The sequence below is a fragment of the Hylobates moloch genome, unplaced genomic scaffold (genome assembly GCF_009828535.3).
Source record: "Hylobates moloch isolate HMO894 unplaced genomic scaffold, HMol_V3 SCAFFOLD_22, whole genome shotgun sequence".
Lineage (NCBI taxonomy): Eukaryota > Metazoa > Chordata > Mammalia > Primates > Hylobatidae > Hylobates > Hylobates moloch.
The window spans coordinates 9,243,064-9,387,242 of record NW_026652297.1 but is presented as its reverse complement, the minus strand read 5'-3'; the positions used below and the strand labels follow the sequence as shown (position 1 = coordinate 9,387,242).

At 45.2% G+C, this 144,179-nt stretch overlaps 1 protein-coding gene and 1 pseudogene across 5 annotated transcripts; one reads left to right on the top strand and one right to left on the bottom strand.

Annotated features, from left to right (window-relative positions):
• Positions 1-53,464: 53,464 nt before the first annotated feature.
• PXYLP1 (2-phosphoxylose phosphatase 1) lies at positions 53,465-117,333 on the top strand. 5 transcript variants are annotated; one of them, XM_058433636.1, is made up of 7 exons: positions 53,465-53,591; positions 82,726-82,857; positions 84,850-84,947; positions 100,467-100,625; positions 101,499-101,625; positions 109,712-109,851; positions 114,678-117,238. In XM_058433636.1, exons 4-7 carry the CDS (start codon positions 100,529-100,531, stop codon positions 115,613-115,615), a joined length of 1,302 nt encoding a protein of 433 aa, XP_058289619.1. In that variant the 5' UTR covers positions 53,465-53,591; positions 82,726-82,857; positions 84,850-84,947; positions 100,467-100,528; the 3' UTR covers positions 115,616-117,238. The 5 variants fall into 5 exon arrangements, with proteins under 5 accessions (XP_058289619.1, XP_058289616.1, XP_032000112.1 ...); XM_058433633.1 differs by lacking the exon at positions 84,850-84,947; XM_032144221.2 differs by lacking the exons at positions 53,465-53,591; positions 84,850-84,947 and adding an exon at positions 53,918-54,004 and having other exon boundaries at positions 114,678-117,333.
• Positions 77,321-77,800, bottom strand: LOC116462026 (translation machinery-associated protein 7-like; annotated as a pseudogene).
• Positions 117,334-144,179: the final 26,846 nt, after the last annotated feature.

Below are 144,179 nucleotides of genomic sequence, written 5' to 3'. Positions count from 1 at the left end.
TAGAATGGAATTCTACTCAGCAATAAAAACAAATGGACTACTGATAACATATAGCAACATGGATGAATTTCAAAAATAATATGCAGAATGAAGATAATCATACTCAAAAAAGTATATACTATATCATTCCATTTATGTAAAATTCTAGAAAATATAAACTAATCTATAATAACAAAAAGCAGGTCACTGATTGCCTGGGGCTAGGATGGAATGCAAAGGGGTAGGAAGGAACGTTGGGTGGTGATAGAAATGTTTTGTATCTGGATTGCAGCACTGGCTTCATTGGTGTGTATACATCTGCAAAAAGTGAAACTGTACACTTTAAGTGGATGCACCTCATTATATAAAAATTATACCTACATAGAGTTGATTAAGGAGACTCTAATATTTGGGAGATTTATTTTATTTTATTTTATTTTATTTTGGTTTTCTTGTTTTTTGTTTTTTGAGACAGGGTATCACTCTGTCACCCTAGCTGGAGTGCAGTGGCACACTCGTAGCTCACAGCAGCTTCAACCTCCTGGGCTTAAGCCATCCTCTCACCCCAGCCTCCTGAGTAGCTGGGACTACAAGCACACACCACAATGCCTGGCTAATTTTTTTTTTTTTTTTTTGTAGAGATGGGGTCCCACTATGTTGTCCAAGCTGGCCTAAAACTAACTCTTGGTCTCAAGCAATCCTCCTGCCTTGGCCTCCCAAAGTGCTAGGGTTATAGGCTTGAACCACCATGTCTGACCAGGATTTCTGCTTTCACTTAGGACCTAGAAAGTTGCAAGACAATTCCTCCAACTATAAAAATGGCATGTAGGACTGTGGACAAAACCGAAATAGGCCCACAAGAATAAAACAGATAAAGAATTCAACCAAAAGAATATACAAAATTTTATATATAAAGAATAAAAGCTAATGGAGATTGAAAGGATGTCCCAGAAGGAAAAAAAAAATGTGAAAACACAGAAAAGGCACATAAAATAAAGCAAACCATCTTTTAAAGTGAAACAGGACTCACCCCGAATTCTTTCTTGCATGAGATCCAAGAACCCTCTCTTGGGGTCCAGTAACACTGGGTGGGAAGGAACTGATGAGGAAACGGAATAGTCTTGAACTGGCTGAGTTTAAATCTACAATTGACACATTTAAAATCAGTTCTGCTAAGGTGCCTTCAACTAGTACATTTAGTTCTTTTTCTGAAAAGGGAGTCTATCAGCCACTCACTTAAGAAAAAATAAGGTACATATTTGCATGTCTGAATTAAGATTGCGAATTTTCATACTGACCGCCTCTTAGCAAATTCCATTTCTGTCTTCGTTCCTTTTTATTGTTACTTTGAAAGTATCCAACATCTCCAGGCTCTTTGCCTCTGTCAACCTAAATAACCAACAGAGAGAAGCCCTCTAAAAGAAAATAATATTTATTTGGGAATAGGGTATTGCAATGGGAATACACATACCATCATAAACTACGTGTGTATTCAGGAAAGTAAGGGAAGACAAATGGTTTTAAAGGAAAAATGAGGAGGATTACATAATTGTTCTGAGATGATCACCCTTGGCTACAAGGATCAATAACAATGGTGACACCACTCTGAGTTTGGACAGGCAGTTGATGAGCAGGTGTCTCTGCAGAATTATCTTTTGTGTAAGGTTGTGATAACCTCTGTGCAATGTTTTGATTTTTGTAGAACCTTTTGTGATAGTTTTTATTATCAGGCATTTGTGCATGAAAACCCTCTCTTTATAGTTTTTTTAGCTCTACTTGTCAGAGTTTGTTGTTGTTATTGTTGTTGTTTTGTTTTGTTTTAACAGAAGTGACTCCATTTTGATTCTGAGTCTGACAACTTGCACACATCTGTGGTGTCTATGTCCTCCTCTGATTGTTGTGAGATTTCCATGCTAGCATGTTCACAGAAAGAAAGCCCATTCTCCCCTCTGTATGAAAGAGAATGTTCCAGGAGTCCACTGGCAATCTGAATAAACAGAGTTTAATAATTTAGTGCATATAAATCGACATTGGACCAGAATTTCAAAAGGACTATGGATGCCAGGGAAATTTCTATTTTCTGAAGAGAGATCATTCCTGTAATTTATGCTGGGGCAGAGAAAGTCATAAGCATAAAGAAAATTGCAGAAAGGTATTCGTAGCCCAGTTCCTGATAAGATGGAAAGATGAACACAGGACCCTGTCCCCTCACTACTCTGTACGTAGTAGACGTTCAATAAATATCTACACACTTTTTTAATAGATAGAGAAATAAAAAATTATTGTCCCTCACACATGTAAGTTATGCTCTTCCTTCCAGAAGTTTCATCATTTCAACCTAATTGGTTATTCAGAGATTGCGGACTTCATCCCACCCTAGAGGGGGATATAATGACAGTCATCATTCTTTCTAGCCGCCTAGCACCCATGAGCTGAATTTGGGGAATCCCCCACTGTGTGAATTGGGCCCTCCCACTAGAGGAGCTCTCTCTCCCAGCTTCCCTAGCAGCAAGGGACCAAACTGAGCCCCACCCTGAGTCAGCTGCCTCCGTGCCAGACTGTAAATCTAAAGCTGATGATAAGGAGGGAATGGGCCCCCATGGGAGCCACTCAGCAAGGATGGCAGCAGCTGCAGGCTGGGGCAGGTCTCTCCCAGTGCCTGTGCCTGCCTCCCAGGGAGCATTACTCCTGACCATGCAGCCACCTTGCCTGGATTTCTGACCCACCTGGAAATTCTGTGAGCTATTTAATATTCTCTAAGCTTTGCTACTTCCAGTGAGATGGATGGGCCAGCAGCAAAGGTATCACCTAATTAGAAATGCAGAACCCCAGCCCTACCCCAGACCTACTGAATCAGAATCTGCATTTTAACAAGCTCCCCAGTGGCCTGAATTTGCATTAAAGTTACGAAGTACCAAGAGATTTCTCAACCATCCACAAAGAGTTTCTATCATTTGTGATAAAGAGTCTTGCTGATGGGAGTACTCATCTCTGTGCCCCCATCTTCTCATCCATACATTGAGAAGGCTTGACTTGACAGCCTTGAAAAAAAGGAAATTGTGACACATGCTACAACATAAGGATGTCATGCTGAGACAAATAAGCCGGTCACAGAAGGACAAAAACTGTATGATTCCACTTGCACAGGTCCCTAGTGTAGTCAAACTAATAGAAAGTAGAATGGTGGTTACTAGGGGCTGGGGTTGAGGGGAAAGGAGAAGGAGCTGTTTAATAGATACAGAGTTTCAGTTTTCCAAGAAGAAAAGGTTCTGGACATTAGTTGCACAGCAATGTGAATATACTTAACACAGACTGCACACTTAAAAATTGATAAGGGCCAGACGCAGTGGTTCACGCCTGTAATCCCAGAACTTTGGGGGACTGAGGCAGGCAAATCACCTGAGGTGAGGAGTTTGAGACCAGTCTGACCAACATGGTGAAACCCAGTTTCTACTAAAAATACAAAAATTAGCCGGGCATGGTGGTGTGCCTGTAATCACAGCTACTTGGGAGGCTGAGGCAGGAGAATTGCTTGAACCTGGGAGGCGGAGGTTGCAGTGAGCCCAGATCGCACCACCGCACTCCAGTCTGGGTAACAGAGTGAGACTCCATCTCGAATAAATAAATAAATAAATAAAAATAAAATGAAATAAAATTGTTGGCCAGGCTCTGTGGCTCACACCTGTAATCCCAGCACTTTGGGAGGCCGAGGCAGGCAGATCACGAGGTCAGGAGATCAAGACCATCCTGGCTAACACAGTGAAACCCCATCTGTACTAAAAAAACACAAAAAATTAGCCAGGCATGGTGGCGGACATCTCTGGTCCCAGCTACTCTGGAGGCTGAGGAAGGAGAATGGCATGAACCGGGGAGGCAGAGCTTGCAGTGAGCCGAGATCATGCCACTGCACTCCAGCCTGGGCAACAAAGCAAGACTCCGTAAAAAAAAAAAAAAAAAAAAAAAAGCATATGAAAAGATGAAAAGGCACATGAAAAGATGTTCAACATCATTAGCCATCAAGGAAGCACAAATTAAAACAACGGTAAGGGTAAGATATCACTTTGTAGCTATCAAAATGGCTAAAATACAAAATCGGGAGAATACCAAATGGTGGTGAGGATGCAGAAGAACTGAATCGCTCGTATGTTGTTGGTGGTGGAAATATAAAATGGTACAGTTGCTTGAACTATGGAAAATGATTTGGTAATTTCTCAAAAAACTAAGCATAGAACTACCATAAGACATAGTAATTTCACTCCTTAGCATTTATTCCAGAGAAAGGAAGACTTATGTTTACACAAAACTCTGTACATAAATATTCACAGTAGCTGTAGTCATAGTAGCCAAAGCTTAGAAACAGTCCAGATGCCCAATGGTGAATGGTTAAACAGACAGTCAGACATCTATACCATAGAATACTACCCAGCAATATAAAGGAATGAACCACGGATACGTGCAAAAACCTGGGTAAATCTCCAAATAATTATTCTAGATGAAAAAATCCTAAAAGGTTACACTCCATTCATAAGACATTTTTAAATGCAATGACTCTACTCATATGACATTTTTAAAATGTCAAAATTGTGGAAATAGAGAACAGATTAATGGTTGTGAGGGGTTAAGGAGAGGGTAAGTAGGAGGAAAGTGAGTGTGGCTGGCTACACAAGGGCAACCTGAGGGATGCTTGCAGTGATGCAAATGTTCTACCTTCACTATATCAATGTTAATTTCCTGGTTGAGATATTGTATAATAGCTTTGCTCAATGATGTTATTATCACTGAGGGAAGCTAAGTAAAGGGTACACAGGATATCTCTACATTATTTTTTACAACTGCTTATGGCTCTACAATTATCTCAAAATTAAAAGTTTGATTTCACACACACACACACACACACACACACACACACACACAGTTCCTTAATTTGGACAATAAATGACACAGTCATCCTGCTTATAAGGCTCACTGTGACTTGACCTTTGCTTATGTCTCTATGTCCTGAAACTCCAATTTGCACCTCTAGCCACACAGAATTGCTTTTGTTCCCCACACTTCCCTACCAACTCTACTATTCCTCATCCCCACAGCTGAGGCCCCTGCTCCTATAGGTCTCCTCTACTCCTCCATTCCCATGTCTTTCCCCCCATCCTGCCCCCAGCATCATTTGTGCACCTCTCTCAACACTGAGCATATTCTCACAATTCCCCACTTGCCTGTCTGTCTTCTTATCTGGCTGGGAACTGATCTGCATTCACCTCTGTCCCCTCGGTAGCTGCTTGTTAAGTTGAGCTCAATTAACACTCACTAACACAGTCAACATTAACACCACACCACTGCACTGCCATTGGACTCAGCTCCCTGCCTAACGCATCCCTGTCTCTTGCCTTCACTTACTGGAAATTCAAAATTCTTTGCAGGAATATCCAGTTAGCTGAGCCTAGGTCACAGGCCCATACCCCAGCCTCCAGTGGGGTAGAAAAGGGTTAGCCAATCACTACACATTCTGAGGCTGGAGGCAGAGCCCTGTCTCCTACCAAGCACCACACAACAGAACATTACCTGCAAGCAGGAAGAGGCTTCTGTTGTTGGATGGCCAAAAAATAACAAATATCTAATCTACACCTCAAACTGCAGGAGCACGAAAACTGTAGAAGGCTCTCTAATTTCTTCTCTCCCTAAAAATGTTTCACTTGCTCTTCTTGCTTCCCTCATGAACACTTTGGGCCACTTCAGCTCAAATAGAGCCAATATATAGAGGGATTACATTTACAAAGATTATTGAAAAATGACGAAAATGCTCCTGTCCCAGGCATTCAGGGCCAGACTGGTGTCAGAAGATGTGGTCATTGTCTGTGGCAACAAACCTTAAGTGCTTGCAGCTCATGCATGAATTCTCAACCTTCTTTGGATCCACTCTTAGCTCACCTTCAATTATCCACAACTCAAGTCAACTATGTGTCAGACCAAGAAATCCAGGGGGAGATGATGACGACGATGATGATGATGATAACAGCAATACTAATATCTATTAATAATACTTGATGAGCACTTTTACTCCAAACATGACTCTAAATGCTTCACATTATTTTATTTAATTTTCCCAATATCCCCATGAAAGCAATACTATTTTATGCTCATTTTAAAGATGAGGAAATAGAAATCCTGAGAGATTTTCTACTGAAAATGCCCAAGGTCACACAGCTAGTAAGTGGTGAAGCAAAGGTCTAGTTCTAAGCTCCATGCCACCCTGCCTTTTGAGAGCAGCTGCCTGTGAGGCAGGGAATACAGCAGCCAGGCTCCAGCTGTCAGTGCCTCTGCAGGAGGTATTGGTGCTTCTCAAGCTCGCACATTGAGGAAGACCCTTCTCTTGTGAGGAGAGGCCCAGCTCCCTCCATCATCCAAGGAGGTAAATTATCATCAACATCTGTAACAGATAACTGACTAAATTGTCATTCTGGCTCTTACTTTCTTGGACTTCTTCAACATTCTCTTGGCTTCTCTTTTTACCAAAGGTTGGAAGCATGTTTCCTTGCAACTAAATGAATGGACTGGAGTAAAATGAAAATAAAAGCTTTCTTTAAAATCTCTCAATCAATCTAGAGCCCTGTGGGTGTGCTGGCAGCATTTGAGAAAATCCTGGGTCTGGGAGCCAGCAGACACCTGTGAACAATAATGAACCAGGATCCTCTGCAACCTGAACTTCTAAAACAATCTCGTTGCTTGCCAGACAACTGGGAAAATATGCCTATTGACCTCCCCGCTTCCCTGGCCAGGCCAGGGTTCCAGGAAGCCCAGTGGTGTGTATGCATCTGAGCAGGGGAGGGGGCAGGAGGTGCTGGGGGATGGGAATTTTTGTGCAGAGTGGGTGCATATGCCCATGGAATATGGGGAAGGAAATCCATATAAATAGATGACGTGCCCAAGTCTTGGCCAGCGCAAATGCCCCATGGAGGCTGTGGTTCAGTGCATGATGGCTTGTGGCCTCCTTCCCCACCCAGTGTTTCCCTGCTACCCTTTCCTACAGGAGATCAGGCAGGACATCAACAAACCCGGTTTGTTGATGCTTTAGTATTTCCTCACATGTTCCAGTGATAAGGGCTTCTATTGGTTGAGCTCACCAAGAATCAGACACTTCATACACAGTTACAATATTTCTACATGAGGGCTTTGAGTCTGTCCATGTAACAAAATGGAGGCTTAGAAATTTGGTCAAGGTTCAGAGTCAGCAAATGGTGGAGCTGAGCTAGGCCCAGGTCTTTCTGATGAGAAAATGTGTATGTTTTCTCTGTATATACACAGCACCCAGGAAGGCATGGCTGCCCCCAGCTTGGTGACACCCAAGTCCACACCAGGCTCACCTCCACCAGCAAACAGTGTTGATTGAACAGAGTCACAGAGGGACTGGTAAGAGTAGGGGTGAGGAAGAGAAGAGCAGAGGAATAGTGCAAGAAATATTTCAATAATAATAATAACTGAAAATAATATCCAGTCATAATTGACTGCTTACTATAGTTAAAGCAAATAAGAAGGAGACCGTTAGCCTAAGGTTGTCTGTATATCTGGAGCTCTTACAGAGTTAACCCAAAACTTAACTTGGAGGCATTTCTTGTAACCAATATAAAACAACAACAACAACAACAAAACTGAGCTTTATCCAATCACAGGCAGCCAACTCGCCAGTCTGTTATATAGCTAGGGATTTCCCCTTGAACTATACCCAAATAAAGCAAATGCTCAGCTGTAGCCAATCAAGTAATTTTGTCAACTTTACTTTTGCATTCAGCCTATAAAAGCTGGTTTCTCATGCTGCTGTGGGCGAGACTCTGTCTCAAAAAAAAAAAAAAATTTTATTTTATCTAAAGTTTTGCTTTTAACATGCTGTGCCAGACACTATGCAAAGCACTTTACATTTTCTCCTCTAAAAGAAATAAATTCCTTCAACTAGCCACCTATGTGGGCAGGCAGAGTGAAAAATCTCCTCCGCTAGATGGCATGGCTGAAGGATCCAGGCCTCGTGAACAATAGACACCCTATACAGGTATGAGAACTCACTGAGCTGCACAGGCAGGTGGATGATTCCTCCCACCAGACTCTCTCTCTCTGGTGGAGATATAGATGCCTTTCCCACCCACTCTTAGGAAGACTCTGCTTTTTTGTAGACATGTCTGGCCACCGTGATTATCCAAGACTTAGAATATTATCTCAGGGCTGGCCTGAGACATGTGCATGTCTCAGACAGGCTAATGAATCTGAGGCCCCTTCAATAGCTTAACAATATTTGTTCCATATGTGTCAGATAAGTGTTCTCAATGAATATTTAAATATCCCCTAGTATGCTTTCTGTCTCAACAGAAGTGGACCATGGTACATTTTGCCACAGTTGTGTGGTGTCAAGTGCAGACATCTGAGTTAACTGGTACCATGTTTTCCATTTATTCTGCTGCTGTCTTAGTGGTCCTTGTAGATTGACACCTCACACCCATTGGCCTGCCCTTTCGTATGATTCCACTGGCTGTGGTGGTTTTGTGAGGATCACAAATGTCCTTCAATCAGAGACAGGTGCCCCAAACTTTATTCTTCTAGTAACATGCCTGCCTTTGCCAATTGTGAATTCCTCCTAGCCTTTCTTGAACCTGTCTCCATTTCCAGCCTGTGCTATCTCTCAAAGTGACAGGTTGCCCTTGGGGAAATAGGATTTCCTTCTCTGTGTTTTAAAGTTCTCCCGAGTGTCTAGATTTTTGACATAAGATCCAAGTCCTATTCTACACCTTCTCCATTGTTTCACACACTTTGTAAGTCTCTAAGGATGAAAGAGGCAACTTCTTTGTCTCTGTTTCTTAAAAATTACACTCCGCTATTGCTCTAGTTTCTTGATGCTATTTTTTTTTTTCACTGCAAAGGAGACCCCTCTTCTTGTGTGCCTGTGCTTGACATCAGGATATAAATACAACTGCTTGCCGTTGGTATTGTGGCCTCACATTCCAGGCTTCCCTCATGTCTGATTTCAAAACTGTATCCACTCCAACCACTGAAATAGATTTGCACTTCCACCACAACACTCAAGAGCAAGAAACATTGCATTACTTTCTTTTTTCCTAATTCAAATTCCATCTGGCTCTCAGTCCCTACTTCCCTGAGCAGTGAGACGCCCAACATAACTCACTGCTGGGGATACCTTTTCTTCCCTAGGGTCACCCAAGAAGCCAGTGAGACCCTCACAGTCTTGAAAACTTGGGGAAGGACCTCTCTGGTCTTCAGCCTACCACTAAGATTCTCGTTGCCCATGTTGTCTATTTAAAATGGGTGGTGTCACATTTTACACCCTGTGTAGGGTGCAGTGTTTGTTTGCTGCTCCCAACATCACATCCTTTAGGGCCCAGTAACTGACAACTGTGTATAATCCCCTGGAGGCCTTGACACGAAGGTGAGGTGCCATTTTCACCATGCATGGACCTCACCATCACCTTCTCCTCCACCTCCAGGAGTCACCCCAAACACCAGGCACCAGCTTCCACCTCCTCCTCCTCAGGCAGAACCAAGCTTGGGCCCCTAGTATGGAAGGGCTGTCTTCTGGGTGCCAGGTGCAGCAATCACTCTAGGTGTCTGCTGCTAAGCCCAGAACTCACCTTTCCAGGGACTAAGCTTCTGCTTGAGGACTTTCATAGCCACAGGGGTGTGCTTGGCTCACTGTGCAAGCCAGAAGTAACTGGAAGTTAATGACTTAGAAGCAACCTCAATCAATGATTTGAGGATAAATACATCAGCTCCTGGTCCCTATGGTGGAACAACACAGGGAGCTGTGTTTCACACAACCTCCCAGTGGGATGGAGCCCGAGGTGCCCTCGGCAGTAATCTGCTGGTCAACACACCCTGCATTAGCTGCCCTCCATGCCTGGGCTCACTTCTCCACTCTGCCTACCGTGTGCCTCCTGTGGTCACCTCCCAGATTGCCCACAAACTCTTGTCCTAAGGTCTGCTTCAGGGAACACCAACCTAGGAGCCCTGGTAGCTTCTGTTCTAGGCTCTGAAACCCGAAAGCTATCAACATCTCCAGAGGAAACGAGTCCAGACCTAGTCTGCCCTTATCTGTTAAGAAAGAAAAGAGACGAAAGAAAAATGATGTTTTTCTCCTTCTGGAATCTCCTCCACAAAGAGGATAAGAGAAATGAACAACACCATATATTTTACCGCCATAGAACAATTACTAACTGAGTACCTACTGTGAGGCCAGCCTGGCCCACAGCCAGCTGGGGGATAAAGAAGAAAAATGAGAAGGTGCTGATGACCCAGATCTCAGGAGAAGAAAATCAACATTCTTGGTGTGGGAATGAACAATAGTGGAGCACCGACTCTGAGGCACATGTCCTATATTCACATCCTCAGGTATTTGTTGGGAAAATTAGGGCTCAAGGGAATGCAGTGACTTGCTCAAGCTGAAGGTCACCTAATCCAACCATGGTGTGACCACGCCTTGGCCAGCAGGGTCTCTTGCCCTGACATGGGGGCTCTAGTTGGCAAGGAGAGGACTTTGGCAGTAGTAGGCCGTACATTTGATAGGACCCAAACAGGGCTTCTCTAAGGCTGAGTTTTCAAAACCATGTACTTCAGCTCCATCCAGCCCTTCTAGGGAAGGTGCAATTCAGAGAAGCTACAATGAACACTCACAAAATGGGTTAATAACAGTATGGCAAACACCAAATTAATTGCCCACCCAAGTAATGCAGTCCATATGGGGGCCCTGGCGAGCAGAGACAATGGGTGGCTTCTCTCCCTGTACTCAAGTCAGCAGGAGTCAAAGTCACTGAGATTGAGGATCCAAAGTTCTCCCAGAGCCATGAGTGGTGGCTTCACCTTATTCTGGCCTCCTTGCCTGTAACTTCTATAAAGAGAGTTTTGCAGGGCTTGAAGTCATTGCTGAGACAAAGTGGAGGTTGTGTTTGGTTGCGCTGTGAGCACTTTCTCAAAGAGAGGGTCTGTTTGGAGCTCTGCTTCCCTGGCTTTCCTCTTCCAAAGGCCAAGAGCTTGCAAACACTGCAATGTGAACTATGCATTAAAATTTTATACACTAATATATATTTTACTGAACTTTTTAATAACCCTGGGAGAAATAGCTTTAAATAATTCAATATGGTGTTGGCCCCGAGCTGAACTATGCTACAAGTAACCATGTATAAAATATGACACTAATATTGCATACCTTAATATAATAAATGTTTATCTTGATAATAAGCCATTTGAATTCTAGTAATGTGTGAGTTACGGTTGCTATGGCACAGTCTTGTTAAGGTTTTAAATGAGACATCAACAGCAAAAGCAACATAAGTGTACACATTAATCTACTTGCTATTTATAAACGAACCAACTGGACAGTGAATAGCTTATTCATAAATAAAAGCTTTAAATGCCATTTACGAGGCAAGTGAATGACTGGAGGAAGTTTGCTGCCAGTAATATATGTTTTCCTCAGAGCTACCTTGGGGATTTTATAGAAAGTCCAGCATGAGGACAGAGGTCAGTTTCCCCACCCAACAAGGAGGCCATTGTCAGAGGAAGGAGCCATTGAGGCATAGTAGGTGTTCAATAAATTCTTATTGGAAGGCTTTAAGTGGCTGCCTCAGGAAGAAGAATTTAAGAATTTGAGTGGTTTCCAAGCCTGGCTATGAATCAAAATTACCTGGACGTTGTGTTAAAAATACAGATCTCCAAGTCCCGCCCAGATACAGAGTTAGAATCTTCAGATTTTCAGCCTAGGAATCTCACCCCAAGTCTACAGTCAATTTGCCTTTTAAAAACTTTTAAAAATTCTACAAGTTTTTTTTATTTTGTTTTGTTTTATTGTTGTTTTGTGAGGGGCTAGGGGTTGGTTTGTTTGTTTGCTTGTTCATTTTTAGAAACCAGGCCCCACTGTGTTGCCCAGGCTGAAAAACTCCTGAGCTCAAGCAGTTCTTGCACCTTAGCCTCCCAAGTAGCTGGGATTACAGGTGTGTGCCCTGCACCCAGCTCTATGGGATTTTTAGGGAGAGAATCTTAAAGTTGGAAGAAACCCTGGTGATTATCTAATCCACCTCTGAAATCACATAGCAGGTTTGTGGGCAAGCTAGGACCCATCTGCCTTCTGATCCCATACCAATGTCCCAACATTGTTTTCACCAGGCCTGTGTCTCCAAACTGGGGCAGGTATCCACTAGTTGGATTAGTCAGGACTTGAATTTTAGCTACAAGTGAAAATAACCTAAGGCAAATCAATTTAACCAAGAAATTACATGGCTTTAGGTACAGCTAGATCCCAGGATTAAAATGATGTCATTGGGGTTTACCTCTGTCCACCCTTCACATATGCTTTCCTTTGGGTTGGTTCATTCCCAGGCAGTTTCCTCTACTAGCGACCTTGAAATTTCTAGGCCACATCTCAGCGGTTTACCCTCCCAAGCTGAAACAGGCCTTCTCTGTTGCAAGAGTAGCAGCAGACGCCCAAGGGCTGATACTCATTGGTCTGCTTGGGCCACATGTTAATTTTTTTTTTTTTTTTTTTTGAGGTGGAGTCTCGCTCTGTCGCCCAGGCTGGAGAGCAGTGCCATCTCAGCTCACACCAACCTCCACTTCCTGGGGTCAAGCGATTCTGCTGCCTCATCCTCCCCAGTAGCTGGGATTATAGGCATGCACCACCACACCTAGCTAATTTTTTTTTTTTTAGTAGAGATGGAGTTTCACCATATTGACCAGGCTGGTCTTGAACTCCTGACCTCAGATGATCCGCCCGCCTTGGCCTCCCAAAGTGCTGAGATTACAGGTGTGAGCCACTGTGCCCAGCCCACGTGTTCATTTCTGAAGCAAGCATTGCACTCAGAGGAATCTAACCTGAGTTATGGGTACACCTGGGACAGGGCAGGGTCCAGCCATGGACAGAGAGTGGGAAGGGGTGGTTCCCCCAGAGAGAAATTGAGCCACTGGTACCAGAAAGGGAATAGAGGCAGGGCAGGAAAAGCAACGGAGCAGCTGTCTCCTCACCAACACCGTGCCAGCCACATGCGATGTGACAGGTGAATGCAGGCGTCTTCTGCAGCTCCCGTCTTACTCACAAAAAGTAGCTTAACACGTCAATATTACGTTAAAACAAGCTCAGAAGTAGAGTGCAAAATTCTCGTGAATTTTTAAGAGGAAACAGATAATTTCAAAGAGCCCTCAAGCTTGCAGCAGGCGATGCCAGCTCACCCCAGACTCCCAAGGGCCCGGAGCGGGAGCTCAGTAGGCACATTCACTGGGGGAGTCTGGGAAGCCTGAACTGCAGGGTCTGGCCCTGAAATGATCTGCTGCTTAAATTATTCATTATGTGTTCTCTTGATAAATCGAATATCTCTCCACCCCGGTTGTAATTCCCTCATGGCACGGCCTGTTCCCTTGCCCCTCCTTGATCTTCCCTTGTGTAGAAGGACCTGAAGGTCCCACTCCCCACTCCAGCCTCAGATACTTTGCCAAGATTGGGTCGTACTGGAGGGCAGACATGGGGTAGTCAATGTGCTCTAAGCCCAAGCTAGGGAGAGCTTCAGACTGAAACAGGTTTAGCCCTGGCACCGCCAGACAAGCCAAGCACTGTCACCCCTGGATTCCTTTTCTCTGACTTTCGCAGCTGAGCTGGAGGACATGGGCATGAGGCCATCCATTTGTCCCACTGGGTGATCCTGTTTCTGGCCACTATGATAGAGATGAGTATGAGCATCTTTGCCTTCGAGGTGCCCCTGGTCTAAGCAGAGAATGGGGCAGGATCTTGAGCATCAGGACACCATGTGTGATTGTACAGGTTGAGCACTGCACAAATGCCCCAACTGAGGGGGCCAATCAGCACTCACTTGCTCATCTGTGAACTCTGGCACAGGGCTATCTGCCCACAGGAAGAGACACAAAACCACCATAGGGCTAAGTGGCAGCCGTAAGGATGTCATGTTCCTAAGACCAGAGTCAGGTCTGAGGAAGAAGCTGGGAAGCGGAGCCATGGGAGTCTGAGGCACCAGCCCCAATACTAGATCCCCAAACCCAGCAATGGGGAGAGGAGGGAGCAATTGTGTGTTAGTAATAGAGCAGAAACCTTAGTTAGAAGCCAGAAAGAGCCTGGAAGCCAAGAGAGACAATGAGAAGTCAGAGGAAGTAGGCAGGTCAGGGAAAAGCTGGGAGACTCTATGAACTGCGTATTTACCTCTAACCCATTCCTTGCCCTTCTCCTGCCTGCTCGGTGTTGCAGGGAACTGCCTTCCCCAGGCTCTCTAGTTCTCTGACTTCTGGGTAGTGTTGTGTGCAAAATCTCTCTTTACTGTTCCAACTCTGGCTACATGCTGTTCCCTTCATCCACAATATCCTTCTCCACCAGCCTAACTTTTTCAGAACTCAACTTAGGTACTACCTTCTCTAGGAAGTATTTCTACCCACACAGTCTGAACTGTACACATTTTCTTCTAGCCCAACAGCCTCCTGTGCCTCCCTGTTATAACAGACCACATTGTGTTGTCCATCTGCTGATATAATCTATTCCTACCCCACCTCACATGGGCTCTGAACTTTCAGAAGGCATGGTGTCATCTCTCATCTCTGTATCCCCAACATCTAGCACAGAGGAGGAGTCCAATAAATGTTGGTTGGATGCTTATTCTTTATCAAGGGATTTGCATATGTTTTCTCATTGAATAATCATATAACCTGGCATGGCAGAAACTGTCATTATCATTCTCACTTCACAGATGAGTCTAAGTGACTTTCCCAAAGTTGCCCTATTAAAAGGTGGTTCTTGGCCAGGCACGGTGGCTCTTGTCTGTAACCCTAGCACTTTGGGAGGCTGAGGCAGGCGAATCACCTGAAGTCGGGAGTTCGAGACCAGCCTGGCCAACATGGTGAAACCCTGTCTCTACTAAAAATACGAAAATTAGCCGGGTGTGGTGGCACATGCCTGTAATCCCAGCTACCCAAGAGGCCGAGGAAGGAGAATAGTTGGAACCTGGGAGGGAGAGGTTGCAGTGAGAAGAGATTGCACCACTGCACTCCAGCCTAGGTGACAGAGTGAGACTCCGTCTCAAAAAAAAAAGTGGTTCTTGAACCCAAATTCCCCCTTGTCCTCAGGCCTTCCCAGCTCCTGAACAGATTCTCCTACCTGAATGTTTTCCTAAGAGTCTTAGCACATTCCGCCCCTCCCACCCCACCCCAAGATGGATAACATCATTGCTAACCTCAGCCTTGAGATCTATGAGTTTTCTGGAGTTAGAATACTACCTAGGTTTAAATCTCTGTTCTGCTATTTGCTGGGTAACCTTAGGGAAGTTGCTTAATCTCTCCAAACTTTAGCTTCTTTATCCGTAAAATGGGTTCAAAGAGTCTCTACCTTGTAAAGCTGTGTGAAACTTAAATCAGATGAGATATGCAAAGTCTTAGCATATCGCCTGGACCATAGAAAGAATTTTAAAATGTCAGCTAGTAGCAATAGAGTAAGTTGATTAATCAGATTATGTATTCTAACTCAGTGCTTCTTAAACTTCAGTGTGCCTGTGAATAAATTGGGGGTTTCCTTAAAATGCAGATTCTGATGCAGGGGGTCTGGTGTAGAGCCCCAGTTTTGCATTTCCAATAAGCTCCTGAGTAATGCTTCTGCTGCAGGTCCAAGAGCCACCCTTTGAGTACCAAGGGTCTAGGTCAACCAGGAGCAGGACCTTGAGAGTCAGGGGCTTAAAGGGGAGTGGAGGTGTATTATTTTGGAATCAGGGGTCCTACCTGAGGTGGGATGAAACTGGGAGTTCGGGAGGGGGTTCTGCGGTGGACCAAAAGTCGAGTAATAAGAGGGCAGAAGGGTGCCCTGCAGACCAGCGTCCTCAGCTTTTCAGATTGTGGCAGAGGGGCAAGAGGAGAGGAAAGAAGGATTGGGACTTCCTTCCTGGGACCTGCCCTCTCAGCTGCAGAGGGGTGAGTCTTACAACACATGTGCATGTATCTAGCTGCAAACTGCTGCCTCCATCTGTCCTCAGGGAGGAATGCTGGGGCCACAGAATGGCCAAGAGGCTGAGAACAACTGGTCCAGAAAGCAAGTAGCCCTGGGTTCTTGTTCACTGGGCAGTAATGGCCCCTCTCTCTGCCCTCCATCCCAGCTAGGGGTATGCAGGAGGTGTAGGGAGGCCCTGAATGGCTGAGCTCCTGAGACCTGGGTCTAGTTTGGCTCCCCGTCTGCCCCCCGCAGGCAGCACATATACCCCACCCAGAGAAGGGCCCGCAATCTCTTTCTGACCTTAATTGTGGTCTTCCAGCCCTGGCACCCCACCTGGTCATTTTGCTCAGGCCTCGCTTGATGAAGCCTAATAGGGGCTTCATCCTAGGCCCACCATGCCCCAAGGTTTTTGGGGAGGGAATGTGAACTGCAACAGATTTCTAAGGGAAGCATGTCTGTCAATAAATTTTAGATTCTAGGAACTGCCTATGAATGGAGTGTTGTCAAATAGCCCCCACCACATCCAATGTGATGACCAAAAAGCTTGTTTTGCTGGCTTTGGGTTTTTAGCATATGCACATGGTTTTTTAAAAAGTCAGGGAGCACGGAAGAAATTATAAAAGAAGGCCCCAGACATCACCCTCCCTCCCCACCAACTCCCAGTGGGGTCACTCTGGACTCTTCCAGTTGCTTCTGCGGGTATTTCCCTCCAAGTCTCTAGATAATATGATTTTAACATACTTTCTAGACAATGATTTTAGGCATTATTTCTTAGTGCATATGACTAAACTCAGGTTACGCAGGAAACTATTTTAAACTTCTCATTTTGATGTTTTTATAAGTGTAAATACCACCTTTGTACTGCTGCTCCTAGGGCCACCATGCCTCTTGACTCTCTCTTGGCAAACTAAAGATATTAACTTCTCTCCCTACTCTCCCTACTCCTTCCTACCAACCCATCATGGCTTTACATTTTCTTTTTCTTTTTCTTTCTTTCTTTTTTTGAAACAGGCTGTCACTCTGTCACCCATGCTGGAGTGCAGTTCTGTGATCTTGGCTCACTGCAAACTCTGCCTCCTGGGTTCAAGCAATTCTCCTGCCTTGACCTCCCGAGTAGCTGGGATTACAGGAACGCGCCACCATGCCCGACTAATTTTTGTATTTTTAGAAGAGATGGCATTTCACAATGTTGGCCTGGTTGGTCTCAAACTCCTGACTTCAAGTGCCTCGCCTGCCTCAGCCTCCCAAAGTGCTGGGATTATAGGTGTGAGACTGCATCCAGCCTTACATTATGTTTTCAAGATTGATATTCTGTTCTGCAACTACAATTAAGGTTTATGTTCTTTGTTTACAGGCTGAATCTAACAACTGAAAATCAAGAAGCAACGTTTACATCATTATGATTAGGCAAATATTGATGGCAGTTCAGCAGATACGGTAAAGTACTATGAGCACACTGCTTTTCTTGCAAACTTTTTGTTTGTCCTGGAGTTTCTATTTGTCTTTCTTTTCTCTTGTCCTGTTTGCTTATATCACATCCTCACTTTTTTCAAACTTTCCATCATATCAAATATTCTAAGAAGCAAGGAATTATACTAAAAACACTTAATCACCAACCAACCCTATTTAATTCCATTTATGGGGATCACTTATAGCAGAGAGCAATCAGAATAGACGGAGCCCTTGTCACCAAAGCACCAAGGCAGGGTGCTGGAAGCCCCTGGTTGTGCCAGCCATGAACTTCTCAGAATCCGGATCATGGCCAGGTCCAGGAGATCCCAGGAAGGGGCTGGCCAATGGAAGAAGGGTGGCTCATGTTAGCTGCTATTTACAAGCCCACTCAGAAGTACTTAAACTGGCACGTCCTGGCTAGCCATCGGGCCTGCAAACAAGTCATTTTCCCTGTGCCCTCCCCTCATTTCCATCTAAACTTGCTGCATTCTGAACTTGCTGTCCAGCCCGCTTCCCCACCCTGCTGTGCTGCAAGGGATCCCCTGTGTCGTAGACCCCATGTCTTCTTTCTTGGTTTATCCCTCTTGTTTTGCTAAATAGGAGATTAAGTTTTACCATTTTATATTCAATTCAGAGGATGATCTTAAACATATTTAACCATCACTCATTAAAAAATTTTAATCACTGGGCATCTTGTTACAAAGTTACACAAAGACTCTGATATTTGAAAATCTCGTTTTCCTAAAGTTACCACCAGTGACATCCTAGAGTTGAAAAAGTGCTGTTTTGCAATTGCCTGAAAGTCAGAAAACAAGAGAGGAGGCCACAGTAGGCCATCGTTGGTGTGGAATTCCCATCATCCTCTCGGGATGCTTCATGTACCAGGGTGATGCAGGGGCATACAATACATCAGCTACGTCATTATCAATCTAGGTATTAAATACCAGTAGATGATTAATTGTTTTCTTGTGATTCAGTTAAAAATTAAATGCAAATGGAAGTTCTAAAATTGTCCCCCTGGATCTCAGTGGGTCATCTTTCACAAGACCTGAGGTGCCCAGAATCCTACTTCTGGTACCACTGCTTTATTCAACATGCAGTTACTGAGTGTTTCTTATGCCCATCTCCTGTTCTCCGGGAGGTCACTATTTAGAAGTGGACACAGACAAAATAGCACACCATGACACCAAGGGTGATCAGTAATGTGATAGAGGGAAGCACAAATGACTGTGGGGGCACTAACGAGGGACCTCACCCAAAGGAAGCAAAGTCTAATCCATTGCTTAGATGGATGCACAGATAAGTGGGTGCATAGGTGGATGGATGGATGCATGGATACATGGATGGATGGATGGATGGATGGATGGACAGATTAATAGGTGGGTAGATAAATGGATGGATGGATGAATGGATTGATGGATGGATGGATGGATGGATGGATGGATGGATGGATGGATGGGTGGATGGATGGATGGATGGGCAGGTGAGTGGATGGTTGGGTGAATTGGTGGGTGGATCAATGAATGGATGAATGGATGAGGAAACATCACAGAAGGCAGTGGAGAATGAGGGCTCAATCCTGATTGCAGCAATCATCCCTTCCCTAGACTGTAAGGGGTGGAGACAATATATGAGTCATCCCTGGATTCCAGTGCCTGGCACAAGCCTGATACATGGTAGGCATTCAATAAATGTTTGTCAAGTGTGTGAATCAATGAGAGCTAATGAACACCAGGCATTGAGACAGTTCGGCCAAATGTCTTCCCCTTTCTGGGCCTCAGTTTCCCTCCATGTAAACTAGATATGAAAACACTCATCACCAGAATTTATAATACTACTGGTTGCTGCAAAAGGTAGACTGTGCTTGTGAATCTGCTTTTGAATTCACTGTGCGGCAGGCCTCAGAGAAGTAGCATCTTTTACTTCACCCACTTTAGCACTCCACCCTTTGATATGTGTGCATTAGCTTGATGCCTAACTATCGCAACGTTGGGATACGTATTGTTATGATCATGTCCCTTTGACAGATGAGGCTACTGAGGCTTGAATGGATGGATAAACAACCTTGAAGCCAGACCCACCAATCCTGGCTCTGCTGTGTAAATCTGGGCAGATTACTTTACTTCTCTGAACCTCTCAAAGATGTAAAGATTAAACGAGATAAAGCATGTAAAGTGCCTGGCATGCAAGAGGTAATTAATGGTGTTTTTCTTTGTTGCCCAAGCCAGGAAGTTGCAGAGACTGGATTGTGTTCTTTTTACCAAAGCATAATGCTACTGATGCTTTTAAGTTAATCAACGAAAAAGATTAAAGTTCTGGTTGGCATATAGTGCTTCAATACATGTAGGGAAGATTTCAGTAACACACTGTGGAACCTGTAATATTTAGAACAACTCACATTGTCAGTGAGCTGCTGTGGCCGTCCCCATTTGATGCTCCATCACTCCTTGCGTGCAGTATGTGCCATTTCTTTTCCCCGCCTGCCCCCTGGTGGTAGATTTGGGGATCACAGGCTTTGCAGGAGAGCCAGGCTCGTGGCCGCCCCGCATCGCCCTCTGGTGACTGCTGCTAGCACTTTGCAGAGAAGGAAAGGAGGAATACTGTATGTGCCAAGGAAGGATTTAAAATGCACTGGCTGGATCTCACTCCCCTGCTCCATCGTTCACTGGTTGTGTGACCTTGGGCGTATCACTTAACTTCCCTGCATATTAGTTTTCCTTGTTGGCAAAATGGGTAATACACCCACTCAGAGTTTTTGTGGTGAATAAGATAACTGAGGTAAAACACCTAGCACAAAGTAGATGCTCCATAAAATGTAACTTCTTTCCTAATAAAATGAGAAATAAACAGCTCATCATCCAATTATTACAAACTGTCTTACCAGTTTCATAGCAGAGTCAAGTATCTTGATAGATTGGGCCACAGGGTAGGTCAGTTTAGAGGGCAGGGGGAGATAGACGAAGGGGATTGTTAGGAAAATCCAAGGCTTGGGAAACAGCTGACGATTGCAGGTGAAGATTCAAGAAGGCATTGAAGATCTCTAGTCTAGGGGGAGTGGCCAAGATGGCCGACTAGAAGCAGCTAGTGTGTGTGGCTCTTAGGAAGAGGAACGGAAGGGGTGAATAAATACGCACCTTCAACAGAAACCTCCAGATACTCGCACTGGGACTAATCAAAGAAACAACTCGACCAGGGAGGATAGAGAAAAGCAAGGCAGGATGACAGCCCACCTAGGAGCAACATAGAGCCAAAGGAACCTCCCCTGCCCAGGGAAGCAGTGAGTGAATGGGCGACCCCAGGAGACCACACTTCTCCCATGGTTCTTTGCAACCCTTGAATCAGGATATCCTCTTTGTGAACCCACTTAGTCAGGGCCTTCAGCCTGACACACGAAGCTATGTGGAGTCTCAGCAGAGCACCCGCTCAGGCATGCGTGCATGGAGACCCAGGAGCCTTAGATACTCCAGCTACGGGCTTCCCAGCAAAAGTAACCGCAACTGTGACAAAGCAGGTTAGACCCCTATACATACCCCTAGGAAAAAGGCTGAATCCAGGGAGCCAAGCACTAATGGTCTGAAGGCCCCACTTCCACAGTGCCTCACAGAATAAAAATTCCAGTCAGCTACCAGCAGCAGCATTGCGCCTCCCTGGAATGGAGCTCCTGGGGATAGTGCAGGCTGCCATGTTTGCTGTTAGGGCAACTTAGCTGTTCCAGTCTGTGGGCTTTGGAGAGTCCAAACTAGGGGGATCCTCCAGCACAGCACAGCTGCTCTACCAAGACATGGCCAGACTGTTGTTCTTTAAGCAAGTTCCCAATCCATTCCTCCTCACCAGGCACAACCTCCTAACCAGAGCCTCCAGCCACCCCACCAGTGTTCTCTGGCCAACAGAGATTTGAAAACTCCCTAGGACAGAGCTTTCAGAGGGAAGAATGGGCCACCATTTTTGTTGTTTGGGTGACTTAGCTGTTCCAGCCTGCAGTCTCTCTAGAGCCCAAGCTGACCAGGGCAGAAGTGGTACCCCAACATAACACAGCTGCTCTATGAAAGTGTGGCCAGACTGCTTTTTTTTTTTTTTTTTTTTGAGATGGAGTCTTGCTCTGTCACCCAGGCTGGAGTGCAGTGGTGCGACCTTGGCTCACTGCAAGCTCCGCCTCCCAGGTTCACACCATTCTCCTGCCTCAGCCTCCCGAGTATCTGGGACTACAGGCACCCGCCACCACGCCCAGCTAATTTTTTGTATTTTTAGTAGAGACGGGGTTTCACCATGTTAGCCAGGATGGTCTCGATCTCCTGACCTCATGATCTGCCCCCCTCAGCCTCCCAAAGTGCTGGGATTACAGGTGTGAGCCACCACGCCTGGCCGCCAGACTGCTTCTTTAAAGCAGGTTCCTGATCCCATTCCTCCTCACTGGGCAGAACCTCCCAAATGGGACCTCCAGCCACCCCTGCCGGTGTTCTCTGCCCAATAGAGATTTGAAAACTCCGTGGGACAGATTTCCAGAGGGAGGGGTGGGCCACCATTTTTGCTGTTTAGGTGACTTAGCCGTTCCAGCCTCTGGGCTCTGGAGAGCCCAAGCTGACTGGGGGAAGGAGTGGTACCCCAGCACAGCACAGCTGCTCTATGAAGGCATGGCCACACTGTCTCTTTAAGCAGTCCCTGATCCCCTTCCTCCTGACTGGGCAGAACCTCCCAACCAGAGCCTCCAGCCACCCCCACCGGTGTTCTTTGGCCTGCAGAAATTTGAAAACTCCCTGGGACAGAACTCCCAGAGGGAGGGGTGGGCCACCATCTTTGCTGTTTAGGTGACTTAGGAGTTCCAGCCTTCAGGCTTTAGAGAATCCAAGCCAACCGGGGGTGGAAGTAGTACCCCAGCACAGCACAACAGACCCATGAAAACATGGCCAGACTGCTTTTTTAAGAGGGAGGACAAAGTCATTCCTCATCAGCAAGTGGAGCCTCCTAACCAGAGTCTCCAGCTACACTCACCAGTGTTCTCCAGCTGACAGAAGTTTCAGGACTCCCTGGGATGGACACCTCCTCCCCCAGGAGGAGGGGCAGGCTGCCATCTTGGCTGTTTGGGCAACTTAGCCATTCCAGCCTTTGGGCTTTGGAATGTCCAAGGTGACCAGGGGCTGAAGTGTATCCCCAGCACAGCACAGCTGCTCTATGAAAATATGGCCAGACTACTTTTTTAAGCAGGTCCCAATCCCATTCTTTCTGACTGAATGAGACCTCCTATCTGGAGTCCCCCACCGTCTCCTACAGATGCATTTGGGCCAGCAGCAGGTCCATACCCCCTTGGAACAGAATTTCCAAAGGAAGGGGCAGGCTGCCATCTGTGCTGTTTTGCAGCCTTCACTGGTGATACCTCCAAGCACTGAAAAATCTGAGGTGACCATGGACTGGAGCAGACCCCCAGCATACTGCAGCAGCCCTACAGAAAGGTGGCCAGACTGTTAAAAGAAAAAAAAAAAAAATCCATCCAAAAGTCAGTAACCTCAAAGATTGAAGGCAAATAAGCCCACAAAGATGAGAAGGAGTCAACGCCAGACCACTGAAAACTCAAAAAGCCAAAGTGTCCTCTTTCTCCCAAATGACCACATAACCTCTCCAGCAAAAGTTCAGATGAGGCTGAGATAGCTAAAATGACAGAAGTAGAATTCAGAATATGGATAGGAATAAAGTTCATGGAGCTAAAGGAGTACATTGTAACTCAATGCAAGGAAGCTAAGAATCATGCTAAAATATTGCAGGAGTTGACAAACAAAGTAGCCAGAGTCATAATGCAATCACAAGTATTAATAGCAGAATAGAACAAGTGGAGGAAAGGATCTCAGAGCTTGAAGACTGCCTTTCTGAAATAAGACAGGCAGATGAGAGAGAAAAAATGAATAAAATGGAATGAACAAAACTCCAATAAAAAAAATGAGATTATGTAAAGAGACTGAATCTACAATTGATCAGTGTACCTGAAAAAGATGGGGAGAATGGAACCAACTTGAAAAACATATTTCAGTTTATCATCCTTGAGAACTTCCTCAACCTAGCTAGAAAGGCCAGCATTCAAATTCAGGAAATGCAGAAAACCCCAGTAAGATACTCCATACAAATATCATCCCCTAAGACACATAATAATCAGATTCTCCAAGATGGAAATGAAAGAAAAAATGTTATAGGCAGCTAGAGAGAAAGGCTAGGTCACCTACAAAGGGAAGCCCATAAGACTAACAGCAGACCCCTCAGCTGAAATCCTACAAGCCGGAAGGGATTGAGGGCCGATATTCGACATTCTTAAAGAAAAATATTTCAACCCAGAGTTTCATATTCAGCAAAACTAAGCTTCATAAGCAAAGTAGAAATAAGATTTTTTCAGACAAACAAATGCTGAGGGAATTTGTTACCACCAGACCTGCCTTACTTCCTGAAGAAAGCACTAAATATGGAAAAGAAAGACCATTAGCAGACACTACAAAAACACACTGAAATATACAGACCAGTGACACTATAAAGCAATCACATAAGTCTGCAAAATAAACAGCTAACATCATGATGACAGGATCAAATCTATACATACCAATACTAACCTTAAGTGTAAATGGCACAATGCCCCAGTTAAAAAAACATAGAGTGGCAAGCTGGATAAAGAACTAAAATCCGATGGTATGGTATCTTGAAGAGAGTCATTTCACATGCAACGACACACGTAGCCTCAAAATAAAGGGATGGAGGAAAATCTACCAAGCAAATGGGAAACAGAAGAAAGGAGGGTTGCAATCCTAGTTTCTGATGAAACAGACTTTAAACCAACGAGATCAAAAAAGACAAAGAAGGGCATTACATAATGGTAAAGGGTTCAATTCAACAAGAAGATCTAACTATCCTGAATATATATGCGCTCAACACAGGGGCACCCAGGTTCATAAAGCTGGTTCTTAGAGACCTTCAAAGAGACTTAAGATTCCCACACAATAATAGTGGGAGGCTCTAAAATCCTGCTGACAATATTAGATTATTGAGAAAGAAAATTAACAAAGACATTCAGGACCTGAACTCAGCACTGGATCAAATGGACTTGATAGATACCTACAGAACTCTCCACCCAAAAACAACAGAATATACATTCTTCTCATTGCTACATGGCACTTACTCTAAAGTTGATCACATAATTGGAAGTAAAATACTCCTCAGCAAATGCAAAAGAACCAAAATCATAAAAAAAACACTCTCTTGGATCACAGTGCAATCAAATTCAAAATCAAAACTAAGAAATTCACTCAAAACCATACAATTTCATGGAAGTTGAATAACATGCTCCTGAATGACTTTTTAATAAATAATGAAATTAAGGCAGAAATCAAGGAGTTCTTTCAAACTAATGAGAACAAAGATACCATATACCAGAATCTCTGGGACACAGCTAAGGGAGTGTTAAGAGGAAAATTTACAGCACTAAATGACCACATCAAAAAGTTAGAAAGATCTCAAGTTAACAACCTAACATCACAACTAAAAGAACTAGAGAACAAAGAACAAACAAATGCCAAAGTTAGCAGAAGTCAAGAAATAAATCAGAGCTGTACTGAAGGAGATAGTGACATGAAAAAACATTCAAATGATCAATGAACCAGGAGCTAGTTGTTTTGAAAAAAAAATTAATAAAATAGGTAAACCACTAGCTAGACTAATAAAGAAGAGAAGAGAGAAGATTCAAATAAACACAGCCAGAAACAACAAGGAGGATATCGGCACTGACCCCACAGAAATACAAACTACCATCAGAAGATATTATGAACACCTCTGTGCATATAAAGTAGAAAATGTAGAAGAAATGGATAAATTCCTGGATACATACCCCTTTGAAGACTGAACCAGGAAGAAATTGAATCCCTCAATAGATCAATAATGAGTTGTGAAATTGTGGTAGTAAGAAATAGCCTACTGATCAAAAAACGTTCAAGACCAGACAGGTTCACAGCTCAATTCTGCCAGACATACAAAGAAGAGATAGTACCATTCCTACTGAAGCTATTCCAAAAAATTGAGAAAGAGGGACTTCTCCCTAACTCATTCTATGAGGCCAGCATCATAGAATGATACCAAAACCTGGCAGACATACAACAAAAAAAGGAAACTTTAGGCCAATATACTAGATGAACATCAATGCAAAAATCCTCAACAAAATACTGGCCAACCAAATCCAGTAGCACATCAAAAACCTTATCCACCATGATCAAGTAGGCTTCACCCTGGATGCAAAGTTGGTTCAACATACACAAATCAATAAATGTGATTCATTACATAAATGGAACCAAAGACAAAAACCACATAATTTTCTCAATACCATGCAGAAAAGGATCTTTATAAAATTCAACATTAATTCATGTTAAAAACTCTCCATAAACTAGGTATTGAAGGAACATACCTCAAAATAATAAGAGCCATGTATGACAAACCCACAGCCAACATCATACTGAATGGGTGAAGGCTGGAAGCATTTTCCTTGAAAACTGGCAGAAGACAAGGATGCCCTCTTTCGCCACTCCTATTCAACATAGTATTGGAAGTTCTGGCCAGGGCAATCAGGCAGGAGAAAAAAAATGAATGATATCCAAATAGGAAGAAAGGAAGTCAAATTATCACTGTTTCCAGATGACATGATTCTATATCTAGAAAATACCGTAGTCTCAGCCCAAAAGTTTATAAGCTGATAAACAACTTCAGCAAAGTCTGAGGATACCAAATCAATGTGCAAAAATCACTAGCATTTCTATACACCAACAACAGTGAAGCTGAGAGTCAAATCAGGAACAAATTCCCATTCACAATTGCCACAAAAAGAATAAAATACCTAGAAATACAGCTAACTAAGGAGGTGAAAGGTCTCTACAAAGAGAACCACAAACCACTGCTCAAAGAAATCAGAAAGGACACAAACAAATGGAAAAATATTCCATGCTCATGGATAGGAAGAATCAACATCATTAAAATGGCTGTACTGCCCAAAGCAATTGATAGATTCAATGCTATTCTTATTAAACTACCATTTACGTTCTTCACAGAACTAGAGAAAACTATTTTAAAATTCATACGGAACCAAAATAGAGCCTGAATAGCCAAGGCAATCCTAAGCAAAAAGAACAAAGCTGGAGGCATCATGCTACCTGACTTCAAACTATGCTACAGGGCTCAGTAACCAAAACAGCATGGTACTGGTACAAAAACAGACACATAGACCAGTGGAACAGAATAGAAAACCCAGAAATAAGACCACACACCTGCAACTACCTGATCTTAGACAAACCTGAAAAAAAACAAGCAATGGGGAAAGGATTCCCTATTCAATAAATGGTGCTGGGATAACTGGCTAGCCATATTGCAGAAGATTGAAACTGGATTCCTTCCTTACATCATATACAAAAATTAACTCAAGATTGATTAAAGACTTAAGTGTAAAATCCAAAACTATAAAAATCCTGGAAGACAACGTAGGCAATACCATTCCATATGCACGGCAAAGATTTCATGACGAAGATATCAAAAGCAATTGCAACAAAAGCAAAAATTGACAAATGGGATCTAATTAAATGTAAGAGCTTCTGCACAGCAAAAGAAACTATCAACAGAATAAACAGACAACCTTTAGAATGGGAGAAAATATTTGCAAACTACGTATCTGACAAAGGTCTAATATCCAGAGTCTGTAAGGAACTTAAACAAATTTACAAGAAAAAAAAAATGAGCAACCCCATAAAAAAATGGGCAAATGACATGAACACACACATTTCAAAATAAGACATACATGCAGCCAACAATCATGAAAAAAAGCTCAACAGCACTGATCGTTAGAGAAATGCAAATCAAAACCATAATGAGGTACCATCTCACACCAGTCAGAATGGCTACTATTAAAAAGTAAAAAAGAAACCCAGATGTTGGTGAGGTTGTGGAGAAAAAGGAACACTTCTACACTGTTGCTAGGAGTGTAAATTAGTTCAGCCATTGTGGAAGACACTGTAGCAATTCCTCAGAGACCTAAAGACAGAAATACTATTCGACCCAGCAATCCCACTGCTGGGTATATACCCAAAGCAATATAAATCATTCTGTTGTAAAGACACATACACATGTATGTTCATTGCAGCACTATTCACAATAGCAAAGGCATGGAATCAACCTAAATGCCCATCGATGATAGACTGGATAAAGAAAATGTGGCACATATACACCATGGAATACTATGCAGCAGTAAAAAGAATGAGATGATGTCTTTTGCAGGGACATGGATGGAAATAGAGGCCATTATCCTTAGCAAACTAATACAGGAACATAAAACCAAATACTGCATTTTCTCACTCCTAAGTGGGAACTAAATGATAAGAACATATGGACACATAGAGAACGCATCGGGGCCTTTCAGAAGGTGAGGGTGGAGGAGGGAGAAGATCAGGAAAAATAACTAATGGGTACTAGGCTTGATACCCAGGTGATGAAATAGTCTGTACAACAAACCCCCGTGACACAAGTTTACCTATGTAAGAACATGCACTTGTACCCCTGAACTTTAAAGTTAAAAAAAAAAGATCTAGTCTATGACCTTAGGGAATGACCTCTACTGTGTTGTTAGGACACGGATGTGAAGCTTACAGGACACATCAGAGGAGATGGATGTGCAGATAAGTGGGGAGATAGGTAAATGGATAGATAGATGGATGAATAGCTGGGTGGATGGGTAAGGGTATAGGTGGATGGATTGGTGAGTAGATAGATGAATGGATGGATGGATGGATGGATGGATGGATGGATGGATGAGTGTATGGATGGATGGATGGACAATGGCAAGTGTTCTAGCAAGACAAGAAAGGACTGAGGGATAGGCCACCTAAGGCTCCCTGGAAGAGGGAATATTTAAGCTGCAGTAGAATCTGGATATGAAGAATTCTGCAGCAGACAAGCCAGAGAGAAGAAGGCAGGAGCAGGAGGTCGGGCCACTCTGGGACCAGGAACTTCACTCATATAAGGAGGAGCCCATGAGAACACTCAAACAGGGACATGATGCAGATATTGTATACAGCACCTTCACTTGGCTTCTCTGTGTAGGTTGGCTGGGACAAAGAATGACTAGATTTGGTCAAATGCACAAATAATTTAAGGCAACAGTCTCTGAAACAAGTATTGGGTAGGAATAGCAAAGGATCTGTGTCCTGGCCCTGGCAATTTTACTCAGAATCTGCTGGACCTGCTACTACTCTGTGCAGGGCTGCAGCTGCCCCATCAGAGCCAACAAAGCTAGCTCCTCCTCCCTGCTATACAGGGGGCATGGCAGCTTCTCCTGCCACTGGGAGTCAGCCAGACATGATGCAGGACTGATCCCAGACCTGCTGAGCATCAGGATTACCTGGGAGACCCAGGTACTTATAAAACAAACAAACAAAACAAAAACTCCTAGCTCTAGCCCAAAACAACTGAAGCTGAATCTACAGGGTTTGGCCTTAGAATCGGAATTTTTAATAGCTCTGCAGGTGATGGAGATGTTTATACAGGTTTAGGATAATTGGTGAGGTGAGAAAGAGCAGTGATTTGGAATCAGACCCAGGGACAATCCCAGGCCCCTTCCTTTTGAGCTGTGCAGCCCTGGGAAAATCATTTCACCTCTCTGAGTCTCAGTGTTCCCAACTATAAAATAGTCATATTAAACTCTCCCCAGAAGGGATGTCAGAGGCTGCCAGCACAGTGCCTGGCACATAATAGGTGCTCAATAGATAAAAAATTAAACCCATGGGTGCCTGGGGCCCTGATTGCCCTTACCTGTGTTACACACACACAGCCTATAGTTGCTAATTAAGTCTCCCCCAAGAAGAAATTTCTGGAAGTAACTTTGGGGAAAAACTGGGAAGTCCCCAGGAAGGGAGTGCTGCAGCAGATTCAAAAAACAAAAGTTAAGATTTGACCTAGACCTTTCCTTGGCCGTGACACCACCCCAGATGGCTGGGCCCTTAGTGGGGCAGAGAAGAATGACCCTGGGGCCTCATATCCCATTTTGGGACTCTTCCTCCCTCCATCCAGCCCCCAGACACCCTCCTTTTTCTGTTTAAGGCAAACCAGATCTAGCACCCAGGAGAGCTGCTGGCATTCAGCAGCCTCTGAACACCAGGGCCCTGGCTATGGGGTGATAGTTTTTGATGACCTGAATCACTGCCCTGAGATAAAGTTAGGAGGTAGGAATGACAAGATTTGATCATTGACTGGCTATGAAGAGATATGAGGGAGTCAAAGGAGTGTCCTGGTTTCTGGTCTAAACAAGAGGTGAACCAAAAATGGGCAAAGAAGGAGGAATGGTTCATTTCACTGGGATAGGACATACAGGAGGAGGAAGGTTTGTGGCAGGGAAAGATCATACATTTATTTGGGCAGTAGAAGAGAGTTACATCAGGATTAATTTCAGCTCCTGGTAACAGACCCAACACACAGGGGTATTCCGTTTTGTTTGTTTGTTTTTCTTCTCCCGTATAAGAAGTCCAGATAAGCATCCATGGCAGATCTTGAGGCTCTACTAAGTTATCGAGGATCCAGACTGCTCCCGTCTTTTTGCTCCTCTACACGTGACTGTCATCCTTAAAAATATTCTTGTGATCCTAGAAGACAGTGGAGTCAGGCATTACACCTCATTCCAGACACTGAAAAGGAGAAAGGGGGAGAGGGAGAAAGATGTGACTCCAAGTTAACTGAGCTTCTTTGAAGGACTTCTAGAAGTCCCGCAAGACACTTTCACTTCTCAATGGCTAGGACTAGGTCACATGACCACAACCACTTGCAAGGAAGGCTGGGAAATACCTTTATTGTGGACAGCCATTTGTCCATATTTAGAAATATCAGGAATCTGTTACCAGGTAAAAGGGGAGGATAGCTGCAGGAAGGCAACCGGCAGTCTCTGCTATAATCTGAGGAGAGCAAAGATCACCTGGTTACCGTCAAGCAGGCTATCCAGAGGCAAATCACGTTATCTGAGGAATTAAGAAGTAATTAGACCTTCCTATTATCTAAAGCAGGCATCTGTTCCAGGTTTCTTTCCCAAAATATTATAAGTAACTAGAATTTTTGTACATCTCTGGAATTCATGCACATGGAAACTCATTGTGTAATGCTTGCTGATATTAAGGCACCAAAAATGTCTACAAATATAATCATTTATGACCTACATGGCTTATGTTTCATTATGTAGATTCCTCTGGTGCCATCTCCAGGCTTTTAGGTCCAGAGTTGTGTTGATGAAAAAGCCAAACTTTGTGAAATATCTGAAGAGATTTATTCTGATCGAAATGTGAGGACCATGACCTGTGACACAGCATCAGGAGGTCCTGAGAACATGTGCCCAAGGTGGATGGGTTACAGCTTGATTTTATATGTTTTAGGGAGACATAAGACATAATCAACATATGTAAGGTACACATTGGTTCCGTCCTGAAAGGCGAGAAAATTCAAAATGGGTGAGGGAGTGATTTTCTGATTGGCAATTGCTTGAAAGAATTAAGTTTCTATCTAAAGACCTGGAATCAATAGAAAGAAGTATCTGGGTTAGAACAAGGGCTTGTAGAGACCAAGGTTCTTATTATGTAGATGAAGTCTCACAGGTGGCCACTCTTAGAGGCAATAGATGGCACATGTTTTCTATTCAGACCTTTGACAATGTGCTAGACTCTCAGCTAATCTCTTCAGGATCAGAAAAAGACCTGGAAAGGGAAAGAGATTATCTACAGAATATAAATTTCTCCCTTTGCAGGGCAATTTAAAAGTATCTCAAAGAAATATATTTTGGGGTAAAATATTTTTATTTCTTTCAGGGCCTATCTGTTATGTGATGCTATACTAGAGTCGGATTGGAATTTGGTAACTTACTGCTATAAAGAGTCTGTTTTCTCACTCTTAAGATCTCTGTTTTCATGTTAATGATGGTCAGTTGTGCCTGAGTTCCAAAGGGAGGAGAGTATAATGAGGCATGTCTGACCTCCCCACCTTCCCATCATGGCATGAACTAGTCTTTCAGGTTTCCCTGGACTCCCCCTAGCTAAGAGGAGGGGTCTATTCATTGGTTGTGAGGCTTAGAATTTTTTTGTTTTTTTTTTTTGAGACGGAGTCTTGCTCTGTCGCCCAGGCTGGAGTGCAGTGGCGCAATCTCGGCTCACTGCAAGCTCTGCCTCCCAGGTTCACGCCATTCTCCTGCCTCGGCCTCTCCGAGTAGCTGGGACTACAGGTGCCCGCCACCACGCCCGGCTAATTTTTTGTATTTTTAGTAGAGATGGGGTTTCACTGTGGTCTCGATCTCCTGACCTCGTGATCCGCCCGCCTCGGCCTCCCAAAGTGCTGGGATTACAAGCGTGAGCCACCGCGCCGGGCCAAGGCTTAGAATTTTATTTTTGGTTTACAGTTGTCCCTAGTGATCAACTCCTGTCCCTCCTGGTAGACAGGAGAGGTGGGACACTTTTACAAATCTATTTCCTACTTTTAGATAAATAGAGAGAGGGCAGAGGTCTTTCCATGTATCTGTTTCTTCTCAATTGTCTTCAGCAGGGTGAGGGACAGGTGTGGTGATAATGAAGGAGGGAGGGACTGTTCCAAGGTGTGACGTGTGGATGTGAGATGCTGCTGGTGGGGTGGGGCTCTGTAATGGGGAGGTCTGCAGTGTGGCTGTGGGTGTGAGTGGCTGAGGCAGAAGATAAATGAAGGCCCTGGCTGTCTGCGGCCCCAGAGGATATTGGATGGGTCAGCCTCTGGGCACTGGAGACTCCTGGGTGAGGACAGGACCTGCAGTGAGGAGGGAGGCGGTGAGAGGGAAGTGCCCAGGAGGGTAGGATGTGTCAGCACTGAGCAGGAATGAGGATGACAGTGTTATATTGAAGCTGCTGTTAAAGTGAACTAAATATGGTGGCCTGAGAAGGACTTTGTACTTCTATAGTTAAGTCCTTGGCGAACGAACTGCAGCCTAGTTTAATAGGTAGAAAAGATTGAAAACCTAACTTAGGAGTATGTGCCTGTAACAATAGCTAAGTCTTGGCCAATTCCAGCGGCCGTACTTCAGCCATTCAGTCATTGCTGAATGTTCATACTGTGTTCAAATAAGGCAAACACCAAGCTGTACCTGTACCTCATTTCTGATTTCTGTATGTCTGTCAGGCCTCTGAGCCCAAGCTAAACCATCATATCCCCTATGACCTGCACGTACACATCCACATGGCCGGTTCCTGCCTTAACTGATGACATTCCACCACAAAAGAAGTGAAAATGGCCTGTTCCTGCCTTAACTGATGACATTATCTTGTGAAGTTCCTTCTGGCTCATCCTGGCTCAAAAGCTCCCCTACTAAGCACCTTGTGACCCCCACTCCTGCCCGCTAGAGAACAACCCCCTTTGACTGTAATTTTCCTTTACCTACCCAAATCTTATAAAATGGCCCCACCCCTATCTCCCTTTGCTGACTCTCTTTTCAGACTCAGCCCGCCTGCACCCAGGTGATTAAAAGCTTTATTGCTCACGCAAAGCCTGTTTGGTGGTCTCTTCACACGGACACGCATGAAAATGTCATTTCCCTTTTTTTGTCTATAAATCTTCTTCCACCATGTGGCTGTGCTGGAGTCTCTGTGAATCCGTTGTGATTCTGGGGACTACCTGATTCGTGAATCATTCATTGCTCAGTTAAACTCCTTTAAATTTAATTTGACTGAAGTTTTTCTTTTATCATCACTTTTGCAAAAATTATAGCTGAGACAATTATTACAGTGAAAGAGATCTGGCCTAACTTAGTCCATCTCGCTTCTACCCACCAAGCTGTCCTTGTTCCTTCCTGGGTATAGGCCAGACTAAGTCCTGGGAAGAACTTACTTAGTTTATGGTTTAGATCTGAAAGAAAGACAGTAACAACCCTTTCCCCAAACAAATTTCCTTCCTGCCTGGAGACTAGACTGCCTTGCAGGACTAACAAATTAGCCACAAGATTAGAAATTATGGTTTAGGAGTCACGCAGACAGAGGCTGCAAGATTCTAAACCTTCCCAAATTGCTACTGTTGTAAAACCTAAGATCAGTGCTTAAGATATTTTGCAAACCCTGCACTGGATGGATCAGCTGGCACCACCCAGACTGATAAACTGGCTCATCTGGTCTTGTGGCCCCCACTCAGAAACTGGCTCAGCGCAAGAGGACAGCTTCAACTCCTTGTGATTTCATCTCTGACCTGACAAATCAGAACTCCTGATTCGCTGGCCCCCCTATCCACCAAATTATCCTTAAAATCTCTGATCCCCAAATTATCGGGGAGACTGATTTGAGTAATAATAAAACTCCGGTATCCACACAGCTGGCTTTGCATGAATTACTCTTTCTCTATTGCAATTCCTCTGTGTTGATAAATTGGCTCTGTCTAGGCAATGGGCAAGGTGAAATCATTTGGCAGTTACAAATTAGCAGAAGCCCCCAAAGAGAGGGGAATTTTATACCAGGTGGTGGGGAAGTGGCATGGGAGTAGGGACAGCTGAGGTATAAGGCATGAAGGAGGAGTCATCTGCATTGAAGGAATGTGCAGGTAGCAGTGTCCTGGGGGCCAGACAGTGAAGGCAGGTGCTGGATGAGGCTTTCATTGTGAGGGGTAAGAATGAAGGGAGTTTGTCTTCTGTGAAACGGCAGTTACAGAGGCCTCTGTGGGAGGCGCTGGCTCCTTCTCAATGAAGCGTGAGGAACTGACTGCTTAGCAGGATGGGCACTGGCACCCTTGATACCAGTGCTCTATCCCTCCCCCAAACTAGACCTAACAAATGGATCGTTGCACTCTTCCCTGGTGAGAGCCCTGCAGGGGCCCCTCAAGCCTCAACAGTTTCCTAGGATGTCACCACCAATGAACTAGATCAGAGGTTGGCAAATTACAGTCCACAGGCCAAATCCACCCCACTGCTTGTTTTTGTAAAAAAAGAAAACAAAAAGTTTCATTGGAACATTTGTTTATTTATTGTCTATGACTGCTTTCATGCTACAAGGGCACAGCTGAGCAGTTGTGACAGAGACGTTGTAGCCTGAAACCCTGAAATATCTATTACCACTCACTCCCACAGCCACGCTACAGATGTCCCCGTAACTCAGCCTCTTAAGAAAAATTTTGCTCTATTAAAGTCTATATGAGAGATTAAACACATTACTCTCCTGGATTAGAGTAATACTCTGCTCAGGGATAAATGCATTTAAAAATTTTTAAATGCTTTTTAAAGCTGAAAAAGTATGATGCAGTAAATGGCAAAAAGTGAACTAATCTTCAATGTACAGCCAACAGATTTTTACATACAAATATATTCATGTAGCCAACACCTAAATCATGATAAAGTACATGTCCAGTCCCCTCAAGGTTGCTTTCCACCTGATCCCAGGCAATAGCCCCACTCTTTGGCCACCTGACCTCTTACCTCTGACCTTTAACATCATTCGTTTTTCCACCTCTTTAACTTCATGTGAAGGGAATGATAGCATACGTAGCCTTTTGTTTCTGATGTCTTTCTTTCATCTTATGTCCGCGAGATTCATCCGCGTTGTTGCACACACCTGTATTTTATTCCTTTTTATTGCTGTATAGTATTCCATTGTACAGATGTCCACAGTTCAGGGGTTTTCTAATCCATTTTCCTCCTGATGGACATTTGGATGCTTTCAGTTTGGGGCTATAATGGAAAAGGTTGTGATGAACATTCTTATACATGTCTTTTGCCAGATGCATGCACTTATCTCTTTCAAGCATATACTTAGAAATTGAATTTCTAGGTCATGGAGTAGGTATTTGTTTTAGTAAATACTACCAAATAGTTTTCTAAAATTGTACCAATTTACATTTCATTTGCAAATACATTTACATGGCAGGAAAACTTTAGCTACTTGAGTGATGTCTCCTAAAAGTGAGCTCTTCTATATTATTGTGCAGATAAAGGAAATGCCAGAACCAACAGACCTGGAAATCACAGCAAAAAGTGGTCATACCAACCTGGTATGAATGTGAATCAACTGGATGTCATTAGTACCATATAAAACGAATAGTGCCTCCCTTGGCTCTCAGAGCCTAGAGAATCTGGGCCTCAGCTGGGCTGTGTTTTTTGGGCCACTCAGAATGTTGTCTGTCAGGGTTTGGCTCCAACTAACCATACTCAGAGGAGACTGATGTACCCTTTGCCCCAGAATGAGTGTGTTCACAGCAGTGGGATCCTGATCTGATGCCAGGAAGGCTCCTGATCATTCTCAAATAACGACTTCCTGGTAGCAATGTGCTGAGAAGGTAAGGTTTGAACCGTTCAGCTGCTTAAGAAGCATGGACCCTGAAAAGAATCTCCCACCCCATGGCTGAAGTCCTTCCCTAGTGGCAGGATTGAGGACCCTCTATCCAGAGTCACTCCTCCTTGGATAGTAACATTGTCTCTCTGAACCCCAGGTTTTCTCTGCTGCTCAGCTTCCACTGCACACTCCTTATTTTATTTTATTTTGTTTTATTTTTGTGACGGAGTCTAGATCTGTCACCCAGACTGGAGTGCAGTGGCCCGATCTCGGCTCACTGTATCCTCTGCCTCCTGGGTTCAAGAGATTCTCCTGCCTCAGCCTCCCGAGTAGCTGAGATCACAGGCGTGTGCCACCTCACCCAGATGATTTTTGTATTTTTAGTAGAGAGGGATTTCCCTATGTTGGTCACGCTAGTCTCTAACTCCTGACCTCAAATGATCTGCCCACCTCGGCCTCCCAAAGTGCTGGGATTACAGGCATAAGCCACTGCACCCTGCCTCCACTGCACACTTCTTGAGATGGGTTCATGTCCCTGAATTAGCTACAGTCTCTCTGTGCTACCCCAGCCAGCCCAGGAGTCATCCTTTGTGGATTTCATTCATCATATCTTAGAGCTCTGGGGGCCTTAATGTTGTAGTTGCTGTGAGAATTTCATTTGGGACAGGTTGAGTCTCTATCCCTAGTCTGCTCAGGCTACTATAACAGTTTACTATACACTGGGTGGCTTATAAACAACGGGCATTTATTTTTCACAGTTCTGGAGACTGGGAAGCTGAAGATCAAGGTGCCAGCATATTCAGTGTCTGGTGAGGGCCTGCTTTCTGGTTCATAGACAGTGTCTTTTCACTGTGTCCTCACATGGTGGAAGGGAGCTCTCTGGTTTCTGTAGTTCCTCATAAGGACACTAATCCCATTCATGAGTATTCCACCCTCATGACCTAATCATCTTCCAAAGGCCCCAACTCCTAATACCATCTCATTAGGGATTAGGTTTCCACATTTGAATTTTGGGGGGCCACAAATATTCAGCTCATAGTAATTCCTTTTAGGACACCTGAGTCTAGCAGGAAAATAGAGGCACAAGTCAAGAGCTTAGGAGATCTGGTTGGATCAGGATTTAGATTTGGTAAAATCTAAAAAATTAAGTTGAAGGATTAACTCAGGTTACATAAAGCAGATGGCTGAAAATTTAACCTTGAGGAACACTCCAAAATTTTAGAGCAGAAGGGGTAGAGGACCTAGAAAGAACCATGTTTTTGAAACTAAGAGCACATCCATCAATCCTGCCATATATAGTAATTATTCAACACATTTGAATTGTTTCAGAAGGCTTTGGACTATTAGTACTGACACCTTAAAGAGCTTCCCATGAATTAAGTGCCAGAAGGGCTTTGGACCAGATTCTGAGACCTCTGATTGTCATCCCTCGTCATGTCCATCTCAGATGCAAAGGCACATTCTGTGGGATAGGAGTGCTTTGAGGGAGTCTTTTGGATTCTACTCCAGAATGGAAAGCAAAGTTTACCTGCATATCCCTTGGCAAGACTTAAATAGGTGATTGTATAAATGAGAGTTCAAGGGTAGTGGTGGAGTAGTGCCATGGGGAAGGAACCAAACTTTGTTTGCAGAACAAAGATTAGACTGTATATGAGACAAAATACCATCTCTGCCTTGTCTCCCGTTTCCTGTTGCAATGTCTGGCCATGTTTGGTGCTCAGTAAATATGTGTGGAATGCAGGGATGAACAAATGAATAAATGAATGGATGGATGATGAGTAGATGAAGGCATAGATGCGTGGAATATGAGTGAAGTATGGATGAATGAATGAATGGATGATGGATAAGTAGATGGCTATATAGATGGATGGAGGATGGGTGAGGGATGGATGATGGGTGAGGGATGGATGAATGAATGAATAAATGAATGAATGAAAAGACGGATGCATGGGCAGTGGACAGATGGTGAGTGGATGGATAAGTAGATGAATGGATGGATGAGGGAATGGATGGAGGGCAGAATGAGATTTTATTCACCTGTCTTCCAATATGGTTGCTGCCCTCCCCTCTGCTATGGCCCAAGGCAGCAGGACCCACTAAGAAATTATAGTGGCCTTTTACTTAATCTCTTAAAATTCAGGGACAGGGCTGAAAGACAAATTTCTCTTTCAGCACTGAGGTTTATGTTTATGTAACAATAAAATTATAGATATGAAACTGTATATCTATATATCTATATAATGTTACAGGAAAAAGTTAAATTGAAGGATTAATAATGTATGTAAATACATAAAACTTCTAATATGTATTTATATGGCCTCTAAAAGAACACAATAAAGACAGTACTACTCAAAGAAAAAACACATCATCTTAATGGCATTTGCAATATTTTAGATTCGTAATAATGGGCCCTATGTAATTAATTCATGAGAAATATTTTCAAGGTCTTCCTTCTTTGACATTTCAAAAAGATGCCTTCAGAGGACCTGGAGCTTAAAAAAGAAAAAAGGAAAGAAAAGAGAAGATTTTTTAAATCTTACAAAAAGATGCCTATAAAAAAATCCCTATACATTCATTTGCCTTTGCTGCAAATAACACGCACCTGGGAAGCACCGTTTTTCACCTACTTCATCCCACACAGACCCGAAAGCCTTTCTGACATTATGACTCAGGGTCCCCCCAGCATGACTGGAGTGACTCATCAATTGTCCTGCTCTATTCTAATGGCTCCTAGTGTGGAAATAGGACCCAGGGGTCCAGCCACACAGACCAGCATTTTAAACTAGGGGAGCGCACAGTTAGGGAGGAATTCCTGTACCTGCCCCACCCACCTTACAGGGTTTCTGAGAGAACCCCCGGAGCAAAATGGATGAGAAGGCTCTTTGTCACTTTCCAGGCCCTGAGTAGCAATTCATGTCATGGCTATTAGAGGAGGATTGTCCTTTCAGAGAGACTGTGACTCGGGTTGGGTCACATCACTCAACTGTTCAGAAGGCTCTGGAGTCCCCTCTCACATGGCAAATATAAGCAAAGCCCTCCCCACAACCTGCAGGGCAGTTTATGGTCTGGCCCCACTAACTTTCCAAGCTCGTCTCTTACAACACTCCCTCTACCAACTGGAATTTGACCTACCAAGCTCAATCCTCACCCCTTCCTCACCCCAGGACCTTTGGACTTGCTCTTCCTTCTGCCTGGAACACTCTTTCCTCAGATGTGCCCACTTTTTGAGCTCTCTGCACAAACACTCCCTCATCACACTGAATCTTCCTCACCAACCCCATCTGAAATACCACTCACTTCCTACTCTGTCCCCTCAGCCTAATTGCTTTTTCTTCATGGCAATAATGTATTACTTTACTTATTGTCTGACTCCTCAAACAGAATGAAACATCCATTAAGGCAGGGACATTGTCTTACTCACTGGTGTATTCATGGCACTTACAACGTCAGTAAGTACTTGTATTAGTTATCTGTTGCTATGTAACCAATGATCACTAAGGTAGTAACTTAAAACAACCCATGTTTACTATCTTAAAGTTTCTGTGGGTCAATAATCTGAGCATCAATTAGCTGAGTCTTCTGTTGTAGACTTTCTCATGAGGCTGCAATCAAGGTCTTGGCCAGAACTGGAGTCTCATCTGCAGGTCTGATTGAGGAAGATCCTACTTCCAAGCTCATGTGGTTCTTGGCAGGATTCAGTTCCTTGTGAGTTACTGGACTGAGAGTCTCAGTTCTTGCTGGCTGTGGCCAGAGCCCAGCCTCAGTTGATTTCCAGGGGGTTTTCTCCATAGAGTAGCTCACAATATGTCATCTTGCTTCATCAAAGCCAGTAAAGAGCAAAGTCTGCCAACAAGACGGAAGTTGCTTCTTATGTTACATAATCATAGAAGTGTTGTTTCATTGCCTTGCCATATTCTATTGTTAGAAGCAGGTCTCAGGGCCTGCCCACACTCAAGTGGAGGGGATTACATAGGGTGTGAATGCCAAGAGGTAGGGACTGTTGGGAGTCAATTTAGAGTCTGTCCACCATGGTGCTCAGTAAATACTCACAAAATGTTAAATCCAATGTTGAAAACTGACGCTCGGGTAGAAGAACTGTGAGAATCAAGATTTTTGCAATTCATCTCTTACACAATGTAGAACGTCTGTGAAATTTACTTTGTTCTTTTCTCAACTTCCCTCTGATGCTTTGTGGCTAGCTGGCTTGTGTGCCTGCACAGGCTGCCCCAAGTTTTAGGGATTCAGTCAAGAGAGATGACCCACACACAAACCTGGCCTTCAAGACTCTGCAACCCAAAGATCACCATTCAGAGCTTATTCCTTACCCACCAGGATCTCCAGAATTGGAGAGTTGCAGCTTTCCTTATTCAATGCTGGAAATGTTGTTCTTATTGAACGGGCATTTTGCATTGATGAGGTCTTGTTGCTAGCCAGGTTAATAATGCATCCAAAGGAAAAAAAAAAACACTGTGCAGTCAAGTGGATCTTATTAATATGGTTCAATTTTAAAAGGGCTATTACTTCAGAGTCATAATGTCTGGGATGCTGTTAAAGAATCCTTTTTTTTTTTAATGAGTCACCATGACAACAGAGAGACACCCCATCCCCCGGCCTGAATCAATTACAGATTTGTCTGTGTAGGGGATTAGAATGCCTTCAACTTACTAGGAATTATTCTTTGCTGCATTTGGCAAAAGCCCTGGCTTCTTGTCCAGAGTACGCAGGAGTCCCAATCCATCAATATTCACTGATGAAGCATCACTGTTCATTAACAGGAACTCGGTCAGCAGACATTTATTGATCACCAGGCATGTGAAGGCACTCTGGGGCATTCAGGGACATGGCCATCTGAGAAGCTGACAGGCCCACTGTGGTGACAAATCACAGCTACTCACGGCAGTAGGAGCCACATAGGGCTGACCTGCACAAGGGACCTGAGACCTGCACAAAGGTCCCTGGTGAAGAACCATGACATGACATGCAGCCTTCACAGTTCTGATTGGTGGGGGAGGGCTGGGCTGATGGGAGGACCAAGACCACATAGAGGAAAATGACCCTGGGCCTTAATTTTATGCAAACCCAACAAACAAATTTCTGGGTCACGTTGGTCATGTCACTTAACCTCTTTGGCCTTTACTTTTATCCCTTACATAAAATGGGATTAAGGTTCTCCCTGATGAACTCCTGGGATCACAGGGAACATCACAGAAGAAAACAGAAGAGTGGGCTTGGTAAGGACAGTGCTTCATTATCTGTGTAAAGGAATGAGGACAGGTGGACCTCAAGGTGGCTGCCGGGATGGGCAGAGGGGAGGAGGCAGAAGGGCCTTCCCAGCCTGGAAGGGCAAAGAAGTTTGAGCAGGAAGCCCCAGCTGAGCAGGGGCCATGCTAAGAGGAGCCTCCACTGTGGTTCCCAGCCCTGCTTTCTGTGGCTACTCACCCGTCAGGAGAAGCACACACAGCGAACCTCAATCCAGTGAGCAGAGAGTGCTCCCTGTGAGCTGGATCATGAGCCAACCAGCCCAGGCATCTCCACCACATGGGGGTCCATTGCCCTGTACCTCCCAGCTGCCACCTGGAGCACAAGTGCACTGCTGGGTTCAAGGGATGAGGTGGGATAGGAATTGTGAGTTACTGAAGTGGGCAAGACCATTGCCTCCAAGTCCTCCCTCAACCTCATTCCTGTCTATCACCCTTCCTGTCCTCCCCATTGCTCCTCCCTTCCCCAGACTCCTATTCTACCATCACATCCATCCCAGCTTGCTAGCCATCCAGCTGCCCTAGTGCTTCCTTGCCATTGCTAAGAAGAAAGGCAGCCCTGTTGGCATTGCCTGTTATTCTGTGGATGATGCTGAGTGCTTGTTTTTGGCAGGCAATGGTTCCCAAACTTGGCTGGCCCTCAGGGCCATCCCCAGACCTCCTGAACAGGCCAACAAATTCAGCAGGGTAAAGCAACCAGGGGCCCAGGCCACAAATCTTATGAGGCTATTGCTTCAGGGTCCTGCAAGTGCAGGGTCTGCTCCTGAGAACGGGGGCTCCTTGAACTTTTCACCCTAGGCTCCTCTCTTACTCCACCTTTGTCTCAGCCCAATTCCTGAGAAAAATCTCTGTGTGTGTGCTTGGAATCTGTATTTCAACCAGTGCCCAAGTCCAGTGCCCAGGCCAGGGTTTTGTACCCACTGCCCTATAGGAGCACTAGTGGGGCCTGTCTAAGCTCTCCTGGATATTCGGAACAAGGAGAGAGAATAGGGTTTCCAAGAAGGAGTTCCCTCACTTTTGGGACGTGGTGGAGGGGACACATCTTTGCCTCCTCCAACCTCGACATGAAGCCCTGGAGGTGGTGATGGTTTGATGGATGCCAGAACAGCTGACACCTGCAAGGCTCAGCATTTCGTCTCCCTGGAGAAGAAGACCCCCTTCCCCCTCTGCCATCCTCTTGCCCACCCCAGGCCACCTGGCCCAGGGAATAGAGCATCCCAGATACTGTGGTCCTTCTCCAGTCTGCATATGTCAAAACCTGGGGTAAGAGTCAAACACGGTATCTCTGTAGGGTAGAGTCTCTCCTCTTGTCCATAATTCTGTATGAGGTGACCAAGGAGGGGCCTCCAGGAACCCCCACAGGCTGACTTTGCCCAAGGCCAAGCAGCAGGTTCCACCTCTCTGCCCCCTACTAGGATCTGGAGGAAGATCCCAGGGGAACAAGGTGCTAGGAATCTCTTGTTTGTACTTGGCAAGGAGCCCAGAGAACTTGGCTCTCTGATTTGTTGGTGAAGGAAACAGAATCAAGGCTGAGGGTCTCTATACCCCAAATCCTCCCTAAGGGTCCCTTTCTAAGCAGATGAAGTCTCTCTTTCCACAGAGAGCAGACAACACTGGCACACACTTAAAAAAATTATTTGCTTGGCCAAGCTTCAGTCAGGCTTCTGAACTTTCTCCTAAGCACACCTGTGTGCTTCCTTGTCCACTCTTTTTTCTTTTTTTTTTTTTTTTTGAGACGGAGTCTCACTCTGTCGCTCAGGCTGGAGTGCAGTGGCATGATCTTGGCTCACTGCAAGCTCCGCCTCCCGGGTTCATGCCATTCTCCTGCCTCAGCCTCCCGAGTAGCTGGGACTACAGGCACCCGCCACCACTGCCTGTCTCTTTTTAGTAGAGACAGGGTTTCACCGTGTTAGCCAGGACGGTCTTGATCTCCTGACCTCGTGATCCACCTGCCTCAGCTTCCCAAAGTGCTGGGATTAGAGGTGTGAGCCACCGCACCCAGCCTAACCACTCTTGATATCCGGTCATCCTCAACATCTGACCAGCCTTGCTATCTGTTGGGTTCCTCATCCTCCGCCATCCCTCAGGTGATGTCTAGTCACCCTGGCCTGACTTCAGAAATAATCCTATTAGGTCAGTTGAGCCAGAATCTCTCTTGCCTCTCATGTTTCCTCTTAGTAATTTTACATCCACTGACCCCCAACCTGCTCCTTTGCTATACATTCCCACTTGCCTGTCCGAGTTTGGCCCAATCTCTTTCCCCCACTGCGAAATCCCATTGCAGTGGTCCCTAAACCTATTGTGATGTTCCCAAATAAAGTCTCCTGTACCATGCTTTAACAGGTATCACTGAATAATTTTTTCTTTAAGAACACCATAGCCTAGGAGAAGAACATGGTGCTTCTCACTTTCACTCAAAAGGACTGGTAACTTGGATCCTTTAAAGTCAAAAGTGAGTTTTGACTGTACACAGGAGTGACTATTTGTGAGGAACTGGGAGACTAAAAGGGGCTGAGACATTCACCAAGGTCCAGACATGACACCGCACCTTACCTGGGCCAGGAGCCAGCATAGGTAGGGAGGATGTTGAGATCCTCCATACTCCCCAACTCTCTTGGGCCCAACAGGGGCTTCCTCCAGGAGGAGTGAGAATTAATGGAGGAACCCAAGTGTGTTGGATGGAAGGGGGATGAGACTGAGAAGGGAGGCAAGAGTCAGGCAAACAGAGGTCAAACCTGGCTCCACCCAGAGAGCCGTGTGATGCTAGGCAGGCTGTTGAAACCTCTGAGCATCATTCTCCTCATCTGTAAAATGGAGTTAATATTCCCAACAACCGCTGGAGCTTGAATGAGATGGTGTATGTGAAGATGTTTAGCAAAGGGTCTGGTGCACAGGAGGTGCTCAATAAAGGGCAGCTGTTTTTATGGGTCATTTAAAATTCTTGAGGAAGCCCTTCTCCTGAAAGAGGAGCACATACAGACGTGCTTTGCTTTTGAGCTTCAGTTGAGAGTCATGGCCTTCAGAATACGGAAAGAGAGTCCCATCTGCAAACTGTCTTCTGCCTGAGAGGCCAGGCTGTGTAAAAGCCCTGAAGCGCCCAGGACATGGCTCTGCCCCATCTGCCCCTGCCAGAACCATGGAGGGAAGAAAGGCCAGGCTGACTTCTGCTCACCCAGTGGAGCTTCACCTCTGGGAAACCTTCCCTCTTCTCCAGGCCAGGTTAGGCCCCCCTGCTCAACCCCTATCACTGACTCAATATTGTAGTCTGTTGCTCATTTGATCATATGTCTTCTTAAACAGGCTTTGGGGGCTGTCAGGCAGATACCCATCAAGATACTCAGCACAGTGCTGAGCATGCCTTAAACACTCAATAAATGAATGAATGGAGATTGGAGACCTCTTGAAAACACTCTTCATTCTTTGTCCATCCTGCCACACTGCCATTATGCTGGCCTCTCAGTCTTCCAAAAGGACTTAGGTTGCTCCTGCCTTTGTTTCCCCAGGATAATGGGAGATCACCCCAGTTGTCCCAGGCCTACCTCCTACGCTGCCCCAGCCTATGGCTCAATTCAACCTCTCTGTTTTAGGCTATTTGGAAACCCACGTAGGATCCAAGCTAGTGGGGATGGGGTGTTGGAGCCAGGTATGATGGGAGGGAGAAAGGGTCAGAGGACGAGGGAGTTAGGACTCCTTAGCTCTTTGCTCCCTGTGAGGCGTGTGAACATATGTTGGTACTCTGGGAATTGAAGGAGCAGCTAGCTCTAGTATTAGCCAGCTAGACCTAACATTGCTTTAGTTTCTTGGGTGGAAGGGATCTTTTAGGCCCCCATTAAAGGCAGATGAACAGGTCTCTGACATCCAGGATTACGTAGAGCTGGGAATTGTTGGTGCTCCCACCAGCCACAGTGGGGAAACCTTGTAATGCGTGGGAACTTAAATAAAGTACTCAAAAGGGTATTATCCTAGTAATGGGGAAAAACCATGTATAGACTAAAGGCTGGTCTGATCCCACATAACAAAACATAAACGTAAATATTCAAACAGAGCAGACTGTTTCTAAGTAACTTATGTTTATGTGTCCTAGAACAAAGTTCAAAAATATTTGTTAGAAAACAAGAATATTCAGTACCCACAAAAATATAATTTACATTGTTTGGCGTTGAATCAGAAATTACCAGGCATGTAAAGAAGCAAGGAACTACATCCCATGAGAAGGGAAAAAAATCAAAATCAACCCAGAAATTATACATTAAATAAATAGGCACATTAAAAAACTCACGACTCTACTATATATGATCAATAAAGTAGAGGAAAATATGAGCATGTTAAATAGAGACATGAAAAATACTTTTTAAGTTTTTTTCTTTTTATTCTTTACAGAAGGTCTTGCCCCATTGTCAGGCCGGCATACATGGCTCTCTGCAGCCTTGACCTCCCAAGCTCAAATGATCCTCCCATTTCAGCTTCCCAAGTGGCTAAGACTAGGTGTACGCATCAACACATCTGGCTAACTTATTAATTTTTTTGTAGAGACAGAGTCTCCCTATGTTGCACAGGCTGGTCTAGAACTCCTGGGCTCAAGTGATACTCCTACCGTGGCCTTTCAAAGCACTGGGATTACAGGTGTGTGTGCCACCACACCCAGCGAAAAAGACTTTTTAAGTAAAGCTTCAATCAAGTGTCTAGATATAAAAAATAAAATATCAGAGACAAAAAATGCACTGGATGAGACTAACAACAGATTAGACATGGCAGAAAATAAAAGATTGGTGAACTTGAAGATGTGGAAATAGAAACTAAAACAAAACACAGAAAAAAAAAGATGGCAAAAATGAAGAGTGTCAGTGAGCTGTGCTACAATTTCAAGCAGTCTAGTATGTGTGGAATTGGAGTCCTCAAAAGACAGTAGTGGGCAGAAAAAATATTTCAAACAACAATGGCAGAAATTGTTATAAATTTGGTGAAAACTTCATATATAAAGAAAATTAGACCAATGTGAATCATAATCTAATTGCTTAAAACCAGTGATAAAGAGAAAAGTATAAAAAGCAAGCAGGGGGAGGAGGGCACAGGCATTACATAAAGAGAAAGAAATATAAGAATGACAATGGACTTCTTGTCAGAAACAATGCAAATAGGAAGACAGTGGAAGAACATCTTTAAAGTACAGTCATGTGCTCCATAACAGATGCTGCAATGACGGATCGCATAGACGGCAGTGGTCCCATAAGACTATAATAGAGCTGAAAAAGCCCTATTAGCTAGTGATGTTGTAGTCATTGTAACGTCATAGCACAATTGCTTAATTTTTTAAATAAAAATTCTATAAAACCTTCCCATAAAGAAACTCCAGGTCAAGATGGCTTAGTGGTGATGCCTATCAAACATTTAAGGAAGAAATAATACTCATACACATAAAGTTTTCCAGAAACTGAAATAGGAATGAGCATTTCCTAAGTCATTCTATGAGGCCAGCATTACTCTGATATCTGCATCAACCATTATGAAAAAAGGAAAATTATAGATCAATGTCACTCATGACCATAGACATAAACATTCTTCAAACATTTTTAGCAAATCAAATACAGCAATGTATTAAAAGGGTAATGTATCATGACCAAGTGGAGTCTAGCCCCAGAAATCCAAGGCTGGCTTAACGTTAAAAAATAATCAGTACAATTTACCATATTAGCAGATAAAAAAAGAAAACCATATGCTTGTCTCAACTAAAAACTGTATGATCCATCTCTTTATATGGACGAAGAGCAACTGAGAAGATCCAACATCTATTACTGATTAAAAAAAAAAAAAACCTCTCAGTAAATTAGTCATAGTAGGAAACTTCAACACGATAAAAGCAATTTATGAAAAGCCCACAGTTAACATCATACATAATGGTGGATGGCTCAAAGACCCTCTAAGATCAGGAACAAGGCAAGGATGTCCAATCTTACCACCCCTGTTTATACCATTATACTAGGTTTTGGTCAGTGCAAAGTAACAAGAAAAAGAAAAGACATCCAGATTGAAAAGGAGGACATAAAACTGTCTTTATTCACACATGACATAATCATCTCTGCAGGCAATCTTAAGGGACCTAAAAAAGCTGCTAGAACTAATAGATTAGTTTAGCAGAATACAAGGTCAATATACAAAACTCAATTTTATTTATATCTACTACCAATGAACAATTAAAAATAGAAACTTAACAATATCATTTATAACAGCATCAAAAATTTTGAATCCTTAGGTGTAAATAAACAAGAAATGTATAAGACCTGTGCAATGAAAACTAAAACATTGCTAAGAAAAATTAAAGATGTGAACAAATATAAAAATATGGTGTACATGTGTCAGAAGATTCGATATTGTTAAGGTATCTAACCTTTCCAAAGTGATCTACAGATTCTATACAATCCCAGCCAAGTTTCTAACAAGGATTTTTTTTGTAGAAATTTACAAGCTGATTCTAAAACTTTTATGGAAATGGAAAAGACCTAGAGTGATCAAAACAATTCTGAAAACAATAAAATTAGAAGACTTATGCTCTTGCCATGAGGATTTATTATAAAGCTACTGTAATCAAGACAGTTTGGTATTATCACAAGATAGACATTTAGATCAGTAGACCAGAATAGAGAGTTCAGAAATAAACCCACAGATACAAATCAATTAATTTCCTACAAAGGTGTCCAGGCAAGTAACTGGGGAAAGGATAATGTTTACACCTGCTGCTAGAATAGTTGGAATCATATGTGAAAACTTGACCCTTACCTCATACCCTATATAAAAATTAACTTGAAATAGAACATAGACTTAAATGTTAGAGCCAAAACTGTAAAACTTCTGGAGGAAGTTAGAAGAAAATCATAGTTGTATTGGGTTTGGCAAAGATTTCCGAAAGAGAACACAAAAATCAAGAACTGTAAAAAAAAAAAAAAAATCAATAAGTGGCACTTTATCAACATTTAAAACTTTGTTCTTCAAAACACATTGTAATGAAAATGAAAAAGGCAAACCATAGGCTGGAAGAAAATATTTGCAAATGTAAATCTGACAGATTTGTGTCTAGAATATATACAGAACACTCACAACTCAATAATATGGCAAACAATCCAATTAAATAGTCAAAAGATTTGAACAGATGCTTCACCAAGGAAGATACACAGATGGCAAATAAGCACATGAAAAGATACACAGCATCATGAAACAATGGTGAATTGCAAATTAAAGAAAAACAATATTGCTACCCACCCACCAGAATGGCTAAAATTAAAAATATTGACCATACCAAGTGTTGGCGAGGATATGGAGCAAAAGGAATTCTCAGCATCACTGATGAGAGTGTAAAATGATATAAGCAGTCTGGAAAACAGTTCAACAATTTCTTTAAAGGTTAAGTATATCCCTATCATGTGACCCAGCCATGCCATTCTTAGATAGTTACACAAAAGCAATGAAAGCATGTGTTCATAGGTACAAGTACTAATACTTGTACACAAATGTTCACAGAAGCTTTGTCATAACCCAATCTGGAAACAACCCAAATGTCCATCAATGGTGAATCAAAAACAAACTATGGGACATCCTTACCATGGAAAAATAGTCAGCAATGAAAAGGAACACATTATTGATACAAGCATCAGTGTGGCTGAATTTCAAAATAATTGTGCTAAGTAAGTGAAAAATATCCAGCAAAAAAGCATACATACTATATGATTTCATTAATACAAAATTTGAGAAGATGCAAACTACTCCATAGTGATAGAAAGCAGATTCATGGTTTGGACTATAGTGGTGATGGAGACGATCAAAGTGGGCAAATCAGAGGAATATTCATAGAGGGAATGATGAACAGGACTTGGAAAAAGACCAGATGTGGAGGATGAGGGAGAGAGAGGTGTTCCCCATGTTTCTAACTTTCAGATTAGGAGAGTTGGCACAGGTGCTATTCCCTACAATAGAAAACACCAGTTAAGTTTTGGACATCATGGAGTTTTTGGTGCTTTGAGAAGTTCAACGGAATCACTGAGTAAGCAATTGGATATTCTGGTCTGTCGCTCAACAAGGAGGCGTGGGCTGAAGGCAAAGGATCTCAGAACCCAAGGCAACTCAGCCAGTGTTCATGAACATAAGTTGCCTGGATCCACTGAGGGAAGTGGTGAGCCCAATTAGTTTTGGGATGCAATTTGTGAACAATCCAAACTTGTAAGATAAATTTGTTCTGCTCCTCTTTGGAGAATACTGAGATGTTTTATTTTCTTTTTATTCAGTGGCTTAAAAAACATATATATGGGGCAAAGAACCCAGTGCAGTTTAGTGAAAAGGGCCCTGAAATGTTCAGGAGGCCTGGATTTTAGTCCTGGGTCTCCCACTACCTAATTTTGTGACTGATTTTGGGCAAGTTGATTCTTCTCTGTCACTTGTTTACTCTGGGCATAGAATTCTACATTGGCAATGACTTATAGCACTTTAAGGCTGTTTTCTAGTTTCCAGTCTCTCTCCTTTGGGTCCTAACTGGAAGTCTAGGGTATAGCCTGGGCCCCATCTCTCATGGACCCTGAACTACAATTGCTATTTCTCAAGTGCCCATGAGACTGCAGAAAGCTCCGTCAGCTGCTCAACCTCCTCTCATCTCCTTTCTGATTAACATTCCATTATAAAACAAGAAGTATGGTCTTTTAGCCCATCTATCCATTCATCCAATTTTTATACAGTACCTACTACGTGCCTGGCATTGTTTTAGATGGAATAGAAAGCCAGAGTCCTTGTTGTCCTTTTATGGCTTCTAAATATGATTTATGTGTGTTCATCTAGTACTTGTTTCTTTTTTTCTTTAGAAGCCTCTTTCAGTTGGGCTTAGAGGTTAGAAGACAAAAATGAATATTTAGATCTATGATTCAGCAAATTACTGCAGTTCTTTGATTTTTTGGCTCAAAGTCAAGTTCAGAGCCATCTCTTATTTTTATTTAATGTGGTTATTTTGTGTTCTGTTCTTCCAGATTTGGCTTTCTAATTAAATTTCACCCAGATAGATGGGAAAATGAGTTTGCCTCCCTAGTTGCTCTCAGGAGGGGGAAGGCACTTGCATAATAGGCCTGCTAGGGGTGGGGAGAAGGGATTACAGCTGGTAGTAAGTAAAATGAATCATGCATACATAAATAATAGAGAACAGACCACCCTGGAGCTGGCCTGGATTGCATTTTTAAAAACTATACATGTGTTAGAGAGAGTGCAGCATTTCTGCAAGAAGCTAAGGGATGATCTTTAGCTTTTTGCAAGATATTTATCTCCCTGAGGCCCTGCAGTTGCCAGGTGTGGGGTAGAAGTGTGAATGAGACAATCTTCTCTCTTTACATCATAGTTTGATGTTCTCTACTATATTAATCAACATAAATCTATTATGTATAATGTTAGTTTTAATCTTTATTTTTGTGTGCTTTGTATTTTTCCAAGTTTCAATAATGAATAGGTACTTCTTTTGTTGTCGGAGAAACAAAACCCATGGTAAATGGAATTTTGAAACGAAATTTATTATCTGGATACTGTGAGGGGCACAGAAGAAAGGTTTAGTGTGGATGTATAAAATCTGTCGTAAGTCAAGATTGCAGGCAGCACAGGCCTTTGGAACTTAGAACATGGTGCAAATAACCACTCCACCTCCATCCCCTAGAGGACTCCCTGGTATTGTCATCTGTCATCTCAGTCTCTGTCCTAGACTCTTTGTCTTTCCCCATGGTAAAGTCCCTTTAAGTGTAGAGGCAGTAGCTCATTGTTTCTCTAAGTCTACAGTACGGGACAAAGGAGGCTGTGCAAATATTTGTACAATTTTTGCTCAAAGGCTTGAAAGTGAATTGAAGCTGGACACCTGCTCCCAGTTGCTTATAGTCTAGGAAGGGATCACTTGTGTAACATGGCAGCAAATGCTGCCTAGCGGAATATTCATTACTTGGGTGAGTCTGGGACTATTTTTATAAGATGGGTGGGCTCTGCTTTTAATGAATGTTGAGGGTTTCCTTGGAGGTCAAGATGTGAATTTGGAAAGGACAAAGGAGCAGGCTGGGAATAAGAGGGGAGACAAAAGTTATTGAGCACACGGCATGCACTTTTCATTTCTGCAGTTTACAGTCACCAAAGAGGATGGCTTGCTCATTTATCAGATGAATAATGGTGATGATAGTTGCTATTTTACAGGAACTAATGTGTCAGGTCCTATGCTAGAGGCTTATACTAGTCAAGACTCTCTTGGTTGCAAGTGACAGAGAAATCCAATTCTAATTTGCTTAGGGGAAAATGGGGTATTTACTGGAACACGTACTTGAAAAATCCAGTGGTATGTGGGATTCAGGCACAGCAGAAACCTGCCTATGACATCCATTCTCTTGTGAAGGTAAATAAAAAAGAAAGAAAGAAACTGGCCTATCTCACCACTCTGCTTTCCTCTGGCAGCTGCAGTCTCTGGCACAGTCTCCCCAGGTGCCGGCCAGATGGTCCCCAGCTGTGTCAGGCTGCCATCCTACCTTTTCAGCAACCACGGAGGAAAGAGATTTAGTGGGAGTAATGGTCTTGAGATGCTCCCTCATATCTATTTTCGCTGTAGGAAGCTTTTCTTTTTCCTTCCCTGTAGCCCCTTTCTCCATTAAGGCTCAGTGGGAACCACTCAGAACCCAGAGTCCACAGGGAGGGGGAGGAGATGCCTCCTCTAGAATGGAAGGTAGCATAGACATCCTCAGGGAATAGGGAAAGTGAGGTAAAGAAACAGGACGTGAGTCTAGGGAGTGTGTGTTGTCTGATTCCGTGAGAGCCTGAGGCCATCCCTATACCAAGTGTGGACCTAGGGAAGGGGGTGGTACAAAGACACAGATCTCAGATAGGTTAAGGAGGAGGCTGAAAGCAGAGAGGGCCTGTGTCCTATCTCCAGGCTGAGACTCTGCCCCCACAGTATGCCCTGCGCCGTCAAGCAAAGCGGCAGTGTGGCAAATTTTGCAGAGAAATGGCCAGAGATGGTGCCCTGAGTTACCTTTAGTCCCCTGGTGACAGAGAAGGGATCCAGGAGTGCCCACATGCTCCCTGCTGAGGGTGACAGTGTGTCCACGAGTGAACCCACCTGCCATGGAGTCACAGAGGCTGAGAGCACAGCATGGACATGTGGCCCAATCCTGCAAACAAAGCCAGGTCCAAGGCTAGTTGCAATGGCTGGCAGAGAAGCTGATTTTCTGCTAGAACTAGAGCTGTGAGGCTGTGAGCCTGGATCTGCCAGGCTCTTATGTGCGCATGAAAGCGTAGCTCATGTGGAAGAAAGCAAAGCTTAGACGGGGAGTCCCTGAGACCCTGGGACTAAAGCCAGGCCTGAAGCAGGCTCTTCTCGTACACAGCGAATCAACCCTTTTTGATTTAAGCTAGTGTGAATTCGGTTGTCTTTTACAGCAGAAAGCACCTTGACTAATCCGTGTAGAGAAGAGGGTGACAGTGTGAGCTAAGCAGTAGAGCCTGCAATCGGTGAGAGGACAATCAGAAGGGGCAGAGGAGACATTGTTGGGCAGGCTGGGGTGGGCTTCTGTGGGGGCCAGGTGGGAGAGTTGGGGTGATGCTAAAGGGGACAGTGAAAAGATTTCGTGCTCATGGATTGGAGAGGCTGTCAGTATTTAGGGCAGAAAAAAGGCCCGGGATAGCGCTGCAACGGGGGAATACCAGAGGGGGACAGGCAGCAAAGTCCGGTACTGACGAGCCATTAAGGCACCTGATGAAGAAGGCATGCCAGGTGGCTGACGGAATGGCAAGACTACGGGGATAAATGGAGTTGGGAGTTTGGAAGAGGTAAAATTTGGTGCCAGACGTGGTAACTTGAGGTGGAAAGTTCTAAGAAAAAAACCGGAGGGTAGGGGGAAATATGGCTAACATATCTGGGCCAAGTGTGTGGATTTGGGAGCCATGAATAAAGGAGAGAAAGCAAAGGTCAAGGGACGAGGTCCTCCCAAAGGCGCACCTCAAATGTATATAGTAGCAAATTCGAATCGGTATCTATTTTGCCTGAGGCTAGTTGTGCTAGGACACACAGGGTCGCTGTAGACCTCGAGCTGACAGCAAAGGCCTCTCTGACAATCGCTGTTGGTCGTTTCATCTCCCACAGAGAAATCTGGTGGGAATCTCCACCAGCTGGAACCTGACATTTGCAATAAATGACCCACAAATACTGATCAAACCAAATACAACCGTTCGCCTATCAGATGTCTAACGGAGCGTTACAGGCAGCCCTCAAGTGCTCTGAGGCTCTTCAGCAGCGGCTCCAAGGAAGCAGCGGGCCGGGAGCAGGTGGGAAGGGCGACTGCGCGGGGCCACGACCTCCCCGGGTCCCTGCAGGCCGTTGGAGACGGAGCAGCAGCGAGGACTAGAGCAACACAAGGCCGGATGTGTTCTGAGCCGGAAGAGGAGTGTGGGATAGGCCGAAAGGGGTGGGGGTGGGGGGTGGGGGGTGACAGTTTGGGTCTACGTGGCAGCAGGCGGACCCCAGACGCGCGCGCCCACCGGGCGATAGGATCAGCGGCGCCGGGGCAGGCACATGGCCCCAAAGCACCCACACTAGGGCCCGGGCCGGCCAGGGCTGTGTTCCTGGGCCTTGGCGCGCCTCCGCGCAGTCCCTGATCGCAGGTCAGGAGTTGTGAGGCACGCGGGAGCCCTGCGTGTCTGTGGTCGTGGTCCCTGCGCGCTCGGCGTGTCCGTGCCCGTGGCTTTGCACGCCGAGGGCTCTGCAGACTGACCAGTCTCTCGGGGCTGCGCTGGGCCTTCCAGAGGCAGCGTCCTCTCAGCAACCCCGCGCGGTCGCCCCCGCCCAGCTGCACCGCAACACCGCCTCCGGGGCGGAGCTCCAGGGCTCCTGGTGCTGGGCTGGCAGAACTGAGCCGGGGCGCGGCGGAGTCGGCAGGGGGCGCTGCCGGGCCCCGCGAGCTGCCCGGTGGCGGGTGCGCGCCGCCCTCGCCTCCCCTCGCCCCGGGAGGAGCTGGCGGCGAGCGCCGAGCCGGGCGCGCAGCGGCGGAGCTGGGGCCGGCCTGGGACCATGGGCGGTGAGTGCGGCGCGGGCCTGGGCCGGGGCGGTTGCCGTTGGGGCTGAGCCGCGCAGAGGCTCTAGGCGAGTGGGCGTCCAGGGTCCGAGGTTGGGAGACTGAGGAGGTCCCCCTAACTCGCCAGTGGGAGAGGGGCGGGAAGGCTGGGGGCGCTTCGAAGCGTCGGGTCCGTATCCCGCGACTAAGCCTCCTCCTTTATCCCCGCGCTCACACCAGAGCCTAGGACTTGCGCCCTCTTTCCTGCCACTCCCCCCATGCGCCCGGTGTCCCAGCCCCGGCGCCCGCCCAGTAGCCCCCCTCTCCCAGCGCTGGCGCCGTCTCACGTCCCCTGCGAACCCCCGGCTCTGTCTCCAAGCCCCCTGCAGCCCCGCATTCTCCCGCGGAGCTCGCCTCCACCTCGCCCCCGCCCCTCCAGCCCTCTCCCGCACGGCCCCCGCGCTCCCGCCACCGGATTCCAGCCGAGATTCAAGCTCCCGGGATCCCCCTTCCCGGGCGGTCCTGAGCCAGCTAGTCTCCAGGTAAGCAGGCGGCCGCAACTTCGTGGCCTTTCCCGGAGACGGGGCTGGCTCCTCTTGGCAGCCACCTGCAGCCTGACGCCTCCGGGCGTCCCGGGCCTGGCCGCGGGGCCGCCCGAGCGCAGGTTAACATTCCTGGATGCGCAGGTTAGGAACGTGTGGTGTAGACCCACGACGTTGCTTTTGCTGGTGAACTTGCATATGTCCTGATCTTTTAAATAAGCTGGGTTTGTCACACACACACACACACACACACACACACACACACACACACACAGAGAGAGAGAGAGAGAGAGAGAGAGAGAGAATGGATTTGCTTAGGGTAGGTTGCCTGCTTTGCAGCCGCAGCTGCCTTTTAAATTGTACCTGTGGATGGTAAAGGATTCGCGGTGCAGGACGTGGAGCCATATTTTCCCGCTTCGGCTGTGAGTTCAGCGATTGCGAGGGGGCTCTGTGGTGAGTGAGGTTATCACCGCCTGGCTAGCCAGTGTCTTTGTGGGAAGGCAAGGATCCTTTGTAAGCATTCAACAAGTAAAATCAGGAGAGATGTGGAATCAGATCGAGCTGTGAATGGGGAAGTGTAGGAGGGTGGATGGGGGATCGGAGAGTGCTCCACAAATGGGGCCGTTTGTTGATATTTCCAGAAGGCCCGTGGGTGTGGAGCTGGCAGTGCGGAGCCCACCCTTTCAAACGGGACGCGACTGCGGTCGGGCTTGGCAGTAACTTACCCTCCTCAGAGGTGTTGGTGCCCAATCGGGACATCTGTGAGAAGGGGATTTATAGCAGATGGATCAAAAGGCCCCGGGCGCAGTGGCTCACTCCTGTAATACCAGCACTTTGGGAGGCCGAGGCGGGCGGATCACCAGAGGTCGGGAGTTCGAGACTAGCCTGACCAACATAAAAACATAAAAACCCCATCTCTCCTAAAAATACAAAATTAGCCGGGTGTGGTGGCGCATACCTGCAATCCCAGCTACTCGGGAGGCTGAGACAGGAGAATCGCTTGAACCTGGGAGGCGGAGGTTGCAGTGAGCCGAGATTGTGCCATTGCACTCCAGCTTGGGCAAAAAGAGCAAAACTCCGTCAAAGAAAAAAAAAAAAACCCTGTGGTCGCCGGAGAGAGGTGGAGATGCACGGGACAGCCTGAAAGCCAGTGTATGAATCTGCCCCATCCCTTCTCCTGGCTTTCATTAATTCTTGGATTAAATTAGTTGCTTATCTCAAAGAAAGGATGTGTAGGGGGAACTTCTCTATTAGGGATTGGCTCCTGGCCAGCCCATCCTCACTGATACCTTGGGAGGCTGCGTTTGGGCACCAGGAACAGCGTGGGCCACCTGGCCTTTGGCGCACAGCACTCCGAGTGTTTGTGGAACTGCAGTATCTGTAACTTTTTTCTGTTGATCAGCTTGAATAGTAATTAGCTCAATATTACTTCACTATTGATTAGATAAGCAGCCCAAGGACACACTGGGGCTCAGTGGGGTCTCTCTGTCCAGAAATTCCCGTGGGCTTCTCCTTGGCCCTCCCTACACCGCTCTGTGATGAGTCGCTGTCAGATGCCCCACTGTGCAGGAGCATCTTCAGGGATGGGTGGAAGGAACCATCTCTGTGGCCCCAGGTCCCTGCCTGGTCCCCCCTGTCTACCACATAGGGGTACTCAGTGTTCGTGAGGGAAAAAAATGGATGCCCCAGTGAATTAGTCTGAGTTCACAACCAATGTTTTCTACACTTTGCTACACTGTTCAAAATGTTACCCTTAAATTCAACAGTTTGTTTTTTTTTAATGTGTCATATCACCAGAGACAAACTCTTTGTGTGTGTTTGGGGCAGGGAGTGCAGTCTACAGATCAGGCTCTGATGGTGGGTCGTTAACCTCAGTGGGGACTCCAAGATTTCCATGAAGAAAATCAGTTGTCTTCATTCAAGAATTGGGGTAGGTAGTGGTGGGCGCCCTTGGGAGCTACTAAGTTTGTCTGCTGAGGGTTGAGTCCACCATAGCTTAACCTATAGTGCCCAGAGCTGTAGCCCCAGTCCCCTTTAACATTTCCTATCCCTGCTCACTGATGGAGGAAGCTCCCAGGGAGACAGGGTACCACTTGCAGAGCCCCACTGGCCGCTTCAGATTGCACCATCCCCACTCCAGTGGGTGTTGCTTCCTGTGGCGGGCTGGGAGTGCCTCTTCTTGCACATTTCTGGCACTGTGGCTTGCAGCTCTATTGGTGGGAGGGAGGTTGGTGTTTTGGGCCAGTGCTTTTGTCTCTTGGAGGTGGCTATAACCCACTGGCAGATGGGGCAAGGTTCAGCTCTTGTGCCTCTGTCAAAGGCCACCCCCAGGCAGTACAGCCAAATGCTGAGGGGGTGGGAACACCTCATGTCCCCCTTTTTGGGGGGGAACTGGAAAGGGCTAAAATTGAGACTGCCACTTGACTGTGGGAGCCTGCACTGCCCCTGGCTGTCACAAACTTATCTTTCTTACCCAGATTGTCTCTGTCTTCAGGTCTGGCTCAGAATTCCTGCAGCTGGTGAAAATCTGTTTTCCAGAAGAGGTTTAATTAATGCCTGCAGTCTGTGAGTGAAAGAAAGGGAGGAGAGGGAGAAAGAGACATACTGCTATCTAGAGGTGGGTGGGAGAAAGGATGGGAGAATGTTCAAGGTCCTGAAAATTCATAAGGGGAGATTTCAGCCCCAGAACCTGTCCCTGGACAAGGTTCCTGGCTGGTGGATAAGGAAGTGTGCCCACATTCCAGTGTAGGGGTTACCAGTTAGGAGCAAAGTCACTGAGATGGGAAAAATGGCCCCATGGGAATCTGAAATCCATTTGCTGGGCCCATCATTCTGGTTTTGAGAAGGCCTTGAAAGCCAGCGGAGACTTGGGCTCAGCACGGCAGGAGAGCACTGAGCTGTTTGAAGTTTTTGAATGAGGTGTGTGCCCTTTTGGAAATAATGGCTTGAGCAAGATTGATCTGGGGTTTGGCCGGGGAAGCCACTTTACCATGGCTTAATTTACAGGCCCTGAGCTGTAGCCCCAGTCCCCTTTGACATCCCCCATTTTACAATGGAGGAAGCTCCCAGGGAGACAGGGTGCCACTTGGAGAGCCCCCCCGGACACTTCAGATTGCAGCCATTGTCACTTCATCTCACCTGAGGTGCTGAGGGGAGAGTCTAGGTAAGTGACAAAAGGAGCAGTGGCTTGGAAGGTCTGTGCACCTGTATTTAGGAGGTGAAGAAGAGGGAGCAGCTTTCTAGTAGGATGGTGGGCCTTTTGATAGAAGCGTCTCCCAGGGACTCTTTTTGAACCTGCTGCACAGCTTTGCAGGTAAACGAGGGCCCATTGGAGCCTCTCAACCTGGAGATGCTGCACGGCAGCCACGAGGAGGCACCCGTGAACCCAGAATGAATTTCAGGGTCCGCTCTGAGTCCAAAAGGCAGGAGGGCCCTGGCCAACTAACACCTAACTGAGCCACAGACTCTGGCCTGTTTATCCTCCACCCTCAAAACCAGCAGGCTTCTCTGACCCTTTTTGGACTTTGGCTGGGGAAGCCACTGGCTTTTGGAAAAAGTTCAGTCTGCAGTGATGGCAGGAACCATCTCAGGAGTGTGGAAGAAGTTAATGATTAAAAAGGCATGGAAGAAGAACTGGATGGCGGCTTGGGGAGTAGTTCCTGCAGTCAGGAGGCAGCCTTTACCTCATCCCCTTGGCCCACAGTCATCTGTGCATGAGCCTGCCCCTCCCTCCATCAGTGGAGCTGCCTCTGAGCTGCGTACTCTAGGGTGGAGGAGAGTTTGGGGGAACTCAGACATCTAGTAGTAGAGACTGTAGTAACTTTAAAATTCTCTGTATTTGCAGAATCATTTCCGCAATTTATACATTCATGTTTCAGTTTACAGGGCATCCTTTTGTCACCTGCTCACCACCCCTTATGCCCCTGGGTGTGACCAGCTTCCTTAGAAAGAGCTGTAATCAATAGCATATTGATTAAAAAGCATATTAAGATGAAAATTATTGCACCTGGTTTTGATACCCCCACTCTCTCCCCTTTCCTCCTCCACTTCTGTTTGTGGTTACAGCCATCATTTACATTAAAATTACAAATCATTTTGAATACTATTTGTCCCACCCCTCAATTATTCAGAGACATGTGTCTTTCCAACCAACAAAACCGCAGCTTGCTTTCCTAGGCTTACCTCATTCTTGGATCCAACACCATCCTTCAGGCCTTCAGAGATACAGCAGTATCATTTTGAGCTTTTAACTGTAAAATAAGATGAAGCTCTTACTTGCTAAGTTTGTTCTCTGCAGACATAGGAGAATCTAGTTAGAATTAAACATTTACTGTCTTGTTAAGGCTTTATGCTTCTAAAATGAAAGTGGCAGTTGGATTACCGTAAAGTTAGTAAAGTTGTAGAACAAATTTTTGGAAGCTTAGAAATAATAATGGAGGGACTTACAGAAATAAACTATTAAGCTTAAATATTAAAACATGCAGAGATATAACTATGAACTACTTTGAAAGTATAGAAAGTTTGGCAAGTATAGATTAATAAGTATATAATTTTTTATGCAAGTTATATTATTAGGATCATGCATTATGTTTATACAGTACCTTACTATATAAAAAAGCAACTTTGTCTATGATTTTATTTGATTCAATAAGCCTGCGATCTGCTTAGAGATGGGGAGATGGGACCTTGGGATGGTTAAAAGGCTTCCTCTAGAATTCAGATCTCATAAGCAGAGAAATACTATTTCTAGTATTTCTACTAGAAATACTAGATGTATTTCTAGTAGATTTAGATGTACTAAATGTATTTAGATGTACTAAATACTAAACCTAGATGTTCTTGCCCACGTTGTTTGATAACCGAATGTGGTTACATAGTTTTTTGAAAATTGTAGATGGTCCTATTCTTGGGGATAAAAGTAGGCATTGGTTTTCTCTAAAACTTTCTGCAAGTCAAACAAACAAACAAAAACTGTGTATGTAGTACCTAGAAACCTGAAAGGACTTCTCAAGTTTTGTGGATGTCAGAGGTTCTCTGTTGATGACTTCCTAATACTAGAGTACCTGAGTTGGTTGTGTATTCAGCACAGTGCAGTGATTGAGTGTGTACATTCAGAGGCCAAACTGACTTTAAACCCTGGATCTACCATTACTAGCAATGTACCCTTGAGCAAGTTACTTTTCTGTGCCAGTTTCCTTATTTGTAAAATTTGGGTGGTGATAATAATACCTACTTCATGGTACTGTTGTGAAACTGAAATGTAATAATACATGATGAGGGCTTAGAAAAGCACCTACCACATGGTACGTGCTTTAAAAATGTTAGCTGCTATTCCTATTCATTTGTTTCTTAAAATTACCTTTTAGGCGCCAACCAACTGCACTGAGATGATGGATACAGGATGATGGTCTCTGTCCTCATGGAACAGAGGACATTATACTTCAGTTTGTGGTGAAGGACATGAATGGCAGTGCAGATCGATTTCCAGGCACTCGCTCACTTATAGCCATGAGAGGCTGTGAAGGGGCTGACCATGGGGTGGTGACCTTGCCAGCTCTTTGAAACAGCACTCATTTTGACTCATCTGTGTCTGACACATGCTGGTTGTTTTAACTGTCACTCTTGGCCACAGGTTGTTAGTGGGAAGTGTGATAAGAGATCCTAGATTTGTTTAGTCACCTGGTTTTGTCAATACTATTTTTGGTCCTGGTTGACAGAGTGCTGCCCTGGCTACTATTTTGGACTGGACTGGCTCTTCAGCAGCCCCAGAAACCTTTGGTACTATCAGAGACCCAGTTCTCTGAGCAAGAAATGGCACAGCTGCTCCTGAGAGCAGGTAGGGGACTAGCCAGAGGCAGGAAGCCAGAACACCATATTTCCTGTGTCTGCCATAGCTAGAAACTTCTTGACCCAAAGAAACTATGTTGACGGGCATGGGTTTCCTAACTGGTGCTGGAAAGAGAGGACCTTCCTCCTCAGACCTCGCTTTGCTTGCTCTGTGCATCCTACAGAGAGGCTCCAGCATGGCAGCCTGCCCGACTAGCACCTGCCATCACGGAGCTGGCACAGCCTCCAGCAATGGGCTGTCGACCAGAAAATCCTTCTGTGATTGCTGCTTCAGGAACTCGAGTGCTTCTCTGCCTCGTTTGAGTGTGATTAGCCCAGCTTGTACTCAACATACACTGGAATACTTCATACCGATAAGTCAGCAGTCAGACTGGAAAACCAGTCATCAGTTATCTTAGTGGCAACCAGCTTATTTTTATTTACTTTAAACTACGGTTGACCCTTGAACAATTCAGGGGTTAGGAGCACTGATTCCCCCCACCATGGCCCCCCACAGGAAAATCCAAGTATATTAAATCCCCAACATCGTAACTATACATAGCCTACTGTTAGCCAGAAGCCTTACTGATAATGTAGTCAGTTAACACATATTTTGTATGTTGTATGTATTATATGCTGTATTCTCACAATAAGCTAGAGAAAAGAAAATGTTATTAAGAAAATCATAAGGAAGAGAAAACATTTCCTATTCATTAAGTGGAAGTGGATCATCATAAAGGTTTCATCCTCATTGTCTTCACATTGAGTAGGCTGAGAAGGAGGAAGAGGAGGGGTTGGTCTTGCTGTCTCAGGGGTGGCAGAGGCGAAAGAGAACCTACATGTAAGTCGACCTGCTCAGTTCAAATCCGTGTTGTTCAAGGGTAGACCTATGTCCTGGAAATTTTAAATTAAGTTTTGTCTTAAAAAAAAAAAAAACTTGCCCCACACTTGTAAAACAAACAGCAAATAATGCCAACCTTTTGTATATAGGGAGAATTAAGGTAAAAGGGGGAAAACCCTTTCTCTGTTTTACAAATGGCTCCCCAGGTGCTCTGACTTCTCTGGTCATGATCGTCTCTTGATTTCCCAGACTGGAACCTCTTTTGTCGCCAGTGTGTCTGTCTCCGTTGCAGTCCCTAATGGAAACACAGACCTGAAAAATCAAAGCTTGGGCATTTATGGCCAAAGGTCATGGCATGGATGGTTGATTTTTTTGGCTCTGTCTTCAAAGTGAAAAATCACTGTCTTCTTTGAGAAAGAAAGTTATTTTGGGAGGTGGCTAACATCAGCAGGCAGGAAGATCTAAGCAAGCCTGTCTCATCCTCGGTTCACATAATTTCTAGCATTGCTAAGTTAGCAGCATATGATTTTTTTTCTCCTCTTGTGCATCTTGCTCTAATGACTGCTGATTATCTTGAAACAGCTGCATTAATTGATGGTGTTTAACGACTCTACTTACACTAAGTAATCACAGTTGGCTTGGCTGAGGATCGCCAAGTTCTTTTTACTTGCTTTTTAGTTTGAGAAGTGTTTATTTACTCTGTGTGCCGAATGCCAGAAGGGGAGTTGGGAACGCCTCACCTCAGTGCCGGCCCACTGCCCAATGCCCAATGCTCACACTCTCCTGGGACATCATCACGTGCCACCACAGCATCCGTTCCCCGTGTATTCTGGTTGTCTGCTCATGGGCCTGTCTTCCAGCTTGATAGGGAGCCCCTAGAAAGCAGGGACCATACCCAGCTCATCTCTAAAGCTTTGGCCTTTAGCACAAGGACTGGCGTGAAACAGGCCTCAATAAAAGTTAGGTGAATGAATGATGAGTGGTTATGAATGTGTCTGGCTGAAAGTAGCAGAAAGCCCTGGCTTAGTGGCTTCAGCAAATAGGGGTTTGTTTTTCTCATGTAACAAAATGCGTGAAGATAGATGATTGCTGGTGTTGGTTTCAGCAGCTGACATCCGTCTGTACTGACACTTGTGTTACTCTCTTGGCCTTTCCTTCATGATGGCAAAAAACACCAGCAAACCAGACTTCCCCTGACATTTCATGGCCAGAACTGGATCACATGGGTTGCCCTCAGTTAAATGGGCCATGTGAGCGTGTAGCGGGGCACACTGAGGAAGGCTCACTGCTTAAACAAACCAAGTATGTTTAATGGTTCAAATATGGTAGGCATTCACTTTTCACTCACACACAGTCCAAAATGGCTGTTTCTGCATGGGGCTTTCCTCCAAGAGGAGATTCAGGGACTCAGGCTCTCAAGGCTGCCATGCTGGTTTGCCTCACTCAGCTGAAGAGGGAGGAACATGGAGGATGGTGTGTGGGAGGATTTTGTGAGCCAGTCTCAGAGGTGCTGAACTACTGGCCCTGACATTCCACTGGCCAGGGCTCAGTCGCGTGAGCATACCTTCCAAGGGGAGGAAACGTGGTCCAGCCACATGCCCAGGAGGGAGAGGAGATGGGTATCACAATTAGCTGGCAGTCTCTGCTACACTGTCTGCCCCCTCCTCCCCCCAAAAATCAGGATTCTCTTAACAAGAAAGAATGAGTAGATATTGAGGGGCAAGTGGGGGTGTTTTCTTTAGAAGGAAATGCTGTGCTAAGAAGGCTGCAGCCAAAAGTCGTCTTCATTCCTAGGACATCATCTGTTCTAAATCTCTACTTCTGTTCCTACCTTTGGGAACTGGGCCAGATGACTCAGTAGGACAGTGGGAGGCCCTCATTATCCCCCTGTCTTGACACAGGGCATGTTCTTAACAGCTTTGTGGGAATGTGTCCTAGTTGATTCACATCAGCAGTTGGAGGTTACCCCAGAGGAAATGGTCTTCGGTCCCCCAAGGCCAGAGGAACCAATGAGAGCTCCTTTTTTTCAAGTGCCCCTGCCCACTCAACCTTCCAAAGCTTCTCTTCCTCTCCAGCCTCCGCCCCAGCCCACATCTGGAGGGGAGGAGAGGACACAGCAGAGAATGACCTGATTCCCCTCTAATTCATTAAAAAGTGTTTTCCCACTGCTTCCTGCTAGTTTTCCTCAGTAATAATTGATGAGTGATATATTGATATACTGGGGTAGTGCTTTATTCTTGTTTGGTTTGTTGTAGGTTTCTGTGATGGGGCTATTCCATCCACAGCATTCTTCCTGGTGCTCACCCTTCCTTTTTCCCACCCTCCTTCCCTTCCCCTACATACCTGTTGAGCACCTGCTGCTTGCTCTGCTGTCTGTCCACCCAGCCCTGCGGAAGGCGGGCAAGGAAGCTGACACGAGTCTGTCGTGTTCATGAGTAGAGTGGGAGGGGTAGGCTCTGAGGGCTGTGGTTGCCCAGTATTGGAGGATGTCACCCAGTCTTGGGGTCAGGGAAGGCTTCCAGGGGAAGGTGGTGCTTAAGCTGAGTTTAAGGATAAGCAGGAGTTAACCAGGTCAAGAAGGCATCTGGGCCAAGAGAGTGGAATGTGCACAGACATTGAGTTATGAAAAGGGGGAACAGCAAGTCGACTGTGCCAGAGTCGGGCGGGATGGTGTGGCCATTCACCCGTCCAACACTGCTGTGCCATGGGGCCTGGCCTTACAGGGTCTTGCAGGCAGAAAAGGACCAGCCCCCTTGGAACTCGTGGGCTGGCTGTGAGGGGGATGAGTCTGCAGAGGAGTTTGGGCCAGAATCTGAGGAGGGCTTGGCTGCTGTCCCAGACTCTGCTCTAAAGGGTCTGCTGCTGGAGGCTGATTAGGAGAGGGGCCCCATCACTTGTGCCATCACCTCTTGTGCCCCGTCCCTCTGTGTCTGATTCTTGACTGGTCCTTTGCCCGGGCATTACTCAGGCTATAAAAATAGAGGCTGGCACCAGAACTCCAGCATGTAGTTGGTGGAAAGCTGAAGCTGTCATTACATATCAAGATACTTGCCAGGGAGATTTTTGATGGAGCACTTTCTTGGAGCCCTGAAGATGAGGTTCTAAAGTTGGCTTATAGTTTTTTTCTCCCTTGGACTGATCCCAATGCTTCTGGCCATTCACTTGGAATCTGTACTGGTTGTGCTTGTTACTCACCCCCGCCCCAGGCTCATACATGCCCTCAGGGACACATTGAAATGAACGCTCAACCCTAAAATCCACCAAATGAGGGCTCACCTTGCCACAGACTGGCCTAATTAGAGGGGCTGGGTCCTCTCCAGGGGGCCCGCTGGAGGCTGGCGTGCAGTCCATCAGGTGTTCATGTCCCATATAACGCAGGACACCCTGGCCCGAAAAAGGAACTTTCAGCACTGCCTGAGAAGGTAAGCATTCTGATAACGGTGCTTTCTTTCCCTAAGGAAATGAGGGCTGAGCCAGGGTTTAGCAAAGCTGTCAGCTGCCTCGATTGTGATGAATGGTTCCAAGGGTAGTTTCCTTCGTTCTCCCTCCCAGCCCTGTTTATTAAGGTGGACTGGAGACAGTGCTGGGGGTTGGGGTACAGAGAGATGAACCATCATGCTAGTCTAAGCCAAGGGCTGAATGAACTGCACTTTGCCTCAAGGTGGGTTAGTCTGTATTCGTAGACAGAGACTGAATAGTTTGATGCTGTTTTTTGGGTGCCTTCTTGGTCCAAGTGCTGCAGGGAATGCAAATAATAATGAGAAGCAAATCATGACTGTCTTATGTTTTCCAGGATGGATCTCATCTAATCCCCTCCATGCCCCCTGAGGCAGGCAGCAATATTACACTCCACTAGAATAGAAGCTCCATGAGGGCAGGAATTTGGGGCTGGTTTAGTCACTTCGAATCCCCAGCTTCTATAACTATCCTTGGCATAGAGCAGATACTCAGTAAATATCTGAATGAATGAATGAATTACTATTTGCAGGTGAGGACACTGCAGCTCAGAGAGATTAAATACCTTGCCTGAGCTGTTAGGTGGTGGAGTAAAAGCCCCGGTCTCAGTGCCAGGGAGGGACCATGAGCTGTGACTTGGGGACCCCAACCCTACTGCCCCTGGAATGAGGGCTACTTCTATGATAGCAGTGTAGGAGGGCAGGAGCCTGCCTGGCCTGGTCTACTGAACACAGCACAATCTTGGCAAAACCCACCAGTTGTATGATGATAGAGCCACAAGGACCCAGGGGGTTGGAGGGTGTCTTCCTGCTGCCAGCGCCATGATGTAACTCAGAGGTGGGGTGATATGCAGCCTGTATCTATCAGCAGCTTGAGAGTGACATTTCAAGAATACCACCTTCATCCGGTCAGGCGTATGCTGAGAAACTTTCAGTGGCTCCCTACTCCTACAGGAACCTAGTCTGGCTCTAGCCCTCCTCCACCCTGTTCACTGATGAGTCACTGCATAAGGCCTGTCATCCACAGTACGGTGGCATAGGGGTGGGCTTTGCAGCCTGCCTCTGTACCATTTATCCTCACATCAGGCACGCCTACTGACATCCTCACTGCCTTTTAGTTTAGCACAGTTTCTGCCTCTTTCATGTAGCCCTCTCGCTGATCACCCCAGCACAAAGAGTCCCCCACCCCTCAGGTGCCTGTAGCCTTTGTCTGTCTGTACAGTGCATTTCCTAAGGATGTTCTCGGAACCCTGGGTTCTGCAGGTGGATGGGGCTGCTGCTAAGTGGGGCATGAGGCCCCTCCCAGTCCACCTAAGCACCTCCACTGCTACCTGAATTCCACATCAGATTCCATGTTGTGATGAGTTTTGAAAGAGGATACTGTTTGGAAACCACTGGTCTCTATAATTTATCATGTGCCTGCCTTGTGAGGTACTGCTTAACTGCATTGTTTAAAAATAATTTAAATATGTTTTACAGTACTCTTTTTTTCTGATTTTTAAAAGTAATACAAGTTTACTTAAGAAAATTTAGAAAATGCAGAAATATATGTGAGAAAATAAGCCTGCCAGGATTCCCTCTTACTTAAGGAGTAGTGAGCCAATCTTCTGTCTTGTAATTTGTTTCTTTTAAAGAAAATTTAGATTACTTGTCAGTGCAGGTATAACCACTCATAATATTTAGGACATATTTTCTCTTTTTAATGTTTTTCCTTTTTAAAAAAAATTGTTACTTTTACAAATAGCAATTATTTAAATTCATTTTTTAAAATAGCACAGGTTCAAATTCTAAAGTGTACAATAAAAAGTCTTGCTCCCACACCTGCTTCAAGCCATTCAGCCCAGCCTGTACATGCTATATTGTAGCTTGTCTTTTTGACTTAACAATATAACGTTTTTCCTCTGTCATTACTCACCTTTTGTTATTTGCACCCAACATACTATAAAATCAAAGCATTAAAATATATGAGTAAATATTGGAAAGTTCTTCCTACTTCACAATAGAGATGACACTGTTAATTTCAGCAGCCATCTCCTGCTAGACCTTTTTCTGTAAATTTATGTTTTCCAAAAATTTACGTATATATGTTGGGATATGCTAGCATTGGTTTTACCTAAGTGAGATTACACTGTATCTAGTATGCTGCTACTTTTGTTTTCTGTCTTTTGTTTTTAACTTGGCAATATTTCTTGGAGGTTTGTCCACACCTAAGCCCACTTCTTTCTTTTTTTAAGGCTAAATCGTGTTCCATTGTTTGGGCAAACTGTGATTTTCCAACTGTTTCCCTATGGATGAACATTTCAGTTATTTTCACATTTTGGTAATGACTCCTAATGCTGCTTTGTACATAGGTGGTAACATTTTTGTAGGATAGAAACCTGAAATACAAATTCTTGGGGCAAAAGATGTGCATGTTTATTGTTCTGGTGGAGACCACCATTTCCCCTTCACAGATACCATTCTAATTAATCCTCTCACCACCAGCAGTGTATGAAAGAACTCATCCCCCTGAGACTAACATTCATGATAGGTGAGAGGTGAATTTTTTTGGCCAATCTGAAAGGTAAGAAATGCCACTAACTCCTTTTTTTTTTTTTTTTTTTTTTTTTTTTTTGAGACAGAGTTTTGCACTTTCACGCAGGCTGGAGTGAAGTGGCGCAATCTTGGCTCACTGCATCCTCTGCCTCGCAGGTTCAAGTGATTCTCCTGCCTCAGCCTCCCAGGTAGCTGAGATTATAGGTGCCCACCACCATGCCCAGCTAATTTTTGTATTTTTAGTGGAGACAGGGGTCTCTACTAAATATAGCCTCGCCATGTTGGCCAGGCTGGCCTCGAACTCCTGACCTCAGGTAATCCACCCGCCTCAGCCTCCCAAAGTGCTATGATTACAGGCGTGAGCCACCACACCTGGCCGCCAGCTCATTTTAAAATGTACATTTCTTTCCATCCTGGTTTTCCAAACATATACATAACTATACATATTGATTAGAATTGTGCCATGCCTTGTTCTCTGTCCTTTTTTCCTTTCATATTAGGTCAGGGATGTTTTCTCTGTTCATTGCATTCTCTCCAAAAGCTCAGTTGTTCAGGGTTGCTGGCCTTTTGAGCTATTGCAGATCACCTGGAGTGTTTTTTATTTTAGTTTGTGTCTTTGATCTTCAAAGATCCTGGGAATGACAAGTCATAGAAAAGAAAGAAAAGCAGAAGAAACACCTCCTGCAGAGAATTGGCACAAGGAGTGTCCAGTAGACAAGAACCAAATGAAAATCAGAATTAGATATTTGCTCAGGGGCTCATCTCTTAGGTATTTGGCAGGGAGGTCCCTAAAATATCACCATGAGCTCTTGTTATATATGGATATTGTATACTCTGTGTTATATGTTAAGCTTGACCTGTTCCGTGCGTTCTGCTATGAAAAGTACACAGCTTTGCTGTTGTTGTTTGGATAGAGAGATGATGATGGTTTCAGAGCATTCAATGTCAGTGGAAACATCCAGGAGTCAGTGTGGTGTGATGGAAATAGCATTGAACTGGAAAGTCAGGAGAGCTGGCTTCAGACTCTAGTTCTTCCCCCGACTTACCGAGTAAACCTGGAGAAGACACCTAGCCTTTTGGGTCACCTGGGGTCTGCGTGGCAAGGATGACCTGGGTGTAATGGGTTTGGAAAGCTTGGTGGGGGATAGGCTAGCAGTTAGAGGTCAATTCCAGCTTAATATTAAAAGAGAGCTCTCTAAGAATTGGCACTTTCTAAGATGAGACTGGCTGTGTGTTGCCAGTTTTCAGAAATGTTCTGACAGGTGGTCAGTCAGCTCTCTGCAAACACACAGACACTATCCCTACTGTCATGTGGCTTAGGGTCAGTTGCAGGAGACAGCCAGCCAGCCAGGAATTTCACCATGGTCATTTGATTACATAATGATAGTGCTGAGGAGTGTCATGGAGGAGAAATACAGGGTGACTTGAGAGTGTGAGACAGAGTGCTAAACAAGGCGGGTGAGTTGAAGGGCAGCCTCTCTGAGAAAGTGATCTTTGAGCTGGGATCCAGGGCATGGTCAGCAGTCAACAAGGTGAGAAAGTGGAGGCACAGAGGAGAGGCAGCGTGCCTGCTGGAGGCAGGTGGGGGGATTGCTACTGGCTGTAGTGAGTCCTCCATTCATTAATCTCTTCATTCATACATTCATTCACTCTCTCAACAAATATTGGTTAAGCACCTGCTCTGGACCAGGCAGTGTTCTTGGCCCTGGGGATACATGTGTAGGGAGCAAGACTGACAAAGTTCTCAGCCTCACGGAGCTCAGTGTTGCCACATAGCAAATCATTCCCAAACTTGGTGCCTTAAAACGGCTGTCATTTTACACTTATCCTCATAGTCTGGAGGTAGACCTGGCCCAGCCAGCTGTTTCTCATACATGTGTCTCACACAGTTATTCAGGCAGTAACTGGTCTCATTCTCTGTGTTTTTGAGCACTTCAGCCTTGGCTTCAAACCCACTACCTGTCTCAGCTCACCAGAGTCCTCCCAAAAAGGCAGTCCAGTGGCCTTGTGTGCTGGCTCCAGCGTGCCCCTTGGGGTCTTACCTCCCTCCCTGCCTCAGGCAGCTCCAAGAGTAACAGGTTTCTCCACCTCAGGTTCATTCTTGGAGAGCAGGAGTGATGCCCTTTTGACATTCCAGGCACCTGCCTAGCTGACCCAGGCCTGGAGTCCGCAGTGAGCAAGGCTCTTCTGTGGGACTGAGAGATATCTGGGTCTGGGAGAGGCATAGTGTGAGGGCTTGAGGTGAGGCTGCACTGGTAGGTGGGGCCGTGGAGGCAATGGGCAGTATTTGGTTGACATCCGTGGAGCATTATAGGAAACCACTAGAAGACCAGAGATCTGATGACTCCCTAATGGGAAGATTACAGAAGACAGTCCTTCTTGGAAAACAAGATTTTAAAATTAATCTGTTAGAATGATTTGTCTTATAAAACAAGGCTTTCAGGTATGTCCCTGAAATGCAAGTGTCCTCTAGGATTACTTGTCCTGTGGCTTAAAGAGAGGAAGCATAGATGTCCATCCTGATTCTATCAGTTATTATATCACAATCAGTGATATGGCAATCCGTGGTTCATTATCACAGAGTTGGTGGGTAGAGTCAACTTTCTATAACCAAGAGTTCACATTCTACAACAAACATTCCCACCACTGCAATTTCCCATAACACACAACCGTGCCCAAGCAGTAACTCCTTGTAAGGAGAACTACAAAAACAAACCTCTAAATAATACAGTATAGCTTTTTGCCCTATTTGATAGACATATTAAGTAAGAAACTCCCTCTAGAAACTTGATTTTATGATGATAATACAGAATAAGTACTTGCTCAGTTAGCTGCAGTTTGTGGAAACTGATGTGTAAACAAGGATCAGGGCCACCCCCATTGCTTTTCATTCTCAAAATTACTTGGGTCAACCACTTTTGCTCCCAAATTTCTGATTAAGCTACATCAACCTGGAGTTGTGTGTTTCATTACAACTGTTAGCTAAGCTGAATCAAAGCTTTGGAGCTTTTAAGAGTTTTGGTCTTTTTTTTTTTTTTTTTTTTTTTTTTTTTTGAGATAGAGTCCCACTCTGTCACCCAGGCTGGAGTGCAGTGGCACAATTTTGGCTCACTGCAACCTCTGCCTCCCGGGTTCAAGCAGTTCTCCTGCCTCAGCCTCCCAAGGAGCTGGAACTACAGGTGCCCGCCACCACGCTCAGGTAATTTTTTTTTTTTTTTTGGCATTTTTAATAGAGACAGGGTTTCACCATGTTGGTTAGGCTGGTCTCGAACTCCTGACCTCAAATGATCCACCTGCCCCAGCCTCAAAGTGCTGGGATTACAGGAGTGAGCCACTGAACCTGGCCTCTTAAAAGTCTTATTACCTACTTTATTGGCAGGGAGCTGGGACTCCATGCAGTTCAGATTTCCTCCAAAGCTAAATGTCGTAATTGTAGGTAACAGTGCTCTTAGCTCTATTTTTGCTCTACCTGTCACTTTATAAGTGCAAAGGAGCAATATGTATATATATATGTGTGTGTGTGTGTGTATATATATATATACATGTGTGTATATATATATACGTGTGTGTGTATATATATATACGTGTGTGTATATATATACGCATGTGTATATATGTGTATATATATACGTGTGTGTATAGATATATACGTGTGTGTATAGATATACACGTATATATCTATACACACATATATATACTCACACACATATATATACACACACATATATTTACACACGTATATGTGTGTATATATATATAGAGAGAGAGAGTGTGTGTGTGTGTGTGTGTGTGTGTGTGTGTGTGTGTGTGTGTTGAGAGCTTGTTTTGGGATCTGAGTCAGAGAATCCTTGGATCTCAGCACGTGGAGGGCTCCAAAAGGTCACCCACATCAGCCCCTCTGTAGCATCACCAGCAGTGGCTACACACGCTTGGCCACCTCCATGGGCAGGAGGGCTCATTCTATACTGACACTGTCAACCTCCCACTAAGTGAGACAGCTGTGTTCTCAGATTTACTTCTAAGGATGTAAAGTTCATGCCCACTGGCACTGGCAGTGATAACGAGCTACAGGGCTCCTGGTGCCCCGCTCCACTTCATGAATGAGTCATAGAGTGACCTGGCAGCGAGCACAGAGTCTTGCCAAAGCTCTGTAGGTAAGTGTGATCCCAGTCCAAAAAGGCCTCATTGGGCAAAACGCCTCTCAGTGGCATGCGCGAGTGCTCCTGTCCATGCGTCCATCCAGAGAAAAATCCCGTTCCTATATGATATTGTTAACCCAGAAATGCAGGCCTTGGTAACCTGTGCTTTCAGGTGTGCTTGATTTACATTGCACAACTATGAGTCTCAGGACTTTGTAAGCTTTTTTTTTTTTTTGCCTTTAAAAGTTTGACTTTTATCATTCAAGCCTTTATATTATGCCACTTGTACTTCCAGTCTTGCAGCCTGCCTGTTTAATCCTCTCGTGCTTTCTTTGACATTTTAAGAAACTTTTAATTGACACTCTTTGCTTGCAAAATTTTTTTAAAAACAGCTATATTTTTAAAGTGGCTTTGCGGTGAGTAAATCATGCCAACTGCATGTTCTCCTTTCTTTGTTGAGGTACTTATAGCTTCTCGACATAATAACACCAGTCTCAGATGTTGCTACTTTGAAACTTAAGAAAGAGCAAAGCAGTAACATTGGATGGAACACAGACTTGTTCCAAAATGTCAAAAAAAAAATAGTAATAATAACTGAAGAGTACATAAAAGTGAAAATCCTGGCTTGATGAGTTAGTTATTTTAGTCTGTTCTGGCCCTGAGAAACGATCAGATGCCTTGACAAGTTTATCCTTTGTGGAGCTGGAAAAACACCTCAAAGGAGAGAGTGGTTAGAACATGTAGTTCACAAAGGAAAAAAAAAAGTTTACTATTTCAAGGATTTAAAAATACTAAATCTGCAGATTATCAGCCTCAAATCATTTTAGGAGAGAAATGGTAGGTAAATAATTAATGCTGCATATTTTAAAAACATGTAAAATATGAAACAAAAGGTCTGTTAGTGGAACATGTACAGTCAGTAGGCTGCAGGAGGCTGCTTTACTGTTTGTCTCTGCTGAATTACACCTGAGCAAACCAGCACTGATGTTTTTTAAACATATAATTATGACTGTATGTGTTTTGATTATTGGATCTGAAAAGTTGTGGTACTGTCATCAGATGACTGTGTTTGAGAATAATTTTTTAGAATAATTGTGCATGTTGTCACACCTTCTCCAGTTGTGAGTTGTCGCAAACATCCCCTTGCTCAATTATTCCTAACAGAGCTCTGACTCTATTCAGGCCTCTGCCCATTCTATCCCTGCATGGGCCTCTGCCAGGAGGTGCATCCTGATTGGTTCCACCCAGTCGTTGTGTCCATTCCCAGTGTCAGTGATTGGTTTGGGTGTGGGCACATGACACACTTCAGCCAGTGAGATGCGATGGGCAGCCTGGGGGAGGGGTTTCTGGAGAAGGCTTCTTTGCTTCTAGCAGAGATGAACAGAGTTATCCCTTCTGCCTTTGCCCATGGCTGAGTATGGCTGTGATACCTGGCAGTGTGGCTGCCAGCTTGCAACCCTGAGAGAGGCCAGCCTAGTAAGAGGACAGACACGGAAAGCTCTTGGCTTCCCATTGATGCTTGGAGTTGCTGAATCAACTAGCCTTGGAGCTGCTGTCTTAATACGATGGCTTGTCATGTGGGAATGTGGATGAGTCTCTTTGCTTGCTAGGGTTTTCTGTTACCTGCTGCCAAGCCATCTTTATAGATACATGAATTATTTAAGATAAAACAAAAACTAAAGTGCAAAAAGAACAAAGATGACCACAACAGTGTCTCATATCATATCTAAGAGTGGTATTCAGCCTGGTCAGCGACGAGGTTTTCTGCCTAATGCAGCTCATGAACGCCTGTGCACTTACTCATTACACTTCCAGAAGGGAGCCCCATGAAAAGTACCAGCGTTCTGCTAACAGCAAGTTCTAGATCGGAAATTGGTTTGTCTGCTTAAACAGAAGTGAAATAACAATGGATTAAAATGCTGTGAGATTAATTTCTCTCTCCCAAATTGATTTGAGCTGGAAGGCAATCAAGGAATGGGTGGCCTTGCCCCTTGGGGTCATCTAGGGTCCTTCTCTGTCATCCACTAGGATGTTGCTTCCATCTGCATGGTGAAAGTTGCTCCTCATCATGCCGGTGTTTCAGAGCCTGGAATAGGAGAAGAAAAAAGTCAGGATGGGCTGGGGCAGGCAGCTTCCTTTTGATATGGAATGGCCATATTACGTCCAATCACGACTCATTGGAAGAACTTGATCACATCACTACAAGCAGTTGCAAGGGAGTTTAGGAAATATTCTCTCTAGCTGGATGGTCATGTATCCAGCTAAAATCCAGAGGGTTCTGTTCATAAGAGGAAGGAAGGAATAGACACTTGGAGCAGTTAGAAGCATCTGCCACATAGTATGTCTGCTATAGTGAAGAAGAACGTGACAAGGGCAGATTGCTGGGTACCACTCTGAATGTGAAGCAAGGGTTTCAGCCATGCAGGCCAGCCTCCCTGAGCAGCTTGGAGCCTTTTGCCCCTCTGACCTGCCCTGGCCTCTCTTCAGGTAAATGAAGGCGTTTGAACCAAATGATATTTAAAACCTCTTCAAACTCTGACTTTCTCTGGCATGGTCCAGTGGAGATTCTATTTCTAGAGTTGGGGAGAGGGAAGAAAGACAAGGGAGAAGTAGCCCCTCGTGGCTGGTGGGTATTCAAACCATCAGCAAAATCACCGTTAATACTTACTGAGAGCTTATCAGAGGCTAGGCACTGTACCATGTTCCTTACATATCTTAACCCCACGACTCCCTCCCTATACAACCTATGAAATGGGCTCAGTGATTGTTCTCACATCATAGATGGGGAAACTGTGGCTCATTATCAGGCAGAGCAGGGCTCTAGACCTAGCCAGTTGACCCTGGGCCCATGCACTTAACAGCCTATTGTGGGTATGACTGGGAACTGAGGTGGGATTTGTGGGGTGTGGCCAGATCATAACAGGTCCTTAAAGCAGGGCAAAGAACATTGAGTTTGGTGCTGCCCTTTATTCAGGGCCTGCTTCAGGATCAATCTGCAGCACTGATCAGCACACCACCTGTGTTAGTCCATTTTGTGTTGTAAAGGAATACCCAAGACTGGGTAATTTATAAAGAAAAATTTATTTGGTTCACGGTTATGCAGGCTGTAAGAAGCATAGTGCCAACATCTGCTTCTGCTGAGGCCTCAGGAAGCTTACAATCATGGTGGAAGGCAAAGGGGGAGCCAGCGTATCACATGGTGAGAGTGGGAGCAAGGGAGAGAAGAGGAGGTCCCAGGCTCCTTATAACCGGCTTTCACATGAACTAACAGAGCTAGAGCTCACTCACCACCAAGAGGACAGCACCGAACCATTCATGAGGGAACCACTGCCATGACCCAAACACCTCCCACTAGGCCCCACCTACAGCACTGGGGATCACATGTCAACATGAGATTTGGAGGGGACACATATCCAAACCATATCACCACCTCAGCTCCCCACTGGCTTCCCCACAGCCAAGAGGTGGCTGTTACCACTCCATATCACATCTGGGCATGACAGTGACACAGGTCAAATCACCCCTCACCACCCTAGGGTAGGAGACAGGCTGCTTTTCAGGAGGAGACCCCCAGATGAGAGAGGTGCCTGGGAGTGTCTGTGGTGCGGCAAAGTGCAGAATGTTCCAGGGGAGCCATGCCTCGTGACTATTAGGTATCCTTCAATATGTTGCCCCTGCTGAGAGGGGCAGGGAGGCCTCTGGGCCTGCTCCTGTCCAGTATTCCCGAAGGAGGCCAGGTGCTGGGAGGAGATAGGACCCTGGCCCTAGAAAATAAGGGTAGGTCCATGAAGTGGGCCTGTCTTTCAAGCTGGCCTGCCTGGTGGCATGGATCCTGCAATCAGACCCCTCTTCCCACTCCATCCTGCAGCTCAGTCAGCTTAGTGCCCAGAGGGCACTCCAGGGAGGGAGTGAGAATCAGCGAGTGTGTTTTCTGGTGCCACTAATGGTAGGACACCTTGAGGTCAGTGGGGAAGCTGGCCTGGGTAGAGGGCTGTGGGGGCTGGGCCAGGCAAGCCCACCCCTTGGAGCAGCAGACCCAGACATGGCAGGGGCGCCCCAGCTCCGCCTGTGTGGCCTCTGGGCAGCGGCTTTCCCTAGGCACAACACTTCCCTGCATGTATCAGTGTTGGATGTATCATCTCCCTTCTCTGGCTCCTTTCACAACCCAATACCTCCCCACCACCTTTAACACCATCCCTTGAGTTCATTCTGTTTTCCTAAAATTCAATCACAGATGCACCAACACCAGTCTGCTCTTCAAGATCAAGTTCTGGCATTGCCACTTCAGAAAACCAATCTGCCGTATCCTAGCCTGGATGCAGTCTTCTTTCCTCCTGATAGCACTGGTTTGATAGAGCCTAGTGATCTGTTTACTTCCTACTTCCCTCACCAGACTCTACACTTCTTTTTTTAAAAAAACTTCTTGAAACTTTTCTAAAAAAAAAAAACACCTTTAACTTCCGACATACACAGAAGCAGAGAGGAGCAGATAATGAACCCTCAAGGATCTGTCACCTTGCTTCAGCTATTGTCACCATTTTGCCACTCTTATTTCATCTATTCCCCTCGAACTTTTTATCTCCTCTGGAATATATATATATGCTATGTATATTATATACAATATATAAATTGTAAATATATATATAATTTTTTTTTCGAGATGAAGTTTCTCTTTGTCACCCAGGCTGGAATGCAGTGGTGCCATCTCGGCTCACTGCGACCTCCACCTCCGGGCCTCAAGCGATTCTTATGCCTCAGCCTCTTGAATATCTGGGATTACAAGTGTATACCACTATGCCTGGCTAATTTTTTGTATTTTTAGTAGAGATATGGTTTCGCTATGTTGGCCAGGCTGGTCTTGAACTCCTGTCCTCAAGTGATCTGCCCGCCATGGCCTCCCAAAGTACTGGGATTACAGGCGTGAGCCACCATGCCCGGCCCCTCTGGAACATATTAAAGCAAGTCCTAGGTCTTGTATAATTTCTCCCATAAATACTTTAGCGCCTTTCAGCTGGGACCTTCCATATGACAAAAACGGTGTCGTGTATCCTGTGTCTTGTGTTCTTACCACTTAGAACAGTGCCTGGCACCTACTGGCTGTCAGGAAATGTTATTTTGAATTGACTGAATGAATGAATGAGTGCGTGAACTGGCTTCAGCTTTTAGAAATGAGCCTGCAAATTAAGTGGAGAACTCTGGAATGTGAATAACTGCTGTGAACTCACAGCCCCTTCATCCCAGGTGCCTTCCTGGGGTTTCCAGGAGGCTCTGGAATCTGCCCATCTTCATCAGACTTCAAGCCTGGTTTTTCTTGAAGGTTTTTTTTTTTTTCAATTATAATGCTGTATTTACTTAGGCCAAAATGATTCTGACCAAAAAAATCAACGTGTAGAATACATCTGAAGCATTTTCTTTAATACTATCTTTCTATTCTTGGTAATGGTATTTTAACTGCACAAATGAAATTGTACATTTTCTTTCTAGCAGTTATGGTCGTGTTTAAAACCCTAAATTCTGTACACTTTGAAGGAGAGCCTGGACCAGAGTTTGTCACTAGATGTGGTGTTTTCAGCTCTTACAAGGTAAAAAATAGGCCAAGGCTTGGGCTCTGGAACTCTCTGGTGGTAGAATGGTAGCTTGTAAAAATGCCTTTGACATGTTCTTTTCCTTTTAATTCAGAAATGGTATTCATCATAATGTAATGGGAACTGCTTATTAACTAGTACTGTGTTTCAAAATTGTATTCTAAAATCTTTTCTTTCACAGCTCAGACTTGTAATAAGGTTGAATTGAGTTAGCTGGGTTTTCTGTTTTTGTGTTTTGTTTTTGCTGTTTCATCAGGAATTCAGAGTAATAATTCAATTTCTAGGTTTCAGATATTCTTACCACGTGGGTTTAGCACAGGGGACTGCAGCTGTGCCCAACAGACATGTGATGACTGACAACTATTTTTTTTTTTTTTTTTTCCAAATGAGTTGATTTAATTTTAGGTGATACAAAGTTTAGGGTAGAACAAGGACCAAAGAGCAGACTGGCAAGATTCTGAGCTGGTTTTACTTTAAATTCACAGTTATGGTAGGAATGACTTAGTGAAAACAACTAAAGAGGTGATGAGCCACTGTAAGATTTTTTTTTTTTTTTACAGAAGTTTATTCTTAAATGTACAACAGCTCCAAGACAACACTTAATTCAAGCTATACGTGGCAAAAGATGTTATGGCAGGGAATAGAAAGGTTTAAATACAGATGAAATAAAGGGTCACCATCTCCTCAGGCACAAGGAACAGGTTACTTTTTGCCAGATTTCTTAATTCCACCTGTGGCTAAGGGCCCCTTCCCCGCGGCCTTCGCTTTTAGCTCCTCGAGTTTCTTCTGCTCCTCTTTTTGTTTCTGCTTGAAAGCCTTATCTTCCTCGTCCATCTCCTTGGCCTGCTTCTTGGGCTATTTCAGTGGCTTCTTCTTGCCACCTTCGCGGCCGGACATGGCGCCTGCCGCCTGACTGACAACTATTTTATGTTCAGCCTGGACACATAACAGTTGTTTACACGGAATTATTTGTGGGAATTGGATTTGGTCATGATGCCATATTGAGCCAAGAGCATCTTTTCCACAGAAGGTGATGGGACTTGAGAGATGTTTGGGGATTAGAAGATGTGGGAGCTGTAATCCCATAGCACCTCACCCTGCTGGTGAAGCAGGGACTCTTCCTGTGGATCTTATTTTTAGGGCTGTGAGCAAGCAGGCTGTGGGGGTTCTGCTCTGGGCTCAGAATCCTGGCTGTCGCCTGGCATGACTTGTATGAGTCTCACCAGATGTCTTGAGGAGCTGTTGTAGACCCCAGGGGTAGGAGCAGAGCTCCTATGGAAAGAAGTGCAGGAAGATGGCAGGAGGGGAACCAAGGACTGCGTGACTTCTTGAGTGGCTGCAGGAGCCTCCTACCTACCTGGAGATGGAAAGGGGGAGAGGGAGCTCTGGAAAACTCAGGCTGGAGATTGAACCACAGTGCCAGAAAGAGCCAGTTGGCTGGTACCTCATCTTCTTGGGGTGGGGCCCAACAGAAGCTGAGGCAGATGTTCCAGGCTGGAAAACCTAGGGCAAGGCAGGGACACAACAGCTGAGTCAGCCCCCAGGAAGGCTCACAGTGGCAGAGGAGCCATGAACATGGTTGCAGACGTGGCTGCCTACCCTGATGGATAGGATGGGGCCAGTGAGTAGGGGAGGGGCCAGTGGCCAGGATTTGAAAGCAGAGCCATAGCATGGAGTAGAAGCAATAGTTCAAGGAAAAGGGCAACTCCTTGTGTTTAGATTGTGGTATAGGTGTCTGTGTGATTCTTCCTGAATGTGGAAGTCAGACATAGTACATATCTGCTCAACAGCAGGGCTCTGCCTGTTGTGAGATTTGCTCCCCACTGCCACCTGCTCTTTTGTCTCTTATCCTCAGTCTTATTTAAAAAGCAGGATCCTGCAGCTCAGAGAAGTGGAGCCAGTTGTCAAGACACACAGAAAATAAGCAGCAGATCTAGGAATTGAACACAGATCTGCCCATCTCTAGAGCCTCATCCTTTACACCACATTAGGGCTCCTTTCAGTCTCTTCCACTGAAGTGTCCCCAGCAAAGAAACACCTACAGCAGCAGAACCATGCACTCCACTTCCCATGTTGGACACAGGCACATGCACGTGTACACACACACACACACCCCTACTCCTTGGGATCCTAGCTTCAGCTGCAAACTTCTTCAAATCCATGTGAATTTTGGATTCTATCATCATTATTTAGCCATTTTAAAAAACCAAGACTAAAGTATGATCATTATCTTCAAGTTTTCTAGTGAAATGGGCTCCAAAAGAAGGTATCCTGGGATTCGGTGTTCCTCTGGCCAGGCTGTGTACATACATCCATAGGGCTGTGATCACACCAGACTAGTCCCTAGCACAAGTAGAAATAATGGAAATGCTGACCATGCTAGAGGCTATCAGAGGAGAGTCAGAAGTGGGAGGGTGCAGACCTCAGAGAGTATCAAGGGGAAACGGTGGATGTTCCCACTGTTCAGCAAATGAAAAGTCACAGATAGGTGGAGATGTCAGCAGTGCAGACTAGAAGCAGTCAGGCAGTTACACGATCCCAGCCATCTGGTTAACCTAACATATTTAAATCTGAAACTAAATATAGCTGCTTTCCCAAAAAGCACTCCACATATTAAAGAACATAGACAAGATGGAGATTTTCATGTCGTGCTTACAGATGAAGATATTGAGATCTAGATCCTGGCTTAGAATTTCCTGGTGAAGATGCAAGGCATTTCCTGTTTATTGTATCAGTTAGATTTTGCTTTGTATCAAGTTCCCAAAACTTACTGGCTTAAAATAGCAACCATTATATTTGCTTATAATTCTGGGGACTGGCCATGCAGTTCTTTTAGTCTGGGCAGAGCACTGATAACCATCTGCCGGTGGCGTGGCTGGAGCAGGGTGATCTGGGATGGCCTCATTCACAGGTATGGTGACAGCAAACTGTCACCACAGTTTGTTTGAAGAGAGCCTCAGCAGGGACTGCTTACCTTGGCTCCATGTGGTCTCTCATGCCCCAGCAGTCTGGCCTAGGGTCTTCACATGGTGGTATCAGTGTTGCAAAAGTAGCAAAGGAAGACAAGCCCCAATGCATAAGTACTTTTCAAGTCCCTGCTTGCAACACGTTTGCTATTGTCCCATGGCCAAAACAAGTTCCTTGGCCAAGCCAAAAGTCAGTATAGTAAAAGACCAGGTAAGCCCATGGATACAAAGGGCATGAAAAAATTGGGGGCTGTTACTGCAACAATTTACCATGCTATAAAACCGAGACTTATAGCAAGTAGCCGCTGTTTCCACCGAATGCCCGCCTGAAGACAACTGTAAACCATACTGCGGCTAATCCCTTATGAAAAGGCAGTGTCAGCCAGACACAGTGGCTCACACCTGTAATCCCAGCACTTTGGCAGGCAGATCACCTGAGGTCAGGAGTTCGAGACCAGCCTGGCCAATGTGGTGAAACCCTGTCTCTACTAAAAATACAAAAATTAGCCAGGTGTGTGGTGGCAGGCACCTGTAATCCCACCTACTTGAGAGGCTGAAGCAGTAGAATCATTTGAACCCAGGAGGCTGAGGTTGCAGTGATCCAAGATCACACCACTGCACTCCAGCCTGGGCTACAAGAGCAAAACTCTGTCTCAAAAAAAAAAAAAAAGAAAGAAAGAAGAAAATACAGTATCAAGTAAGACCATAGGAAACATACTTAGCTGTTCTATTGGCCTCTCCCATGAGACAGGGAGGGGAAAATCCCTTAAGAGCATGGAAGCAGGAAGTAGTTGAGGGACAAGACATGACCCAGCAGCAGAAACAAGGCCCTCGCCTCCCACATGCAAATGCAGGGCAACCAGCAGGCAGGTCGGCCTCTGAGGTGATGACACAAAAGACACCACGCGGCATCAGAAACGGGGGGTGGATGATTCCCCAGGGCCAGCACAGTGGCTTCCCAGGCCCAGAGTGAGAGACCTGAAGACAAGATTCACACCAGAGCTGCAGAGGGAGGGATGTGCAGGAGAACATGTGTATGTATAGTACTGAGCTTGGGGCATGGAGGCACTGACTCTTGGTTAGGGATAGTGACTCATGGGACAGAAATGTTTCCCTCAAGCTCTTCCTTTCCATCTTGGGCATGGGAGAATGGCTCCCACAAAGAAGGGTGGCAAGAAGAAGGGCCATTCCGCCATTAACAAGATGGTGACCTGAAAATACACCATCAATATTCACAAGCATATTCAAGAAGCATATTCAAGAAGGGGCTTCAAGAAGCGTGCCTCTCCAGCACTCAGAGAGATTGAAGGAGAGGGGGACTCCAGATGTGCACATTCATACCAGGTTCAACAAAGTTGTCTGGGCCAGAGGACTAAGGCACATCCCATACCATCATGCACAGCTATCCAGGAAACGTAATGAGGATGAAGTTTCAACAAACAAGCTCTATATTTGGTTACCTATGTACCTGTTACCACATTCAAAAATCTAGTCGATATGGATGAGAACTAACTGCTGATTGTCACATATGCCAAATAGAGTTACAAAACCACAAAATCAATAAATAAAATGAAATTGGGATCTGTTTGTTAACAGAGATGCTGGTTGCTGGACACACAAGCGCAAACGTAAGGTGCAAGTGTGTTTTCATCAATCTGTTAGCAAATGTTCTCTTTTGGTAGAAAGTCTGACAGGTCCCTTAAATAAGTGGGTTTTCAAAGTCACCTACTGGGCCCTTCGGGAGGAGGTGGTAGGCAAGGGGCTCTGGGAGTCTGGCTCCTGCTTCATTCCCAAAAGATGTGCTTTTCATAGTATAGCTTATTGAGATAGGATTCACCCCAGGTGTACAGCTCAATGGCTATATTCAGTTATATTCACAGTTATGCAGCCCTCACACATTAGCAGATGAGCTTTTATCTGATTTTGTCTGTCTGGTCTCTGAAGAAGATTATATTTGAATGGGGAAATGATTCAAGTTTGAAATTACCGTTACAATCTAACTGTAGTTTAAGAACCTTTTCTAAAGAGAATATGGTTTGCAAGTTCTCTTTAAAATCTCAAAGAGAACCAGGAAATAAACTTGACTTCTGAAACTGTTAGGGTAAAAGTTATAGTAGTCATTCATTTTTTTTTTTCATAGAAGGGACATTTAGGACCTTATTCAGCTTTTTTAAAAAGTCCTTTTGCACACTTCTAATGTGGTTAGGGGAATTTTGAATAGGCAGGCCAAGGCTTGCAGAAGACCCATGGATACAGCTGAAACAGGCTTAGTGGTCCAGGATGAAGGGAGGTCTCAATTAGCAGATGGAGCTAGTCAGTGTAGGAGCAAATCCTTTTGCACACCCAAACGATCCCCCAAGGCATTACTGTGGGACATGTTGCAATGATTGTTGTTCAGATTAACAATTACAATTAAAGAATACCAAGATCATTTCAGCAGAATGTCCATCAAAAAACGTTGAACATTAAAGGTTAAAGGTCACAGCAAGATGAGTCCATGTGAAGATTTCCCTCATTGTCCAGCACATTGTAAATACTCAATAAACATCCTTTGTGTTTTTCCTGGGGAAGGTCATGTCTGTAAAATATCTCATTCCCTATTGATGTCAGATGAACAAAGCATTCATGAACTGGTTTTTGCTTACTAACTTGAAGGGAGCATTCTCGCTTGGGCTTATTTGGGGGCAAAGCCTAATCATAGAGCATGCTGTTGTTCTCCAGCTAGAGGTGCATGCTTCCCTGCCATGGGACTGGGCTAATCACATTATTTTCAGTTGACAAATTTGGTTATTTTCAGTTGACAAATTTAGTTTTCCACCTCTAAACACTCATTTACCACCTCTGCTTTATTCACAGGACATGTTCCTGATTTGAGGTGAAACCATGAAGAGAAAATAGAATACTTAATAATGCTTTTCCGCAACCGCTTCTTGCTGCTGCTGGCCCTGGCTGCGCTGCTGGCCTTTGTGAGCCTCAGCCTGCAGTTCTGTGAGTAGAGCCGGGCACCGCAGGTCGTGGGAGGGTGGGGGCTTCACAGGAAACAAGGAGGCCCCAAAGCCTTGTTTTATAAATGAACAATGAGGCTGAAGACAGCAAAGTCTTTTTATTGTTGGCGTTCACAGTGGCCGGTTGCAAGGAGGGATCCTAAACCACCGAGCAGTGTTCTGTGTGCTCTTTTGACTGTTGCACGAATTCCTGAACTGCCTGGTTATTCCCAGATTTTTTGTTCAGATTCACCAGATGGAGACACTGAGTGGCCCTGCTTGACTTCTTATGCTGAGCCACACAGAGCAGAGGCGTTTGGCCCTTTGATTGGGTCCTTGCAAGTTGGGTGTCTGTTTAGCGTTCAGTCAGCCGCGGGGCTGGAGTTGTTCGGGGGAGGGTGGGGAGATTAGGTCAACAGTATCAAACTCACCCCCCAGGCAGCAGGGGCTGCATGGGAAATCCCCTGTGACTGTGACGAGGCAGGAGAACTCTGATAAAGCCAGGCCACGGGCCTCACCACGTAGCATCCTCCACTGAGATTCCTAGGCTCAGGCCAGGCCCCAAATCTGTGCACACTACAGCTCACCTAAGAGTGGCTGTTCTCAGACACGGATCTGGCCCCAGGACCTCCTTAGTGGCAACCCCTCAGTGGTGGCCCATGGTCTTCTGGGAGGCCCCTTGCCCTCCTGTGGCCCCTCTCTGCTTCTGCTGTGCTCAGATCCTGGTGCTCCTTTGCCAAGAGCGTTCTCCTCCTCACCCCCTCTCATTCTTTCCCTTTCAGCCCTTGCCTTTTCTCCTCTAGGACCCTTCCAGGAATACTTAAGGGTTTGGTGCTTCTTTTATATACATCAGGATGCCCTGAATCCTTGAACCTGTCTCCCTCCCTCCTTCCCTTCCTTCTTTCCCCCATTTTTTTCTTGAAATAGGGTCTTACTCCGTTGCCCAGGCTGGAGTGCAGTAGCACAATCACAGCTCATTGCAGACTCAACATCCGAGTTTAGGAGTTTAGGTAATCTTCCCACCTCAGCTTCCTGGGTAGCTAGGACTGGAGGCGTGCACCACCACACCTAGCTAATTTTTTGTATTTTTTTAGCGACAGGGAAGGGTTTCACCATGTTGCCCAGGCTGGTCTCAAACTCCTGACCTCAAATGAGAACATAAGTGTTACCTAAGCATAAATCTGTGCATTATGGATTAGTGCCATTTTTTACAGCACAATAATAAGCAACCAATAAAGCAATTAAATAAATGGAGCAATTAAACTCCGTTTCTACAGAAACAGGGAAATTCCAAAGTCACAGTTTACCTAGAAGAAGAAGAGCAGTAAGAACATCGGCCTCCCTAAGTTCTGGTATTACAGGCTTGAACCACCACGCCCGGCCTCCTCCTTTCACTAACCATGCACTAGTATCATTTTCAGTTCTTGTGTCTTTTCCTTCTACCAGATTGTCTGCTCGTTGAGAGCAGGACCACATCCTGTTTCTCTCTGTATCCCAGGAACCAGCACTGCCCAGCACATAGTAATATTTTGTAAATGTCTGCTGAATGCATGAATCCATGCCTGCTCTAAAAAGCAGATGGACCCTTATTTTCTTTCCTTCTGTTGCTGTGTATTTGAAGCTGAGAAAACATCTGTGTGATGCCAGGAATTGTGTTGTTGCTGTCACCTGCCTTCTCTCCATTTAACCACCTCACCCTGATGGGCGGGAGACAAGCAGTTGGCACCCACACCACCCAGGACAGCTGTGTGAGGAGGGGCATTTCTGTTGCAGTTTGAATGATGGAAAGAAGGGCAGGTGGCTCGGTAAGTGGGATGTTATGAGTGCAGAGGAACATGGGGAAGGCTTGGCTCTAGGAGGTGGTGGTTTCAAGAGAGGAGGCCTTGAGGAAGTTTCCCTGATTCACTTCCAATTGTGACATATTTCCATGCACATGCATATGACAGGCTATTTCTAATAGTAAAAAGAATTAAAAATACTCGTTTTATCCTTCCAGAATTGGAAAAGAGGTCAAAAGAAGGTGGGCATCAGAAGTTTAAAAATATTCCAGATGGCAAATGAATTGTAAAATATGAATCCTTTCCAAAAAGTATGGTAAGATTTTCAGTAGTTTAATTGTTTATAAATTTTCATTAAAAATTTTCCATCCTTTGGTTGGAGAGGTAGGATGTTACAATCAACCCTGATTTTATTTTGAGAGGCTGACAGGTTCTGAGACATGAATGTGTGTTACTTGTGTTTGTGGCATTTCTCTTGCATGAGCTGGTTTCCACGTCACCCATTTGGCCTGTGTGTGTTGCTTATATAACTCTTCTGAAAGTACCTTCTGTTTTAGGAAAGCCAATTTTCAGCCATACTTTTTTAAGGAAAATTTTGCAGGGTAAATTAGCCTGTCTGGGTCTGAGCTCTTTATTCTTGGATACGTTGGAGATCGGAAAGATATTAAGATATGGACGTTCTTACTGCTCTTCTTTTAGGTAAACTGTAACTTTGGAATTTCCCCATTTCTGTAGAAGTGAGTTTAATTGCTCCATTTATTTAGTTGCTTTATTGGTTGCTTATTATTATGCTGTAAGAAACGGCACTAATTCGTAACGCACAGGTTTACGCCTATATACCACCTATGTTCTCATTCTTATCTTAGAATATATGGACTTTTTTCTTTACCATTTCTTTTTACTTATTTTTGAATACAAAATTAGCATATATAATTACTTTAAGTAACATATTTGAGGCAACCAAGTATAACTCGGTTTTCTCATGCTGTAAGTAAAGAGTATGGCTTTGTTATCTGAAATGATCCATATATTTTATTTGGTCTTGTTGGTAGTTTTCTTTTCCTGATGTTTTGAATATGAAAAAGAAATAGCCCAGGTTACGATTCAAAAATCAGATTGCTTAAATAAGTATGTCTTCCTCTGGATACAGAAAGTATGTAGTGAACCCACATATATTTATTAAATGCTTATGTGTGTTTGACATTTTTCTACACTGTGGAAGTGGGGGTAGTAAGGAAATATAGAAAAGATTAAGATACTGTTCACAGTTTCTCAAAATATATTCATCTTAAAAGGTGCCAATGACTTGCTATATGCTTAAATAGTCTTTAATAAAAATAATTCCATTTATGTTTTCAAGTCTTTAATGTTTTGTGTTTGGAAGGTGAAACATTCTGAAATTCCTGATGTTTGAATTGTAGAAGGGAACAGGCAAGGCATAGATATTTTCAGTTATTGTAGTTAAAATACATACAAGTGGAAAAATAACTTCAAATTAAAGGACTCCTTTAGTGCAGCAAGGAAAGACTGTCAGGATGTGAAGACTTAGAAATCATGAGTTATATTTCTGCTTTTTGTGCTCATTTGTAGTCATTCACTTCCCTCCTTGGCCCTTGCATTTTCTTAATGCTGATTTTGTGCTCATTTCTCCATGTTCTGACCACCATTCCCAAAATGGCGGTGTGACAGGAGCACGTAGGCTCTAGAATCGTAATTTGAATGTCAGCTTCCCTGCTAAGTGGCTGTGTGTCCTATTCCTTCTTCTGTAAAATAGAGTTAATTATTGCGGTTTTGCAAGGTTGCTGTGAGAACGGAGATATGGGAAAATCCTTGGCTCATGGAAGCATAGCCAACATAAACCTTTTAAGCAAACCAGCTCAGAGTTCCATCATAGTGCACCATCATCAGAAACCAGGACTCCTGGTTTTCCAGAAGTTTCCAGACTTTACGTTACTTCAGCCACTTGGTGGGGGAAGCTTTTGAAATAGATCACGCATGTATGTGTTCTTAATCAGAGTGCGTTGGCCATGATGGGGTTAATTTATACTGAGCACATGGCACGCATATCTGGGGTTTCCCTCCTGGTCAGGGCCCCGATTGGCTAGCGCAGAGTCAAAGGGAATGCTGAAGGTGAACTGGAGATTCAGATTCCCAGTGGGAAAAGAGGAAGAGAGGAGGGCTAACCTGCAAAAATGAGTGTGAGGGTTGTCGTCAATATCTGAAGGGCCCTTTCTGCAAGAGGAGGTGAACATGGAGACACATTTCAGTTAAGCATATGGTAGAACTTCCTGAAAGTCAGTGCCATGCAGAGGTGGAATGGATGGTGTGTTCTCCGTCACCGGAGTCTACAAACTCTGGAGGGCTGCTCTTTGAAGAGTAAAGTATTGGACAGGTCATTGAGTCTGATCCCATTTAAAGTCTCTTTAAACTCTGAGGTTTTGTGAATTTTATCTTTTCTCATTGATCCAGTGCCATGAGTATGTGATACTTTGTTCTTTAGCAAATGTTCTTTAGTTTCCACTGTGTGTTAGGCCCCAGGCTGAGAGTTTAATCCCTCAAGGGCCCCAGGGAGCTCTTTGTCCAGTGGAGAAGAATCACAAGCCGACACCCTGGAATACCAGGTGCTGTGTGCTGGGACAGATAAGAGGCAGCAGCACAGCGGGGTCAGAAGGAACGTGGGCTCTGGATTCAGACTGCCTGGATCAAATCCTTGTCCTGCCGCTTACCAGCTATGTGACCTCAGGCAACTTCTTTACCCTCTCTGTGCCATGGTTTCCCCATCTGTAAAATGGGGACAATGACAGTTCGTATTTCATAGGGTTGGCAAAGGATTCAGCGAACTAATATTTATAAAACACCCGGAACAGTACCTGGCACATAGTAATCACTACGTATGTGTTTGTTAAAGAAATGAATTAGAGATCGTTTATGGAAGGGTAGTGTGAGAGACTAGAGTACAGGAACCCAATCCAGCTTGGAGTTGGGGAAGACCCCCTAAAAGAGGTGGCATCTGAGTTCATCCTTTAAAGAAAGCAGGAATGGTCAAGGAGGCAGCTGAGTACAGGTGCTCCTGGCCAAATGTGCAAAGGCAGAGTGAGAGAGAGCAGGCCTGTGTGAGTAACCTGTAGGTAGCTGTGAAGTTGGAATGAAGTCTGGGGCCTACCTCCTATCACTACACTATTCCTGAGGCTGTGAGGAGCCACTGAAGCAAGGAAGACACTGTCAGATTTGTGTCTTGGAAAGACTACAGTCCAGTACAGTGTTTTCCAAAGCACCTTCATCAGAACAACCTGGGAAGCTTGTCAAAATGCATGTTCCAAAACCAAAAAAAAAAAAAAAAAAGCACATTTTGTGCCCTTCCTTACAGAATCAGAATCTTGGTGGTAGCGGAACCCAGAAATCTGCATCTTTAACAAACTCCCTGGGTGAGTCTAATGCACACAAAATCTAAGAACTGCCAATCCAGAGGCTGGTGAAAAAGGGTGATGCTGGGAGGCACCTCAGAGGCTGTTTTGCTCATCTAGTAGCAAGCTGAGTGATGCCCCAATGAAGGTATTGACCCTGAAAGGAAGAAGCAAAACCAGGAGACATCATGGTGGTTCTGTGCAACTCTAGCTAATTGGGTGGTGTCATGGGGCTAGGATGATGGGGTCGGGGGGACTCTACCATGGCACCCAGGAGTCTGGCTCCGGGAGTTCAGTAGACACTTCATTCATGGATGCATTCATTCACGTAAATGTCTCATTTCCTTCTGGGATAAGTCTGCCATAGGTGGAAGTAAATTCTCAGAACACAGACTGGGAAGTCAGCCATGCAGGGCTGGTGGCTCCCTGGTCTGAAGGGAGAGGCCAAGGGAAAGTGCTCAGAGCAAGAAGGGACGTGGGACAGGACCTAGGCAGCAGGACAAGCTGGGGCAGAGCAGGAAGGAGACCAGGCTGGGAGGAGTCACTGAAGGGCATGGACATCATTGGAGGTAGCCAACGGGCCCAGTGGATGCAATGTCCTGCCCAAGAGTGGACCTGAGGGTCTGAGGCCTATGAGAGACCCTGTCAGAAGCCACCTTCTGGGGACTTTGTATTCCCTGCTGGTGAAGCCCTGGTTTCCGGAGGACCAGGGCTCCTTGGAGCAGTGGGAGCTGCTCCAGACCAACAGCCTGTGAACTTGTTTTGTTTGGCCCATCCCCTGTTTTTAGATTTTTAAATTTATTTACCAATGTTTTAAAACTAGGCAATTTCATGTAAACTTCCAGCTCCTCTTTGAAAAACCAGACTCTGCAACAACCTGAGGCCCACAGTGCATTACAGGGACCGCTGGCAGGAGCCGGGCAGCTGAGTCGGGGGCTGCCTCCCTGGGCGGGGGGAGTGCTGTCTTGGTCGCCACAGTGCCCACCTGACTAGTTCCTGTCAGCTTCTGAATTTGTGCCCTGTGATGCAGATGGAAGAGAGAGCCAAAAGAAAATCTGGGCAGATAGAGGACAAGGGGCCACGAAGGAGACAGAACAGCAGTAGCCACGGGGTGGCCTGCGGACAGGAGTGGTCTAGAAGCTAAGGGGGCAACCTGCTTAGAAGTTCTCACGTTGGGAGCTGAGGAGGCCCCACTTAGCCAGCTCTGTGTGTGTGAGAGAGGGAGAGACAGAGGGAGAGAGGGAGAGACGGGGGGAGAGAGGGAAAGATGAGGGGGAGAGGGGGAGAGATGGCGGGGGGAGAGAGGGAGAGACGGCGGCGGGGAGAGAGGGAGAGACGGCGGTGGGGGGAGAGAGGGAGAGACAGCGTGGGGAGAAAGGGAGAGAAGGCGTGGGGGAGAGAGGGAGAGATGGCGGGGGGGGGGGGGGGGGGGGACGGGGGGGGGGGGGAGGGGGGGAAAGAGCATGCATGTGTTTTCGATAGTTTCCCTGGGAACTCTCCTACCTGCAGAGCTATCATGTTTCCTGTGGCCCCGATCCCCTATATCCCCTCCCTTTTTCTGTGCTGCTTTCAGTCTGATATCCGCTAAGAAAGAAAATAACAATGCTTGATAGAACAGTGTGTACATTAACATAGAACTTCCTCTGAGTAGGCAAGCAAGGAGCCCCGACAGGTGCCAGGGTGCTGTGACACCTTCCTCGGTGGTTCAGACCCTTGTGTCCTCAGTCCTGCTCACTCTTGTAGATGGCCATTAGCATTTGTGGTTTCGACTCTTTGCAGGGACCCCTGAGATCTGTAGTATATAGTGATAGTGATTCTGCTGGGGCACACATCTGGATGAAAGTAGCGGGAAGTGAGCTGCTCAGCTGCTGAGGAAGCCACGTCCTGCCACACAGCCAGGGGAGGTGGTCGTCCCCTGTTCTTTGTCCTGTGTACGTTCAGTGGAGAAAAGCACAGAGTGGTATGTTTGAATCTGGGGATGCGTGAAAATCTCAGTATGCTTCTTGGAAAAGGTTTGGGGATGCAAGCCCTTAGAATGCCCAGAGTCTAACATACTGCGTCCTCTATTCTAAAAGCCTCAATGTGCTTCCTCCTAGGCTTTTATTTTGTTCAGCTGGAGACAAAAAGTATGAGAAATTGAAAGTGAAGGTTTACATTGTTAACCTAAGAGTTCTGTCATATCGCCATCTCTTCATTGTGACCAAAGTTTTAAATTCTGTATTTTTTATTAATTTTGGTCCTTTTCTTAAAGATTTTACTTTGTTTGATTTCTGGGAGTTTCAATTTTGCTTTTCCTCAGAATGCTTTATGTCCAGTTGCCACATAGAGTTAAATATCTGCAGGTGAAAAAAAAAATACCATAGATGAGTGACAAAATTAAATCTGACAAATAAGCTATTGTCACAATTTCTTAAACTCATGTTGTAGATGCATTGGAGTGGGAAGGTGAGAGTGTCATATAGCAGGTTCTTCTGCAAGCTGAGAATGGACACATTTATGTCTGTGGGTCATTTCTAGTTTTCTTTCAGGGCGGAGCTAGGTAATGACCTCCCTCCCTCCGTCTCTGTCTCCCTCCCTCCCTCTGTCCCTCTCTGTCTCCCTCCCTCTCCCTCTCTCCCTCTCTCCCTCCCTTCCTTTCTCCCTTCTTCCCTTTTTTCTTCTTAGTTCCTTATCTTAAAGAAGTTCTCATCAATAATTAGATGAGGGGATAGAGATAGCTGTTTAAAGATGTTTACTGCAGCATCATTTGTAATAGGAAACAAAGGAGAAGGCAACCAACATGTACAACAGTAAATACCCCATTACCTCATGATCACTTAGACATGTCTCTATTGACTTGGAAGGTTGTGCATAATATATTAAATTTAAAAATGGTACCTTTATATGGGGGTGGGTGTGGGGGAGAGAGAGAGAGAGAGAGAGAGTGAGTGTATGTGTCTTGAGTCAGCAAGAACAAATACTAGCTAGTTAGTAAAAATAGAAAGCGTTAGTAGAAGTATTCAGTGAATTCAGGAGAGTGCCTGGAGATCTCCAGGATCCACTGAAGAGATGAACAGAATAGAAAGCCACAGGATTTATGTGGCTGTACCCACTGCAGGGAGAGTGCGATCCCAGCTGGAGTCTGATAGCCAGAGTGTGCGCCCGCTGAGCCAAGCCACCCAGCGCATTCCCCACTCACTCCCTGTTGTCTTGGCAACAGGGCTTTGGCCCCATGCTGATGACATTAAAAGGAGGAAGCCGACCTTGAAATGAAGTGAGTGCTGATCAGAGGCAGAGCCCTGTCGTGTACTAGCAGCCCCACCTCACAAGAGGGAAGGAAGAGGCTGATCTAACAGAAGCTACAAGGGCAGAATCTGAATCCTGTACACGAGGGTGAAGTAGGGCGGGCACCTGGGAGGGAGCTCTGGGACTGCCTCACCATCGTGCCCTCACTACCATCCTGCCCTCCTGCCAGTGTGGGTGTCATACACACTGCAGATGCACTCTGTGCCTCAGAGCCGTAGCTCAGGGGTGAGCTCAGCTGAGAGAGAATGGGGAGGTGGCTGGGATGCATGGCCCCTCTCTAGGATTTATCTGGCTGGAGCTTCAGCATCACATCTTGCCTCTCTGCCTTTCTCTTTTCCCTGTGTCATCCGAGGGGCTGGACTCCACTGGCCAGGGGTCTGTCTATCCACACCAGCCCTAGGTATCTACCAGAGGATGGGGCAGCTCTTGTGGGATGTCCACATGCCTGAGAGTGCAGGCCCCACCCTGGGCCACATTCTCTCTTTCCTTGAGGTGGCCTCCCCAAAGCCCCTCGCCTGCCTGGCTATGTCTTTTGAGCCTGTACACAGAAGGCAGACCACCCACCCACCCTCAAGGACAGGTTGCTGGTTTGGTGGCCTCAGTGGGTTGCAGACCTTTGAGACACAGGAAACTTATTTGCTCCTCTTGGGGAGAGAGAACAATGTCCTTGGGCCTGAGTGACCATCCGTCACCATTCTCACCGGAGCAGGGACAGAAGCACATGTTTAGCCTCTGACAGGGCACATATATACTCAAATACTAAAATATTCCTTGTGGGGTTCTCTGGGTGGTAGGATTTATGGGTGATTTTCCTTTTCTTTTTATACTTTAGTGTTGAATGCCTATTTTAGGATGAACTCATGTTTTTTATGAAGCCTAAAGACCCCTTTTTATTTTGAAAAAAGAAAATATGTTCATCTCTTCTTGAGTGTTGAAATTGAAAACCTGTTTCCAGGTACATTGGGTTCTTAGCCTGAACCCGTGGACTTCTGCGTTGTCCCATGGGATTTCAGGGGTCCTGTAAACCCCCAGAAGTCAAATTCACAAGACTGTGTTCACATCGTCTTTCAGAGATGAGGATCAATCATTTTCATCAGATTCTCAAAGATGAGGGTCATAACCTTCATGACCCAAAAAGGTTAAGGAGACAGGTTCTTTTCATGGTTGTTTTTGGAGGCCTGTCCTGAAAATCTCTTATTTCCAGTTTCTGTCTTGAGTGTGTGGTGATTTGCAGTCTGGTATTGTCATCATCTAATCCAATGGCCCTGTTAGGGTAAGGCCAGTTACCAGCAGCTCCCAGAAGAGTGTAGGGTTTCCCGACTCCTCTGAGAGGCTGCAACTGGGGCTCAAGCCCAGGCCACAGGGGGAGACCCCATGCCCAAGCAATGGGTGGACTTAGGTCCCAGAGGCAAATGTCAGAGGAAAGGGTCAGAGAGGGAGGAGATAGAGCTTGCAAATAGCCCAGGGAGCAGAGCCCCAGGCTGATAGGATGTGCCCAGCCCTGAACTCTGCTGGAGTTCTCCAGCTCCCTGAATGCTACCAGGCATATCAGAAGCACTTAATAAATTCTTACCTAATGTGGTTCACCATGAGGCAACATTAAGAATGAGGAAAACAAGAAAGGTTGGTGTATTGCAGCTCAAAGTGGATAGATCAAAATGGGAAAAGCAGATTCAACTGTTTGATCAATCTCATTTATGTAAAACCAAGTATCTCAAAGTCTACAAATGTGGGCTTGACTTTTCCCATTTCGCCTGTATAACATGATTCCCACTCCAGCCTTTAAAAGCAGATGATGAGAGGCAGATAACAACGGTGGGCTCTTCGCTGGGGTTCTGGTTTTCATTTGACAGTTACAATACACTTTTAAAATTCAGTACAGGTTAGAGACAGGGTGGGCATTTAAGATAATTTAGTGGGTTGAGGAGCACTAAGGGAATTGTGGGAACTGACAGAGCACGTCATTATTCCTTGGCAGACCAGTGAAGGAGAGATAATTCAAGAGCCTTTTGGTTTATTTGGGGGAGGAAATTGGAGAAATTAGGTGGCAGGAGTGGGGGTGTTTTAGCTTATGAGGAAGCGCTATCTCAGATAAGCTGAATGTATTTAAGGGAGACAGAAAAGCTGCTAAAATTGGAGTGGCCGAGAGGAGAAGGGAGATTGGCTGGTTGTGCTTTTGTGAAGGGATGGACGCAGGGGTTTGATATCCCTTCCAGATCCCAAGTTGAAGGGAGCACCGAGCCTGCAAGAAACAGGAATAATCATATCCAGGGGATGGATGTAGAAAATAGCATTCATTCATTCATTCATTTATAAGATGAGGTCTCACTCTGTCACCCAGGCTGGAATGCAGTAGTATGATCAAGGCTCACTGCAGCCCCGAACTCCTGAGCTCAAGCGATCCTCCTGCCTCAGTCCCCCGAGTAGCTGGAACTCTAGGCATGCACCACCACATCCCGCTCACTTTTTAAACATTGAAATAGTATTTCTTGATTCCTTACCAGAATCCATTCACGGGTGGTATCTCATCATCATCATTACCACCCTGATCTGTAGGTATCATCACCTTCATTTGACAGATGAAGGAAATGAGGCACAGAGAGGCAGGGATACCTGCCCCAGGTCACACAGCTAGGAGGTAACAGAGCCAGGACATGAACTCACATCTTTGTAATACTATAGCTCCTTTGCAGCCCCCAGCCCCAGGCTACTTCCCTGCATTCAGAACCATGGTAGCAGGGGCAGCTGAGGACAGATGTCAGTGGAGTTCCGAGGAAGAAGTGACTGTAGTCCCCTAAGGCAGTGACTAGCGTGTGCAGTCGCACATGCAGGTAGATTTCTGTCCTTCCCCCTATCCCAGGGCCTTGGTATAGGGAGGTGACCTGGATATCGGGGAGGTTGGCTTGACACCCTAGGGGAAAGCAACTGGTGTGTCCTTGTGCAAGTCAAAGTAACTCCCAGATAATGAGCTGGCAGCAGATGCTCGGCTATAACTTTATCTGCTGCCCCTATGGCTGCTGAGTTTCAGGGATAACTAAGATTCCCTGAGGTTCAAAGGCCAGACAGGGGTTTGTGGCCTAGCAGCCTGTGCTGTTATGATCTGACTCTGACCCTGGCCTTTTCCCTCCTTTTTTCTATTCCATGGGGACCATCAATGGAATAAACAAAAATCAAGATGAGCAAATCATCATTAGATGAAACATGTCTCTCTAGACAAGTTTCTAGTGTTCGCTACTAACCCAAGTCTAGTTGATTAGGTCGTGTTTTGCTTAAAGCTGTTATTGACCACTCCTGGGCTCTCTAGAGGGGCAGAACTAATGGAATATATACGTACGTATATATATAGATACATATATATATATACGTATATATATAATGGAATATATACATACGTGTATATATATATATATATTTTTTTTTTATAAAGGGGAGTTTCTTAAGTATTAACTCACATGATCACAAGGTCCCACAATAGGCCGTCTGCAGGCTGAGGAGCAAGGAGAGCCAGTCTAAGTTCCAAAACTGAAGAACTTGGATCCCATGTTCAAGGGCAGGATGCATCCAGCATGGGAGAAAGATGTAGGTTGGGAGGCTAGGCCAGCCTCTCTATTCATATTTTTCTGCCTGCTTATATTCCAGCTGCATTGGCAGCTGGTCAGATTATGCCCACCCAGATGTAGGGTGGGTCTGCCTTTCCCAGCCCACTGACTCAAATGTTAATCTTCTTTGGCAACACACTCAGACACACCAAGGAGCAATGCTTTGTGTTCTTCAACCCAATCAAGTTGACACCCAGTATTAACCATCATATCTGGTAACTTCCCAATATTTCTTTTATATCCATATCTTCACTGCATCGTTTCCATACCTGCACCCCCAACCAGCAACCAGTGAGTGCAGGCGGCCCCGTGCCTGAGAAGGCTATTTTCTCCTTATGGTCTGTGCGCTTTCTCCCCACCTTTTCTTATTTAATGTCTGACTGTCCCCCACAACTGGATTGTAAACCCGGTGAGGGCAGAGACCTTGTCCATTTTATTCTCTGAAGAATCCCCAGCATGTGCTCCATACATGTTGGATGGCCAGATGGACAAATGCATAAATACCGAGCTTAGTGGGTGAGCAGGCCCAGGCTTACAGGCTGCAGGACCTTAGGTAACTCCCTTGACCTGCCTCTGCCTAAGGTCTACTGTCTGGCTGATGGTTACTCTTCCTAGGTTGAGATCCAAAGCTGGGAAAAGCAGAGAGGATCAGTTTGGCTTGCATCCTAGCTATAGCTATGGGAATGTTTACTAGTAATACATACGGAGTCATCCACTGTGCATTTGGGAGATGGGGTGGGGAAGGGTGGTGGGGAGGGAGCCTGCATGGGATAGCATCTGGTTGTTTTACTCATGATTCTAAGAAATTTGTTGGTTGCTTTTGAGAGGGAGGGTCCCAAGGAGGTGCTTTAGAGGTCGTGTTCTCTGCCATTTCTTTGAAATTGAGACCTTGTCGGCATCGTTACACATGCAGGTTATAGATGTGTGGACAGGATGAAAGTGATCGTAGATGAGATGACCAGAGAACGCCGCCATAAAAGAGAGGCTTATTTCCAAAGGTAGCTTATGGAAATTTGCCCTCCTACTTGGTAACCACACCGCAGAGAAATTGCATGCCCGTTGGTACAGAGTTAACCATCAGTAAAAGATATCTCGTATCCTGTTATTCATGTTGGTCCTGGTGGCACAGCGGCCCCAGGGCACTCATTTAGATTCATGGGTTTTCCCACCTACATAATGAAACTCGTTATCCTTCCATCTATTTATCTGCCCACTATTCTTTCTGATGCCCCCACAACCTCTTTCTCTTGCCCTGTGACATCTGAGCTGCTGTCATCTGCCTGACGTCAGCAGAGTTTCTAATTGTCTCACAGGACAGCTAGAGGCACGGGGGGGCCTGGGCAAAGCCTGCTGGGAGGAGTAGTGTCCTGGAGCAGTGTCTGCCCCCAGCCCCTGGGTCTGTCCCTCAGCTCCCTTTATCTAGACGATCAGGGCAAGCCTCAAGAGCTGATGTGGTGAGTAGCACAGCACCAGGGCAGAGGCAGCCTGCAGCCCAGGGTCTGCTCCTCCAGGCCCCTTCCCAGCCTTCCTCCTGGAGCTTGGCCTGCACATCGACCCAGGCCTTACGGGACCCAAGGCGTATCCTGAGCCAGCTTGCTCACCCTCATCTGCCATGTTTGGCTGTGTTTCACGGCCTCCTCTCTGCTCCTCTCCTCTTCCCCTCCACACAGCCAGCTTCATCAGCCTTTCAGGCCCAGCTAGGTGTCTCCTCTGGGAAGCCTGTTTGGATGCCCCTCACCCCACACTGGTTCGGCAACCCTCAGTGCTCCACATGAGGAGTCAATGAGATATTTCATCAAAAGCATGGAGCACGGCGTCTGGCCCAGTTCAGCAGGTATTTTTGGAAGACCTATCCTCTGTCAGTCAGCGAGGGATATAAATGTGAAAGAGGCACACTCCCAGCCCTCTGGATGTTTGGGGTGGCAGGGTGACAAACTGGGACACCCCTGCTTGCATATACTATGCTGTGAGCCATGACGGCAGCAGGAACTGGGTAGGCTCATAGAAGAGGATGTGGGAACTGGGGATTCAGGGTGGGCTTCCTGGAGGAGGTGACCCTAGGATCAGTTACAGTGTTGGCCAGATTTCAGGAGCAGAGGGTGAGAGTAGAGTTGCCAGCAAACAGTGGAGCATAGGTGAGAAACATCCTGTGGGGTGGGGCGGCTCAGAGAACCAAGATGGGATTGGGGTCAAGATGGAGCTGGGGAGACTTCTCCCCACAGCTTCTTTGCGTCAGGACCTGTTTTGAATGCCTGGTATTGGGAAGGCCCCTTGTGAACTGATGCTATGTCCTGGTGACTCAGGGAGGCACAAATAGTACAGGATGATCTCACACTCTGAACTAGTAGACAAGGTTGACAGGCCCAGATACCAGAGGAAGCAGCAGATAAAATCTTTCTGGACAGAAGGTCTCATTCTGATCTTTATCTGTGGTTTTCAAACCACTGCTTCCTTGGGTCATGGGTGGGTCATTTGCACCCAACCGCCATGGTTCCCAAATGGCAGCCACAACAGGCCTCACCCCGGGTGCTTACAGATGAACTAGCAAACTGTAGGCACTCTAGGACACCCACTGTCCTCACCTGTGCCCCTCCATTTATCCTGTCTTCTTAGCTGTCATATTATCCTGTCTTCTTAGCTGCTTCTCTCCCTGGCCCATACTCCAAGGGAGTGTGCCCACAGGCATGGCCAAGGGGCCAGGACTTGGTAGATTTCACAAAAGAGTAGAATCAAGGACTGAGCCAGCCAGAAGGGCCAGGTCACTAAGAGACTGCCTTAGCACTTTTCTATATTTCCATGCTCTTGTGCTAATCCCCCTGTAGTGAATTCCCTCTGAACACCTGGGCTGTGTTAGCCATCCTAGCACCTTCCAACTACTGGAAAGAAAGTGGCCCTAGGAACAACCAAAGGGCTAATGTTGGGTGGGTGAATCACCAGTTCTGTATCTCTGTGATTGTTGTTTTGGTAACACAAGTAATGAAGGGAAATATGTTCATTGTAAAAAAAAAAAATGCATACCTAGGCAGCATAGAAATACAGAAATATATATTTCTATACATATAGAATACATTAACATATGCTTACCATAAATATATATGCAGTCATGTACCACATAATGACTTCCATCAACAACAGAACACATATATGACAGTGGTGCCATATTATAATACCATATTTTTACTGTATTCTTTCTAAGTCGAGATACGTTTAGATACACAAATACTTCCCATTGTGTTACAACTGCTTACAACATTCAGTGCAGTAACGTGCAGTTCAGGTTTGTAGCTTAGGAGTGGCAGGCTGACCAAATAGCCTGGGTGTGTAGAAAGCTCTGCCATCTAGGTTTGTGTAAGTGCACTCTATGATGTTTACACTATGACAAAATTGCCTAAGGGCCATTTTTCAGTGCATCCCCATTGTTATGCAACACATGACTGTACGTATATGTGTGTGCGAATATATGAAACAAGTAAAAATACTTTTTCACACCCCATTCCATCCTTTCCCAGAGGAAAACCACTGCTGTGTTATGATGGGTAACCTTCTAGACATTTTTTCTTTGCATTTACGTAATAAACAAATCCCTGTATATTTATGCATTTATGGTTTGTTTTTTTTCTTTACACAAAGAGGATTATATCAGTATACGGTGACTTGGTGTATTCACTTCACTTAATTTATCTTTGATTCTTTTCCCTTCTTTTTAACTGGGATAGAACATTTCACAGTAGGGACATAACATTCTGTTCTGCTAGAGATGGATATTTAGGTTATTTCCCTTTTTTGTTATTACAAACAGCACTGCAGGGAATCTCTTTGGCCATACATTTTTGTGCGTGGGCATCACTATCTTTATAGATACAGAATGGATTCCAAGGCGTAGAATAACGAGATCAGGGGTAGTGCACATATACCATTTTGATGGCTACTGCCAAACACTCCTGAAAGGTGCCAGTTTCCACCCTCCCCTATGATGTTTGGAAGTGTCAAGTTCTTCACACCCTTCCCAATATTGAGTGTTATCATTAGAACATGATTTTCCAGTTTGATGAGGAAAAATTACTAATATAGTCCACTGTTTGATTTATTTTTCTTTAATTATGAATAAACTTAATTATGAAAAACAGTATCACATTGTTGTTTTATCTGTATCTAATTATGAATAAACTTAAGCATCTCTTCTTGTGTTTATTGGCCATTGGTGTTTATTTTTCTGCGATTAGCCTGTTCATATCCTTTAATGATTTTTCAGGTGTAGGGGCTCTTATAGACTTTGGATATTAATCATTTGTCTGTTAGGTTAGTTACAAATATTTTTCTCTCAGTGTGTTGCCTTTTATCTTTGTTTAGGGCATCTGTTTGCCAAAGGGAAGTTTTAAATATTTATGTAGAAGAATTTGTAGAAGTAATTAGGGAATTTACATTGATTTAGGCTGGTGGTTAGTCCCTGTTTTAGCTATTGTTCGTGTGCATGTGTAGATATTATGGTGATGAGTAAATCTTTTAGAAGTTAAAAAGATCTATGAGCACACTTATTTTCATGTGTTTCCCTCAAAGGGCGGATGCTGAAAGTATGACTATTACTGTCTTGGGAGTTCTAGAGGATCTGTGATGCTACAAAGACATTCCCTAGGCATGGAGAGATTAGGGACCACTGAGACAGAAGCTGTTCATGAGGGATAGATGGCTGGGCAGCCCCACATTTCAATTCTTACAGATTAGCATCCAAAAGAAAAAGAGCACCTCTTCTAGAGTCTATATATCACCCATCTTGAGGAAAGGGAGTCCAGTTGCCCCATTACTATCGTTATTGACTCTGGTCACATGTCCACCCCTGCCAGGGGGTGAGGACACTGTGATTGACAGTCCAGCCGGACCACACATGGTGGCGAAGGGTTAGCTCACTAATGGAATGAGGGTGGTAGATGGACAAGCACACAGATTGCAGGACCCACACATGCCGCCCCGAAGACAGTGGCAGGGAAGCTGGCCTGAAGTCAAGGAGTAAGCGTGAGACAGGCTTTCACCCACCACACATGCCCTGGTCCTTGGCCTTCTTCTGTAAAGTGCTCTCATGGGTTAAATGAGCGACTCTGAAGGCCCACAAAGCATAAAGCAGATGATGATAAATGGGGTATGTCAGACACCCACATCTGGCACCTAGCAGGTCTTCAATGAGGAATGATGCTTTTCCTCCTTCTTCTTGTTACTGGAATTAAAGGGCATTAGGAAGAGGTAATCAGGTCCTAAGAAGTTAGTGTGTGAGTTCTTCCTCCAACTGCCCTGAGTGAGGCCCCTTTGCTTGAGAGGCTCCCCTGGTGTTGAGTAGGTGGTAAGGAGAGGGTAGCGGCAGTGAGGAAGGGGCAGGACACAGTGGGGCTCAGAAGCCCTTCTCAAATGGGAAGCTGACTTCTGCTCCACTGAAGTGCACCCTGATTCTCAGTGTAAGAATAGCTCCTCTAAGTGAAATCCAGCCCTGCGCTGGGCCGTGCAGCTGGCCTGGCGCCCCAGGAACTGTGCATCACAACCTGCCTTGCTTTGTTTCAGTCCACCTGATCCCGGTGTCAACAGCTAAGAATGGAGTGAGTAGCAAGAGTCGAAAGAGAATCATGCCCGACCCTGTGACGGAGCCCCCTGTGACAGACCCCGTTTATGAAGCTCTTTTGTACTGCAACATCCCCAGCGTGGCCGAGCGCAGCATGGAAGGTAGGCCTGACTGTGCCACCAGGACAGACACCCCTTTGGGGACTAGTTATTCCAGCAGCATTGCACAGCGGTAAGGAGCAAGATGGCCAGGACCCAAGTCCTGCAGTTGCCACCAGGCTGTGCCCTTGAATGAGTTCCTGGGTCCTTGCATTCTCCTCTATAAAATGGGAGTAACTCGCAGGACTTATGCCTGGGACTGGGGAGGTTTCAGTAACTGCTCTGAACATACCACGTGGCTCACGATCAACCCACCACAAATGTTTGCCATCATCATGATCTTTAGTGAGACAGCAGCAAGGTAGAAGGGTAGCCTTGGCAGGCACTAGTGCAGCACATTGAGACACTCTGCTTTTTAGGGTAGCTTCTTGGGACTTAGGATGTCCGCAGGATGTCCTGCTGGCGTCTTGCCATAGAAGTGAGGCAATTTCTATAAGTTTTGCCTTTCTAAAAGTATATCAGAGCATAGTGTTGAATCCTTATTGATCTCTTTATGCCTTCTCTTGTCTCTTGAAAGATTTAAAGCAGAAATCATTGTTTCTAGTATTTCCATGGCTCTCTCCCTGGTCCGTGCATGTGAGTGAGGCCACATTAGTAGTCATGCCCGCATTTCACCGGCCTCCCGTTGTTTCCAGGAGGTCTGGGACGTAATCAGCCTACTCACGTTCCTCTGTCCTGCTTTGTAAGACTATTCAGTGCCCCCATCCAGAATGGCAGCCAGGGCCCCTTCACTGTGGCTCTGCAACCCCACGGTGGCCTCTGCTGCCTCCCGCTCAGATTCCCAGCACAAACGTGGCCAGGTCATCCCCTTGGCCCCCTTCTAAAAGGATTGACACCTACTGAGTGATAACCAGACAATGTGCTTCTCTCGCGCAGGTCATGCCCCGCATCATTTTAAGCTGGTCTCAGTGCATGTGTTCATTCGCCACGGAGACAGGTACCCACTGTATGTCATTCCCAAAACAAAGCGACCAGAAATTGACTGCACTCTGGTGGCTAACAGGTAAATTGCACTTTTTCTAAAAGTCATTTTCAAATATCTGTTATATCCTGTAGGATAGAGAATGACAGGACCTACACTTGGTGAACCATACTGTTTGCAGGAGCCTGAGCTCAGAGCAGTCCTACATGTGAGTGCCATTATACAGTTGAAAAGACGGAGGCCCACAGAGGCGGGGACACCTGTTTGAAGCAACACAGCAGATATACTGAGCCCAGGCCAGTCTGAGGCTCACCCTCCCACCCTGATATTTTTCACTTTAATAAACAGTTGAGACACAGTACAGTGAGCACTGAGTTAAGAGTCCTCTGCCCCAGCTCACGTGCTCCATTCAGAGCAGCGGGCAAGCCCCTTAGTGCCCTCTGAGCCTCAGCCTCCTGCCTCTGAAACGGGGATCACAAGGCTCCCCATGCAAAGTTGCGTCAAGGAGTAAGTGAGATGACACAGACAAATGCACGTTAGCAATTGCAGAGCCATATAAATGTAAGAATTATTTCACCCTTCTAATTTTTCACTGGAGTAGAGGCAGCCTGTTCTTGGTTGAAAGCCCTTAGGATGAAAAATAATTGAACAGAGAGTGGAAATTGTATGGAAATGGCATGGCCCTAAAATTAGAGGCATAGTTAGCAATAAAATATTGGGCTAGACCTCAGCAAATGTGTCTGGAGGCACATAACATTCTAGCAGAGTTTACTGAATGAGGTCAGGAGACGAAGGAAGTGCTCAGTGGGGAAGACGTTATTTTGATGGAATGCTTCTGGGGTGCCAGCCTGCCCCGGGAGGGCGGGCCTTGTGGTGCCATGGATTACCTCACTACAGCCAGGGCTGTTCTTTAAAAGTGACACTTTGCAGCTTGTCTTGCCGCCTGTCACAGTGATGCCAGGACCCTCTAATGGGGCCATTTTTGCTGCTCCCATTTGAGAGGTTCAGTTCCTAGGGACCAGTTGGCCTGGCTGCCTGTGCCCTCATTTTCCTTTGCCTAGTTTTATTTTATTGAACATTCTGTATTTTTAGAAGCCACTTTAAATCCTTTGTGTAAAGAAGGTGGAGTATGCATAGTTACTTAATATCATTTAATTAATTTAATCTTTAAAACCAGTAATAGTTGACTCAACATTATAAACAGGTGCTTAAGAGTAAGAGTGAGCAGGAACCCCGGTGAAGGGGACCCTCTCTAGGCTGCTGACTCCCCTAGGACTGTGGGATCTGGGTCACCAGCAATACCTGCTGTCTTCCCAGGTGCTACTTCAGCTTTAAAAATTACTAATGCTGTGACCTCCTAAAAGGTGGTGTGCCCTGGAGCGTGCTCATTATTCTAGTCTAGTGAAACGGAATACTGGGGCCAGCAGGCAGGGTGCAGTGAGCTGAACCAAGAACTAGCTGGCGGTCCACAAGTTTGTTGCCCCAGGGTTTCCATCCACAATGACACACCCCGTGACTCTCAAAGCCTTTGTAGTAGAAGCTGTCTCTTTGTGAATGCCATGTACTTTATAAGGAAGGTGCTATTTTAACCCTCATAGTATTACGTTTAGCCAGCATTAAGGTTATTAGTTATTTATATGCCATATTACTAAATGCTTTTTTGCATTCATAAATATGAATTAAATATGCTTTTCTACATCCAAAGAAGAGAAAACATCCACTTTGATCAAATTTTAGTTTTTTGCTTCTATCATGTGCCAGGTACCAGAAGGTAGTACACGAGCCGGCACCTACATGAAGTGAAGGGGCCAGCCCTGTGATGGTCCAGGGACAGAGCGTTCCCGATGGAGTAAGCAGCAAGTGCAGGGGGCCCGAGGCTGAAAGAACTGGGCAGGTGTGAGCCACAATAAGACCAGGGTATGGCTGGGCTGGAGCAGTGACGGAGGGAGTGGGCTTCTGAGGAGTCGAAGAAGAAAGGCTGCTCCTTGGGGCTGCCCCTGCCCTCAGGGAGCTCAGCACCTTTACAGAGACAGGCCCGGTGCCCAGGACACAGCAGCCCTCAGTGAATAGTAGCTGGCACAGGTGGCAGCAGTGGTCGCAGCATTAGAGAAAGAATAGGAAGAAATGGAAGAAGAGCAAGAAGTAGAAATGGAAGTAGTTTGGGTGCCATATTTGGGGGCATGAGCCAGAAGACGGGCAGCCTGACCTAACCTGGGGCAGGGAGGGGACACGGGGTGGCAGATCAGGGAAGGCCACACAGAGAAAGGGACCAGAAAGGTGTGCAGGAGCAAGTCAGGCAGAAGCTGGTGCTGAATGGCCCCTTGGGCGCTGAGACCAACCCACGCAGTGTGAGGTGGTGGACAGCTTGGCACATTGGGGCCCTCAAAGTTAGTTTCACAGGCTTGAGCAGAAAGTTAATTTCACAGGCTTAAGCAGAAAGTTAGTTTCATAGGCTCGAGCGTGGAGTGGAAAACTGGGTGGGAACTAGGTTATCTGAGGCTTCGAATACCCAGCAAGGGAGTATGTCCAGGCATGAAGGCAGCGAGAGAGCCGGGCAGTGAAAGGGATGAAAAGATGAAGGTCTCTGACAGCCATAGTGTGGAAGATGGATTGGAAGCTGGTGGCAGCTAGTGGTGTTATTGTTAGGGTAGTGATCCAGAGGAGAGACTTCACTCAGAATCAGAATCCACATCCTTAAAATGCTCCCACAAGGCCTGAGTGCCCTTCCTCCACCCCTTACCCACCTGACCTTGCCCTCCGCTCTCCTCGTGCTCGCTCACTGTGCTTCAGCCACAATGCTCCTAGCTCTTCCTTCCACATTTGGGCACTGTATGCTGCCTCAGGGCCTTTGCACAGACTGGTTTCTGTCTCTAGAAGGCTCATCCCACAGATAGCTTTATGGCCAGTCCTCTTACTTCCTTCAAGTCTTTGCTCAAATGTCACCTTCTCAATAAAACCTACTCAGAACACTCTAGTTAAAATGACAAGGTGCTCCTCCTTCGACCCTGGTCTCCCACAACCCCCTTAGCCTGCTCTTCTCTTTGCCACAGCATCTGTTACTTTATAACCCCGACAAATACACACACACACACACACACACACACACACACACACAGTGTTCATTGTGTATTGTCTGCTTCCCCAGGCTAGAAAATAACCTCCCTGAGGGCAGAGATTTTTATTTGTTTTTGTTCACTGCTGCTGCATCCCAAGTACCTAGGACGGTGACTGACATATGAGTGGTGGGGTGTGATTAAATGTTTGTTGAATGAATAAATGATGGCAGCTGAAACTCAGAAAGTGGCAGCAGAGATGGAGAGAGTGAGTGGGTCTTAGAGAAGGTTACAAGGTGGGATCAATAGGACTTGGTGGCAGGTTGGACAGGGGTATGAAAGGCAGGCCCGATGGGGCCCAGGTTTCTGACTGGGTGTCTGGCTGGTGGTGGTACCCCTCCCTGGAATTAGAGAACACAGAAGGGAGGCATGGGGGGAAGTTAGTACAGGCATTGGTGCTACATTTGAGCTGTCATGAAACATTCAAGAGACAGTTTCTAGTCAGTAATAGGCTGTATATATATATATTTTTTGAGACAGAGTCTCGCTCTGTCACTAGGCTAGAGTGCAATGGCGTGATCTCAACTTGCTGCAACCTCTGCCTCCCAGGTTCAAGCGATTCTCCTGCCTCAGCCTCCCGAGTAGCTGGGACTACAGGCACGTGCCACCACGCCCAGCTAATTTTTGTATTTTTTTTTTTTTTTTTAGTAGAGTCAGGGTTTTCACCATGTTGGCCAGGATGGTCTTGATCTCTTGACCTCGTGATCAGCCCACCTCAGCCTCCCAAAGTGCTGGGATTACAGGTGTGAGCCACCCTGCCCGGCCTAGTCTGTATAATTTTGCAGCTCAGCGGCACTGGCTTGCTGGGAGAGAGAGGTTTAGTTGAGAATCTTCAGCATGTTGATGGCATTTGAAGCTGTGGGCTTATATTACAGACAGAACCTGAGGAGTGAGGGATGGGTCAAAACCAGAGTCCTGGGAAACACCAGCCTGTGATACTCAGAGAGAAAAAGGATTTCAAGAGGGGCCAGGGGTGTTGCAAACGGGGAAAAGTCAGGAGAGCAATGTTATGAGAGCTGAGGAAAACAGGGCAATGCATCACATCAGGTAAGACCAAAAGGTCCAGAAAGCTAAAAATGAAGAAAAGTACATTGGGCTTATCTTTTCATAATCTCATGTTATTAATATGTAAGATGATAGATTCTTTAATTGGCATGAATTTTAAAAATCTAGTGTGATTCCATTTTCCAGCTATGTATGCTCTTTTGGATTGTGTCTTCTGGTAACAGTGTCACTGGTCATCTGCCTCCTCGGCTTGCCTTAACATTCTGTGCAGAACTCAGTCATTGCTGAGATTTTAAATAAACAATAAATGTTCTCATGGGTGTGTAGATTAGCCTTAGGTTCGGCCTCAAACTTTGTGGCATAAATAGATGTGAATAATGCATATAAAAGTGAAGATAAGGACTCCAAAGTGAATGACTTGAAGGCTTAAGATAGTAACACTTTTGATTATTTCAGTTTTCATTATGAAAGCAGATTTTCAATGATCCCACAATAATATCAGTTTTTCCTAAAGAAAAATTTATTTTCATGGATATAATTATGTCTGCATTAGTCAGGGTACACCTATTTTGTAAGTTTATTTTGTAGCACAGGGACTCATGAATGCATTACCTTAAATAACAAGGAAGTTTAGCTCTTCCTCATGTGAAGGTCTGAAATGTGTGTTCCAGATCGTGCTAGTCAGCTCCACCTGGTCATTCAGGGCCCCAGGTTTCTTCCAGATTGTTGCTTCTACCATCCCCTGGGGATGGCTACATGGTTGAACCCTGGTTGCTGCCATGCCTAAATAATGGCTGGAAGGAAGGAAGAGAATGTGAAGCAGGCATACACATGATCAGAAAGCCTAAACCCAGAAGTGGCATACATCTTTCCGTTCTATTGGCGAATGCGGCTTTACCTCATTTCAGGACCTCAGAAATAGGATCTAACCAAGTTCTTAAGAAGAGAATAGATTTTAGTGTACAACTAGTACACTAGTCTCATCCACAGTAGCCTTTAGTTTTTTTTTGTTGTTGTTGTTGTTGTTTTTGAGACGGAGTCTCGCTCTGTCGCCCAGGCTGGAGTGCAGTGGCGCTATCTCGGCTCACTGCAAGCTCCGCCTCCCGGGTTCACGCCATTCTCCTGCCTCAGCCTCTCCGAGTAGCTGGGACTACAGGCGCCCGCCACCACGCCCGGCTAATTTTTTGTATTTTTAGTAGAGACGGGGTTTCACCATGGTCTCGATCTCCTGACCTCGTGATCCGCCCGCCTCGGCCTCCCAAAGTGCTGGGATTACAAGCGTGAGCCACCGCGCCCGGCCAGCCTTTAGTTTTAATACAGTCATCCACAGAGAATTGGTTCCAGGACCCTCCTTGGATACCAGAATCTGAGATGCTCAAGTCCCTTATGTAAAATGGTGTTGTGTTTACATAGAACCTGTGCACATTCTCCCATGTACTTTACATCATCTCTAGATTATTTATAATGCCAAATGCAATGTAAATGCTATGTAAATAGTTGTTATTTGTATTCTTTTTATTGTTGTATTGTTATTTCTTGATGGGTTTTTTTCGAAGTATTTTTGGATCCACGGTTGAATCTTCCAATGCAGAATCTGAAGAGATGGAGGGCCAACTATATTTTCATAAAAATCTGAATATTTTAACAAACCGTATGGGAACTTATCGTATTCATTTCTACAGATTATGGAAGGCTTGCTATTTTCATGAAACATCCAAGGATGGGACACTTCACAGTTGAATTCACTCACATATATTTTTAGAACATCTGCTGTGTGCTAAGCACCCTCTGGTCTCCAGGAATGGAGCAGTGGACCAGGCAGACAGGGCCTGGATAGTCAGATCCAGGTCCAGGACTCGAGTTACCTGGCCTGCTTTCCACTAAAAAGATACAGCCATTTGTTGTCAATTTTTTTTTTCCTTTTTCTCTTTTTTTTTTTTTTTTGAGTCGGAGTCTCTCTTTGTCACCTAGGCTGGAGTACAGTGGTACAATCACAGCTCACTGCAGCCTCGACCTCCTGGACTCATGTGATCCTCCTGCTTTAGCCTCCTGAGTGGCTGAGACTATAGGCCTGCGCCACCATGCCTGGCTAGTTTTTGTATTTTTTATAGAGACACGGTCTCACTATGTTGGCCAGTCTCAAACTCCTGGCCCCAAACAATCCTCCCACCTCGGCCTCCCAAAATGCTAGGTTTACAGGCATGAGCCACCATGCCCGGCCTGTTAGCTATTCTTTAAATGAAGTTTTTCTTCCACAAATCTTCATCTTTGCATGCCAAAAACAAACAGCACAACAAGAACAAAAAAAAAAAACAAAAATAAAAAACATTGGAATGAATGCAGTTAGATATCATTAAGCAGTTAGATGCCCTGAAAACCTGGGTCACCTCAGCAAACACTTCCAGTCGTGAAATTCCATTTCTAAAATTGGCAGCAAAGCTTTCTCAGATCCTCAAAGAAACCTCCAACCTGAAATAATGGCCTGGTGCAGAACATTTGACTCCTGTTGATGGATAGCCTTTGTTTATGTGGATTACTCTTGGCAGCCTCATTGTCAGTCTGGACATTCTATTTCCCAGTTTGCAAACATTTATGTGCTTTAGCCTCAGGCAAAATAACATACCCTGTTTTTGTGGAAAGGCATAACTCCCTTTAGCCATCCAGGGTGATTTATTAGACTATACTACACGTCTGGAGTAGTATTCTCTAATTTAAAAACATATTTTTAAAAGATGGATTTTTTTTTTTAGCTTTATGTTGTTGATAGATAATAAACCCATTTTGGCAGCCATTTTTAAAGCACTTTCAAAGTTAATTGGGCCCTCAGACAGCAGGGGTTTGCCATGAGAACAGTTTATCTTTGCTTCTTTTCATGCTGATTCTTACAGAGTTTAGTCATGAACTACTCTATCCGTCCACTTCTCTTCAGCTGGAAAATGTATATACATTCATAGGCTACTTCATTATTCAAAGAAAAGATGTTTATATTCATAGGTCATTTCATTATTCAGGGTAATTGTGTATCAGTGACTAGAAAGATTTACTACGTATACTTTGTGGCAGAAATATAGATACTCTCAGATCTCATATATAAACTTTTTTTGACATTTATTATTACCCTATATTAGATGAGAGGTTGTATGTCCAAAACATGGAGTGGATTGTAAAGAGGTATAGAGATCCTGGTTATCTTATTCAGTTAACAATTTTCCTAAAGGGAGATTTTTCAGAGGTCAGAAAAACTAAGGATTATGGGTGACCTTGGTAAAGGATAGGGTAGATTTTCTAGGAGGAAGGGATAGCTTGTGGAAAGTAGGGGAAGTGTTGAAGAATGAGGTGCGTTGTGCTTTGGAGGAAAGAAGGCCTTTGGCTTGGTGTGGCCAGGGCACAGTTTTAGGGTAGAGAGTGCCAGTGAGTACCAGGGCGAGGCCAGAATAGAGTGACAGGCTGTGTGTGGCCCCTTCCAGAAGGTGGTGATAGAGAAGGGCAGTGACTGGTCAGAGTTAGAGGGGCATGCTTAATCAGCAAGAAGACCAATAAAGAGCCCATTGCCAGCCAGACAAAAGCTGCCTGAGGCCAGAATCTAGGTAGTAGCTGTGAGGATGAAGGAGAAGTGGATGGAGAAGCACCAGGAGAAAGAATCTGCAAGACATGGGGAGCAGACAGCACGTGCTGGGGCAGGGAATGGAGAGAGTGGGACGACGCCCAGCCTAGGCGTGACTGCTGGGTGGGTGTTGGCGGTCTCCCGGAGAGCGAGCCCGGAAGGCGGTGCAGGTTGGGGAGCCGGAAGATAGACGGCGAAGCTGAATCCCACAGTACTGAGTTCAGCAGAGGTTAGGAATTCCGGCCGACCTCACAGAGGGGATTTCGTGTGTCAGTGTCAGTGGTCGAGAAATAGTGAAATTGGAATTGAAAAGTGATTGAGCCGGTATCTGTTACTGTGGGTGCAAAAGGCTGCGACACATGTGGGATTTGGCTTGCTGAAGCTGGAAACTGTTTGGACTCTTCTGGAGCACTCGGACCTCTAACTCTCTCTATCATCTTTCTAGGAAACCATATCACCCAAAACTGGAAGCTTTCGTTAGTCACATGTCAAAAGGATCCGGAGCCTCTTTCGAAAGCCCCTTGAACTCCTTGCCTCTTTACCCAAATCACCCACTGTGTGAGATGGGAGAGCTCACACAGACAGGTATGTGTGACCCCCATGCGCTCAGGGGTTCCCCGACCCGCTCTTCTGCCTCCATACCTTCCGAGCAGTTCTCCTGGGCGGCGTGCTGTGCAGCTCAGAGGGGGTAAGCAAAGACTGGCTCTGCAAGGAGCTCGGTCACCAGGGCCTCTAAATAAACATCAGAGTTCTCAAAACTAAATAGAACCTTTCTCCTTCTTACAAAAACAATACGTGTTCATGAAGATAAATTAGGAAAGACAAGTAAAAAGAAGAAAAAGTTTAAGCAACCATAATTCCACCACAGAAATAGACCCTTAAGGGTAACTCTTCTTCCTGTGCTTATGCACACACACACATCTTACTAAACACACTATTTCATAACCCACTTTTCCACTCGACAACACATTTTGGTAATATTTCCCTATGCATAACTGTTTATCCACAACATCGTTTGTGATAGCTCCATATTCTTTCACTCTGGATGGGCAGTTGATCATTTATTTAACTAATCTCATGTTCTCAGATATTTCTAACAAAACTTCTAATACGTTTTCATGTACAAGATCTCAGGGAGGAAAATGCATGGCACATTTCTACTGCATGTGGAGTCTGGCTGAGCTGAATCCTCACAGAAGCACAGCTTTCCCTCCGCAGCCCTAGTCAGACCATGTGCAGTCAGTTCACCGTCAGGGTAGGTTGGTGAGTTAACTGTGGAGTCACCTTTGCTGAGAATAGAGGAACAGGTGGTCCTTCAAGAGGTTTCAGTTTTCTCGTTCTTCAGTCTGGAACCTCAGAGGACCTTTGCTTGGTCACCAGCCTTTATGGGTGAATTGGGAAGACTCACTGGCCATGTTCTGTTTTCATCTTGCATCAGCATCTTAGGACCTCAGCAGGGATGGAGGGAAGGTCTCTGTCCTATAGTTGGTCCTCTTAGGTTTTGCTATTATTACTGGGGGAATGATATTGGGTGACAGAGTGGAGCAAGCTGAAGCCTCTGGAGGACTAGCCGTGGATAACGAGTTGTGTCAAAAGCCTTTGGCAATTAGTTCCACATGCATTACTTTAGAACAAGGGTTTTCATCCTAGCAGATCCAACACCCCCTTTGATTACACAATTAACTATTTTGCAATCTCCCTCAACTATCATGAAGTGAAATTTAAATATAAGCAGCCAGGCATGGTGCCTCACGCCTGTAATCCCGGCACTTTGGGAGGCTGAGGCAGGATAATCATTTGAGCCTGAGGGTTCAAGAGCAGTCTGAGCAACATAGTGGAACCCCATCCCTACAAACAATTTTTTAAAATTAGCCAAGTGTGGTGGCATGTGCCTGTAGTCCCAGCTACTCAGGTGGCTGACGCGGGAGGACCACTTGAGCCCAGGAGGTCAAGGCTGCAGTGAACCATGATCATGCCACTGCACTCCAGCCTGAGTGACAGACTGAGGCCCTGTCTCAATGAATGAATGAATGAATAAATGAATGAATGAATGAATGAATGTAATCTTTCTATGCAGTTAATTATTTAAAAGTTATATCAGGGTCCCCAGCTATAACAAAAAGAAACCAATTTATTACCTAATTATATGTGTCTCTGTATAAATGCTTAAGAATAACTACACTAGAAAATAGAATGAAATCTTCAAATGCTTGTACCTAAATGTGACTCTGACAACTACAAATGCAGATGATTGATGGATGCTGTATTGGTGACTCTAATACCACATGTCAGGACATGGTTTTTCTGGAATTCTGATTAAAACAAAGTATAGATGTTCCTTAGTTTATATTGTATTTCTGGAAAATTCAGTGAACATTAATATTATACAAAAATGGTTTTGTGTTCTAGACACAAAAAAAACAGAATTAGATTCTACAGGCTAAAGTATTCAAATATGTTTTGCGCATGATGGAATGTCTCGTGCTGCATTCAAAAGTTGTGTGGGACAGAGACACGTGTCCCTTCTGGAGACTATCTAGCCCTCTAGCCCCTACCCACTAGGTGCCAGGAATGCCTTTCCCCATATTATGGGTGGGAGTAATAACTCCACCCCCAAGCCCTCTCTGAAGGCAGTAGCACTCTTGCTGAGAACTGCTGGTTAGATTCTCTGGTTAAAAATAACAGAAAACACCTCAAGCGAAAAAGGGAAATTTATTATAAGGATTCAGGAATGACTCATAGACTCCAAGATCAAGAGTGTAACCAGGCCTCTAGAGACTGGAACCAGGAATAAAAAAGCTGTCTTGTCCCTGCCTCTCTCCGTAATCTTTTGCTGTGTCTATCAACAAAATTACAGTCCCAGCCACACACACAGATGAACTTGCAAATCCAAATTCTTGAGAGAGGGAGAATCCTTGAGGTCCTAGGGGTTAGCATCCATCAGCCCTGGCTAACAGGTCAGGGTGACTGTGCAGAGAACAGGAGGTGAGGGCACCAGTCTCTGGATCCAGGAGCTGCTACCTGAGAAGAGGCTGGGGGGTTGGCCCTCAGACACCTAATCATTCATTGAGATCTTTCTTCTCAACTCATCTATCATCATCATCGTTTCTAAATTAGTGTTACTCTAGAAATGATTTTTGTAATACTATCTGCTCCTGTTTCTTCATTCTCTTTTAATGGTCACTTTTATTTCTATTTTAAATATCATGAAAAATGCATGGTTGTTAATAATCATCTTTTGTCCCTGGTGCACTTATGGCACCCTACAGTAACTATGTAAGGTAAGATTGCTCATGAGTGCCTACCCTGTTGAAGATACTTTGGCAGCTGCTGAGTGTGAGAGGGTAGCAGGATGAATAGGACCCTCCTGCCTGTCCTAAAGAAGCCTCCAGCTGCAGCACACAATGCGCGTGGAGACAACTGCCTGTAATGCCAGGTACTGCAGGGCCTTAGAGAGTAAACACAGGCCTTGGAGTCAGACAGACCTGTAGCATGGGGAGGAGCCTGTCTTCCCGGTGGCTGGTGGTGAATTCGATGAGGTAGCATGTGCAGAGTGCCTAGTGCAGTGCCGGCATATGAGAGGCTGCCAATAAATGCAGCTGATGTTGTCATGGTCCAGCAGCATATGGGAAGAAAAAGGAATTATTAACTTGACTAGGAAGAAGAAGAAGGAAAGCACTACAAAGAAGACAGTGTTGGAGCCAGGCCCTGGGAGGATTTCTCTAGGGAGAGAAAGGGGAACGGTATGAACAAAGCCATGAAGATGCAGGCTATGTTTGGCAAGTATAAGAAGCCCTAAATAGCTAGAACTTAGTATTTTGGCATGAAAATGTAAGGGACTAAGAGCATAAAATTAGGACCAGATGGGGCCTTGGGTTTTAGCTCTGCCACTTTTTAACTGTGAATGGTCCAAGGCCTTCGTTTCTTCATCTATAAAATAAGGAAAATGGGGGTAATATAATAATATACCTTCTTCACTGGGTTTTTGTGAGGATTAAATGAGAAAGACCTGGCACACAGTAAGCACTCTAACTTTATGTGGCCTAACCAAATCAAATAGGCCCAGCAATGAACTAGGGCAAGACACAGAATCGAATGTTTGTCTCTCACGGTTTGCATGGTTTTTTGCAAAGCGTCTTGGAAATGCTAAAGTCTGTTCCAGCCTTTAGTTCCTGGGTTCCTGGGGGAGTTCTGTTCTCAGCACTCTTCATTCACAGTAGGACCCAGACATCCTTTGTGGGTTTTGCTGAGCTGTTCCCTTTCCCAGGGGAACATATTTCCCTCTGTCTCACAATTTTCAGCTGAAGTTGTCTCATGTTTGCAGTGGGACTTTTCATACTGTTTGGACATCTGAATAAATGGTGTCACTGGTCACAGGGCCTGTGTGTAGAACTCATCCCCATGACAGATTGTGTCCCGTTACCTCCTACTACAGGATAAGAGTGAGCTTGTTTTTGTCTTGGGTTGCCTTCTCCTGCTTAAAGATAAGGCTTTTTCCAATGTTAAAAGTTAATTTATTATCATACTGTGATAGTTCAAAACTAAAACAGTACTAGGAAGTAAACTTTAAATTCTTGCTTCTACCCATGTTCCATCCACCTCATTTTTGTACCTCCGTCACCCCCAGAGAACCATTGAGATTAGTTTCTTATACAACGTTCCGAAGTTTCTCTATGCAAAACTCAGGCTGCAAATACACATTCTTATTTTTCCCTCTTTTTCTTTTTAAAGGAGCATAATCAACATGCTGTTCTACACTTGGCTTTTTTCAAGTATTCTATCTGGGTATCAGGAGATTGTTCCATATCATACAGAGGATGCATGTGTGTTGATGAGTCTGTAAAGCCCCCAGGATCAGGCAGAACATACCCAGCAGGTTATCAGAGAACATTCGGTTGGCAGGCTGGGGAGGATGGGGTCAAAGAGGGGACTCTCCAGCAGTGAGGAGACAACAACAAGCAGGGAATCTGCAGTCAGCCTTCGCCTGAGCGGTTTCACTGAGCACTTGCTGCACACTGAGGAATGCTGGACAGGAGGGAAAAACCTCTCCTTAGGCCCATGCAATTATAGATATCCCCTGGCTGGGTGACTTCGAACCCTGAGACCCACCAGTCACAACACTTTCCCCAGGGAAGAGGCCAGTCTGGAGGACAAGTGCAAGGCAGATGGTCCAAAGGCCGTGGTTCTCAAGGCCAGGGCCCCGCTCTGCTCATCCTTCATGGATACCCCCAAGAGGCTCCCTTCACAAGCTGTTGTAAACTCGAGCTTGTAACTTCCACACCATGGGGAAACAGGCTGGATGCCATTCTCTTGCCCTAAAACACTCCAGAGCCAGACACTGACTCCACCTCCCCTTGCTGTTTCTTTTGCTCAGCTGGAAGTAAGGAAAGCTTTGTGTGCTTGTGTTTCAGGAGTCGTGCAGCATTTGCAGAATGGCCAGCTGCTGAGGGATATCTATCTAAAGAAACACAAACTACTGCCCAATGATTGGTCTGCAGACCAGCTCTATCTAGAGACCACTGGGAAAAGCCGGACCCTACAAAGTGGGCTGGCCTTGCTTTATGGCTTTCTCCCAGATTTTGACTGGAAGAAGATTTATTTCAGGCACCAGCCAAGTGCGCTCTTCTGCTCTGGAAGCTGCTATTGCCCAGTAAGAAACCAGTATCTGGAAAAGGAGCAGCGTCGTCAGTACCTCCTACGTTTGAAAAACAGCCAGCTGGAGAAGACCTATGGGGAGATGGCCAAGATCGTGGACGTCCCCACCAAGCAGCTTCGAGCTGCCAACCCCATAGACTCCATGCTCTGTCACTTCTGCCACAATGTCAGCTTTCCCTGTACCAGAAATGGCTGTGTTGACATGGAACACTTCAAGGTAATTAAGACCCATCAGATCGAGGATGAAAGGGAAAGACGGGAGAAGAAATTGTACCTCGGGTATTCTCTCCTGGGTGCCCACCCCATCCTGAACCAAACCATCGGCCGGATGCAGCGTGCCACCGAGGGCAGGAAAGAAGAGCTCTTTGCCCTCTACTCTGCTCATGATGTCACTCTGTCACCAGTTCTCAGTGCCTTGGGCCTTTCAGAAGCCAGATTCCCAAGGTTTGCAGCCAGGTTGATCTTTGAGCTTTGGCAAGACAGAGAAAAGCCCAGTGAACATTCTGTCCGGATTCTTTACAATGGCGTCGATGTCACATTCCACACCTCTTTCTGCCAAGACCACCACAAGCATTCTCCCAAGCCCATGTGCCCACTTGAAAACTTGGTCCGCTTTGTCAAAAGGGACATGTTTGTAGCCCTGGGTGGCAGTAGTACAAATTATTATGATGCATGTCACAGGGAAGGATTCTAAAAAGTATGCAGTATAGCAGTGTAGAATCGATGCCAATACAGAGCACAGGGAAAGGTCCACTTCTAGTTTTGTTTGTTGCTAAGGGTAGAAGATAATTGCTTTTTAAAGGCTAAATATTGTTTGTGGGAACCACAGATGGTTGGGGTTGAACAGTAAGCACGTTGCTGTAATGTGGTACCTGAATTGCTTGGTACAAAATGGCCAGTTCACACAGGAATAGAAGGTACTTTATCATAGCCAGACTTCGCTTAGAATGCCAGAATAATATAGTTCAAGACCTGAAGTCTCCAATCCAAGTTTGCACTCTTCTGGCCTGCCCCATGGTACTGTGTGATAGAACCAGCACACCTCAACCAAAATTTTTTTAGTCTTAGATATTTTTACCTTGTCCTTGTTAAGAATTTCTTGAAGTGATTTATCTAAAATAAAAGTTGGCAAACTTTTTCTGTAAAGGGCCAGATTGTAAATATTTCAGACTGTGTGGACCAAAAGGCCACATACAGTCTCCGTCATAACTACTCAACTCTGTTTCTGAAGCAGGAAAGCAACCACAGACAGTACGTAAAGGAATATGTGTAGCTGAGTTCCCACACCGGACAAAACAGATGGTGGCCAGATTTGGCCCCTGGACTGTAGTTTGCTGACCCCGATCTAAAAAATAGGCTGTACGACAATTGCACTTCCAGCACTTTGAGAACGAGTTGAATACCAAGAATTATTCAATAGTTCTTCCAGTAACTTCTGCTAGAAACACAGAATTTGGTCTGCATCTGACACCAGAACAAAACTTGAGGGTAAATAAACATTGAATTAGAATGAATCATAGAAAACTGATTAGAAGAATACTTGATGTTTATGATGATTGTGGTACAAGATAGTTTTAAGTATGTTCTAAATATTTGTCTGCTGTAGTCTATTTGCTGTATATGCTGAAATTTTTGTATGCCATTTAGTATTTTTATAGTTTAGGAAAATATTTTCTAAGACCAGTTTTAGATGACTCTTATTCCTGTAGTAACATTCAATTTACTGTACCTGCTTGGTGGTTAGAAGGAGGCTAGAAGATGAATTCAGGCACTTTCTTCCAATAAAACTAATTATGGCTCATTCCCTTTGACAAGCCGTAGAACTGGATTCATTTTTAAACCATTTTCATCAGTTTCAAATGGTAAATTCTGATTGATTTTTAAATGCGTTTTTGGAAGAACTTTGCTATTAGATAGTTTACAGATCTTTATAAGGTGTTTTATATATTAGAAACAATTATAATTACATCTGTGATTTCTGAACTAATGGTGCTAATTCAGAGAAATGGAAAGTGCAAGTGAGATTCTCTGTTGTCATCGGTATTCCAACTTTTTCTCTTTGTTTTTGTCCAGTGTTGCATTTGAATATGTCTGTTTCTATAAATAAATTTTTGAAGAATACCTATACTATACAACTAATGGTTTGTACCTATAAGTCACTCGAGTTATTTTCAAGTAAGAGCCAGTATTTTATTTTTGCCCCTTCATTCAAATGTCATGCAGAGAACCAGTATTTTAAAATTTTATTTTAACTGCTTTACTTATTGCTGAAAGTTGTGTTATCTCTCAAGTATTCAAAGACTAAATGTGTTTTCTTTCCTTCCCACTCACAATATATCTGAAATAGAACTGCTAAACACAGCTTGAAGATTTAAAAATAAAAGTGACTCGGAAGATTTTTTAAAAAATCAATTGATAGTATCTGTTGGTAAAAGTAAATATTGTGGCTAAGAGTCAACACCAAAAGTGTAGATAACAGTTTTGTCTTCTAAGACACTGGTATGCACAGCATCAAAATATCTTCCTCACTATCAAGTTCCGAGACACTTCATTCCATAACAAACACTAAGCACAGAGGTGAGATCAGTGGACATAGTCATATCCTTGGTTTCTGGGCAGTGGTCTAATGACTTAACTCATGACAGGCCTGGGTGTATACATGCATAATTTAGCTTCCTTGTTTTTATGATTAATACATGCCCACTAGAAAATAACCAATACTGAAAAACAACTTCAGAGGTGATGTTCTCATCTCATCCCACCTCCAGAGGTAACGTTGTGAGCTGTCTGACAGATATTCTTCTGGAAAAGTTCCATGCAGATTCAGAAATATATGTAGTTTTCAATAGGAACTAGATCATTTTATATATATGTAAATATATATAATATATGTGTGTGTATATATATATATAGTTCTGTGACTGGCTTCCCTTAAAAATATTTTTCCTTTAAAAATATTTTTTAATAACTTGTGTCTTTTAATAGTATGTCTTAGAAGTATTTCTCTTTTTTTAACAATGCAATTATTTATTTATTTTTCTTTTTTATTATATTTTAAGTTCTAGGGTACATGTTCACAACGTGCAGGTTTGTTACATATGTATATATGTGCCATGTTGGTGTGCTGCACCCATTAACTTGTCATTTACATTAGGTATATCTCCTAATGCTATCCCTCCCCCTCCCCCCACCCCACAACAGGCCTCAGTGTCTGATGTTCCCCTTCCTGTGTCCAAGTGTTCTCATTGTTTAATTCCCACCTATGAGTGAGAACATGCGGTGTTTGGTTTTTTGTCCTTGCGATAGTTTGCTGAGAATGATGGTTTCCAGCTTCATCCATGTCCCTACAAAGGACATGAACTCATCGTTTTTTATGGCTGCATAGTGTTCCATGGTGTATATGTGCCACATTTTCTTAATCCAGTCTATCATTGATGGACATTTGGGTTGGTTCCAAGTCTTTGCTATTGTGAATAGTTCCGCAATAAACATACGTGTGCATGTGTCTTTATAGCAGCATGATTTATAATCCTTTGGGTATATACCCAGTAATGGGATGGCTGGGTCAAATGGTATTTCTAGTTCTAGATCCTTGAGGAATCGCCAGAATGTCTTCCACAATAGTTGAACTAGTTTACAGTCCCACCAACAGTGTAAAAGTGTTCCTATTTCTCCACATCCTCTCCAGCACCTGTTGTTTCCTGACTTTTTAATGATGGCCATTCTAACTGATGTAAGATGGTATCTCATTGTGGTTTTGATTTGCATTTCTCTGATGGCCAGTGATAATGAGCATTTTTTCATGTGTCTGTTGGCTGCATAAATGTCTTCTTTTGAGAAGTGTCTGTTCATGTCCTTTGCCCACTTGTTGATGGGGTTGTTTGTTTCTTGTAAATTTGTTTGAGTTCTTTGTAGATTCTGGATATTAGCCCTTTGTGAGATGAATAGATTGCAAAAATTTTTTCCCATTCTGTAGGTTGCCTGTTCACTCTGATGGTAGTTTCTTTTGCTGTACAGAAGCTCTTTAGTTTAATTAGATCCCCTTTTTCAATTTTGGCTTTTGTTGCCATTGCTTTTGGTGTTTTAGAGATGAAGTCCTTGCCCATGCCTATGTCCTGAATGGTATTGCCTAGGTTTTTTTCTAGGTTTTTTATGGTTTTAGGTCTTACATTTAGGTCTTTAATCCATCTTGAATTAATTTTTGTGTAAGGTGTAAGGAAGTGATCCAGTTTCAGCTTTCTACATATGGCTAGCCAGTTTTCCCAGCACCATTTATTAAATAGGGAATCCTTTCCCTAGTTCTTGTTTTTGTCAGGTTTCTCAAAGATCAGATGGTTGTAGATGTGTGGTATTATTTCTGAGGGATCTGTTCTGTTCCATTGGTCTATATCTCTGTTTTGGTACCAGTACCATGCTGTTTTGGTTACTGTAGCCTTGTAGTATAGTTTGAAGTCAGGTAGCGTGATGCCTCCAGCTTTGTTCTTTTGGCTTAGGGTTGACTTGGCAATGCGGGCTCATTTTTGGTTTCATATGAACTTTAAAGTAGTTTTTTCCAATTCTGTGAAGAAAATCTTTGGTAGCTTGATGGGGATGACATTGAATCTATAAATGACCTTGGGCAGTATGGCCATTTTCACAATATTGATTCTTCCTATCCATGAGCATGGAATGTTCTTCCATTTGTTTGTGTCCTCTTTTATTTCATTGAGCAGTGGTTTATAGTTCTCCTTGAAGAGGTCCTTCACATCCCTTGTAAGTTGGATTCCTAGGTATTTTATTCTCTTTGAAGCAATTGTGAATGGGAGTTCACTCATGATTTGCCTGTTTGTCTGTTATTGGTGTATAAGAATGCTTGCGATTTTTGCACATTGATTTTGTATCCTGAGACTTTGCTGAAGTTTTTTTATCAGCTTAAAGGAGATTTTGGGCTGAGACGATGGGGTTTTCTAGATATACAATCATGTCATCTGCAAACAGGGACAATTTGACTTCCTCTTTTCCTAATTGAATACCCTTTGTTTCTTTCTCCTGCCTGATTGCCTTGGCCAGAACTTCCAACACTATGTTGAATAGGAGTGGTGAGAGGGCATCCCTGTCTTATGCCAGTTTTCAAAGGGAATGCTTCCAGTTTTTGCCCATTCAGTATGATATTGGCTGTGGGTTTGTCATAAATAGCGCTTATTATTTTGAGATATGTCCCATCAATACCTAATTTATTGAGAGTTTTTAGCATGAAGGGCTGTTGAATTTTGTCAAAGGCCTTTTCTGCATCTATTGAGATAATCGTGTGGTTTTTGTCTTTGGTTCGGTTTATATGCTGGATTACGTTTATTGATTTGCGTATGTTGAACCAACCTTGCATCCCAGGGATGAAGTCCGCTTGATCATAGTGGATAAGCTTTTTGATGTGCTGCTGGATTTGGTTTGCCAGTATTTTATTGAGGATTTTTGCATCAGTGTTCATCAGGGATATTGGTCTAAAATTCTCTTTTTTTGTTGTGTCTCTGCCAGGCTTTCGTATCAGGATGATGCTGGCCTCATAAAATGAGTTAGAGAGGATTCCCTCTTTTTCTTTTGATTGGAATAGTTTCAGAAGGAATTGTACCAGCTCCTCCTTGTACCTCTGGTAGAATTGAGCTGTGAATCTCTCTGGTCCTGGACTCTTTTTGGTTGGTAGGCTCTTAATTATTGCCTCAATTTCAGAGCCTGTTATTGGTCTATTCAGAGATTCCACTTCTTCCTGGTTTAGTCTTGGGAGGGTGTATGTGTCCAAGAATTTGTCCATTTCTTCTAGATTTTCTAGTTTATTTGCATAGAGGTGTTTATAGTATTCTCTGGTGGTAATTTGTATTTCTGTGGGATTGGTGGTGATATCCCCTTTATCATTTTTCATTGCATCTATTTGATTCTTCTGTCTTTTCTTATTAGTCTTGCTAGCGGTCTATCAATTTTGTTGATCTTTTCAAAAAAATCAGCTCCTGGATTCACTGATTTTTTGAAGGGTTTTTTGTGTGTCTATCTCCTTCAATTCTGCTCTGATCTTAGTTATTTCTTGCCTTCTGCTAGCTTTTGAATGTGTTTGCTCTTGCTTCTCTAGTTCTTTTAATTGTGATGTGCTTTTTCTTGTGGGCATTTAGTGCTATAAATTTGCCTCTACACACTGCTTTAAATGTGTCCCACAGATTCTGGTATGTTATGTCTTTGTTCTCACTGGTTTCAAAGAACATCTTTATTTCTGCCTTCACTTTGTTATGTACCCAGTAGTCATTCAGGAGCAGGTTGTTCGGTTTCCATGTAGTTGAGCAGTTCTGAGTGAGTTTCTTAATCCTGAGTTCTAGTTTGATTGCACTGTGGTCTGAGAGGCAATTTGTTATAATTTCTGTTGTTTTACATTTGCTGAGGAGAGCTTTACTTCCAACTATGTGGTCAATTTTGGAATAAGTGTGATGTGGTGCTGAGAAGAATGTATATTCTGTTGATTTGGGGTGGAGAGTTCTGTAGATGTCTATTAGGTCCACTTGGTGCAGAGCTGAGTTCAATTCCTGGATATCCTTGTTAACTTTCTGTCTCATTGATCTGTCTAATGTTGACAGTGGGGTGTTAAAATCTCCCATTATTATTGTGTGGGAGACTAAGTCTCTTTGTAGGTCTCTAAGGACTTGCTTTATGAATCTGGGTGCTCCTGTATTGGGTGCGTATATATTTAGGATAGTTAGCTCTTGTTGAATTGATCCCTTTACCATTATGTAATAGCCTTCTTTGTCTCTTTTGATGTTTGTTGGTTTAAAGTCTGTTTTATCAGAGACTGGGATTGCAACTCCTGCCTTTTTTTGTTTTCCATTTACTTGGTAGATCTTCCTCCATCCCTTTATTTTGAGTCTATGTGTGTCTCTGCATGTGAGATGGGTCTCCTGAGTACAGCACACTGATGGGTCTTGACTCTTTATCCAATTTGCCAGTCTGTGTCTTTTAATTGGAGCATTTAACCCATTTACATTTAAGGTTAATATTGTTATGTGTGAATCTGATCCTGTCATTATGATGTTAGCTGGTTATTTTGCTCATTAGTTGATGCAGCTTCTTCCTAGCATCGATGGTCTTTACAATTTGGCATGTTTTTGCAGTGACTGGTACCGGTTGTTCCTTTCCATGTTTAGTGCTTCCTTCAGGAGCTCTTGTAGGGCAGGCCTGGTGGTGACACAATCTCTCAGCATTTGCTTGTCTGTAAAGGATTTTATTTCTTCTTCACTTATGAAGCTTAGTTTGGCTGGATATGAAATTCTGGGTTGAAAATTCTTTTCTTTAAGAATGTTGAATATTGGCCCCCACTCTCTTCTGGCTTGTAGAGTTTCTGCTGAGAGATCCACTGTTAGTCTAATGGGCTTCCCTTTGTGGGTAACCCGACCTTTCTCTCTGGCTGCCCTTAACATTTTTTCCTTCATTTCAACTTTGGTCAATCTGACAATTATGTGTCTTGGAGTTGTTCTTCTCGAGGAGTATCTTTGTGGCATTCTCCATATTTCCTGAATTTGAATGTTGGCCTGCCTTGCTAGATTGGGGAAGTTCTCCTGGATAATATCCTGCAGAGTGTTTTCCAACTTGGTTCCATTCTCCCCGTCACTTTCAGGTACACCAGTCAGACGTAGATTTGGTCTTTTCACATAGTCCCATATTTCTTGGAGGCTTTGTTCATTTCCTTTTACTCTTTTTTCTCTAAACTTCCCTTCTCACTTCATTTCATTCATTTGACCTTCAATCACTGATACCCTTTCTTCCAGTTGATCGAATCGGCTACTGAAGCTTGTGCATTCGTCACGTAGTTCTCGTGCCATAGTTTTCAGCACCATCAGGTCATTTAAGGACTTCTCTACACTGGTTATTCTAGTTAGCCATTCGTCTAATCTTTTTTCAAGGTTTTTAGCTTCTTTGCAATGGGTTCGAACTTCCTCCTTTAGCTTGGAGAAGTTTGATCGTCTGAAGCCTTCTTCTCTGAACTCGTCAAAGTCATTTTCCATCCAGCTTTGTTCTGTTGCTGGCGAGGAGCTGCGTTCCTTTGGAGGGGGAGAGGCGCTCTGCTTTTTAGAATTTTCAGTTTTTCTGCTCTGTTTTTTCCCCATCTTCGTGGTTTTATCTACCTTTAGTCTTTGATGATGGTGATGTACCAATGGGTTTTTGGTGTGGATGTCCTTTCTCTCTGTTAGTTTTCCTTCCAACAGTCAGGACCCTCAGCTGCAGGTCTGTTGGAGTTTGCTGGAGGTCCACTCCAGACTCTATTTGCCTGGGTATCAGCAGCGGAGGCTGCAGAACAGCGAATATTGCTGAACAGCAAATGTTGCTGCCTGATTGTTCCTTTGGAAGTTTCGTCTCAGAGGGGTACCCAGCCGTGTGAAGTGTCAGTCTGCCCCTACTTGGGGGTGCCTCCCAGTTAGGCTACTCAGGGGTCAGGGACCTGCTTGAGGAGGCAGTCTGTCCGTTCTCAGATCTCAAACTCCGTGCTGGGAGAACCACTACTCTCTTCAAAGCTGTCAGGCAGGGACATTTAAGTCTGCAGAGGTTTCTGCTGCCTTTTGTTCGGCTATGCCCTGCCCCTAGAAGTGGAGTCTACAGAGGCAGGCAGGCCTCCTTGAGCCGCGGTGGGCTCCACCCGTTTAAGCTTTCCAGCCACTTTGTTTACTTACTCAAGCCTCAGCAATGGTGGGCGCCCCACCCCCAGCCTTGCTGCTGCCTTGCAGTTTGATCTCAGACTGCTGTGCCAGCAATGAGTGAGGCTCCATGGACATGGGACCCTCCGAGCCAGGCGCAGGATATAATCTCCTGGTGTGCCGTTTGCTGAGACCATTGGAAAAGTACAGTATTAGGGTGGGAGTGACCCAATTTTCCAGGTGCCATCTGTCAAAGCTTCGCTTGGCTAGGAAAGGGAATTCCCTGACCCCTTGCGCTTCCCGAGTGAGGTGATGCCTCGCCCTGCTTCGGCTCACGCTTGGTGCGCTGCACCCACTCACTGTCCCGCACCCACTGTCCGACAAGCCCCAGTGAGCTGAACCCGGTACCTCAGTTGGAAATGCAGAAATCACTCGTCTTCTGCGTGCTCATGCTGGGAGCTATAGACTGGAGCTGTTGCTATTCGGCCATCTTGAGAAGTATTTCTCATTAACTTGCCTACCTTAACAGTATGTCGTAAAGATATTTCCACATTAAGATGATAGGTGATTGATTGACTGATTGAGATGTGTATAAATGTAGATGGCTCTTTATAGCCATTGAGTAATATTTCATGGTATAGATTAGACATATTTTTTAAAATCTCATTAAAAATCCATGAAATGGAAACTTAAGCCAAGGTACTAAAACAGGACTACAAGGCTTTACAGAACAAAGTGGAGGCTTCTTCATTGTGGCTGCAGGTATTTATTGATGTGAGGTTTTTTTTTTCTTTTTTGAGATGGAATTTCGCTCTTGTTGCCCAGACTGGAGTACAATGGCACGATCTCAGCTCTCTGCAACCTCTGCCTCCCAGGTTCAAGTGATTCTCCTGCCTCAGCCTCCTGAGTAGCTGGGATTACAGGCATGTGCCACCACCATGTCCGGCTAATTTTGTATTTTTAGTAGAGACAGGGTTTATCCATGTTGGTCAGCCTGGTCTCGAACTCCCAACCTCAGGTGATCCACCCGCCTTCAGCCTTCCATAGTGCTGGGATTACAGGCGTGAGCCACCATGCCCAGCCTGATGTGAGTATTCTTTCTCTAACTTCACTTTAAATGAAATTTAGGAACTTAATCTAATATTGCTGTTAAGCCTACTTGAGGGTTTTCATAGCCATAGCAGAATTCGACTTTCTGGAAGATTTAGGTGAGTCCTTTTTGCAGAAGTCTTAAAGACTGACTAGAGAGAGGCAGAGATACATGCTTCTGTTTCTCTGAATCTCTGGGAAGCCTTCTAAACAGATTTAGCAGCCCAGACAAGGGTGGGTGTGGCCCGGTGTGTTTAAACACAGCCACAAGTGGCAGAAAATAGCTGGGGTTTATGTTGCAGTTGTGGCTTTAAGAGCCGCCAGCACAGAGTTCTGGCCTAAACACCAGTTAACTCCCATTGCCCAAGGCCACTGAACTGAATGTTTGGATTGTCCCCCTATATTTGTGCCTGCCCAGGAGCCAGCTCAGATGAGTAACAGCTTCTGCTAAGGAGGAAGCACTGAACACATCAGAGCGGCTGGGCAGGACTTCTTGAAGCCCGACTGCCAGCGGAGACTGGGCTTGATGAGGAGAAGGCATCCCTGAGGGCCAGCTCAGCTCCTGAGAGCTACAGAGCCGCTCAGCAGAAGGATGGCCTGAGGCCTGCCTTCCAGACAACTTTGTCAGCAGTAAATTTGGCCTTGTAGTGCCAACTACATGGTTTCCACAAGTGTTTCTTCATGAATCTTCACAACATTCTGAGGAAAGTCCTAGTTCCCTAATGTGAGTGAGGAAAACAGGCGGGCGGAGCCTGGCAGGGGTTGAAGTCACTTTTTCAAAGGAAGAGTCAGAGCTGAGTCTAACTCAAGTTCACATGATACCAGTGAACTGAAGAGCACTTACAGCCAGGCATGGTGGCTCATGCCTGTCATCCCAGCACATTGAGCCCAGGAATTTGAGATGAGCATGGGCAACATAGGGAGACCCTATCTCTACAAAAAGTTAAAAATAAAAAAATTAGCTGGGAGTGGTGGCGCATGCCTGTGGTCCCAGCTCCTTGGGAGCCTGAGGTAGGAGGATTGCTTAAGCCCACGGGGGTTGAGGCTGCATTGAGCCGTGATTGTGCCACTGCACTCCACCTGGATGACAGAGTAAGACCCTGTCTCAAAAAAGAAAAAAAAAAAAAAACACTATATGAGATACCATGGGAAAATTTACACCATTTCATTAATCTTCACAGTAGTCCTACCAGATAGTATATTTGCTGGCAAATATCTATGAATAATATAATAGGGTTAAAGCAGTTCTACATTTAAATCTAAACGGTTAGGGGAATATTCCAACTCTACCTCTAACCATCTGTGGCTTGCTATTCTTAAGAAAACTTAGAACGTAAAATGTATCTTTGCAGCAGTTACATTACATTCAACCACTAGGGGGCAGCATCAGCACAATTTTTCCAGTCTTCCGTCTGTAAAGGAAGCAGGGTAGTTTGAAGGTGTTTTAATAGGTTGAGCAGCTGTGCAGGTTTGCCTGGCACTGAGTAGTTTCCCAGGATGTGGGGCTTTCAGTGCTTAAAAAACAGGAAAGTCCCAGGCAAACTGGAACAAGTTGGTTACCCTGGTGTTATATGTTGAAATGGTAGTGAGAATACTACTGTCATTCCCACTTTTACAGAAAAGGGAACCACGAGGAGTAATTCGTCTAAGGCTCCACATGGCTGCTAGTGTGCAACAGAGCTGGGATTCCCGCTGTGCCCATATCACACGCAGGACCATGCTCTTAAGCAGGGTATGTGATAATGCCTCTTGAACCATTTAGGACTGCCTTTGGTTCCATGCTACCAAAACCTGATGACAGTGGCCTAAGCAATAAAGCCTTTCACTTTCACCAGTGGCGCCATTATGTCATCAGGAACCCAGACTCCTGTTCGCCTCTCACTGGCCAGAGTGGGGCCCCTTGGCTACCTCCGCTGTAAAGGAGTTGAGGGAAGTGAGGATCTTTATTGGGCACACTGCTGTCCCAAACAAGCTCAGCCTCCTTTTACTCGAGAAAAAAGGGAAAGTGGGTATTGGGTAGAGAACTAGCAGTGACTACCACACTCTCCAAAGCCACCATTACACTGAAGGTGTGGATGCGGCGCCACCCAGATGCCCCACTTCAGGACTTCTTCCCCCAGTTGCTGGTGGTGCTTGGCTGTCAGTGCTTTTAGGGCACTGCTCTGGAGCAGGGAGCCATCTGCTGAAGGACATGCTCCCTGCCCGGGCAGCCACATCCAATGATTGGTCAGAATAGGGATTGGAAGGCCCAGGGACAACCCTGAGGGGCCATCCCAGCTTCAGAGCTCCTTTGGGGTCAGCCAAGGCCTTGTGACTGCAACACAGCCCAACTTCTGCCCCATCCAGCATCCTTCACAGTGTTGAGAGCACTCCCCAGCAACCCCCTGCACACACGTCTGTCTCAGAATCTGCCTCCTGGGAACTGACCTGAGTGGAAGGCAAGCAAATCCTAGAGGCTAAGGTCTCTGCTAGCATGGACAGGAAAGCTGGACTCATTTCTAGAAAAGGGATAAGTATCTATTGATGACCAATAGATCTTCTATCACTGCCTTTGAGAGGCTTACCATTTTATTGCAGAAGCTAAGTATGCACATAGGAAGCAGTAGGAAAAATTTGATTTCAGACAACCCAAAGCTAATTACAGAGGGCTGTGACTTACCATTTGTTGAACAGATACCATGGGCTGGATACTAGGCTGAACACTCAACCAATGTAGTCTGTGTATCTCACAGTATGAGTGAGCACTTGAAGTAGGCATTTATTATCCCCATTTCACACGTAAGGAAAGGCTCTGAGCTCTGAGGCTCAGAGGTAGACATGTACATAAGATCACACGGTCAATAGTAAGTGGCCAACTCAGGACTGGAATGTGAATTATGATAGACTATAAAGCTCTTCCAGGTCCTTCTAGCTTGGTACCTCTCCCTGCACCCCCTGCTGTGTTACGTCCACACAGGTGAATAAGTAAACTTGACACTTGGGCTACAGTTAAGAGTCTACTCTGCTCAAGGGGATGATCCCCTTCTTGCATCTCTGTTATGGATATTTATATTTCTAGCTCCTTTTGTTTTCCCATTTTTTCCTAATGTAGCTTTTCCAAGAAAATAGAATCTTCTTATAATAGATTGTCTTAGCCTGGTCTCCCTTGAAGCAGAGTCTGAGAAAAAAAAAAAAAAAGCTTAAATGTAGTAGTTTGTTAAGTTTGTTAGGGGATGTGGTACCAAAGGAGCAGGAGTGAAAGAGGGGACAGAAGGGGAAGGTGGGAAAGCTAGTGTAAGGATGCACTCGGCAACTGGGTGCTCTATCCCACGGGACCTCCTAAGAAGGCTTGGGAAATACATCTCAGAACTATTCACTTGTGAGAAACATTTATCCATTGGCTCCCATCCACAGCTGCCTTCCCTGCTCTGCTGACTTGCATGTGCATGACTGCCCAGCAGGAGGGTGCCCTGTACACCATGGCATCAGAGAAACACTAGGGCAGGAAGCAAGAGAATCAATCTCTCTCTCTCTTTCTCTCTCTCTCTCCCTCCCTCCCTCCCCACCCCCATGTGTGGACACAGTAAGAAGGTGGCTATCTGCAAGCCAGGAAGAGAGCCCTCACTAGCAATCAAAAGTGCTGTCTCCCTGACCTTGGACTTCTCAGCCTCCAGACCTGTGAGAAATAAATGTCTGTTATTTAAGGCAAAAAAGAGAGAAATCAGTAACTGGAGAAAGACCAAGAGGGTTGGAAATGGAGCACAAGATGCGTTTTATGTGCAGGATGGGCCAGCACTTGTTGAGCATTTCAACGCCCAAGACGTGCAGTGTGCTTTTTACGCAGAACCTTGTTTCATCTCACAGTAACCTGTGACTTAGAGATTATCATCCCCCTTTTTTTTTTTTTTTGGAGACAAGCTCTCACCCTTGTCATCCAGGCAGGAGTACAGTGGCAGTAATAGCTCCCTGCAGCCTCAAGCTCCTGGGCTCAAGCAATCCTCCCACCTCAGCCTCCTGAGTAGCTGGGATTGCAGGCAGGAGGCTGGTCTCAAACTCCTGGGCTCAAGCAATCTGCCTACCTCGGCCTCCCATAGTGCTGGAATTATAGACATGAGCCACCCCGCCCAGCCTATCATCCCCATTTTTAAGACGGAAAGAAACTGAGAGGAGAGGTCACTTGCCAAGGTCTCTCAGCCAGGAAGTGGCAGAACTGGGAGGCAAACCAGTCTGACTCAAGCCCTTACTCATAGTCATTATATCATTATATTAAACATTCCTCACAGGGGTCTACAGAAAGCATGTGTGATGGCTTACCAATACATACTAAATATTTCTCTCTGGCATGTATAGATTGTACATTTATGACAGTGTAAATCAATTAAAAACCCTTCCTTGGCCCTCCACAGCCTTCCAGATAAAATTCAGACTCCCTAAGGGCCTCCCTGAGTACATGGACTGCAGTTGTTGATGGGTTTTCTGCATGTCTGGAAGACCGAAAAAGAGTCTTGGCATCATGGTGTGGGGTGTGAGATTGACAGGATCTCCGAGACGACTGTCGCTTCCGGAGCACTTCAGAAGCCAGTGCTTTCTCAGTCCTCCGCTCTCCTCCCCTTCCCTATCTGGTCTCGTGTGTGATCACCTAGAAAAAGAGCTTTGGAACCATATAGACCGAGCTCAAATCCAGTTCGCTACCACTTCGCAGGTGTGGAGCCTCAGGCGAGGTACCTAGGCTCCTACAATCCCTAAACCAGGGATGATGACTCCTGAGGAGTGTATGTGAAGCTCCAGACACATGGACCATCTGCACCTGGCAGGAGTCATTATTTCTCACAAATGACTCTCTCCATTGCTCTGAGACACCAAAACCAGTTGAAACCAGAATGACAGCCCTGCCCACATTTTTTTTTAATGTGAAAGATGAAAGGCCCTCATTTCTTGTTCTGATAGCTTCCTGCCACACACCGAAGTCTCCTCAAGGACACGTCTTTCGCTGCGTGCAGCTTCACAGTCAGCTCCTCAAGCGGAAGACTGAACCATGACTCCTTTTTAGAAGCTCTCCGGGTAGGGAGGACATACCCATATGCAGACAGAACCTTGCTTTTCAAATTCAAGAAAAAACAGTAACTAATCTATCAATTCTTCTGTGATTCAGTCTGACAGGGTGTTCTGTAAAGAATCCTTTTCCATTCCTATCACACATTTGTACGAAAGGGGAGGGAAGGTGGCAGGGTGCCAGTACACCGGCAGGCACTTCCGGCGATGCCCGGGGCTCCACTCCCTTTCTGTTCATAGTAGTAGGCATCATTTCTGGCAGCTGCTGCAGCTTGATGCAGGGAAGGAAGGGGCCACCCACCAATCACCTCTTCCTGATGCCATATTTTTGACGTTCATGGAAGAGGCCTGTCTCAGAGCTCCCTAAGCTGACAATCTTTGGGCAGCCATCTCTATTCTTCTCCTGGCTGGTGCACTCCTTACAATAATAGGCATCAGAGACTCCCACAGCCTCCACAGATCTCACAGTGCCCCCGGTAAAAGCCGTAGTTACACTCATCATATAAGCACACCAGGGTGAAGGGACAGACACAGCGGTCACAAATTACACACTTGCTGTCAGTTTTCACACAATCTTCCAATGGCAACACCAGCCTGCTTGCAGCAAAAGATCAAATCCAGATAACGTTCAGCCGTAGCTCCCTCCCACGCTGCACTGTCCTCTTTTTAAAGCCAAGAAGCCCGCCTGGAGGCATCAAATCATGCTTTATGCATAAGTAGGAGCTACAACGCATTGGCCACATGCACCTCCCTTAGGGGGACTCAAATTTACTGAATCCTGCCTTTGTGCCCAACACTGTATTTGGAACCTTATATAAACATCTCCACTATTCCCCAATTGGGTTCATCCTTTCCCCTTGTTTCTTCATTATCTATGTCTAACTTCCATCCTTCCTGCTTTAGTTGGACTTACTGTTCGTTTGAGAGGAAGCTGCTGACCACAGAGTTCAGCAAAAGAATGGGAGTGTGGAGGCTCAAAGTGTGGCCCCTGGAGAAGCTGAATGAGAAGTAGCCCTGGATATGGTGTAGACTCCCACAAACCAGAGATCCTGCCCTCAGTGCCTCAGCTTTAGGAAGCTGCTCCCCGCCTTGCTCCTGGGCAGACAGATACGGTATTGATTTCCCCATACCCCAGCATCCCCACCCCAGTTTCCCTCTCTTCCCCCATTGCCCGGTGCTTTGGCTGGCATGCCCCTGACAACCAGGGAGGGCAAGTCCTTCTCCTAGTGGGTAGCCGGCTGGCTTCCTCCCAGCTCAGAGCCAAGCATGCCTCAGTTAAGTACTCCCTAAGATGGGAAGTCCTTCCAGGGGCCTTTCCTCAAAAGCCAGCCAGAAGCGGGCTCCTTCATGCCTAAAGCTGAGCTGATGGAGTGTGCAGGGTGGAGACGTGAAGGAATGCCACACCACCTTCTGGTGGCAACTCCGCCTGGCCCATGTTTTGCCACTTTTCCTCTATCCCCGTCAACCACACCAGGTGAGGCCTCTTTCCCAGCAAACCAAAGCTCCCTCTGGCGGCCCAGGAGGAGTCAAATCTTCTCCCCACCTGTGTACATTATTTTCCAGCTGTAGCAAGTAGAGACACGCTCTGTGTCCAGATGGCCTAACCCTTTTGTTCCACTGATGAGCCAGGTGTTTAGCATTTTAAACAACTAGCACCCTGATTGACAGACTGACCATTAAATTGACTTTCTGACTGATGGATCCTGATGGACCACTGTCTATCTGAAAAGTTAATACTGAGTAATTGACTGGCTGGTTGGCTGATTAAATATCTAAACATACACATCACTTGATTGACCTAATGGATTTTTTTTGTTTTTTGTTTTTTTGTTTGTTTTTGAGGCGGAGTCTCGCACTGTCGCCCAGGCTGGAGTGCAGTGGCGTGATCTCTGCTCACTGCAAGCTCTGCCTCCCGGGTTCACGCCATTCTTCTGCCTCAGCCTCCCAAGTAGCTGGGACCACAGGCGCCTGCCACCATGCCCGGCCAATTATTTTTTTTTTTAATTTTTAGTAGAGACAGGGTTTCACCATGCTAGCCAGGATGGTCTCAATCTCCTGACCTTGTGATCCACCCACCTCAGCCTCCCAAAGTGCTGGGATTACAGGCTTGAGCCACTGCGTCCGGCCCCAAGGCACCATCTTTGAAGCAGGGAGTAAGCCTTCACCAGTCCAGTCCTTGATCTTGGACTTCCTAGCCTCCAAAACGATAAACAATCTATTTCTGTTACTTATAAATTACCTAGTCTAAGGTATTTTGTTAGAGCAGCCTGAATGAGCTAAGACAGAGGGCAATCGGGAAACTGATGTTCTGATCTCCTTCTGGTGAGGTTCTTAACCAGGGCTCCACATATGGTTTCAATTTTGCTTTCAAAACAGCGTGGATGTAAAGATGTGTGTTTATCCAGGAAGAGGGTTCACAACTTTCATTGGATTCTCAACAGAATTCAGCACACACGAAATATTAATATGTTCAGAGCTACTGCTCTGGGAATAAGATCCTCAGCAAACACATTTCAGATAAGCAAAGCCCTTGTCTGAATTCAAGCCCGTTTCTGTCTCCCTCTCATCAAGCCAGAGTGGCAGGAGATGACTAGGAAGAATCAGAGGGCCTTAGAGGAGGTGGATGTAGCCGAGAGAAAGGATAAAGGCTGAGCTGTTTGAAGTTTCCAGAGAGGACTGAGGAAGTCAACCTGGGTCCTTCTTGTGTGGAGGTCACACTTGGCCCAAGATAGCAGAGGCCGTTTAAGTTGAGATGGATACATTTACCCTTTGTTTGATGCCAGGAGTATGTGATCATGAATTGTTATGTGGCTGTGTGTACTACATACCGGTGTGTTCACAAGGGTAGGTGTAACCGAGCTGTGTGCGTAAGTGAACGAGTGGCATTTGGGTTTAGTGTGAGCATCTGAATGATTTGGTGAATGGATGTGCACGTGCATCCTTAACCATTTACCCTTCAAGCCTCTCATAAAGTTAAGACAGGTTACGGAAAAGAATTCCACTAGGTGAGAGTATCTGCAGACGGGCCTACAGCCCACACCAGAAAACTGGGAATCCTCAACTCGCCCCACTCCCTGATCCCTCATCATCCACTGAATCCATGCTGCCATTCCCACCATCAGCCCCCGTCACCTCTCCCTGGGCCACTGCTCAGCCTTCAATGGCCTCCCCCAAAACCCTTCTGAATGAACTGCAGCAACAGTGACGATGGTAAAATGCTTTTGGGTTACAGCGCGTCTCCCCTGACGCGGACCAACGGCTTTCCATTGTCGGAGGATACTGCCCATCTCCTCAGTCTGATTCGAGGGCTCTTTCAAGGTCGACTCTGGGGTAGTGAGGTCCCCGGCTTTGGGCGCGTCTCCCCTCAGTCGGCTCGTATCCCACGCCCCTTCCCCCTTGGATGCCTCGTTCTCTGGGGCCCTTTGGCGCTGCCCCTGCGTCCCCATCACGGAAACTACCACCTGCTACCTAACTGCCAGACGCAAAAGTGCCCGAGCCTGTCTGTCACGTTCCACCCCATAAACCTTCCCCACCCGACCAGAAGCCAGGGAGGCCACAGGTCGAAGCAGGACCACGTAAGGGCGCGCACGCCTCTTTCCCACGCCGCAGAGCCATAGAACCCGCAAAAGGGAAACGGAAAGGCAGTGCGCCGGGAGAACAGGTAGGGACTACGACTCCCAGAAGTCTCTTGACAAGGACTACATTTCCCAGAAAGCTCCGCGCGGTTCCCACCCCGGAACTGCCTCTGCTTTCGAAAGCGGAAGGCGGGCCAACCGGGCAGGGCACAGGGTTTCTGAAGGGATAGACCGGTAGGCGGTTTCGTCGGGCGTCTACCTCCAGGGGTTGTTCGTGAGCCAGAGAAACCCGGACTTAGGAAGGGAGGGGCCTGGCCACAGCCCTTCCGCTGTTGGCTGTGGATTGCCCTGGTTCCCAGCGCATTCTCTGTCGTGAGCCGAGCAAGGAAGGTCAGACAGAACCTCGTCCACCACGTTTGTGTCTTTCCGCAAGGTCAGACTTTTACTGATGCTATTCCAGTCATAAAAGCCAGGAGCTACATGGAGTTCCCAAGGAGGCAATTCCCCTAACACTACCCGCTCACTCGGTAGTCAGAGCCATAGGCACACAGGCTTCAGCCACTACACAGGTCAGTATTGCAAAGCATACAAAACAGTATACTTAGTCATCATGTTAAATGTTGTAGATTAAATATTCCACATCAAGCAGGGTAACATTTAACATCAAGAGCAAAGGAGATAGATAGGAAAAGGGGTTAACAAGCTAGTCCCAGGAGAGACAAGGTGTCCTGGCCTCAGTGTCTTGCAAGGAAGAGTCTTTGATGTGGGCAAAGCCTTAGGCAGCAGATGCCGGGTGTTTATCGTGGGCGACAGCAAGATAGGGTCTGTTAAGACGGCCATTTAGAGCTAGAGAAGTCCTGCTCTTTTTATGGCCACGGGGGTCTTCTGGTGACGACTGATAGTGAAAGAGCGCGCCTGTTTATGCCCGTATTTGGTTGGATACACTCTTTTTTGGTTAGGCGAACATTGGGACTCTGTTGGCATGATGCCTTTTGAAACGTAAAGTGGAGTCTTTTGCTAAAATGGAGTTACTTATGTCAAGGGTGTTCTATACTCTCCCTCTGCCTGCTCTGGCTTTGCCTTTGGCTAGTACTTGCTCTCTGCCCACCTCTTGGTGGCTCTGGGGGTAGAGGCTGGTGGCTAGATGGTCTGTCCCTCGCCCTTATCTCCAATCCTGCATTGCTCATCTGCCACTTGGAGGCAGTGACCATCTTGACTCTAAGAGCCAAACCCACAGAGCCCCACATGTGAGTTCCACAGCTCTTCTACTTCTAGCTGTGGCTGTCGGAGGAGGGGCTACAGGCGGTGGAGACAGGTCTGGACAGTAGCTGGGGGGTGGCAGGGAGATCTGTGGCTCCTGATCTGCCACCTCTGTTCTCAAGAAGATAATTTTCCTGTGGCCTGGGCTCATCCAGCTTATATTCTCAAATGCCTGAGTTCTGTTGGTGGCTGGCCTTCTTCCTCACTTCCTCCACTCCCAGCCTCATCCCTCAGACCCCAGCAATGGGCCCCATGGCATATTTTCACCTTTCTCCTTTAGAACCACTTGGAGGACCTGTCGAGAAATGGGTGTAACTGGATGGGCTAAAACAAGGATGAGGCAGAAGCAACTTTCCGTAAGACATGCCCACCAGTGTGCCGTGTCAGTTTACCATAACCATGGCAACACCCAGGAGTTCCTGCCTCTTTCCATGGCAATGACCCAATGACCCAGAAGTTACTCCCCTTTTCCTAGAAAATTCTGCATAAACCAACCCTTAATCTGCATGCAATTAAAAATAGGTATAAATATGACCATAGAACTGCCCTGAGCAGTTACTCTCTGCCTATGGGTTAGTCCTGCTCTGCAGGATCAGTCATGGAGCTGTAACACTGCCACTTCAATCAAGCTGTTTTCGGCTACCCTGCCACCAGCTAGCCCGTGAATTCTTTCCTGGGCAAAGCCAAGGAAAAAGCCACATTTTGTGGCTCTCCTGTCCTGCATCACAACCGCTCCTAGGGAGCTACAACCACTGGTAACTCAGTGTCTTCTAACAGTTTCATGAAGTACAGGCTTCCCAGAGGTGCCTGTCCCTTCTCCCATGTTGCTCCATGTTACCACATTTCCTACCTGGGTAGACCTGTGGAGGTCCCTGAGATCCTTTTAGGGAATCTGCAAGGTCAAAACTGTTTTCACAGTAATACTAAGTTTTATTTGCATTTTTCACCGTAGTGACATTTACGTTTAAAATCGTAGGTAAAACTGCTGAAACCTTGGTGTGATTCAAGGCAGTGGCACCAAACTATATTGGCAGTTACTGTATTTTTCACCAGTATACTTGTAGGGGAAGGGGATGGGAAAGCCAGTTCCACTTAATGTCCTTAATGAAGCTGTAAAGAGTATTCATTTTACTCCATTTTGAGCCTTGATTACATGGCATTTAAATATTTTGTGTGACAAATGGGAAGTGTGCATAAAGCAAGTCGTCCGCTGCACACCGACGTATTATGTCCTGAGGAAAAGCAGTTCTGTGCTTGAGTTCATAGCTGAACTAGACCTTTTTTTCTGGAAAACACCTCTTTTTTTTTTTCATTGTATCTTTGCAAACTTTTATTTATTTATTTTACTTTAAGTTCCAGGATACATGTACAGAATGTGCAGGTTCGTTACATAGGTATACATGTGCCATGGTGGTTTGCTGCACCTATCAACCCATTATCTAGGTTTTAAGCCCCGCATACATTAGGTATTTGTCCTAATGCTCTCCCTCCCCTTGTCCCCACCGCCGACAGGCTCCAGTGTGTGTCGTTCCCTTCCCTGTGTCCATGTGTTTTCATCGTTCAACTCCCACTTACGAATGAGAACACTCAGTGTTTGGTTTTCTGTTCCTGTGTTAGTTTGCTGAGAATGATGGCTTCCAGCTTCATCCATGTCCCTGCAAAGGACATGAGCTCATTCTTTTTGATGGCTGCATAGTATTCCATGGTGTATATGTGCCACATTTTCTTTATCCAGTCTATCATTGATGGCCATTTGGGTTGGTTCCAAGTATTTGCTATTGTGAATAGTGCTGCAATAAACATACGTGGAAAACACCTCTTTTACTTGATCAACTGATAGTATGATTACTTGGACCTGGGTATTTAATAGACATTTTCTAAAAAATAAAATAAGCTAATCACTTCAAAGGAAACAACTGACATTATTTGATGCCAATGAGAAAATTTGAGTTTTCAAGAAACAGGTTAGAATTTTGAAAAACGTATCCAGGCTGGACACGGTGGCTCACGCCTGTAATCCCAGCACTTTTGGAGCCAAGGAGGACAGATCGCTTGAGGCCGGGAGTTCAAGACCAGCCTGGGCAACATGGCAAAACCCCGTCTCTACAAAAAAATTAGCTGAGCGCGGTGGTGTGTGCCTATGGTCACAGCTGAGGCTGAGGCAGAAGGATCACTTGAGCCTGGCGGGAGGATCACTTGAGCCTGGCGGGTCAAGGCTGCAGTGAGCCATGTTTGTGCCACTGAACTCCAGCCTGGGTGACAGAGTGAGACCCTATCTCAAAAAAGAAAGAAAAAGAAAACATATCTGCCACCACGAGCTTAACAACATCCCAATACTTAAAAAGTTTTTCTGATGAGCTTGGTGATGGTATCAAGAAATGTGATTTTAAAAAATATTGAATAATGAAATGTGCCAACATTTAGAAGATCTGCATTACTCCATGTATTAGGTATATATTGTTACATAACAAATTATCCCAAAACATAGTGACTTAAAAGAACAAACATCTATTATCATACAGTTTCTGTGGGTCAAGAATTTGACCAGGTGGTTCTGACTTCAGGTTTCTCCTGAAGTTGCAGTCAAGGTGTCTGCTGGCTGTTGTCATCTAAAGGATTAACTGGAGATGGAGGATCTGCTTTCAAGATGCCTTCCATACATAGCTCTCAGCAGGAGGCCTCGTTTCCTTGTTGATTGTTTGCAGGAGGCCTCAGTTCCTCACCACATGGACCTCTCCACAGGGCTTTCAGTGTCTTCATAACATGACAGCTAGCTTCCCCCAGAGCAAGTGATCCGAGATAGAGAGAGAGAGAGAGAGAGAGAGAGAGCAAAATAGAACCCTCAGTGTCTTTTATAAGCTACCCTTAGAAGTCATGCTTTGTCACATTCTATTTATTAGAAGTGTCACCAGAAAGGAGTTCCGATCCAGACCTCAAGAGAGGGTTCTTGGATCTCATGCAAGGAAGAATTTGGGGCGAGTCTACAAAGTGAAAGGAAGTTTATTAAGAAAGTGAAGGAATAGGCCAGGTGCAGTGGCTCATGCCTGTAAACTCAGCACTTATGGAGGCAGTCGGGTGGATCACTTGAGGTCAGGAGTTCGAGACCAGCCTGGCCAACATGGTGAAACCTCGTCTCTATTAAATATACAAAACTTAGCCGGGCATTGTGGCACACATCTACAATCCCAGCTACTTGGGAGGCTGAAGCATGAGAATTGCGTGAACCCAGGAGGCAGAGGTTGCAGTGAGCCAAGATGGCACCACTGCACTCCAGCCTGGGCAACAGAGGGAGACTCTGTCTCAAAAACAAGAAAAAGAAAAAGAAAAAAGTGAAGGAATAATGTCTTCTCCATAGGCAGTATTAAGTAAAGGAATAAAAGAATGGCTACTCCCTTGGGGTTGCTCATTTTCATAATTATTTCCTGATTATGTGCTAAACAAGAGGTGAATTATTCTTGCCTCCTCATTTTAGACCATATAGGGCAACTTCCTGACGTTGCCATGGCAAAACTGTCACAGCACTGGTGGGAGCGTAGCAGAGAGGATGACCAGAGGTCACTCTAATTGCCATTTTTGTTTTGGTGGGTTGTAGCCAGCTTCTTTACTGCAACCTGTTTTAGCAGCAAGGTCTTTACTACCTGTATCTTGTGCTGACCTCCTGTCTCATCCCATGATTTAGAATGCCTAACTTCCTGGGAATGCAGCCAGCAGATCTCAAGCCTTATTTTACCCGGCCCCTATTTAAAATGGAGTTGCTCTGGTTCAAATGCCTCTCGATGGAAGCAAGCCACTATGCACAGCCAACAATCAAAGACAGGAGAATTAATCTCTACCTCTTTTTTTTTTTTTTTTTTGAGATGGAGTCTTGCTCTGTCACCCAGGCTGGAGTGCAGTTGCATGATCTCAGCTCACTGCAACCTCTGCCTCCCGGGTTCAAGGAATTCCCAGGCCTCACCCTCCTGAGTAGCTGGGATTACAGGCACCCACCACCACACCTGGTTAATTTTTTGTGTTATTAGTAGAGACAGGGTTTCACCATATTGGCCAGGCTGGTCTCGAACTCCTGACCTCGTGATCCACCCACCTCAGCCTCCCAAAGTGCTGGGATTACAGGCATGAGCCACTGCGCCCGGCCTAAGCTCCACCTTTTAAAGTGAGGAGTATTAAAGAATATGTGGACATATTTTAATAACACTGCACTTAATGAACCAGTATTTTATTCATGATGGTACAAAACCATGATAGATGGGTAAGAAAAAAATCTATTCCAATTGCAAGACAGTCCAATAGATTTTTAATGTAATGATAACTCAAGAAGTTCATGGATGTAGTTCTAGATTCCACTTTGCTTCTAAACATTAACAAGCTATGTATTTGTGGAGTTTTGGTATAGTATCCAAGAATCATATTCACAATTGCCTGAAAAGCTGTTAAAATAATCTCCCCATTTCCAACTACCTATCTCTGGTAGGCCAGATTTTCTGCATATACTTTTAACTAAAGCATCAGAATAGACAGGAACGTGGAAGCTGAGATCCCAGCTGTCATTTATTAAGCCAGACAATTAAAGAGATTTGCCAAAGAAAAATTTGATATATTGGGCCTGAATGTGCATTGTTTGGCTCTAAAAAATTTTATGCACATTTCACAACTTCCTGAGTCTGTCTCTGCAACATGTTTGTGACTTTTTCTTTTTCAACAGATGGGGTCTTGCTCTGTCACCCAGGCAGTGGGGCAGTGGCACAATCATAGCTCACTACAGCCTTGAACTCCTGGGCTCAAGCAATCCTCTTGCCCCAGCCTACCGAGTAGCTAGTATTACAGGTGCATGCCACCATGCCTGGCTAATTCTTTCTATTTTTGAGAGATGGGATCTCACTATGTTGCCCACATTGGTCTCAAACTCGGGTCCCAAGTTGCTGGAATTACAGGCTTAAACCACCACATCTGTTTTGTAACCCAAGAGCCTCCGGACCTCTAGCCACATACTCGATCTCAATGGATTCTGGCGTAGTCTGTCTCTCCCCTAGGGTCAGGCAAGATATCATCATTTGTCATACATACATATACAGCGTCTACCAGATTCTCTCACAAAAAGCCCTCATGAATAGATATATACTGGGGTGGCTGCCATACCCTGAATCCACTTTAGACCACTTTAGGAATTCATCTGAGCACCTTCTAAATGGAAGTCCACAAGAGGCATAAAGGTGGCCTCACTACACCATGGTTGAGTGAGTAGACCTGCTCCCAGTGTGATCACCGTATGTGGTTCCAGGGTCCGTCCCTCTCACCAAAGGGCCTTTGGGCTAGGAAAGCAAATTTCTCTTAATATAACTCTTAGAAATTCATAAATCAAAGACAAGTTTCCTTCTCTTAATGTAACTCTTAGAAATCCTTAAACCTGTTACCAGTTGAACATCCTAATCCCAAAATCTGAAACCCAAAATGCTCCAAAATTTGAAACTTTTTGAGTGCCCATATGATGCTCAAAGAAAATGCTCACTGGACATTTTGGATTTTGAATTTTCAGATTAAGGATGCTGAACTGGTAAGTATAATGCAAGTATTCAGAAACCTGAAAAAGTCCAAAATACTCCTGGTCCCAAGCATTTTGGATAAGGGATACACAAGCTATAATAAAATTATTTTTATTTTTATTTTTTATAAACAGGGTCTCACTCTGTCACCTAGGCTGGAATGCAGTGGTGTAATCAGAGCTCACTGTAGCCTCAACCTTCTAGGCTCAAGTGATCCCCCCACCTCAGCCTTCTGAGTGTCTGGGCATACAGGAGAGTGCCACCACACTCAGCTCCTGTGATAATATTAGAGAATTAAATAATTCAATTAACAAGATTAGTAGATACTTGAACAAAATTTGGGCTTTGCCAACATGGAAGACAGGGCATGACTATTAGGTAGGCACAAAAAAATGCCTGCTACAATTCCCTGTATATATTTAAATTATTTCCATAATAAAATATATTGCCTACATGATTAAAGAAGGAAAGAAATAAGGTAATGAATATGAGGGGAAAATAGAAATATAAAACTAAGAAGTGATGTCATATTTTGAGGTATTTAAGAAGACAGGAAGACATGCTGGTGAAATAAACAGACTAATTTGCTAAAAGCCAATTCAATGATTGACCAATTCACCACATTTACTTGCTCCTTTTACTTATTTACAAGGTTTTTGGCAATTCATACTGGATGGTATTCTTTTAACAGTTTTTGAACATTTCTGCAAAATATTTGTTGGCCAGTATTCCTTTATATCTGTATAACAACATTTTAAGGAATATTCAATCTGTCTCAGCCCAATTAGTTAGAAGACAAGGTATATGTAGGAGAAAAATAGTCACAAGATAAATAAAAAATAAATCAGTAAGAAAAAGGCAACCCAACTGAAAAATGGAAAAAGAATATTAACAGGCTGTATTAGTCTGTTTTCACACTGCTGATAAAGACATACCCACGACCGGACAATTTACAAAAGAAAGAGGCTTAATGGACTCATAGTTCCACATGGCTGGGGAGGCCTCACAATCATGGCTGAAGACAAGGAGGAGCAAGTCACGTCTTTCATGGATGGCAGCAGGCAAAGAGAGCTTGTGCGGGGAAACTCCCCTTATAATACCATCAGATCTCATGAGACGTATTCACTATCACAAGAACAGCATGAGAAAGACCTGCCCCCATGATTCTGTTACCTCCCACCAGGTCCCTCCCACAACACATGGGAATTCAAGATGAGATTTGGGTGGGGACACAGAGCCAAACCATATCATTCCACCCCTGGCTCCTCCCAAATCTCATGTCTTTATATTTCAAAACCAATCATCACTTCCGAACAGTCCCCCAAAGTCTTAACCCATTTCAGCATTAACTCAACAGTCCACAGTCCAAAATCTCATCTGAGACAAGGCAAGTCCCTTCTACCTATGAGCCTGTAAAATCAAAAGCAAGTTAGTTGCTTCCTAGATACAGTGGAAGTATAGGCGTTGGGTAAATACAGCTGTTCCAAATGGGAGAAATTGGCCAAAACAAAGGGGCTACAGGCCCCATGCAAGTCCAAAATCTAGCAGAGTGGTAAAATTTTAAAGCTCTAAAATGATCTCCTTTGACTCCATGTCTCACATCTGGGTCATGCTGATGCAAGAGGTGGGATCCCATGGTCTTGGACAGCTCTGCCCCTGTGGCTTTGCAGGGTATAGCCTCCTTCCTGTGTGCTTTCACAGGCTGGCATTGAGTATCTGCAGCTTTTCCAGGTGCACAGTGCAAGCTGTTGGTGGATCCACTATTCTGGGGTGGCAGATGATGGTCCTCTTCTTACAGCTCCACTAGGCAGTGCTGCATTAGGGACTCTGTGTGGGGGCTCCTACCCCACATTTCCATTCTGCACTGCCCTAGCACAGGTACTCCATGAGGGCCCTGCCCCCACAGCAAACTTCTTCCTTGACATCTAGGTGTTTCCATACATCCTCTGAAATCTAGGCAGAGGTTCCCAAACCTCAATTCTTTTTTTTTTTTTTTTTTTTTTTGGAGACGGAGTCTCGCTCTGTCGCCCAGGCTGGAGTGCAGTGGCGCAATCTTGGCTCACTGCAAGCTCTGCCTCCCGGGTTCACACCATTCTCTTGCCTCAGCCTCTCCAAGTAGCTGGGACTACAGGCGCCCGCCACCACGCCCGGCTAATATTTTTGTATTTTTAGTAGAGACAGGGTTTCACCGTGGTCTCGATCTCCTGACCTCGTGATCCGCCCACCTCGGCCTCCCAAAGTGCTGGGATTACAAGCGTGAGCCACTGCTCCCGGCCCCAAACCTCAATTCTTGACTTCTGTGCACTCACAGGCTCAACACCATATGGAAACTGCCGAGGCTTGGGGCTTGCACCCTCTGAAGCCACAGCCCAAGCTCTACATTGGCCCCTTTCAGCCACAGCTGGAGTGGATGGGATATGGGGCACCAAGTCCCTAGGCTGCACACAGCACAGGGACCTTGGGCTCAGCCCAAGAAACCACTTTTTCCTCCTAGGCCTCCAGACCTGTGATGGGAGGGGCTGCCATGAAGACCTCTGACATGCCCTGGAGACATTTTCCCCATTGTCTTGCGGATTAACATTGGGCTCCTCATTATGTAAATTTCTGAAGCCAGCTTCAATTTCTCCTCAGAAAATGGGATTTTCTTTTCTAACGCATTGTCAGGCTGCAAATTTTCCAAACTTGCGTGCGCTGCTTCCCTTATAAAATTGAATGTCTTTAACGATGCCCAAGTCACCTCTTGAATGCTTTGCTGCTTAGAAATTTCTCCCACCAGACACTCTAAATCATCTCTCTCCATTTTCAAAGTTCCACAAATCTCTAGGACAGGGGCAAAATGCTGCCAGTCTCTTTGCTAAAACATAAGAGTCACCTTTGCTCCAGTTCCCAACAAGTTCCTCGTCTTCATCTGAGACCACCTCAGCCTGGATTTCATTGTCCATATCGTTATCAGCATTTGGTCAAAGCCATTCAACAAGTCTCTAGGAGGTTCCAAACTTTCCCACATTTTCCTATTTTCTTCCAAACCCTCCAAACTGTTCCAATCTCTGTATGTTACCCAGTTCCAAAGTCACTTCCACAATTTCAGGTATCTTTTCAGCAATGCCCCCACTCTGCTGGTACCAATGTACTGTATTAGTTCGTTTTCACACTGCTGATAAAGACCCGAGACTGGGCAATTTACAAAAGAAAGAGGTTTAGTGGACTTACAATCCCACATGGCTGGGGAGGCCTTACAATCACGGCTAAAGGCAAGGAGGAGCAAGTCACATCTTACATGAATGGCAGCAGGCAAAGAGAGAGCTTGTGCAGTGAAACTCTCCTTATAATATCATCAGATCTCATGAGACTTTTTTTCACTATCATGAGAACAACATGGAAAGACCTGCCCCCATAATTCTATTACCTCCCACCAGGTCTTTTCCACAGCACATGGGAATTCAAGATGAGATTTGGGTAGGGACACAGCCAAACCATATCACAGGTAATTACAGAGTCAGAAACACAATTGGACAACCAACATATGACAGCATTTTCAACATTACTAGTATGCAAAAAAATAATAAAGTAGCAGTGCAGTAAGATGTTTATTTTCACAAAGCATATTATCAGATAGTTAAAGAAGGTATTTCTGAGATCAAGTCTTTTCGTTGAGTTTAACGTTGATGTGCATGTAAATTGGTACAGCATTTGTGGTAGGCAATTCGGCACCCTTATCAACATTAAAATGCACGTGTACACTTTGAGGTAGTGGGGAGCTGGGGAAGAGTGGGAGGGGCTAGGGGAATGGGCACAATGGGAGGTACTAAAGGACTGGAATGTAAAGAGGGGGATGTGTGGGGCCAGGAGGGATTTGGAAGAACTAGGATTGATTGGAGGAGGGGGAGAGGAGATAAAAGGCACTTAGAGGGACTGGTGGAAAAAAAAAAAACAAATGAGAGGTATTGGAAACAACTGGAGAAACTTAGAGGGACAGGAAAAGAAGGGATGGGACTGGCAGGGACTACACATGTAAAATGGAAACAACTGGCGTTCAGCAAATTGACCTACAGCCACTGGCAAATGGGACCTGTTCACATTGACCAGAGTCCCTCAGGAGAATGAGGTTTGTTAGCAAACAG

What these genes read in the sequence shown, in the direction of transcription:
- PXYLP1 (XM_032144221.2), top strand. Translation starts at nt 82,779, where the DNA reads ATGCTTTTCCGCAACCGCTTCTTGCTGCTGCTGGCCCTGGCTGCGCTG. An exon ending in GGCCGAGCGCAGCATGGAAG is followed by an intron (nt 100,626 to 101,498) that starts GTAGGCCTGACT and finishes TCTCTCGCGCAG; the next exon opens with GTCATGCCCCGCATCATTTT. An exon ending in TGCACTCTGGTGGCTAACAG is followed by an intron (nt 101,626 to 109,711) that starts GTAAATTGCACT and finishes TCATCTTTCTAG; the next exon opens with GAAACCATATCACCCAAAAC.